This window comes from Glycine soja, chromosome 14 (genome assembly GCF_004193775.1).
Source record: "Glycine soja cultivar W05 chromosome 14, ASM419377v2, whole genome shotgun sequence".
NCBI classification, from domain to species: Eukaryota; Viridiplantae; Streptophyta; class Magnoliopsida; order Fabales; family Fabaceae; genus Glycine; species Glycine soja.
In genome coordinates, this window is record NC_041015.1 from 7225725 (window position 1) to 7345198 (window position 119474).

Sequence of the window (119474 nt, forward strand, 5' to 3'; positions counted from 1 at the left end):
CTCTACGATTTTATAAATCCTTACTTTTAGTTCTGATATTACAGAGCATTATTCATTTTAATTCTTTTTAATCACATTTCTGCATATATACGTTAAAGACAAAAGTAAAGTGAATAACGTTTCAAAAGTTACTAATCATGAGTTGGAGGATTTATAAAATCAGCAACTAAAGTTAAAAAATTTAGCAAAAGACAATGAATTTATATATAATCACAAACACCGTCCGTACGCAAACAGAGACAAGTGTTTGGAGGAGGGGGTGGTGGGCACTGGTCATATCCAAATTGCAAACAGCAAATGGCTATGTTCTTTTCATTTTATCTACTTATCAAAATTTCAAACTCATTGGAGTAAGGTCTTTCTTCCATAAGTAATTTCTCCGTATTAAATCCCACAAGTATGTAATAGAATATTTAGGTTGCATACTCGTATGCTCTTTTACACTTTTTCTTCAATTTCATGATTCAATTGTGAATAACCAAAGCCAGATAATTAATAAGGATGTGATTGATATTGTAAAAAAAAAAATTGATGTGTTTGATTGTATTTTTATTTTTTTTTAAAGCTTTCATAAAACATTACTGATCTTTAGAAAATAAGAGAGGGGTAATAAGAGACACAACAATGATTAAAAATCCAAAACAGTTTAGAGATGTTATGATCTTTTTCATTTTAAAATCTAAAAAGTAAATATTATTTTTAAAAACATTTTTAAAATCTAAGGGCTTGTTTGAAGTGATTGTGATGTTTTATTTTTCTTTTTTAATGTAATTTTCAAAATAAAATGTGTTTAACAAATATGCAGTTGAAAAGTAATTTTTAACTCAATTTGAAAATACTTTTACATCCATCTTTACAACTAAGGCCCTCTTCATGGTGATTTCTCATTTTTAGTTTTAAAAATTTTAAAAATTAAAATAAGTTTTAATTGAGTTTTGACTTATTCTTTGTTTTTAGTTTTTAAAAGGATGTTACAAATTAAAGATAAATAAAATGAATCAATCATTTTTTTTTTCTTTTCTTGCTATACTATGAAATAATGACGGTGGACAAGGAAGTAGGGTACAAGGTGGCGATAGTGGTGATGATGGTGGTGGGGGTGGAATAGTGAAGGTGGTGGTGGAATGGTAATGGTGATGGTAGTAGTGGTGCAATAGTAATGACAATATTTTAAAATTCGGACTGACCTGATCGGTCAGATCGATTCATTCGCAATTTGAAGGTTTGATAGGTCAAGTTGCCTATTGGATTGATCATGCATTGAACTTAGTGCAACCTGACATGATCCAATTGGATTTGGGGTTAAATAGGTGACCCATAGACCTGGGCCGAGTCATGCCCAAGGGAGAAAACACATTGGATCATGCAAGTCAACTAAGGTTAATTATAAAATTTAATTATTTTTAATAAAGATCGAGTCATGCGGGTCAATTAGTGACCCATTGGTTCACCCCTTGACCTAGTGACCCAATGCCTTTACAAGGTAAGTCACCAATTTAGTTTTTAAAATGGGTGGTGATGTGGTGGAATAATAACAATGATGGTGACAACGACAGGATGACGACAACGGTGACAGCAATGGTATGGTGGCAATGGCGCTTGTGCTGACGATGATAGTGACAATAATAATGGTGAAATGATGGTGGTGACAACGACAAGTCGACAACGATGGTGGGTGAAACAGTGATAACGACAATAGAGACGACATAATGGTGGTGGTGGAGGTGACAAAGGTGTATGGTGGTGGTGGTAGTGACAATGACGGTGGTGGTGGAATGGTAATGGTGGTGGCGGCACGGTGGCGATGGTGGTGACGGTGGTGGTGGAATGGTGGTAGTGGTATGTTGATGATAGTTTTATAAATATCAATGATTATAGTTATGATTGCAATAATAATAGTAATACGGATTTGAATGCAAACTTTAGAAAAAGAATGACATTGATATTTATAAGCATAAGTAGGAGAGATATTCACAGTTAAAAAAATACTTTACATCATATCTTATAAGTGAGATGTAATATATATTTCTCAAGGGGAAATACACACTTTGAGAAAAGATTAAACATTTTCAACCCATAAGATTAACACAGTAGTATAAGACTCTCATACATTCACATGCAGAGAAATGATCTATTTAGTGTGAAAGAATTAGTGTTTGATTCCTTTCATATGCAAAATTTCCTTGAGTTGACAAGTTAGAAGACACCAATAACCTATGATCTAGGATAAAAAAAAAATTAGACGCTCTTAGATCTTGTGTTACTTGATTTGGTGATCTAATATGAAATGTAAGAAGGTATTTTTGAACTCGTCATAATGTAGAAAGTTATATTTAAAACAAATCTTGATTTTATAAGTATTAAAACTTATTTTTAAACCAAATTCCTTTAGGTTAAGTCTTCTTAAGGCCCAACTTGTAACAATAAATTAACAAGTATGGAAGTTGATTTGCAAGTTAACACAGGCCACATATTGATTCATTTGCTGCATGTTTGATCATGCAACACATTTTTTCATCATGTCCAGATGGAAGCTTTCTATTGTAGCTAGCCTCTATATCTCTTACAAAATAAATGTGATTTAGTGTCTCCATAACATGTTTTCGAACATGCTGTTAATTATGAATAAAAACATATTTATGTGTTTAGATTCACATAAAAGACATTATAAGCTTATATTTTGACGTCAATTTCACTAAAGATGTGTAAGTTATAACGAGCAGCTTTCAATTTCATGAGAAAATGAAAGCCAAACATTCAATATTTGTTTTTTGTCGTTCATTTCTTTGTTCAAACATCTTGGATGTATTTTTTTTTTTAAATATTTTTCTTTAGTATATGATAATGACACTTTTTTTCTGTCACTAGGTACATTCATAAACACTCTCGAATCAAGTTGGGCAAACAACCAAGGTAAAGATATTGTGACAAAATTGAATTGGTGCGTCTGTGATATGGAGACTTGGGGCAGGAAAGTGAGATCAAGGTTCAGGGACTATATTCATAGATGTTAAAGAGTATTGGAGGACCTTCGTAGTGCTTCTGATGTGGAATCAATTCAACATTGCACTCATCTCTAAATTTGAAAGGCCTACATCCATGAGGGACTTAAAGCCAATTGCTCTCTATGTAATGTCAATTGGAAAAGCAGGAACAAGACTATTTGGGAAGGTAAGCATCAAACTTCTCAAGGAAAGTTTCATTATGCTAAACATTTCCTTGATGATTGGATTACTGCCAGAAGTGTGGTTAATTCCTCGGAACCTCACATATCTCCCCAACTTTTGCATTGCTGGGTACTTTAAGTGTAATGCTGATGCAAGTTTCCACCCTCAGGATCACAAAACTGGTATGGGTTACTGTTTTTGGGATGATTCTGGAACCTTTGTGGCGGCTAGAACATCCTGGAGCATCGGGCCTCTTGCAAGCTCTGCTATGGGCTTCTGAAATGGACATGACCCATGTAGTGTTCGAATCCAATTGTAAGTTGGTGGTTGACAACATTTTAGACATCTCTGAATTTGGCTCTATCGCTAGTCTCTTGCAACATCTAAACTATTCATTATGTTTTTGCTCAGAGACAAACTAAGGAACTGCCAGGCGTATCGCTGCCAATTTTGCATTATTAGCATAATATTTTAATTATGAGCTAATAAATTAATTATGTTATAGAATAATTAATATTGTTATATATAATATTAAAATTTTTAATGTATATTTAATGCGCGTGTAAATTTACATAATAAATTTTGTGATAATTAATTTTTATCTAATAATTAATTTTTTTACATATATAAATTATAAATAAAAATCATAGATTTAATAAAAATTTACATATGTAAAAAATACTAAATTTATTTAATTATGAATTGCTGTAATAAACATCTAAATATATCATTCAATTAAATATCATATTTGTTTAATTTTTAATCACTATAATAAACATTCAAATACATCATTCAATTAAATATCAAATTTATTTAAGTATTAATTACTCTAATAAACATCTAAATACTACATCCAATTAAATATCAAACTTTTTTAATTATCAAATTTTGTAAATAAAATAATATATAAAAAATTCAAAACATACGGATTGACAATCCATATGATTCATACAACGAAGTTCGATGATTTTTCGTTGTCAAATAAGAAGAAATGGGTATTAAAAAAATTCAAAACATATAAATTGTCAATCCGTATGTTTGATTTTTTTAAAATTATAATTTTTTATAATTATTTTATTTACAAAATTTGATATTTAATTGAATGTTATATTTAGATGTTTATTATAATAGTTAATAGTTAAATAAATTTGATATTTAATTGATGATATATTTAGATGTTTATTACAATGATTGAAAATTAAAGAAATATGATATTTAATTGAATGATGTATTTAAATGCTTATTACAACAATTCGTAATTAAATAAATTTGATATTTTTTTAGATATGTAAATTTTTATTAAACCTATAATTTTTATTTACAATTTATATATGTAATCAAATTAATTATCACAAAATTTATTATGTAAATTTACACGTGCACTAAATATACATTAAAAATTTTAGTATTATACATAACGACATTAATTATTTTATAATATAATTAATTTATTAGTTTAATTAATTAAAGTGATATGTTAACAATACAAAAATTACATATTCTTGTTTGGACCACTAATTTCAAAATTATATTTTTGAAAAAAAATATCATGGATCTCATACGGATTATCCGTCGTCCGTATCATCATTTTTCTGTTATACTGGATGTACTAGCAAAACTGCTAGGAGGATCTAACAGTTCCCACAAACTAATAGTGTTGCACATAGCTCATGTAAGTCCAACTATCATTTATCATATTCTTGGTTGTATCTTTGACATTATTTATTTTGAAATGCTTTAAGTTGAATTCCATAAAATAAAATAAATTACATTCATAAACATGAAGCATATAAAATTAAAAATGATTACTCGTTAAAACTTTTTATTTATTGAAAATGACAATTAAATTCTTAACATTGCAAGTAAAAATTATCTTGAATTATAATTCTTTTTTACTGAAACATATTACCAGTGATATATTTAAAATCAATGTGTAAATAAATTAGAACAAATTTTTATACTTAAAAAGAAAAAAAACAGAAAAAAATGTGGTAAAATAAGTAATTAGTTGAATAAAAATATAAAAATCAATATAAAAATTAGTATATGAACAACACATCTCTATATAAAAAAATAGATTCGGATTCATTACTTGGAGACTAATTGCACTCATTTAGATTCTCTTTAAAGGCAAATATTTTTAGTGGATCCAACTAGAACTGGAATAAAAGAATCGAAAATGACTCAAATTAGTTTTCAATTCATAAAATTAACCAAAAGCTTTCATGTATGTACACATATCATCATCATAATTAAGACAAGCTAAAATCAATTGAACCCAGAAATTTTTGTCATAGCCAACAACTCTACAAAACCCCAAACATGGGTATACATAAAAAAAACATTGTATCTTAAAATTCCGGGTACAATATTGGCATGTGCAATTTTCCGCCTGTTCCCTTTTGACTCTGAGGCTAAGTAAGAATGTGTCATCCATAAAAAGTTACAGCGAATCACACTTCTGCCTATCCCTCGTATTGTAAGTGAGTAAATATTATTTTGTTCCCTGAAAATTTTGAGACCAGTCACATTAGTCCTAAAAGATCAAAATCAAGAAAAATGCTAGTAACATTTTCTACCACTTTTATTTTTGTTATTGATTAAAATTGGTTGAAAACTACAAAATCACTGTGTGAGACCATTAAATAAGAACTGAAGCCCATAAAATTTTATAATTTTTAATAAATTTTAAATAATAATAAAAAAGTATATTCAAAAGTGTTTGCTAAGAAGTACATTGCTAATATTTTTCCCGGGTTGAAAAATGAAAAAAAAAATCAATATCAGTTTAGGATTGATCGACATTTTTAATCTTTAGGGACGAGAATAGAAAATTTCATATTTGAGAGACTAACGTGACCAACTCTAAATCTTGCAAGAAAACAAAATAGTGTTTCACTCTATTCTAAGCAGCAGAAACAAAATTCTTGGTAAAATCTCCACCAGAAGAAGATTTTCTGTTGGGGACCATCTGAAATGCAATTTGAAATGGTCATAACTTAGTTCCAACCACGCACATGAAATTCTGAGATCCCTGGCAACAAAAACTTATGATATAAAATAAAATATTACCTGATCATTGCTTTGTGCATCACTTATCAAAGATCTCTGTCGTTTCACCTTGCTTTTTTTATTTTGCTTTTTGCCTTTCACTTCTTCATCAACAAAGTTCTGGTCTGACATCTCTGAAAGAACCAGACAGTCAAATTAAAAAAATACTTTAATAAATGAATTATATGTATTGGCATTCATAAATCATAGAGTGGGTACACAAAAAACAGTAAGCTAAATTATTATGTTGCGGACGTTATGGTTGAGTTACGCCCGAAATCTTCACATGCCACACCCAAACTATGAAATCTTTTATGTGTTTGATAATGGTTAGATAATCACGTTAAAATGCTAACTAATGGTCTCCACTTAAATAAGCATTCATATGGTTGATCTCACATTGAAAAATTGATCATGGATCCAAAATTGTTTTTTTGAATTAAAACAACTTTAGGTAGTTGTCGTGTTAGATTAAAAAATTTATACTATATTGCTTTTAGAATAATAAATTCAAATATAAATCATTTCAAAATCAATGTTGTAAATCGGTAATCCAAACCATTCTAAAGGTAGAACTTTAGCACTCTACCTATTATACTCTGTCTAAATGGTCTCCACTTACCATTTGTTTTTCACATTTGGTCTTAATATAAATTAAAACTCAACAAATAAAACAATGCGGGTTATATTATGCATCACATGCAGGAAAGCTCAGACAGTAAAGCCAAATTTAAAGCAGAGGATTAGATGAAGATTTTGGCTCACCTGTATCACTACAAAGCATATCCTTATGGCAGATTCGAGATTCACACAAATGAAGATGTCCTGATCCAGAGGGAACTCCTTTCCTTTGGCCTAAATCAACAACATTACTTGTGGTAGTAACACTTTCTTGAAGAGATGGAGCTACTATGCTTCTCTGTTTGCTTGAAAATCGGTAGTGCTGAATCCATGGATTTTCCATCAAATCATGACACTGGTTAATCCTACTCATTTGCGGATTCACTCTCTCAAAATTGATTTTTTGCCAACAGCCACCACGTAGTACCTTGAACTGTTATTATTGAGAAAAAGAAAACTTAGTTTTGTCAAGGTGTAGAAGAGGAAGGATATTTGATCAAACTCTACAGGTTGTGTGTATAATCCTACATAAGGCAATGTCCCACATTAATTTCAAGGAGGGGAAGAAAAAGAAAGACAACAAAAAAAGGTAAATAATCTATACTCGGACGGTCTAATCACAAATTGACCTGCATGATAAATTAATTAACTTTTACAATAATTATCTTAAAAGTCATTTATCATTATTTCTTATTGATTGATACTGACAGTGTACAAAATTTTGCACTGATAATGCATATAAATGAAACTCAAATGAAAAATGATGACATTCATGATAACAACCAAACCCCTCTGCCAAAAAATACATATTGAGAGAAATGTTAGCAACATTCTCTCTCTTTATAATTGGCTGAAATTTATTGAAAAATGACTCCTAATTTAGAAGTGAGACCAACCAAAATTTGTGATTTATAATAAATTTCAGTCAATCATAGAGATGATTAGAAATAAAGTGTTACAGAGATTGTCGCTAGCATGTGTGTATATTAAAAAAAAACAAGTCAAATTTATGGAGTGTGTAGAAAAAATTAAAAAGGCAACCTGGCCGGAAGTGGTAGCAGAGTCATATGAAGTTTTCATTTGCTTAGAATCATATAACTGATTAACGAAAGATGCTTCTATAGACTTGATATACATGCTGTGTTTCTCGTCTGTCCACTCTGGGGCCATTGTGGATTCCGTCTCTCTAATGCCCTGATGTACATATGAAATCAGCCAAAAATATGTTAATAAAAATATAGTATATGATTAATATGCCAATAAAAGTAAGTTAATAGCGATCGGAAAAAGAAAAGGAAAGGAAAACAAAGTTCTATACATATCTTAAAACCACTTTTACTGATAAGAAAATACTATCTTAAAACAACTTTTGAACAAACTTATCCAAACAAAAACTAGCTGAATTTGAATATAATTATATATATAATATATTATTGAAATAATCTAATATTCACAGTTGTCCTAAACACATCCTAATGTTAGTTATTTGTTTATAATTTCACCAATATCAAAATGTTAAACGCACTCAATCAAAAGTTCAAAGTTTAAACAGAGGCCCTTCTTTTTTTACACTAAACACTTGATCAAAGTTTTGTCAATTCGTTTCCTATTTAATTTACATATAATTTTTTATAATAAAAAAACTCATTAAAACATATTTCCTCAATTGACAATCCATCAATTGATTTGTTTCATCAAATAAACACTTCTCTCTTTTTTTTATTTATTTAGAAAATGGCACTGTAAATAATTAACCACCACTACGGCCCTCCTTTTTTTTAATCTAAATCTCTGCTATTATTATTTGGTTTAATTTCATAAAGTAAATATAATATGAAACCAAAGTCTGGCTTAATAATGTACCCAAATAAATATCTTGCTTAATCATACATTAAATATACAAACATCTTTTATACACAAAAAATAAAATACAGAAGCTTCATATTGATATTAGTGAATGAGGGTCTTGCACGATTAATTGGCTATAAGAAGACAACAGATAAATAATGCATATGCAATCCAAACATCCACTTAAATGGGACCACGGAGCTTATGTTTTATGACTTATGAGAAATATTATTACCAATCCCCGACTCTACAAAGTCTTTAATTTAATATCTAAGGGATACAAGTATAATTGAAAAAAATAGTAATTAATATTGTAGCCTTTTAAATCAATAATTGACAGTTAAATAAAAATATTTTTCCTTCTTAAATAACCAATAAAAAAAAAGAAATACAACCCATCACAAGTTTAGTCATATATTTATTTTGTCGACAGAATACAAGCACTAAGTTATAAATATAAAAATACAATAGTTAAAAATACTTACACTTATCATGATCATTATTACACATACTCTACAAACTTAATGATCTGATTTTCTTTTTACGACAATTTTTTTAAAAAAAAAAACTTCTAATATTAAACGTGAAACAAGTTAAAACATTAAAAAAAAAAACGAAGAAGCCCTGAAAAAGGAAACTTGAACCGCAAATTCACACAATCTCCATCATTTAAATGTTCGTTATGTCTATATATAAAGAAAGAAACAAAATAAAAAAAAGCTATGGCATAAACGGAAAATTCTTTATTGTAGATCAAACGAAAGCATGAACGAATTTACTTCTAACAATAACAATATGTAACATACTAACATCCTAAACATCAAGTATAGTTTAATTGTAATCCTGCAGAAGAAATTATAACTGTTCATATGATATGCAAACAAATCAAAGGAATTAATCAAATTAACCGGTGGAAGAACAAATACGAAGCAATAAGGAGAGAGAAAAGATACCTGCGTGGATGAACTCGTTCGAGTTTCTTCTGTTCTTACTAATCTGAAATTGTTCTTCATCTTCTGTGCAAGAATGGAATGGTGGTGGTGAAGGGAATGAATAAGAAGGAGAAAGGGGCGGTGAAGGAGAACAAAAAGGAAATACAGTTGTCTGCGCTTTTACACGTGTCGTGGGGCCAGGCCCTCGCCACGTCACCGTCAGGCTACATTAGCATGGGAGATAAGACGCTGCGGTAGATATTTTCATCTCCAGCATCCAAAATATCTGTTATCCTCTCTCCTCACATTGTTTATCTTTTTAATTATTATTTAAATATAAATATATATGCTAGTGGCATCAACAGTGATACTATTCACCCAAGAAAATAAATATCAATAGTACTACTGCACTTAAAAATCTGCCCCTCCTTGCTGTTCCTATTTCACCAGTGCTTTTTTTTTTTTTCTGGCCATTTCCTAGATATTTTATTCCTGCACTTTTACTTTCGGAAGCTTGTTTTTTTTTAAGTAATCCGATCAAATAACATCTCAATTTCTCATATAATCAAATTACTGTTTTTCTATTATCATCATCAAATTACTGCTTTTGTTTTCTAGATAAGAGATTCGACGTTTTGTTTACGGTTTTTTAGAATTTAATTATAATATAATTAAGTGTTTTTTTTTATAGTGTCATCTAATTAGACTTAAAAGGTTACATTTAAGATAATTTTTTTATTAATTAACTATGTTAATTTTAATGCTGCATGAAAATTAAAGTCAATTAATGTAAACATATCTTCTTTCTTTTTTGGTACAGATCTTATATCTTATTTTATTGTATTAAAAGTATAAGAGTGATGCGACCAACAAAAAAAAAAGTACAAGAGTGATGCGTTTTGATTTGCTCGTTTAAGATATTTCATTTTTTAAGATTTTAACACAGAACAAAATGATGAATTATACTTCCTTTGAAAAGGAGATTGGGTAATATTTTAAGGCTACAAAATGAGGTTTTTCTTTTTTTGTTGAATATAAAAATGAGTTTAAGTTCAATAAAGTTGGATCTTGTGTGATCTAAAGGTTAAAAAGCATACTAAGCTTTTCAAAAAGTATTTATATGTTTATTGAACTATTGATGCATTTGTCATGAAGAGGTAATGAATTTTATTTGAATTTATATATGAATCAAAATTACGTTATTTATGATTTTCTTAAAAAAAATCTTATGATTTAAAATAAATAAATATTTTTAAATTATTTAATCAATATTCTAAAAGCATTAATTAACATTTGTCTTTATATATAATGCATTATTACATTACATAATGGGGTTGAGTGGCGTATAATTTGATCTCAAGTCAACTAATTCGTAGACGGCATTGGGAAGGGATTAGATTATTAGAAAAGAAAAATAAGAAAGAGAAAGGAAGAATGCGGCTGTAATTTAACAAACAAACGAATCACGACAAAGGACGATATCCGCGAGCGGTATAGAAAACAACGGCGGGGACAGAGCCACATGACGCATCCTATTCGTTACTACTACCAGCTGAAACTGAAACTGAAGCCAAAAATGAAATAAACAAATATCCCAACAAAGCTCATGAGAAGTATGAAATGGGTCCATAGATGATGGAACACATGATGATATGAATTATGAAGCATCGCGCTGCTACAACACCAGCATCCGTTTATCTCTGGACCCTGATGCTCTTCTCGTTTGGTATAAGTCTTTGGTTGTTGGATTTGTTTGAAGATATATATGATTATATTCGTTTGGTATAAGTCTTTGGTTGTTGGATTTGTTTGAAGATATATATGATTATATTTTCAGAAATGTCATTTTCGAGAATAGTATACTTGGTTCTGTTAAAGAAAGAAAAATGTCATCTTTTGATAAACTTAAAAGCATGTTTGGTTATAGCTTTTTTGATATCGTTATTTAAAAAGAAATGAATATACTGAGAATGTTTTCTTTTTAACTCAAATGATCTGAAAAAAGAAACAATGAGAATGAAAGTCAATAAATTAATTTCATGATAATTTTCAATATTTCCATGTAAAAAATAAAATATCTATTTATCACCATAAGAATGAAAATAAAGTGAAAATAACAGTCCTAGAAATTAACAAATATGATAATATCATAGGTTCAAAAATAACTTTCATATGAATAGCTTTACAAAGCTCAAAACACAGTCTTATAGAAGCCCTACAATTATTACTTATTATTATTATTTTCTTAATTACATTTTACTTCATCAGAAACGGTTAATTTGATTTTAATCCTTTAATTTTTTTTCCTAAATTTAATTTCGAAACTTAAATTATTAAAGTTAAGTTTTACCATCAAATATCTAGACCTTTAAATCTTTTAATTTCGCAATTTGTGGATGTTCTTGTAGGGTTAGTTTTGAGGACCCTGAACCGCATGAACCGTGATTGGTCTGTTTCCTTACAAGTTACAACATGTTTATCATGAGGCTAATATTGGGAGTCACCAAACCCAGTCCCCCTTTGTATTAGAATAAAAGCAATTATACACAAACATCCCATTATTTTAAACATTTTATCAAAACATCTTTTTTTTTTCATCTCTCTTTCTTTTGGGATAATCCCCCCTCCTACCCTTAGCACTTCCTCCCTTGAGTATCTTTCCAAGGAAAAAAAATATTAAAAACTTGAGAGGTGAAATCAAAAGCTTTGATTAGCAATTTTAGAATTCAATAAAAAAAAAATTGATAAATTTTGTAAAACTTGTAAGGGTGAAATCAAATGTTTTGATTAGCAATTTTAAATCAAAGTGTTGAAAACAATAATCACATTAGTTTGTAAAGATTTTACATGAAAATATTTTTAATAAAAATAAATTTTAAACAAGACTTTATTGCAACAATTATAAAAAAAAAACAAGAGAATAAATAAGTAAAAACTATTTGAGGACTGAAATTACTCTTGACTACAAAAAAAAAAAAAATCGCGTGTTTGATTGGACTTTACCTCGCACTAGATGTGCTTGAAACGTTAAGCAACTAATACTAATTTCCAGGTTTTTTTTAACAATTATGACCTGAATTTCACGTAATACGTAGAATTGTAACGCAATTCCAAACACTTACTTAAAAAGGTAGATTTCAGGAAGAAAAATGTAACTTACGTTGTTGTTTGATGCAGCTATGCTCACAAACAGGCCTTTGACACTCCTAGAATTCGGTTTTCCTTTTTTCTGAAATGTAATGAGTTAGTCAGATTAGAGTTTTCCCCCCAAACCATATATATTAGCCCTTAGTAGGATGTGTAGGGTGTGACAACGTATATATAAACACACTATTTGTTGCAAAAAAAAAAAAATGATCAAAATATCTGTATACAAAAATAAAAAGAAAGAGAAAGAATAGACAAAATTTCTTCATTACTTTACAGCATAAATGATTGGATTTCAGGAGATTGAAACGGAACTGTATATGAACAGCACAGGTCTCACTTCAACAAGTAAAGGATAGCATCATATCTTTTGAGCAGTAGAACAGAGCTGCATGATATTAACCCCGCCATGATCCATGACCTTACTCCAGTGCCCAGTCTAGACCTGTAATTGAATTATGAATATGCTTGCTAACATTCAGTCATCTACAATCTTCAAACGCCAAGCATAAAGAATAGCATACAAGATCCAGTAAATGTAAAACAAGTTAGTTTGATTCAAGCTTCTGGCTTCTGCTCACTTTCTGGTATGACAGTATCTTGCAAATCAATCTGACCTGCATAACCAAAGGGTGCTATTACATCAGCTGTAAAATAGCAGAGATGAACCTCACATACCAGATTATAGTCATCAGTCAATATTGGTCATATTGGAAGAAATAAAGCTACACCAATGTTGCAATTTTCATTTGTCAAAAATATTTATTCTCCTCAGGGATGATTGCGAAATTTTGAGACATGTAAATTGTTTACTCCATCCAATGGAACCAAAAGAAAGACTGCATACGTGCATGCCTTGCATATGTGCATTAAGTATATATAGCTGTTCATACCTAACAATGTAATCAAGGAAGGGGTTTTCAATGATCCGTTTACTCTGATATCTGCATCTGCAAATGTCAAAATCTGAGGATTAATGTTGGACCAGGTTTCTTATTACATACAAATTTAAATCCAGGAAATCACCGATCAGACAAGCATAAATCTAAAATTATGTCTTATGCTACAAAAGTATGAACCACCATAAGTTGCATACCTGAACTTTCAAGTGATTTAAGGATGTCTGACTTCTTAAAAGTATATCCTATGAAATTGTTATCTTTGGACGTCAGCATCTGCAAGAGTATCATAAACAAAAATAAAATATCAAAAGATTGCAATTTTAAATAAATAGTAAATTAGTTATCAAAGAATCTGGAAAATTCAGAAGACAACAGCACTACTGTGTTTTTGAAAGACCTATTGAAGCAGAGTTTCAAGTGGAATAAACTTAACAATAAAACACAGAAACAGAGGATAAAATGCTTCAATTTGATAAGTAGAATATACTGTACTACTCATTGAAATTAACATGAGCCTCTAAACCTATGAATATCAGTAAACATAACAGGAGGAAGATGTAATTTAGCCAAAAAAAAAAATTAGTCCAGGTTAATAGTTAAAGGTATGGTGCAACCAAAAGGAAGTGTTCTATTTTATCTTTGCACTTTCCCCTCGCACCTGCACACATATGTTAATTGCAATGGAAAAGTTCTAAGACAGCAGCAGATGTGCTACATTTAAAAGACTACTGAAACAGAGTTTTCAAATAAACTTGGCAATAAACTATAAAATTTCATTAACACAACATAGAGACCTTAATTTGTGTTAATGGAATTTTTTAGTTTACTTATCCATCAGAATATATTGTATCCTTCATCAAAATAACATTAAAATGAATATACTCCTCCAAACCAAAAACAGTATTGGACTAACCTATGAAGATCAGTAAATATAACAGGAGGCAGACATGATAATTAAAAAAAGAAATCAATCCGAGTTAATAGTTGAAGTAAAAGATATTGTGCAAGCAAAAGGAAGTGTTTTTTTTTTTTATGTTTGCACTTTGCCCACTATACACACCCGCATATGTATGTATGCCACGAACAAGAGAACCAAGTAAGCTCTTACTAACAATCTTGATAGATTACAAGCATAAGAAAATAAGTCACCTTCCGCCAAGGTCCAACAGATGCTGTTACAGATGGTGGGCCATCGACCTGCCAATGATTGAAATCACATGTTTAGGTGTGTGTAGAGTCCTTAGACTTTAGAAAGCATAAAAAACAGAAAACATAAATAGCCACATGGCTAAAAATTTTGCAAATTATTCTGTCATTGACTCATTGTCAATAAAACAAAATAAAAAACACATGGGCAGCCAAATAAACTCTTGGGCAAACCAAAATCAATATAAGATTGGGGAAACAGTTCTCAATAAATATATAATCATTTATAGCCAGCATTTACTTTGTCCCTTTGAAAACATGCCAATTCTTTCAGCACCATTTTAAAGAATTTGTTTTCAACCCCCAATTTATATTAATTTTAAATTCTTTATAGATGATAGAGTGGACCTTATGTGTCCAAGCAAGACCCCTTATGTTGAACATACAAAAACAGTAGCAGGAGGAAGAATAGTTTTTCTTTTTGATGAAAATGGGGGTGGAGGAGGGGGGATAGAAATTGAGAGAGCTCATACAACTAAATCATTTAGGATACTATATGCATAATGCTGTTTCATTTACATTCATCAAATGTTTGGTAATTACATGATTTTAGAACATGAGAAATTATTGCATAATAAATTTCACTCATTTCCAATGCATATGAATAAATTATTGCATAAACTTACTTCAGGAAACTTCTCAAAATTTTGAGTATCCAAGTCCCCAGTGACCGTAGGTTTATAAGCAGCTTCTGATTCATAAAGCATGTCCCACTGAATACCCTTGAACCATGGATGAGCCTGAAAAATCAAAGTACTGATTTGTTAAGAGAGGACTTTCGCCAATTATCAGGGCATAACAATAACAGGCAACTTTCAGGGCATAACATCAAATCATGCCTAGAATAAATAGCTTGAGACAAGGAAAACAAAATGAGAAATATGGTTTACACTAGTATTTGAAGGAATTGTCATAAAAAATGGTCTACCAATGAGAGTTGTCACCTTTATTTCTTCGACTCCTCTGGTTCCTAGTCTTGAGTCAACATCACATAGTAAGCGACAGATCAGATCCTTTGCTTCAGCTGATATCTTGGGTTCGTCAGGGAATTTCAGGCATGTTTTCCAGTTAACAATCTGACACAATACAGAAGCACCAGGTTATTATGAATAAAAAGAAGATATGAAGAGAAATCAATCATATTACCTTACGGCAGGCCATCCTTGGATCATCGGAACAAAATGGAGGATACCCAATAAGCATCTCATACATGATCGCTCCAAGAGACCACCAATCGCATTCTATTCCATAGCCCTTCTTGAGCAAAACTTCAGGTGCCATATAATCAAGAGTTCCAACAGTTGAATATGCCTGAGGAAACATAGAAATTGGTAACAATTAACAGACTTTATATATCAAACAAAATTACCACTTAATATTACACATCAGTAGCCAATAACATAATAAATTTTGAATATCATCAAGACTCAAGAGCATATTTGTATTTGGTTATTGACTTTTTTTTAATCTGTCCCAGAAAGATTTTGATTATAAACTGAACACAAAATAAACTAATCCAAACACACATTTAGTCATTACTTCTTATACTTTTGACTATTTGTTCGTTATGCCAATAATAGTTACAAACCTTACAATACCCACTAAAGAACATGAAATGGGAAGAGAGGCATACCAATGCACGGCGATTACGTTTCCACTGCTGTAATCGCTCCTTTGGCATCAACCAAGGAGAGACAGAATATGCTTCAGTTTCACTAGTTGATTCTTGACCAGTAAGATCTTCATTTTCCAATAAAATTGATGAATACTTATCATCAAGAGGCTTACATAAGCCAAAGTCTGAAAGCTTCAAATGGCCATTTTTATCCAGTATCAGGTTATCTGGTTTAATATCCCTGCACAGGCAGAATATATTGGATTGAGCATAACTATACCGATTTCCCTAGAGAAAAATTATTTCCATGCAGAAATTTTGAAATCTTTCTCAAGAAACATTATTTTTAAAACCTAAAGATTTTCTTAATGTTATTGAAAAACCAATTCACTGTACCATAATTTTATATGAATCATTTCACAACAGCATAAAAGTGGGCAATAACCAAAGAGATGATGCAATATATTCCTTTCAATCAGAAAAGCTAAATTTTACACGCTCATAATCAGCATTATTCCTTGTAAAGAGTGGTAAGCTGCATACAAGTACGAATACTGTTTTTTGATTATTTCAAAGCAGACAGTGTTATATCTTTGTTAGACCAAGCCATAAGCCAATCATGTTGTACCATACAAGTATTCTCTGCCCAGCTACTTATAGCCTCTTATGCATAAAGTGGCTAACCATTGCCTACCAATAGAACAAAAACTGAACAGTGTGATAATAGCCATACCTATGTACATAGTTGTGTTGATGTATTGAGTGAATAGCAAGAATGCTTTCAGCAATGTAGAAGCGAGCAACATCTTCAGAAAGAATATCTTCCCTCATTAACAATGTCATAATGTCACCACCAGGTAAATATTCCATGATGAGATATAGGAAATCTGAATCTTGGAATGAATAATGGAGTTTGACTATGCATCTGCTATCAACCTCTGCCAGCAAGTTCCTCTCAGATCGAACATGTTCCACCTGAATTAGATTGACATCATGATGTAAAAACAAATATACAAATTGCTCCCAAACGTCAGAATACCTTCTAATGATATTTTTTTGTCTAATTGCATTGGAAATTTTAATCTGTAACAGAATTGAACCCTAAGCCCCTACATAATGAATGTTTTTATTCCATTTTTATCCAATGTCAAAGACATATGGCATCTGCTCCACAACAGGTAAATACAATTGTGAGACAACAGAGCTGCTGGAAACAGCAGGAGCCTTCTAAGGAAGAAGCAAGTTATCTTCATTGTAAAGTGCCTTCTCAACAAAGGAAAGCGAGATGGTCACACAAGAACAAGTCAGACAACCTCAAGTGGATATTATCTAATGACTAGCACTTTGTTTTCACAGGATTGAATTCCAGACATAAAGTTCAATTTCTACAGCGTAGTGTGATGATCTCAGTCAGATAGATATTGTCATATTGAAAATTGAAATAACTCCTACCAACTAAACAGGTCAACCATTTAGAAAACTACACAAAGTAAAAGCATTTGCATTGATGTAGCTAAAATACAATTATGTGCTGATAAGATGCAAATTAGCATAGGCATCTCAGCTAGATTACTTAATGTTGGGTGTTAAATTCTAATTTTACCATATATATGACAAGAATCAAACCAACATAACATCAGATAGTGTAACTGGGAAAGTATTAATGCAATTGATTAAATGGAACTATGGAAGGAACAAAAAGGCTGGTGAATTGTGAACAAGGTTTTAAGTTGCAGTCGCAGTCGCAATTTTGTCGTGATCCTTGACATTGTGGGAAATTGCAGACAATCATGAGCGATGATGCAACCCCAATTGCGGTCACAAAGAGCCAAAAAAAAACTTGACATTACAACTAAAATTGCAGTTGCGGACCGCACCGTTTTTTAAAACCTTGATTGTGAATTTTGCTTGTTTTCTGTAATAACTGTTATGCATATGAAGATTGGTGTATTGAATTATTATGCATTAAGTTTGACAGCTGGTACCTGTCCACGACTAAGCATCTCTGACTTCTTCAATTTCTTCATGGCAAAAATCTCTCCCGTACCTTTAGCACGACATAACCTCACCTACATTTTTCTTAAAATGATAAGAACGTATAGCAAAGCATAAACATATTAAGTTCTTACCACCAGCACACTACAACAACCAAAAGTTCATGAAGTAAGATTATGTTTGCGTACCTCACCGAAAGCACCTTTCCCAATCACCGTTAACTGCTCGAAGTCATCCATTCCAATTTTACGTCTCTGAAGCCTCATGTACTCAGTTTCTCGGCGCTCCAAGTTCCTCATCATTTCCTCCTGCTCTTCAGCCGATATCTGAGACTCCTGCACTTTTCTCTGAAGCGCTCTGCGTCTGAAACAGAAAGCAACACAAATGTATAAGCTAGGTAACCACTTACACCATAATTAATTCAAATCATGTGATATTATTATCTTCACAAGTGATCATGTATACCGAATTTTAGATAAATCATTATATAGACATTCATAGTAATGATATTATAATTAACATTAACATATTAAGTTTCAACAATACGTTTTAATGGAGCGGTTGTTCAATAAAGTACCATCAACATAAACTCGCTCCACTTAACAAGAATCATTCGACGAAAATCTATGAAATTCAACATCAAAATTATTAAATGCTGCGTGCATATATGAACACGAGAATCTCTCTGCTACGAGCAATGAGTCTCTCTATTGTCAAAAAGAGCATTGAAACGGATAAATTCGGATACAAGCCTAACGCGTTGTCGGCGAAAGAAACTCGAAGATGAGATGCGGAGGCAGAGGAAGAAGGACGGAAAATAAACGATTAATAATTCACATTGAAATCGGATTATTAAATGCTCCACCGCGAAATCGATCCTGAGAGTGCGAAACTATTAAATGCAAGAGAGAAAGAACAGTGAAATAGGAATGAAAAGGTAGGTGAGCGAGGTAGGTAACGAAGGTAGCGTAGTACGCACCTGTCTTTGCGATCCTGCAATCCTTGGAGATAGTTTTTGTAGTGATTCTCGATGAATTGCTTGGCGGCGGCGGCTTTCTGGCGCGTGACCGGAGAGGAGACGGATACGTCGGGGGAGGCGGAGTCAAAATCGGCGGCGCGACCGTGCTTGAGGTTGATGGCGCCGAGCCTGACGGTGGCGTCGTAACCATCCATGGTTGTTGGGATCTGCGACGGCGAGAGTGAATCTGAGAAAAACGCGATGTGACGTGCGGAGCAAGCAAAGGACGCGTCAATGGTGGAGGGTGATGCTAGTAGTAGTGCCGTGCTGTAGCTTGTGTTGTGTTGTTGGTGTGAGTGAGAAACGAACTAGTAAATAAAATGCTTCAAAGCTGTAGCTAGCTGTCTTATAAGTTTAATAACTCAGTTATCGCTTCTCCACGTCTTCGTATTTTATTTTTATGTATATTTTCAGTTTTAATGTAGTAATAAAATCTTGTGAAATTCGTTTTTAACGTAATTACTAGAAAAATTAATAAAATTATTATTATTTTATAATATATAATGATGAAACTATATATATATTTTCATTTATTCGTATCTAATCACAAACTGTAATATATATTAGTTAATTATATAATAATAATAATTTTGAAATCACCGTCAAAAATATATAAAAAACCAAAAAAAATATTGATTGAAAATTTATATTGAGAGAGAATTTTTATTAATTTTTTTAATTAAATTCTGCTTTTTTTATTTTTTGCTCGATTTTTAAGAAAAATAAAAGAACAAAACATGTTTTAGGATCTTCAATGTTTGGTTAAAATTGATTCTAATCTCTATATTTTGTAAGTGATTATTTTGATTTTTGTATTTTAAAAAGTTAGTGAATTTTATCCGCTTAAAATACTAGAATGAGAGACAAAAGTTATCTATTATGAAAAAAATATTTATGATGGATAAAATCATCTTTTAAAAATACCAGGACAGAACTTAATTATAATGAAATATTGAAATTCCTAAAATGCATTTTACCCGAAAAGAATATTGTCTTTTGAACCGTTTCACCTTTAGTCAATGACCCTGATGAATAGCAACTTCGTCTTTGCGTACTATTATTTAAGATTTTCTAGGACTTTCGAAGAAAGTAAAACTAAAAAAGTGTATAATGTAAAATAAAAATTATTTAATAAAATTTGGTTGACTGAGAAATGTTTTTTTTATCTAATAACACATTTAAAATTTAAGAATTCAGAAAAAGTTAAGATGAGTTGAATTTGATGACCTTTGTAATGAGAATCAAATCCATATCATTTTGAGATATGAATTCATTTTTTATTAACCAAAGCAACTTGTTGGTAAATTTAAGAGTTTATATTTGATATATAAAATAAGGATTTTATTTATTAGTGTCATTAGAACATTAAGAAACTAAAAAAAAAGAAAAACATTTATTATCTAAATAACATAAGAGTGTAAAAAATAACATGAATAATATAATTTTAATTTTTTAATAATATTATTAAGAAGGTCATAAAATAAATGGCTTTTGGTAAGTAGTAGTCCTAGAAGTGATGGGAGGATGAATTAATGTAATATTTGTGTTGGGTAAAGAATGAGTGAATGAATGAATGGAGTCGGATGGCATGGTTTTGCTTTGGTCAAATGATGAGATGAAGTGGTGGAATCTTTGGGAGCATTCTGCATCCATCCATCATTTATTATATTACTATTACTATCTGATTTTGACTTGTGAAGAGAGTTACAAATAAAGCTATTGTCGGCGGAGATCCAAATGCATATGGAATAGAAACAAGGTAGTACAGATCCAACTTCTTAGGATTCTGCGTGAATTTCACGCATCCATTGCACCAACCCAATCTGTGGGATCCAACTCCCTCTTTTCTCCCCATATGCTTATTGTTTAATTTTTTATAATTAATCTTTATAAACAAATTTGATTGATTGTTTTAAATTAATCATATTTTTTTTATTTAGAATATTTAAATATAATATCTTGTTTAGATCAATGACTTGTGGGACATTTAGCCTTTTTCAAAAATATATAGGTTTTTTTCGGTCAAAATAAAAAGATAATTTTTTTCCGTAGATCTTCTAAAGATATAGATAAAATAATGCATTATATTTCTTTTTTTTTATCCTTTTCTAAATAAAAAAATTAAGTGAATTGAATTTTAAAAAAATCATCACAATTAGAACAAATATCATTATGAATCAAAAATAGATAGTGTTTTTACACAAGTTCTTCACTCATCTAACATGTAATACTACCTTCTTGTTTTGATAACTCTTTATCAGAGGAACTCTAATGATAAAGCAAATAAAGGTATGAGATGTATATGGTGAGATAAATAAGACTTGTCTTCTTTTCTGATTGAGTTTGTAACTGTCGAGTAGTTATCCATTACAGACATGTGTGCATAGTGTGTGATGAGTTGGTTAAGACCAACTACTTGATGGATTCCATATAGTAGATATTATTTTGGATTTAAAACCAATTTTTGCACAGCTCTAACTCTGGTTGGGGTGATTTGCTTCAACGAGTTGGACTTTTACAACACAGTCTCAAACACTACCTCATTAATCAATTAATTAATATTTGAGTATATCAAGATTATATATTGACATAGTAAAAAAAATTAGAGGATTTCAATATAAAAATATATGTGAATCCGGTACTTCTATTTCTTTCTATAACAAATACAATTGGTTAGTCACGAATGGTAGTTGAGTAGTAACTCAATGTAGCTAGCTCATTGTTATGGGGTGTATTCCCTCGACTATTTGCATTATCTGCAATGCTCTTTGTAACTGTAACAATGATATGTAATTCATAAATGTTTGTGCATTCCTTTTAACAAAATGAACAATGGTTACCAACAAACCAAAGAGACCAATGGCTCCACAAATGGTAAATAGGCCAAAGAAAGGTTGAGGGCCTAGTTGCTCATTTTGTATTTTGCTGTTTGTAGATCCACAGTTGGTTGTGGACAACATCTTCTCTTCTAATTTTTGCACTTCTCCAGTTTCTATAGCTTTTAGGGTTGCTCGAGATACGTCAATTGCTAAACTTGAGCCTTTTGGGAATGCCTTCATCAATGAGGTATGAAAGAATATAAATATCTCATTTAGAAGTAATTTTTATTTGACTAATAAATAATTGTGTGTATCATGAGATTATTAGGATCTAATATAGATTTTTACGATGCTAGGTTAATAATGGACCTTTATGCGCCTAAAAAATATCGTTCATATGTATACCATGATTAGTTTTTTTTTATACTTATATACCATGATTAGTTGGTCATATATATGTGACCCACTATTAAAAAAAGAATTGCAATAATTGAATTAATATGTATAATATTACTTGTTATCTTATCAATTATTAGATCTAATACTGGGTAAAAAGTCAGAAATTTTATATTTTTAATTCATTTTAGGTGAAAAAATAAGTTTATTTAAGATTGATGACAATGAACTGAATCTACTCACATAGTTTGAGATTTACAATTAATTGATTCAACTTAATTCATAAATCAAATAAGTTGAACTTACTTCTTGAATTAAATGAGTTGAATTTGAGTTCAAAGTTGAACTAGTTAAATAAATAAGTTGAATTTAAACTACTTATAGTTAAATTTAATTGTTTCATAAACCAATTGGTTATATAAATTTATCTATTTATATCTAGATCTATCTATCTATAAATCTATGCATATATTAAATATTTTATATTATTGAATTCCTATAATTATCAATAGTTAATTTAATATTTTTGTATGAAATAAATAAATAAAAACATGTACAATAATTAAAAATTTAACATATACGTATATATATAGTAATATATTTATATTATTAAATTGATATAGTCAATTTTTTTTATTAATTCCATATATATTTTATTTATGGATAAAATAAATAAATAAATAAAAATATATAAAATAATTATAATTTTAAATTAAGTTAAGTTAACGAGTTGAACCGAATTAATCAAGAGTTTGAATCAAATCAAGAAGCTGAAAATAAAGATTCATTTCCAGCCCAGTTCATCCTTCAACAAAACTTGAATTATTTTAAAATATGTAGTTTTCTCTTTATGGTAGATTGTTAGCACAAGCAGCAGCATAATTCTTTCCTTCCTAATATCATATCTCCTAAATTTCAATAATTTATTCTCCTCATGTGAAAAATTATGGTCAAGTTATTACTCCCTCTGTTATGACGTTTAAAATTTTGCCATGTAATTAATTTGTTGAATGTAAAAAAAAATATTAAATAATTTCTTAATATATTATTTATCACTCTAATTAATTACTCATTTACCTTTTTTTATACACTACTCTCACTGAGTATTAATTAAGGATAGTCTTGAAAAAAATATTTAATGCAAAATTGGTTTTATAAAATGATATCTATTTTGGAACAATTATTTTCTCTAAAATACCATATAATCTGAAACGGAAGGAGTATTAGGTAGTAAATTTTCAATCTAACATGTAGGATGACAATTGTAGGGAAATGAGATAGAAGAGAAACTCACAAAGCCTAATCCACCAAGCTTCAAAGTAGGTCCTGCTTTGATGTAGCCCTTGCAATAAGTAGCTAGGAAGACATCAGCATGAGGGGCAATGGTAAAAGAAGCCACAATTTCTTTGTTCTCAAAGGCTCTTGGGAAATCATGGATGGAGTCAAATACCCTGATATTCTCTGGCTGGAATTTGAGTTCATCAACTAAGTAATGGACCAAAAAAGTGTTCTTGTTGCAGCCTATGATTGCATTTGTCCTCAGCAGTGTTTGTATATCTGGCACAGATGGTTCAAGATGGGACACTGTCATCATAGATGAAAGACTCGCTGTAAAACTTGAAGTCACTATGAGAATAGCAAATAACCAAGGTGCTAGCACAGCTCGAGCCAAGTTGCTCTTCACGGGTTCTCCTACATATCAAAAATATTCAAGAGTAACAAATAGAATTGGTTCTTCATACGACTTAGTTACTACAAAAGTTAACAACTTTCGATTATATGATAATTCATGACAGGAAAACTCTAAAAAAAATAACTTTCAATTAGAGTCATATCACATTCCAATCTTGGTGAGATTGGTGCGTGCTATAAAAAGATTGAAAGTAGAAGAATAGGATATAACTACAACTTGTGTCATAACTTGAACTTTTTGAAAGGAAAAAAATATTTAATATAATGTTTTGTTTATTGCATTATTTGTTTCTACAACCAACACAATATCAATACATATAATGCGGCCATATTTAATTGATGTATTAAACCATGCCACAATGTCAATTTGATGAAATTGTAAGAAATACATAATGAAGTTTAGAGCTTAATTAGCGCGACTTACTGTGTACAAAGAATAATGTGGTGACAGAAAACCAGAGAATGGCCCCGAGACTCTTCAACTCTGAATTGTTTTCACCTTCAATGAACCAGATTACAAATGCTATGAACAGGTGCATCACTGCCATCAACATCCACATTTCTTTTGTGAAAGCATCCATAAACATCCAGGTTTCCTTGGATCTATCTGGCTTTACTTTCACCACCATGGCTATACCAGATTCAACATACGGATGAGAGAATTCGGCAAATGCATATCTATGTTCCACCACTTGAATATCTCCAACAGCAGCATCAAGGGCCTGCATTAATCAGAAACACACATTAACACAAGATTATTAATTTTGTTCCAACACAATTATGGAGTTGACCCTATTTGCATAAATTTCTCAATAACTATAGAATAAAATAAGAAGTAAAAATGAATTAAGCTTCTCACAAAAATTAAAATTACCTTATGAAGAAGTTAAACGAAAGAAAAAAAATATATTTTTAGTCCTTGTATTTTGTAAAATTCTTGGTGTTAGTCCCTATATATTTTGGTCCCTAAACTTTTAAAAATCAGTGTTTTTAGTCTCTCATGACAGACTCTATTTAACAATGTTAACAGTGTTTATCCAGAGGGACTAAAATACTTATTTTTCCCTTAAATGAAAGATTTGGTATAAATTAGCTTATGCATAAATTAGTTTTTTAACTTATGTGAGAAGCTTAATTCATTATACACTCTTGGTTTCTTTTACAACAAGCATAGGTAATGATTTTACCTTATTGTTCACTTGTTCAACTATTTGATCATAAGAGCCATAGAATGGCACAAAAACAAAAGGCAGGTGATATGGCAGGCGTTTCACAACTGATTCAAAGACATTGATAGAGAAACCCGTGAATTGGGTTTCATTCAGTCTCTTATCATGGCTCACATTCACAAACTGAGGACATGGATCAATGGCTGGAACCCCAATTTTCAAAGGTCTTCCTTCAGTGCTATTGTAAACCCAACCTTTTGGGACTGTTTTCAACCCACCAGGCCAATCCACAGAACCTAAAAGCACTCTAGCAGAACCAGCCCTACTAGTTCTTCTTGTGTTCACTACCATATGCTCTACAAGGTTCTCACTGAAACCAGACCCTGGTGACCAATTTGCTAACTCTTTGTAACCTTTTCCAATAACATTAACTATCTTAAAGGTTGGTGGTTCCAATAACATTTTGTCCTTGAAGCTTATCTTCCCACTAAGACCCTCATGATTACTATGTAAAATATTTTCTGATAAGGAAAAGTTCCCTTGTGATTTCTTCAATGCATGAGTAATGGTCCAAACAGCATCATAAGCCCTAAGAGCAAAGATACTTGGTAATTGGGAGTTTTCTTCTTCAGGGTATTCCAATCCAAACTTTCTCCTAAACATGAATTTGAAGCGTTTGAACGTTTCACTCATTTCCATGAAGTTGGTTTTGCACCCCACAACACCTTGCATGTTAAACATGACAGAAGAATCCAATGAATCAAGATGAGTAGCTACATCATCAGCGATGATCCACACCGACCCTTCTTCCATAATTCCCATTTGCTTTGCCTTCTCTAATAGCAATGTGGCAAACTCTAAGGAAGATTGAATAATCAAGAACACCCTATTGCTCTTGTTCTTGAGCCTTACAAGCTCTTGTTCTATGTAACTTTCTATTGGGTTTGAAAGAGTGGTTGTTATTGAAGGAAAAGCAACATAGTGATCGATTTCAGCATTAACTAGACGGAGAGAATAGGAGAGTCTTGTTAATATCTCTGAATGAGAGGCAAAGAAGTTGTTGTGTTCGTAAATTGCTGTGACCTTTCTCCAATTGAATTGGTGTATGATGGATGCAATGCAGTGCATGTGGAAGGTGACATCGTTGCCCATTTGGATGAAGTGTGGCAATGGGATTGGTGTTATTTCTGGACTAGCTGTTGAGGTTAGAGATATGATGGGGACATCTTTGGAGCTTTCATCAATTGAGTGGAATAATGTTGATGCATCGAGTTTTGTTCCTATGACAACTTGCACTTCCTTGTTGTTTGCAAAATCTATGTGTAGATGCATGAAAAAATGGAGAAAATGAAAAACAAATTGCTTGAAGGATATATTCAGTTACTAAAAGCAAAATCATATTTCTTCCTTCACTGGCTGTGGTGAGATACAAAAGACAAGATAGAAGAAGAGTTGGGGGTGATATTATGCGACACAAAAAAGGTGGTCGAGATACAAGTTTATGAGTATTTTTTTTTTAAAATTGGGGAAAATTACTTTTACACTCTCACATTTAGTGACGGATCCAAGACCTTAAGTCGATGGAGACAAATTATAAAAAATAAAATCAGTGAATTCAATTATATAAATATATATGAAATAAAATACAAAAATATAAAATTTTATTTACAAATTTAATTAATTTTAAAAATTGAGGAGGTATAAGTACACACCCTGAAGACAACCTAGATTGACCACTGCTCACGTTTACATAAGAACAAGGTTAGTATCACACTCTTTTAACATATTTCTTCTAATACATATTTTATTCAGGTTGAAATTTATTAAAAAAATATAAAATAAAGAGAATAAGTTATTGTATAAAAAGTAAGATATAAAAAAAATTGTAATTTCTAATATATTTAAATTATAATGGAGAATGTGTTAACAAATGAAAAATTATCAAATGATTTGAGACTATTATGATCTCAAATAATCTTTATATAATATTAATAAAAAAATAACTTATTAAATAAGAAGTAAGACCTATAAATAAATTAAAAAATTTCTAATAAAAGTCAGTTATTAACGAAGAGTATTAAAAAAATGAGAAATTATCAAGTGATTTGAGACTATTATAATGTCAACCAATCTTTGTATAACATGTTAGTCAAATATTATTAATTCCTTAGTGTAATTTTTATATGTAATTTTTTTCTTCTTTTTTCAAAAAATGGAAGTCGTCGTGTATAGGAAATACGAATTACTCTTGTCCCAAAAGTCCACTATTTCGTTGACATGATTAAGAGGTTATCACCGGCGAAAAGTATGGAAAACAAGAAATGGAATCAAATCAAAGAGGTCAAAGTGACACCCCATGCCCATTTCATTGACGTCCGAAGATTAAAACAGATAAAGCCACAGAGGAAGACAGGGTTTGATGGTTGACAATACTGTTGTGGGGTTTGAGGAGCTTTATTTAAAGGCACCCAAGTGGGTTATCATTTCAAAGATAGTTTTGGAAAAGAAAAAAAAACTGTGTCATATTTGAGATACAAAACTTGCATAATTTTTAAGTTATTTTTATTTTTTTAGATTAAACAATGTCATTAATATCATGATATGAGACAGTTTAGTACTGCCTCGATAAGAAAATGTACAATTAACACCAATCTAATAGTACAAATTTTATAAGGGGTATACTAAATTGATCATTTGAAAAGGAAATTACACTAATTTAATAAATAAAAAAGCCTTGAAAAAAGAAGAAGAAATATTGTCTTTTAGCTAATGAACGCTTTAGATTTTTCAACAGAGTGACTGCTTTAATTTTCTTAAAAATGGTCTGTACTCCATAGAGATTATATGTTTACTTTATGATAAAGATTTGAATTATATGTCATAAAAAACAAGAAAAGCTTTTCTAATGTTTAAACTCTTGATGCTTTCAAATTTGAAAGAAATATTTTTTTTTGTATTATTAAAATAATATGTTTGATTTTCAGCATATTACTTAAGGAATAATTGAAGGTGTGTTTGTTTTATCTAAACTCCAATTTTCAAGACACATTGAATGTCAATCTCACTTTCACAAATCATTCGCGTTTAATATGAACAAACGGAATATCAAACAGTACAGGTACAGTCTTAGACACATAAATTAGAAAGAGTTCATTTATTAAAAATCAGTTACTCCCTCAGTTATAAGGCTCAAATACTTAATATATTAAAATTAAGAAAAAGTGATTCATTTAATTGATAGTGATAAATCTGATCCAAATTAAAGATAATATTTATTCTTTTTTAGAAGACCAATTTTAAATATTTATAAGACCAATATTTATATGTGGTGTTTGTTCTTCCTAATAAGATTGACTCCGATGTGGTAAGAAAAGGCATTTCAAGTAATAAGATTGACAATGCAAATGGGTGGAGCTTGATTGAGGAGATTAGAAGGCTTATGCAACTGTTTTGTCGCGTCAAATTATCTCATGTTTTTTTTTAGGGTAACACTTGTGTGGATGTTCAAGTAATTTTCTTTTCTTGGGACTTTGGTTCCATTGAATACCAACAAAAAAAAAAAAAAACTGACGATTTTTAAGTTTAAGGAATAAAATATAAAGATTATATTATATTAGTATAATGATTTTTTTACAAACACACCAGTATAATGATTAAAACGTAAAAATACTGTAAGTGTATAAACTAAAACTTGAGGTGCAACACACATTAGGGCCAAGTTAGTCACGGTTAACGATGTTAACCTCTTCTTTTTAACGGCAAAGACCATGACAAATTTGAAATTACTAGTATAGAAATTGAAACATGTGGTTTTTAAGTATAAAAACTAAAAGATAAAATTTCTGCAACTATAAGACCAATTGAGTAATTAAATAGAATTAAAATTAGTTTCATTAAATATAACTTTAACCATTTGCTTATAATTGTATGATTAAAAACTCAACATTTTTTTTGTAGAGAGAGAGAGTTGTAATTTGTAAATAAGAAGAATAATCGTGCCACAAAGATGGGAAGACTATGAAATGAAGAAATTGAACGTTACCAGCAGCCAATATAGTAGGAGATGGGTTCCCATGAGTATTATTATTGAAGTTCAAGGCAAGCTTATAACAACTTTGGCGATTTACATCTTCCATTGCAACTTCCATTGCTGTCTTCTGCTCCTTTCCCACTCGAGAACTCAAGTCTATGATTGCTCCAATATTCACAACAATCTTGGAGTTCAATATTGGGCACTCTATGTTGCTGCCTTCTATTTCATAATCATTATTTGCATTAGCAATAGCTTCTGACCACACCCACAGAAGCAGGAGTACCCACAATAACGGAAAAGAAGACATGGAATTGTTCAAACTTGAGGGAAAAGTTGAACTATTATTGCTTACAGCTATCTATCCACAATTATGTTCATATTTATATATGGGTAAGTAATTAAATGACATATGATTAGAGAATAAGAACATTATTATATAGTAGCATGTGTTAGTCCAAGTCTTCTGCTTTTGGATACTATCTTCTGAATAAAAAAAACCATATATTGCGTATGAGCGTAGTCACTATTGTAGACTTTTCAAGGAAAAATATTTAAATATGAACTTCAAAATTTCATTTGCTTATTTTAAAGATTTAACTTCTGAATTGAGACAAGAGAATTGTTGAATTGGTCCTGAAACTTTGCTTTCTACTCTGCTTCCCGATTGTTTCTTTCTTTGGCTGGAGCCCGAGTAAACGAGAAGAACATCATTATTCATTGATTCTATTACAAGCAAGGAGTTAGGGTGTGTTTGAGAAAGTGTTGGGTTGAACGTAACCCGCATTTTTTCCAATCCATCAAGGCACTCACTTCTCTGTTTGAAGCTTTGGAAAGTGTAAATGGTCGTTTACAACACTACAAACACCAAAACAAACATGTACTTAATTTTTAACACATATCTTGAAAAGACTAGTAAAAAACATTTAGTGAGATTTATCAAACGATATTAATCATTCGAAAAATAAATATTATATTTTTTAATAAAAAAATATTTTTCTTTATGTAATAAATTTCTTTGTATCAACATGTGTTAGTCCAAGTAGAGGAAGCTTAAATCTCTTGAGCATTTGATCTGGGATTAGATAATGACATTGATGGGAATGATAAAAGGAAGGGGGGCCCCAACAGCTATCTTGTTTGCTTTTAAAAAGTTTGTCATTATTATTGTCTTTTTTTAATAATAGAACTCTCTCCCTCTCTCAATGGTGGGCTATTTAGCAAGAAAATAAAATTCTTTAAATGAACTTACTCCCAAATAAGACTTAAACCTCATTAAGTAGTTCTTGGACTCAATTGATTTGCTAATTAATATTAAACTTCAAACAATTTAGTTATTTCTTAATAGATTTTGTAGATAGGTTAAAATAGAACAGACTTTCATTGTATGCCATTCATTCTATGTTTGATATATTTAAAAAAGAAAAAGAAAAGAAAACACATAACATTAAAATTGATTCAGTTTTTTTTTTTTTTATATAGAGAAAATTGATTCGTTTTAAAGAGAATATAATAGACATAATTATTTGTATTATATTTTTTCAAGTGCAAAATACTATGGAAACTTAATAAAAAAAATTGTTATAAATAAGTGCTATAAGATCCCATCTTCCGTAATTCTCTCTAGTTTTTCCTTTGTGGCACCAGATCGTTCAACTACGTCAACATCCATTGATTCAGAAATATGCTACTCTTTATGACAGCCAGAGATGAACCCTCATTAAGAAGGGGCAGGGGTCCAGATCTCATAAGTCATAGATAACCAATCATCCAATTCCAAATTGCATACAGGAGTGTGCAAAGTCCATGAAACACTTTTGCAGGACAGAAGAGGTCACTACTAAAGCTTTGCCAGAGATTCTACTTGTTTCCTCATTCCTGTGTAGCCCAGTGAAGGAATTTCACGAATTTTAAAAGTCAGAATTAAGACCCACACTGATAAGCAAGATACTCCAAAATAGAATTGAATTTCAATAAATGGACAAAAACACAAATCTTACAAAAGATGGGTTACAAGGATTTACAGCAGGCAGACAAAAAAAAGCTAAGATGTCATTACAATAATACAACCAAAGCATAGACCACAAACAAGCTTTTCAGTTGACCGCATTATTTTTAATTCAATGAATACCCCGGACGGCACTTCCTATTGTAAAACTGTAAACATACACAAGGGAAGTGACTCATTATTGAAGAGCCAACTGAGCTTTTCTCCCTGATCGAATTTTTTGCAGAACTGTCTGTAATCGGCTTTGCTGGCGATATTGTGAAAGACTAGTTATGAATTCTTCACCTTTGGCTGCTTCATCACTGTCTGAAGTTTCACGGCTAGCAAGCAGCAAGGGAGCCACCTCAGGCAAGAAATCAATACCCGCTAAGTGCTGAGCCCATTTGTAAGGACGTGAAGTTCTATCACCATTGAACATTATAGCATCCCCAACAAAGAGCTTAGCTGACTGCATCACCATCCAAATGAAAACACATGGCATATAAATGCAATGGTGATAGAATAAATGAAATTTGCAGATAGACAAATGAAGTACACATCAACATGTAAACAAGACACCCAAACCTGGTGAGGAAGCTCAAGACCTGTGTCATCAGGGAATAAATCGCTTAAGATGTCATTCTCGGGACCATCATTAGATGCTTTGTTTCCAACACATATAATATTCAACTGCATCAAGTACTCAAACTTTAGAGTAGTGAGTTTTGCAGACTCAAGATCAGAAATCTCGTCATCATACACATGGAGATTGACAGTAAGTGGGTGAATTTGAAATATTCCTTCCTGGTCAAGGCTCTCCTTGCCTTGAAACCTCCTTGGCCTTTTACTCTGTCTCTGACCATCTTCTTCATTAGGTTCATCATTTTCCAATTTGGGACTCTCCACAGTGATGGAAATGCCTAAGTGATAAAACCACACCATAGTGAATCCCTAGACTTTCTATTTTTGGGTCAGAAGAAAAAAGAAATAGGAAATTTGAAGGAGAATTGAGATTAAAATATTCAATTGCTTACACAGCACTGAAGTGTTGTATAGCAAACACATTGAGAAAGATGCCAAATATTAAATCCAAAGTAACATGGAGTGAAGACCATTAATAATCAAAATAGTACTTTAAATCTAGCAATAAACTTCTTTCTCTTTACTCATTATCCAGTGATTAGTGTTGAGACTGTAATTATTTATATCTTATTTTGCAGCAGCTAATATTCCAGATAATATATAGGAGTGATGTTGGGGGTTTGAAGTTGAATCATCAACAAGATACTGAAAAACTGAAGTTTATAGTCGTCAATCAGCAGATATTCTGAAGCTGCAATAGCACTGGATATTGGATAACAAAGATTCCAATCAATAAAATGCTAGAATTGACACATCAACTCTCAAATCTCAATTACCAGTCTCCTTGTGAGCTTGATGATGGGCAAAAGCTTGAGCATCTTTGACACTTCCTATAATCTCCACATCAATAGATTCTCCAAACGCCTCCTTTTGAGCCAACAGCTGTGAGTAAATCACATAAAGAGGTGGTGGAAGCAACTCTGCAGAATGATGCTGCTTTAGTTTCTTAGTATGCTGAACTCCTAATTGATTTTGCACCGGCAAGGATGCTTTCTTAAGAGACTTGAGAAGTGAAGGGAGGCTAGATAAGAACTTCTTTCGGCTTGCAATTGTCTCCAGAAGGGTTTTAATTTTCTGTTCCAGTTTGTCATGAAGTTTGCAAAGCTCTTTGCGCTGATATAATATTGTAAATATAAAGTATAACTGTATAAGAACATTTATCATCATTCACAAGAAAACTCAAAAAAGGCAAAATTATTACTACAAGCTTTAAAAATGAATGAACGGAACAAGAACATCTCAACTTTAACATAGTAGGTCAAGATGCTCATTATACGAATGACCTAAATGTCCACACTCATTTGGCAGGAAAATGCAAATAGAAGTTGCTCTCAATCCCTTTGTCAACATAGTATCAAGTCAAGAATCTACAATCTTATTATATATATTTATATTACCAGTTCTCAAATACAGAGAGACACATTGACACAAGGCCACCATCTATTTACCCTCAAATCCTTCTTTGAAACAACAATTAGTTTATCAATACAAAACTTGAACCAGAAGCAGAAGCATCCATGACCACAACAATACAATTCAACATTTACAAATATCTGAAAATTAAATAGTTCCATTGTCTCTTTTTGTTCGTTTATTGGACAAAAACTGACTTCCATTTATAGGTAAATCCTGGAACTTGCTAAACTACAAGATCCCAAAGTTTCTTAAGCATATTAAACATCTGATATCAAGAATCAAATACACTAAGAGCACAATAGTATAGGCTCAATATAGCGTACATTGCATTCTTTCCAGGAGTACATACAAGGTTTTAATATGTAGTCTGCAACCGTAACATTGTTTTTGAGGAGTAAACGACCGCAATTGTGGCCAGATCAACGTCATTTATCCGCAATTTCCCACAATATCAAGGAACACATCTAAACCATGACTGCAATTATTGCCACATTGGCTGCATTTATCTGAAACTTTCAGCAATATCAAGGAACGCAACAAAACGGCGACAGTAATTTAAAGGGTCTTGTAAATCGGTGCCCTTAGGACATTTGTTAAGGGAAAAAAAAAGAGAAAATATATATTGTGGATATCACAAGAGAACATAAAAAAAGTTATGGGCAGCACAATTTTGAGCTTCCAAATAAAAACATTTCTTCTTTTAGTTTCTTAACCAATGCCCTAAGGCCACTGTTTAGCATTTGCATAATTAAAAACCTTCCTAACTCCGGAGGCTTCAACATCCAGTAACCAACTTCGATTCAATAAACAGAAGCAAATGCGATTCTGACTCACCTGGAACAGCTCAAAATTGAGCCTCTTAAGAACGACATTATGCTCACTGTGATTGGATAAAACAGAATCCTTCATATCCTGCGGCGCATCGCGAAAAAACTCTTCCTCCGACACCACTTCAATATCAGGATACTTCGACTTGGAATCGTTACACGCCTTTATCGCTTTCACGAATTGACTCTTCTCGTAAGTCAGGTTCTGAAGCTGGTGTGTGGCGAGTTCCAGAGGCGCCTTCGCACGCTCCGTTTCCGTTCTCGCACGCTCCTCCTCCATCAAGATCGAGCGATTTGCCTGAAAAACAAAAAACGCGAAACTCGCGTTAGAAAATCCTTTACGACGTCGCATTGCGGAAATAGAAAAAGAAACCCTAGCGAGTGAGGGAACCTGGCGGAGAGTGACGAAGTGAAGGAACGTTTGAGTGAGGAGCTCTCTGAGTCGGAGAGTGAGGAGTGGTTTGGGTTTTCCCTGGTTCTTCAGAGAGAGAATCTCGGCCACGATGTTCTCTATTGAGGCTTTCGTGTCACGCAACGTTTCATGCGGAGATTCCTCCTCCGAATCGCGGTGCCGTGACAAAGAATGAGGAAACGGTTGCTCGTCGCCGATGGAGACCGGAACGACAACCGCCTCCTCCGTCGTATCGCCGTCTTCCATTGTTGTTTCCGCGCAGTGAGTGTGTTCGGGTGTCTCCGGCGGGTTCTAGGGGATGAATATTAATTGAACTTTATAAAAAAACCTTAATTATTTGGAATTATTTTTAACGAAATTAAGAATTTTTTTAAGACTTAATTATGTTTAAGATTGATTGAAGTTTGTTAATACATGTTTTTTACTAATTAATATATTAAAACATTTTGCTTTAAGTCTACAGTTAAGTGATAACATTATTTCATCATCACTTAATTGATATATTAAAATTTTTAATACATCGTTAACTTAAAATAATTGATAATTTATTGAAACTTTAAACATATTTAAATCTTTTTTTAATTGGTTTCTTCAATTTTAAAAAATATTTGATTCCTTGATCTTCTATTTATTTTTAATTTGATTTATATGATTAATTATTCATTTGCAAATTATTAACTTGACCAGGATAATTCCTTTTCCTCCTGGTAGGGTGCCCTCATCAAATATTGTTTCATGTCATCATCTAAGTGTATTAGTTCACTAATCTCCTTCAAATTCCTATTTTATTAACTCATAAACCAAACAACATTATCTTAGTTACTCAAATCATAATCCCTTGATGCTGCAATTTGAGAATTTGATTGTTCCTCTCATTTGTATGTTATTAGTATAAGTGATTATTCACATTAGTGTTCACGCGTGAATAAAGTATACTAAAAAATTGTTGCATATGATTGTATGCATATTGAATCACACATTTTTGTTTATGATTGCTCATTCTAATCGACACGAAAATTTTGTTTGTGTTGTATTGGCTTCTTTGTTGCAGTTTGCATCTTTGTTTTTGGGATTTTCTTTGATTCCATTTTGGGTTTAGGTATGATTCTTTTGGGGGATCGTTTATTTGAAATCACTTTAGGTTTAGGGTATGATCATTTTGAGTGTGACTGTTTCCTGAGTTTTTAGGATTGTGTCATTTTGAGTTTTTGGTTTAGTTAATAATTTTGTTTGTTTTTCAGAAACAAGTAACCTGAAACTTGAAGTTGAATTTCGTCATGGAGGTCAACGAGTATATAGGTGGTAGGTGCATCAAAGGTCTTTGAATTTGACTTAGATCGTTAGTTTCTTCAATAGATTACTACTGTATTAAAAGAGCTAGGATACAAAGGGTATACCAAGTTTGAATTTAGTATGATTATTAAGCAGGTGAAGAGATATGGCGTTACTGGTATCAAATAAGGGCCTTATTTGAGTGACTTTTAGTTGTAAGTTTTCAAAAAAAATTAAAACAACCAATTTTCAATTTTTAAGAATTAGTTTTAACATTTTTTTTCTCTAAATTTTACTCAATAACTTATTCTGAAATTGACTTAAAAATTATTTTAGGTCCATTTTTATCAAACATGCTTGATTTAAAAAATGTATTTGAAATTTGAGCAGTTAAAAACTAAAAACTCATAATCACCCTATGTATGTCTTTGGGTAATGGATTGTAATCACATCCAATGATCCAGGCTACGTTCCTATTGAAGATTATTTTCTATTGAAGATGGTCGAATATCAACATGATAACCCAGAGGATGACAGTGATTATCACCATGAGGGTTATTTTGAAGTTGAAATACATGAAGAATACCAAGGCAGAAGAAGAGTAAACAGAGAATGCAAACCCCCACTTTTTTAGCTGAAACCACAATCCCTCCTATGCATGTTAAGACCGCATATTGTGAGTAATGACAATGCTGAAATTTCAAATGGGTATGACACTAAAAGTCATCATAGCATGAATGGATTTTCAGATAATGAACAAGCCAAAAGTGAATGTCAATTGTATAATGTTGCAAAGGTATGCATGACCATTAAGCTATTCGTTGATCCTAAACACCTTTGAAAACGTAACAACCAAGAACCACTATAAGTTCTAGAAACACCTACAAAGGTTGCACTCTTTTTATTTTCATGTTTTCTAGATATGAAAAAAAAATTCTCCTTCTAAACACCCCTTAATGTTGCATTCAGTCCATCAAAGAGTAAAAGGTTTCCTCGTAACATGTAAGTCATGGAGTTGTTTGCATTGTTGGTTGTGGCCAAGGACATGAAGGGGAATCCTGTGACGTGCCTAAACATTGGCAATGGCAACAATGTACAATGAACCCAGACTAAAATTTGCACCGTTATAATTATATCATTCGTATGCCTTTAAATATTTGTAAGTTGCCAAGCAAATTGTGATCAATTTTAAATGTGATGGTTAATATTGTAGTGGATCCAATGTGTCATGTCTAAATAGAAGAAATGGTGAAGGAAGAAAATGGATAGTCTAGCCCAAACACTTCTGCTATTAGAAGTGTGTCTACCCTTGGTTGCATATGAGACGTATAATATCTGGAAAAATGACTCTTTGTGCCAAGGTTCTTATGTATTTTTATTATCAATCGGTTTGATTCAAAATATATATTTGTATCATCAATCAATTAATTTGAATAAGAATATATTTATATTATCTTTTTCAATGTTCAAATCATGAAAATTATATTAATTGGAATCACCTTCATGAATAAGAATATAGGCATGTAGTATTTGTGATGGTTTTTTGAGAGGATAGTATTTGTGAGTTAAGAATGGAAAAATATTTATACTCCAGGGGATTTAACATCATTTATTTTTTGAATTCCGCAACGTATATATAGGTATTTATAAATGAGTTTGTCATATGATTTTTTTTTTCATTACACTTAAATAGTGCAAGATTTTTTTTAATGTGAATTAGCTATAAATTTGAATAAGAATATATTAATTGATTACTTTAAAAAATTTACTATTTTAATAACATAAAAACTTTATAGTAATAATAATATATCAAATTAAAGCCTAAAATGACTTTTTGCACAAGTCCAACTAAAACGTGCCACAGAAGCGTTGATTTTAAATTTACGAAAATTTCATAGTTTGCAAAAGAAGCCTCTGTCTAGCGGAAGAAGAACGTTGGTGTGCTTTCGAGCAGTGACTCTATTCTTATTCTTCTTCTCTAACAAAATGGTCATCGTCGATTCCGATTACGAAGGTGCCGCCATCGAAGCCCTCGGTTCTCTCTTCAAGGTCACCCAAGTCTTCCTCTGGTTAGTTCTCACTCACTCATTCAAACACTCTCTGTTTTTCTCTGCTCTCAAAACTTTAGGTTTTAATTTCTTTTATCTTCTTTCCCTCCGTGTTTTTTTTTTCCACAGGGATGATGGCCTTCAGGTTTCATCCTCAGCTGAACGCTGGGTAAGTTTATCTTTGCTCTCTTTCTTTCTTTCTTTTTATTTTTATTTTCTAACTGAATATTTATAACTATTGTATTGGAACTTTGATGTGGCGTCGTTTTTGTGTGCGTGTTAGAAATTGGATGAAGCTGATGACAATCACGGCTCTGACCCCGTTCCTGGCAAGTGCTTCTCACTCTTCATTTGAAGAAACTTGTGCGAGGAGAATTTTATTTATGTAATCGATCCTTTTGTTTTTCATTTTAAAGAAAATTTGTGTTTTCTGCAGCAGATTTGATTGACCTTATTACACCCGAGGATTTGGAGCTTACCAAACAGCTGAATGAATTGGGGCTCCCTCTTTCCTTCCAGACAAACAAAGAGGTAAGCACACATATAAATTAGTATTTTGTTGAAATGCTTTAATTGAATTTGGCTTCTCTCTGTAAAAGTGAGAAAAATAGAGTGAGTGTATAGTTTGCAATCAATAGCTGATATTGTAATTGTAATAAAGCGTATATACACATTAAAATCTAAAGGGTTGGTCAAGTCGAGCAAGTTAGGATCTTGTATCTGACAGGTTGCAAGGTCTTGTCTTTGATAGGTTGCAGTTCGAGCTTTTGCTTGTCTCTTTAGGGTGAGGTAAATGTAAGTACTTTTGTGAGTGCTCTTTAAGCCTAGCCTTGGGCTGGGGCACCATCCTCCCCCCTACATTTTTTTTGTAACATAAAAGAAATCTGCTCTATTAATTTTCCAATCAATGATTGTAAGTTTGTAAGTATGTACTTTTTCTTTTAAAGTGTACCTCTCACTTTACAGGAGTGAAATCTACGGTGCTCAAGCTCTGACTCAACCCAAATAAAAATTCATTGCAGCTTAGGCTCTATGTGCAATAAGAAAGTAAGCCTGTTTTCTTGGTACAAGCTTGGCTCAATCTAAGCTCACTAGTTTTCAAGTTTGATAATGAGCTTAATCTACCAAGCTCAAATTCTTAACCAATTGGAGCCTTTAGGCTTAACAAGTTAGGCTATGAGGCAGACTTGAATTTGTGACCCAATAAATTTCACTTTTTCTCTTACATATTTAATTTTGTTACAAGTTAAGTCATGCCACAATAAAAACCAAGTGCTTATTAAGTCGTTAGCTTGTGAACCTAGCTTATTAAAATGTTAGCAAATGAGATTTGACTGGCTCACTCATTGTCAGCCCTAGTTCTGATTAAGAAATAGTGAAGTCCAAATTGAATTATAAAAGACAATAGGTGCAGTTTAAAGCTATATAGTTGATACTTGTCTTTGCGGTAAATTCAATAATAGTTGTTGATACAGTGGCAATCTGAATAGGTTCTATAATGGACATGATTTTGATTTTCTTATAACAATTTTGTCTATTCTGTTTTGAATGAGAGAGCATCATCACTTGTTCTCCTCTATCATTCATGTTCTGGTCTGTATACACAATTAGATTTTTTATTTTCAAGATTGCTATTAATTATGTTTTTGATTTATCTTGATCTAGAAAAATGGACCAGTAAAAGGCAAAAAAAAGGGTAAACTTTTGAAGCATCCAAATACTTGTCACAACCCTGTAGATGAAACTCTATATGAAGTGAGTGGGGAGGAGATTGTATCTCCCGCTAAATTTCATGATAAAACTAGCAGTCCTTTATCTTGTATATCAATGCTGGGCCAAAGTGAATCTTCTTTCCTTGAAGGTGCCATGGATATTGATATGACCCAATGTGCCTATGGTGAAGGAGCTAATTCTGCTTGCTGTACTGGGTTTGCTAGTGGTGTTTGCAGGGACATAAATAATGATAATATAAATCAGGTAGCAACTAATGAAGCCCAAGATGATGACTTTTTAATCAGTAATGATCGTGTTGATTTGAAAACTGCACCTGCTTCAGATACTGGAGTCTCTGCTGGAAGCCATTTGAAAGGTGCTGGTGTCAATTATTGTGGTACAGAATATGATGAAAGCTTGATTGACAGTGAATGTTTAGAAGTTTCACCAATTGTTGGCAAAAATACAGATTGTGATACTATTTACAATGATGATGGTGCTGCCACTTGTCATCCACATTCTATTGAATCAGAGTTGCATCCTGTGAGTTCAGAAGGGATTGAATGTGACAGAAATGATGTTTCAAATAATTATGCTGAACATGGAGATTGGATGGTCGTCTGGGATACTTTCTATGAGAGAACATACTTCTACAATATTAGAACACACACTTCTACATGGGATGCACCCTCAGGGATGGAGCATCTGGCAACTGGCAGGTATACTGAATCAGATGATAGTAAAACTCTCAAGGCATCAGAAGAATGGGGAATACAAAATAGCACCAAACCACCTGAGGAAACCTTGATTGAAGAGAACTTGGAAGTAAAGCAACATGAAGAGTATTTGACAGAGAGTGGAGTTGCTGTTGGCAATTTGGTCTCTGATATCACTACACATGGTGAAGACCAATCGCTCAATCATTCAGATGGGTGTCATGAGAGAAGTAGTTGCAATGATGGAGTTTCATGCTGCTTAATATCAAATACTCTGGATCATATCAATAGGTAATGTTTTTTCTAGTTTTAATTCAAGCATAATTGAAATAAATGTTTGCCTATAAACTATTATCAAGTTATTTTGAAAAAAAAAATTATCTGTTTAAAATTCTTTACACATTGCAACATTAAACAAAAGGAGATTGGTCTTGACTATTTCTCCTTGTGAATAACAATATAAATGCTGAACCTTTACCGTATATTATTTGTCTTCTAAGTATGCCTAATAACTTTTTCCTAAACAGATAATATAAATTGCAAAGTTGAGTATGCCTTTCAATGTTCAAAACAATTAGAAGAGTAAGAAAGTGTCAAGGGTTAGGTCTCCAAAAGTTTAAGTTTTTAGGTTAAAATTGTTAGGTTTGAATGAAGCAGCACAGGTCTTAAGTTGGTTACATATTTTTTTTTAATTGGAAGATTAGGGATGGCAAGAATAAAATAGTCTTCACTTGGTTAAAGAGGCTATAATATGATGTCATGAATCAATTCTCCCCAAAGCTTAAGCTTCTAAGTGGAGGCTTCTGAATGGTTTATATTCCTAACAAGTAACAAGAAGAATAATATGAGTGTGCATGTCTTAAGTTGCCTTTCTGATTTTTGTATTTTACTTGCTCTCCTAACAATTGATACGCTTTGCAGCTCTAATGAAGGATGCATTCAGGCAGCATCAGAGGATAATCATACACCCTTGGAAAACATGTTAATTGATATGTCTGGATTGGATTCTAAATCTGATCCTTTCGAGTCAAAACAGGGAAAGAAAGTAAAAAGAAGACAAAGGCAGAGGAAATTATATAATGAAGCTGAGGGTTTGTGCTAACACTTTATTCTTTGTAACTGCTTCTACCATATGTTTGGCTTTTGCAATATGGTTGCTATTCTACTAAATCTGTTAGCTATTTGGATCCAATGTTGTGACAATACTTTCTACTAGGAGTCAAATAAATATAACACTTGATAAATGCTTATAAGTTATGAATAGCTTTTCTGTTCTTGGAGTCAAATACCCAGGATACTGGATAGATGCTTCTATGATTGATAAAAATTGATTTCCCAATGTCATGTGACACATTAATGCCTAAATGTAGATTTTTCTCAATAAGTGTGTGTTGAAAGTAGATAGCTGTTGCCCTTGTAAGAAACCATTTTTTGCATTTTGCAGATCTCCACTTTCAAGAAATGCCTGAAGTGTATTCTGCTGCAGTTGGCAAATATTGGTGTCAGAGGTATAGTTTGTTCTCTAGATTTGATGATGGTGTAAAACTGGATGAGGAAGGATGGTTTTCTGTCACTCCAGAGGTTATTGCTCGGCATCAAGCAATACGTTGTGCAAGTGGTGTGATAATTGACGGTTTCACTGGTGTTGGTGGGAATGCTATCCAATTTGCACAACAGTGAGTACTGAGTACTGGGTACTAATAGTCACTTAATGATTTCCTATAAATTCATTTTATTTTTTGGTGACTCTGATGAACAATTTTTACTAAATGTGTATTGTTTCACCAAACTCATAAAAGACTTGTATTTTTCCAAGGAAGAAAAATAAATTTACATTTATTTAATTAAGATTAATCAATTCTTTTAGCAACTTGAATAGCTTTAAGATAACATAGCAAAGGAGAAACATTAAACATGTCCTTTGGTTTGTTTTTATCATCTCATTTATGCACACAGCCTCCTTTTGTTCCAAGTTACTAAGGATTTTGTGTGACGTATCTGATAGGCATACCTGAGTGCCTTTATGGCTGCAACTTCACACCCATCCTTTGATTTTACCTTGTTCTGATTGGACTGTCCAACTGGTGAATCCCATATTGAATTCCTAAAACATTTGCACCACCCTGTGTTGACCTCATGCGATATTAATGTCTAAATGGCACTATTACAGGTGCTGTTGAAGCCACCATAGGTCATCAGTGAACAATATTAGCTGATTAGCATATGTTCGTATCTTTTTCCCTTTATTTTATCTTTATGCATAGTATTCCAATTCATATAGTCTAGTAACTACTAACTAGTAATTGCCAATATTCATATACTTTTGACTGCTAGTTACAACTAGACATAGAGATAACGATGTTGTCATTTTATCTATATCTAGTCAAGTGATTCCGGCTGGATCCCTAGTGTCATTCCACTATCAAACAATGTTCGGGTTAAAATTTCTGCTACATAAGTATAATGTTGTAATTTTGGTCAAATACTTATTCTTCCTATGAGAAACTTATTATTCTTAAAATGACTTTTGATCTCTACTTAGCAACAAATTATTTGGTATTACAGGTGCAGGCATGTAATCGGAATTGATATTGATCCATTGAAGATCGAATATGCTAGGCATAATGCTGCTATTTATGGTGTAGATGATCAAATTGAATTTGTAGTGGGTGATTTCTTCCACTTGGCACCAATGTTAAAGGTACCAATGTTTTCATATAACATGCTTTGCTGCTTTTAGTATTTTTTTTATTTTTTATTTTTGCTTGGGGAAGGTCAATGTCATAATTGATGTATTATGGCATGGCTGGTTATTTTTTGATTTTTTTTAAAAGGTTAACAAATATATTGAAGGCAGGCAATTTGAGTAGCAAATGTCATCTTTCAGAAGTAATAAATAGAACATTTATTATGCTGCACATTGATGATATTAAATAATTGTACAACAGAAAAAAAAAAGTGCGAAATTTGCGTTTTGTCTTTGTTTATTAATCTTGAGCTGGCGTGTTATTGTTATTATTTTTCTTGATAAGTAATACTAGATGACAAAAATGAGCTTCAGACATGCTGTCTCAACCCGACCACCTCCCCCCCCCACCAAAAATATATCTACTCTCTCTTTGCTCTGGCATTTAGGGCAAATGCACTGTTAAAAATTTCAATTGCTTCTGTTCAAAAGATTTTTCTTGATGCTATTCTCTGCCCTTGTAAAATCTATAGTATTATCAACATCTTCTCAAATAAGCTTTAGTCTGTGTGCCTTTACCAACCATTTGATATGTTTCTAGTCATTACTGGTTCTGTGTCTTGTGCTCTTGCCTTCCAGTCAGTTAGCAGTCAATTAGCCTAGGTACCTACATTTAATCAGATCAGCAGTATTTTGTTTATTTCTTAGTCTTCAAGTTAAAATGAACTAACAAACCCCGTTATTGACCAAATAGTCAAGGTATCCAAGATTAAATCCTTTACCACTTTCCCACTCTTCTAATTAAATTAAAATTTTCTGCACAAGGTTTGGGTAGGTCTGTATGCGAATTTTATTTGCTAGTAGCATGCTCTAATTAACCTAAATAATTTTTTGGGCTCAACAATAACAAGATAATTTATAACCAAATATTGCCTTGCAGGCTGATACTGTTTTCTTATCTCCACCATGGGGGGGACCTGATTATGTCAAGGCTACTACTTATGACTTGAAGACGATGCTTAGACCACATGATGGGTGTGTAGATGCTTGTCTTTCTGCTTTATTTTTTTTTCTTAATTTTATCTTGTTTGATATTTTTTTTTTGGTGCAAAGATAATAGCTTTTTACACTCCCATTTTAACTTAATGCTGCTTCTGAGTAGATATACACTGTTTAATGTTGCAAAGGAGATTGCTTCCAGAGTTGTTATGTTCCTTCCAAGAAATATCAATTTCAACCAATTGGCAGAGTTATCTCTGTCATCCTGTCCATCATGGTCACTAGAGGTAATTTCAATTATTTATCTGTTTGATATGCTTTATTTTGAAGTGTAATCTATAAAAGCCCCCCTACCTTTTTAGGGGGAAAAAAAGCAGCGGGGCAGGGGGTGAGACAATATGTCTTACTAGGGTTAAGACTATTTTAATGTTGATAGTTTGATGGATGTTTGTCTGTTTGGTAAACTATTGAAATGAAGTTATGTTTTACATGATCAGGTTATTGTATTCCTTACAGGCTTAAGAGGTATATAACAGAACAAAAAAGAATAGATGTGTTGTCATGAATCGTTATATTGGTGTATAATGTATAATGTGGTAACTCTGTCTGTCTTTGGGTAACTAAAAGATTAGGATGTCCAACTTCCCAAGTGTACCTAACTATTGGGTTGTAGAATTATCAAGTTTTTATATGATTTTGTTATGCCAATACTGTAGAAATAGCTCTGTAGGTTAATTTGAACTTCAGCTGCTTGGATTTGCTATTGTATAAAATTTCTTAAAACTACAAGTACAGGCTTAGCTGGTTATGTTTACCCTTCTTAAATGAGTTAGGACTACAGCATGTTGCAAAATGTAACATAGGAGCAAACATAAGGAGAAAAAGAAACAAGGCACACTATGATTCTCAATGCTACATTATCTTCAACGTTGGTCTTATGTGAAAAGCATAATATAACTAATAGCCATAGGGGGGTTTATTATTATGTTCTTTATATCATCATTGTACTCTTTGGTGGCTTATTAAATATTTTTCCCTTGAAAATTAACCCTTTCCTCTATGGTGGTTCTAGGTGGAGAAAGTTTATTTAAATAATAAATTGAAGGCGATCACTGCTTATTTCAGTTCTACATCAGGTGGAGGGTGCTAGGTTAAACACATTTGTTACAAGTGAAATTAAGGATAATCATCCCCTGCGAGGACAAAAAGAAAAGCACTAACTGTGGTGATTTTGAAGTTACGCACCTGGAATGGTGTTTATACTTTTCCGAGTCATTTAGCCTAATCTCCAGTGTGCCACAATAACTCTCCTGTTTTGTCTTTTTCACATTATGTTGTGAAAGCTGTGCATACTGTATTTTACCCCCCACCCCCACAGGAACGTGTGCATATTTTGAAACAGTCTCCAATGCAACTATGTAACAATAGATGTACAGATAAAATGATTTGGGAAAGGTTTGTGGATTGTATAGCTGGTGAATTTATCAGCCAGTGGAAGAGAATAGTTCCCACTGGTTCACTAGCTTAAAAAGATGGGTTGCTACTTGCTAGTGACTAGGGGTGTTCATTATCCGTCTCATTTTACTAACCTATTTCGAGTAGAAGCTTATTTTGTTAAGTTCAGATTTTACATGTTTTGAAGACCTTTAAATTGTTCTTTCAAGTCATTTTAACCTGGTCGTATTTTTTTGATAAAAAATGTTTTTTTTATAATTATAACTTAATAATAAGATTTCTTGAATTAATGGATACTATTTTGTATAATATATGATATTTATATTGATATCATTTGTGTTAAATTATATACCATGAAGTATACCTTAATTTTAATTTTATACATCATCAATTCAATAATTTAATATATAAAGTTAATATTAATGTGTACAAATTGAATTGACTTGGTCTTATCCCCTATACTAATGTACTATATATTAATGTTTTTATCTGCTGAGTTTTGGTTAAAAATAAATGAATCAACCAAAATTTTGGGTCGGTAGGTTCTAAGATAAATTCATTCTTACCCATTCATGAACACCATTAAAATGCATATGAAGGAGTAACTTGTGTCAATAAATTCAAGTTGATTTAATCTTATTTCATAGTATATTATTAGATTTTGATTGGGTTGGATTTAGGTGTAAACAATTAATTTAATTAAAATTTTAACTTAGGTAAAAATTAAAATAAGAGTGTTGTTAATCAGTATCTTAGGATATTAGTTAAGGAATTTAAAAATATTTATTATAAAAGTCATAAGAAAGTATAAAAAAAAGTTATCAACAATACCATTTTACGTATTCTAATACATTTTTTTTTATTCTTTAATCAATATCTTAGAAACTAAAGAAACTAGTTACTATTTATCTTAAAATAAATGTGTTCCAACTCATAACAGATAAAAACCTTACAGTAGACAACTTAAATGTTTTAGGTTTTGCAAATGGAATAGTCACTAAAGCCATTCGCACATTCCCATCCATGACTGTTGAGACGATAAGGTGTAAGGTGGAGCCCTAACAGGCATTGGGGACCGTTCTAAATGAGGATCAATTTCGATCAAGTGAATGTTGGCTATTTTAGGTGTGAACAATTTAAATCCACTTAAATGGTTCGGCCCATAATTAGTTGTCTATTTTGCCTTATTTTTGTCATAATAGTTGTCGGATAGCTTTCCCATAGTGCAAAATAGATGCAATTATTTAGTGATTAGTGGGTAATGGCGCCAAAGGTAAAATAAATGACAGTCCTATGGTAGGTAAGTAATACCTCTCAACTCTTAATGAGTAACGCTACTTTCTAAAACTTTTAATACTCAATCTCGGTTGCAAAATCCCTCTAGGTCTTGTTACTGTTTAACTAACTAAGCACATTAGTTAACAAATTAATAGATAGGAAAATCTTATTGAAAACTAACTTGAAATATATTACTCCTTCCCACTTTCTTTTTATTATAATTTCCTTTTTTAAGTTGTTTTATACAAACTAAAAAAAGTAATAAATAAATGAAAGAGAACAATAATTTTATATATTTAACCTTATTATGATTAACTTTTTTTAGTCCATATCACTAATATTATAAAAGATATAAATAAAAAAGTAATTATTATGATTAACTTTTTTTTAGTCCATATCACTAATATTTTAAAATATATTTTTCTTACACGATCATTTTTATGAGAGGAAGGGACTAATAAGTATTTTTTAATAAAAAATATTTTTTGTTCTTTAACTATAAATAATAGACTAAATTGTAAGTTTGGTTTCTTTAGTTTTCAAAATTTGTGATTTTAGTTTTCTTTATTTTAATGGTAATAATATTTGGTCTCCTAATTTTATAAATTTAAATTTTTGATCTTCTTGATAGATTATTAACAAATAAATTTGATTAATAGAATTATAAAGTTAATTATAAATTAATTAAAAAACATTAATTATTAAAATCTTTAATAAAAAAAATTTATTAATCATAATTCTCCACAACATTTTACTCTTTATTTTCTCTGCAAACACCTCTTTCACTTTCACTACACTCACTCCATTAACAACATCACTTTAGAGTTAATAACCTTTATTAATATTTTTTAATGATTCATAGCTTTTATTTTATAATTAATTTTATGACTCTATTAATCACAATTATTAATTAATAGTCTATCAAGATCAAAATCATCAATTTATAAAAATAAGAGATCAAATGTGATAATTAAAAATTAAGAGATCAAAATCATTGAATTTAAAAAATTAAGGACTAAAATTATAATTTAACCTAAAACTTAAAAAGGATGATTAGCATTTACCAATTTTATATATATATATATATTCATCAACCAACCTACTTTTTTACTTATTTAACACCATAATCTCTCCTCTATTGTTTTTAATTTTATATAAACAAGATTAAGCTCCTGCTTGTTATAAAAATTGAAAAATTAACTCCGGCATTTCATAAACAACTCATTTTTCAATACAAATTTACGATTCAGAATAAGTTAGACACATAGTATTTTGATCATTCTCAACAGTGGAAAATTAATTTTACTAACAAAAAGTTTGATAACGAAGATTTGCCAGAATAGCATTAGCAGTTCCATCTAGCCTAAATCCCTTTTAGATGGAATCAGAATGGCATATGAGCAACAGATCTGGTCCACGTTACCAAGTCTCATGCAGGTTGGATTCCACAGACTATGAACTGGATTTCTTTATATGCCCACTAATTAATCAAACCATTGTCTTTATGTCCTTTGAATATCACCAAATAACCCCAAAAGAGGTTATAAATATTTCACCTCCGATTAATATAATTATAATTATTCTAACAAGTTATTGATCTCAGTGATATTAAACTAATTTTATTTAAATAAGATCTTGAATTCGAACTTTATGAATAAAAAGATGTCAGGAGAAAAAAATCTTATTATAAATTTTTCGATGAAAATCAATTAATATTTTATATCAATAACATATTAATCAAAGAATATAATTATAAATATGACAAGCTGCTAGCCGCATTAATTTTTTGGGTGAGAAATGAGAAAAATGTCAGTGTCGAACATCACATGCCCAAGCCTTTCTGCATAAAATTACAAAGCACGTAATTTTCTTAAAAGAAAAATAAAAAAACCTAATAAGGAAAACAACTTGTAAGAGTTGAAATTTGGTCGGGACAGAAAGATATGGTGGTCGGCACCCTTTCTTTGTCTTTTTCTCACTTTGATGCCAAAATTACATTTTAGGGAGCACGATTTCTTTAGATCACAATTTGTCATTTTCAGTAATCATCGACCCCTTTTTTTTCCCAAACAAATCATATCTTTTAAATAGTTTTAAGTAAAATATTGAGTTTTTTTTTTCCAACAGTCGAAGTGAAGCTCGAACCTATGCCCTTATATACTCTAGTGGGTTAATATTAAGTGCTTTTATGCTTTAAGAAATATGTATTTATAAAATTGTATTCTATTTTTGCACGTAGAATGAACTTACCTGAGCTATTTACTTTTCAAATTTTCAAAATAACTATTAGTACAAAACTTAATTGTTTGAAACTTTATTTTAAGTGAAAGAAGTAACAGCTGCCGGCTTCTGTTGTGGTGCCAAAATCACAATCACATAGGAAACTAATCAATTTATTTAGAATTCAAAACATACAAAGGTAAGACTTGGGAATATAAAGGCTAAAAATTAATAAATAAGAACATTCCAACAAAAAAATCGTCTATTTAGAAGTATAGTATAGACACCCTCGTATTATAATTTGAAAAAAGGTACGGAAGGCAATAATTTCTATAACAAAAGGGAGAGATAATTTACAGATAAATAACGAATAAGGAATATTCAAATTTAAACCTATATATGAAAAATATTAGGCTAGCATCTAGCCATCTACTACTATTAATAATAAGGAAGACAATAAGTTAGTTTAATTCGAAATAGAGTTTTTAACGTCAAAATTTAACTCAGTGCAAAATACTTAAGATGAAAGCACGTAGCCAGAATAAAAGAGAGGGGTTTCGTTAAAGAAATTAATTTAGTTCAAAGTTTGTTAAAGCTAATTATAATGAGGCACCGAATAAATATTTTATATCATTATCTTACGAATAATTTGGTCCCCCCTACCGCAGAACTTTACATTTAAAAATTGTTCAGTAACATGATTACCCAAAAAGTAAATCCTACTTTAACCAAACTTGTGGCAATCAAGTAGGATCTCCATAGCCTTAACGGTAAACCGCACTTAGGCATAGTAATCATCATTATCAATAATTCAATACTATTGGTCCTTTAATTGTGGAATAAAAAGACAACAACACCCTACACAATATACAAATCACTCCTTCAGAAGCAAAGGTTAATGGACCTTATAGTAACTTCACAACCAGTTAAAATTTCATAGTCAAGTAAAGAAATTAACTTTTTTTATATCTCTTTTCAAGTTGTTTGCGTGTTATTCTTTTAAAATAATGTCATTTTGAAAATTGTGTGTTAATATTTAATTATAAAAATATTAATACAAGGACAATAAAAAAAAAAAAAACAGGTCAGTCAGGTAAACTAACATCATTTTAACATTAAACAAGTCACTCACTCTCACTGTCCTTGAAAAATATGGTTGGTCAAGCTTTGACAGCACAATAAGTAATAACTCACTCTCTCATAGTCAAACGACAATGACGTCTTAAAACTCAAATCAAATCAAAACTCAACAACGACACCAACCCTTCATTCGTTTTCGTCCTCCCTAATAATAACACCAACTAGTACCAAACCAAACACAAAAAAAAAAAAAAAAACAGTAATACCCGCCATATTTACTGCGTAAGCGCGAGTGTGAGTGTGAGTGTGAGTGTGAGTGTGTTGTTCTCTCTGCGAAATGCGAATGTGATTCGAAGAAGCTCGATGAGAATGCGAGAGTTAGGGTTTCAGGAACGAAGGTCGTGGAGGCGGAGAGGCGGCGACACCAGCCCCGACTCCGTCATCTTCACTCTCGAATCCAACTTGAGCCTCTTCTCCTCCGCCTCCGCCAGCGTCGACCGCTGCTCCTTCGCCTCCGACGCGCACGACCACGACTCCTTAGCCTCCGAAATCTCACTCGTAAGTAAAACGACACTACACACTTTCCGCTTCTTCCCCCTCCCATTGAAAGAAAAATTGAAATTCTCAAAATCTGAGTTTCTCGTGGTTTCGTCGAGTTGCAGCATTTGGCAGCACAGGATCATGACGGTGATTTCGCTCATAGCGAAAGCTGGAGCGGTCCAGATCCGGATCTGGATCCGAATAAACGACAACAACAACGACATGCAGATACAGATTCAGATGCAGCACACACGAAGCATCGCCGAAATCGTTTCTCTGGGAAAGGAGAGAAAGCGAAAGGTGTGCGAGTGTAGCGTTATTATTAATTTATTATTGTTATTGTTGTTTTTATTATTACATTAACGTTAACATGCACTTGCGCTTTGTAGTTTGTTTTGTTTGAAAATCAAAAGAGAAACAATAAAGTGATTCACTGACTCTGTTGTTTGTTGTTGTACTTTCCGTATCGAAGTTCAAAAGGAAGAAGACAGTGACGGTGGTGACACTGAGGACGGAAATCAACACTTGGAATTTGATTCGGCCAGAAACTCTTTCTCTCTGGCTCTCAAAGGTACCTTACCTTATCTACTAGAATTTCAATTTCAACTTTTCAATTCTAGCATTTTTTTTTTGGTTTATTTTTGTTTACTTTAATTATTTGTTTATTCATTATTTTGAGTTGCTTCTTTTTGGCGTTACAGAATGCCAGGATCGGAGGTCAAGATCTGAGGCGTTATTCAAGAAGCACGATCGGCGAAGGCCTGCTTCGTTAGATCTGAACAATGCCATTGGCAATGGCAATGTTTCTTCGCCTCATTTGGGATTAAGTGCTATGAAGAAGAGCACGCTTTGTTCTAGAAGGTCTGGCTCTGGCACTTTTCCGAGTCCTGGAACGCCTAATTATCTTCACGCCACTGTTGCTATGCAAAAGGGTTGGAGTTCGGAGCGAGTTCCTTTGCACACCAGTGCTGCACGCAAGCAGGTTGGTGCGGCTCTGTTGCCTTTCAACAACGGCCGAACTTTGCCGTCCAAATGGGAAGATGCTGAGAGGTGGATTCTTAGTCCTGTTTCCGGTGACGGCGGCACCGGGAGGGCCTCGCTCCCGGCGCCGCAGAGGAGGCCCAAGTCGAAGAGTGGGCCTCTTGGCCCCCCTGGAGCTGCTGCTGTTGCGTATTATTCCATGTATTCCCCTGCGGTGCCTTTGTTTGAAGGTGCGAATTCAAGGAGCTTTATGGCGGCATCTCCGTTTTCTGCTGCTGTTAGTGTCCCAGCTGCTGCTGCTGATGGGTTAACTGCCAGTTCCGGTGGCAGTTGTGGGGTGCTCTCAACCAGAACTGATCCTTGCATGGCTCGCTCGGTTAGTGTCCATGGTTGCTCTCAGATGCATAGTCAGTCATCACTGCCTGCCCAAGGTTGTTGTTATATAGTATATTATATCCCTTGTTTGAACCTTGTCTTGCTATGGGTTTTGGAGAAATATGATTTTGTTGATAGTGTGTTTGGTTCCACATTCTTAAGCATTGGACTCACCTTAAGCTCAAAGCTACACAGAGTAGCCTCTACGTTTTCCCATGATTTGATGTGAAAAATCGCCCTTATGTGCGTTTGCAAAGCTGATTCAAATACGCTGTAATTTGTCAATCAAGTTGTGCTTGCGAAATATCATGGTCTATTTGTGTGTGTTCAATACTAGGAGATCATGTGTTTCAAGGGTGACTCAATAGGACTGGACCAGTTTTAATTTTCTTATTTTTAGTTAATCTTCTATCTTCTGTGAACTCCGCGTACTTGCTGTGGGATTCTGTATTGATTGCTGTTGGGAGGTGGTATGAATGGAACAATTTTGGTTGACAACACTAATGATGTGTGTTGATAGTTGACAATTTTATGCTTAATGATGAGATGATGGTCTTGTGTAATTTAGAAACTATACTTATTGTGCTTATGATGGATCATTTTTTATGTTGGTTCTAACTTATAGGGGAGAAGTTTGATGGTTTCAAAGATGCGGGCACCAATGTATCTCCTGCTCTTTCAAGGAGGGATATGGCCACCCAGATGAGCCCAGAGGGTAGCTCATGCTCCTCTCCCAGTTTGAGGCCTTCTTTCTCTGCCTCCACTCCACCTTCCCTTCCTCTCTCAGAGTTCAGGAGTTTGCCTTTCTCTAAAATGGATATCAGGGATGTGCCAGTAGATGAACATGTAACCATGACAAGGTGGTCCAAGAAACACAGGGCCCTATTCTCTGGCAGAGGCTCAGAAAATGTTGACAGCTGGAAAATTAAGGAATCAAGTAGTCGATCTTCATCTTGGGACATTTCTGAAGGGTCAAAGACTGTTTCAAAGTATGTCTTCTTTAGTATCGTATCAATTTCATTCATTTTATCTGGTAAATAAAGAAAAGTGATTCTGGACAATTTTAAACTGAATTTGATGATCATAAAAAGAATTTGCCATTAAGCAAGCAGAGATTTTCCCTTTACAGTCGACCATTTTTCACCCTGCTGTTGTCCAAATGCTACGTGTGTCACATAGAAATTATAGTTCATGATGGTACCACAACAGTTGGAGTTTGTGAAATTTATGGTGATTGATTTTCTAAATTAGCTATCTTATTGGAATTTGAATTAGTTGATTAAAATGGTGTTCTGGAGTTGTCAATGACCTCTCTTTATTACCTTCCAAATATAACAAAAATTGACCATCTGTATCCAATTCAAAGAAAATATATAATGTGAAGTATTTGATCTAAAAATTTTATCCATGAGAAAACCTCAGACTTTACTGTATAAGAAATCTTTGTGTAAACTTTACATTGTTTCTGAAATTCCAGCATTTTTACATGTCCAGGGCCAAAAGGGTGGAAGCCAAAATCAATGCATGGGAGAACTTGCAAAAGGCAAAAGCTGAGGCTGCAATACAGAAACTGGAGGTTAATTCCTCATGTTTTCTTTTTGGGAGAATTTTAACAGGAAATTCGTTACACGTATTCATTAATTAATTAATATAAAAGAAAAATAGCCGTTGAAGTGATTTTATATATGATAATTTATTTCCTTAAATTAATCATCTTATTGTTATTGCTCCTTCATGGTAAACATTTCTATTAAAAAAAGAAACTTCCTTATATTCTTTTAATTCATGGTATTTAATTATTTTCTTCTTATTTGGTTATCCTCTGTTAGCTGTATTTCTTCCGAATGACTTGCTCTTACTGGGATATAATAGTAGTTCTGATCAGTGATCACACACATCCCTTGTCTTAAAACGATGAACAAGTTATTGACTGTGTTGTCGTGAAGAATAGAAGCCATTAATTGTTGGCTGTCTGATAGGATTGGGATATCTTAAAGAAAGCTTCTTCACCCATGTCGTGTCGGAAAGAATGTCTTCTTCTTCTTCTTCTTGGATCATGTTTGGATCATGTTTTTGTTAATTCATTTTGCTGCATACTTGCATTGAGGATTCATTTGTATTTGAGGAAGGACAGAAACTAATAGATCATGATCTCATTATTTTTGCTATTTCAGATGAAGTTGGAAAAGAAGCGAGCATCATCTATGGATAAGATTATGAACAAGCTGAGATTGGCTCAGAAAAAAGCTCAGGAAATGAGAAGTTCAGCTTTAGCCAACCAGCCTCATCATGTTCCCAGAACTCCTCACAAGGCTATATTATTTAGTAGAGCCAGTCAGATGGGTTCCTTAAGTGGTTGTTTCACCTGTCATGCCTTTTAAGCTTGAAGTTTGGGTAATTTTTTCTGTAAACCTTGTAGTAATTCAAAAATCAATCCATTCTTCGATTAATTTGGTATTTTTTTGGTTTCAGAAGTCTTAAAGCAACACACTTTTCAATGCCAATTGTCTGCATAATTTTGAATGTGAAAACTTGTACATTTTTGTCAAATGTACCCGAGTTTTCTGACAAGTGAAAGGGATTAGAATGCAAGTTATGCAGGAATCATTTTCCAGTATTGACAGATTTTAAAACAGATGTCTGCTTTTGTTTCCTTTTATGAGTAATACTATATCCTCCTACAAATGTTTCTACTACCTTATAAAAAAAGTATTAAATGAAAAAGTAAATGCATTTAATCTGTTGAAAATATAAAACACATTCAATACTTACCATACAAGGGAAGTAGGAAGAGCAGTAGGAGGATATAGAATTCTTCTTCTTTTATATTTTAAGCCCCCGCTTCCCCTAGAGTTTTGATACGCTCAGGTTAACTATTCCCTTATCTACTTACTGTGGAAATTTGCACTAATTATATCCTTGTTCATTCTTATTTATGCTGATAAAAGGTTGTTATTTGCCTTACCAGGTTTCATAATTCAGAAAGATTTAAATGTGCCCCATGTTAATGAATTTTCGGTGGATAAAAGAGAGAGCAGCTTACTATGTTGACACTAAATTGGTGTCATCTTGGTTGTGCAATGCATGAAATAGCAGCGCCTTCTGAAGGCATCCGATAAAATCTTAAGTCCCTTGTGCCCTCACCCTTGGGAGTTTGGATTCAATGATAAATAATATGTGTATGTACGTAGGCCAAACTTTAGAAATAAGCTTCATTTTTATTTTATTTTTTTCCTTTCCTAAACAGTTTGCTGTTCAGAAGTAATATGCTATCTATCTTCAGTAGAACGATAAATTAACCACAAATCTGCAATTTAGTTTTTCCTTCGCAAAATCACCCTCAGTTCAGTTCGTTGTCTGATTTATGTTTGTTTCTTATTTCGTATCTCTTGCTAATTTTACCTCGCTGATACAAATTTTCAAGTCAATATGCTACGTCCTACGCCAGTTTATTGTATTTGCAAGAGAGAATGAAGAGGATTAGTGGACTTGGGAATTATCTCATGCCATTATTTGTCTTAAGATATTTTGAATTTGATCTAAATCTGAATATGCCACAATTAGAAAAACACATCTTTAAAGTAATTGTTCGATGAACATTCTAATATCAGAAAGGAAAAAAAAGGAAAAGAGCACAAGAATTGTTATTGTGTGTAATTATTATTAATTAGTTTTTGGTTAAGCGTTGACATCAGTCAGCCTTGGAATCTTGTGAGTTTTGAAGCTCCAGAGACTTGTTTAAGGATCCCAATCTGGTAACATTGACGTAATCTGTAGGAAGATGAGCTGGTAGTCCTGGAATTATCAATCCAACAAGCCTGAAAATCGTCATGAACCAATTCTGTATATAGTCTCTACCTTCTATGAATGGGATAAGAAATCCTCTAATTAGCTCCCAAACTGCGTTTAGGATCTTGGGTATGACCCAGAACAAAGAGAAATAATTCTTGTTTGGCTCCTCTTCTAGAACCTGGATTGCAGTACATAAATAAGTATCAGTCAGAGTATATCTGCTATTTGGGTAAGCTTATTTCTAGGAAAGAAAAATAAAATGAAATGAGTTTGTGTAAGTTCAAATTAACAGATTAATTTGTAGAAATTCTTTTATCGTTTAGAAAAGTAAGACGAGAGAGCTATAAGTTAATTTTAACTTATAGAATTTTTTTTTTCTCCTAGTATTTCTGAATAACTTTGTCCAAACAAATTAGGAGAACAAAACGAAACACAAATATGAAATCATACACTATTTTCACACTGTTCATACCTGCCCATGGTACAAGCTGTTGAAGTAGAGGCAAGAACCAAAGTGCTTAAAGAAAAGGGTTTGGTCATCATAAGGGACCCTAGGCACCACATCATTGCAGTAAACATACCTCATATACCTCACATCATACTTTCTCAACTTGTCCTTCATGAACTCCCCAAACTTATTGTCCCCAACTCGTGGCTGCCCAAAGGTATAAACCCCTTCTAACTTTTCCAACAGCCCTTCCTCCTCATGCATTGTGAGCACTGCAGCAAACAGAATTGCCAAGGCTCCTCCCAAGCTGTGCCCTGTCAATATGAATTTTGCATCCTCTTCTGCCTCCAACATGGCTCTCAGCTTCTCTCTGATTGTATAGTAGGCATAAAAATGATGAGGCTCACCACTAGTGCTGCTTTGATCTATCTCTTTGGGCCATCCACTGTTCTTCTGAAGACCTAAAGCTTTCATGAACCCAGCATGAATCCTACCCACATTGGGCAACTCATACCAGGAGATGTCCACGTCTGTTCTCCATTGGTCCGCATCAAATGGCTCCGTGCCCCTGAATGCAACCACAATCAAGTTGGCTTCGGACTTGCTGTCTTGCACTATGATTGCTCGTGTGGACCAGAGTTCTTGGTAATCTGCATCCCATCAATCCCATTCAAGCAAAAGATAAACATGTAAAATGGAGAATCCAGGGTAAAATATGATTTTAGTTTGTTTTTTTTATATCATAAATGCTAATTGTTAATTTTTTTTCTAGTAAAAAAGATTAAACTCACCATATTTTTTCTTAACCATCTAACCAACCTTATATCTCCATATATGGTTTTTGTTCCCATACTTTTACTTAAAATTGATACTAGTCTTCTACTTTAGTTTCGATCGATCCTATTTTTAAATTTTAGAAAAATAGTGGTTTTAATCTCTCATCACATAAAGAAAATTTAGTTTTACCGAGAATACAGTAATTGAAAACATATTTTATCCAAGAATCTAACTAAGTACTTATCTCAAATATTGCGGGAATAAATAAGATAAAAACAAACAATAAAATCAATAAATCAATGAAAAATCAATAAAGATTAATATCTCAAATTGTTACTCCTCTCATTTCATTATAATTGTTATTATTATCTTAGATTATTTTACTCATACTAAGAAAAATCAATAAATCAATGAAAAATAATGACAATTTTATAAAATTAACCTTTTGATTATTAATTTATTTTTTATTTTAGTAGTCCATATCATTAATATCACTAGGAATATAAGTAGATAAAGATAATTAATATTATATTAAAAAATTAAGATGATAATTAATTTTGAACAAATTTTTTTAGATGACAATTATAATGGATCCAAAAGGGAGTATTTGTGTGTGTAGATTTCTTTGTTTTACAGATATTTTTCTTCTTTTATACAAATTAAGTTTACTTTATATACTAAACATGTCCCATGTATAGTGGTATTAAATAAAAGAAAAAAAGTCAGACATGTCTAGGCTATGGCTATGTGCAACCAATTATATAATTATTCTTTTTTTTCTTCTTTAAAACAGATTCCAATTCTTAATTTGAAAGAAGTTTTTAAATGTTTTGTGGGTATCTTAAGTGAGTACTAGTATAAGCTAGCTGGCGTAAGAAAAATAAAGAAAAGGAAAAAAAAAACATTAAAACGTACGTCTTAACACATTAATATTCATTGATCCTTTATATCCACATACCGAAAATTTGCTGGCCATTTCATTTATATATGGCGATGAGAGTGATTGTAATTTTAAAGAAGCAGGCTGTTTCAGCATTTTAGATTGACGATGGTAAAAAAAATAGGAAAAAGTACTATTTTTAAACAAATTATCACAAACTTAACTAAGAGATCTTCCCAAATTTCTCTCTTTTGGCTGTCTTTTCTAAACTTATTAGCAAATGGAATTCCTTCTTAAGTATAGATTGGGGCAATTAATTAAAGCCAAGCATTTTTCTACGGCCGTCTTGTTGATCATCATTCATAATTTCATATATGATTTCGAAATCACAATTTTTTTTAGCAAAATCCTAGCCAAAAGGGCTCACTCGTATTCAGGATGATAGAAATTCAAGGATTTTTTTATTATATAGAAAAAAGTGTTTTTTTTTTAAGAATTTATAGAAAAGGTGAATTATTTTTTAAAGATTCATTTTAAAAGTAACTTTTGAAAATAACATAAAATCTATTTTCATTTACAGATTTTTTTTCTAAAAAAAGTTTAAACAAACACGTTAAAATTTTAAAAGGTTTTTTTTTTTTAGAGAATAAAAGTTTTTTTATAATAGCACTATTTTTTTTTTATGAAAAAGGGCTAGTGAATGTTAATGAGAAGTGAGCCCGTACGTAGATGTCGGGGAAAAATATAAAAGAGAAAAATGATTAAAATGAATGATTTGTGATATAAAAGGTGAAAAATTATTGAAGTTCACTTATGTCATATTTCATCAATAATTTTTTTTATATAATTTTCTGAAAATTTTATCATTCATAAATAATAAAGACATTATAAAAATAAAATTTATTAAGATACTATGATAGTCTCTGTTTGAAATCTACGTAACCTAGGATATATCAAGTCAAGAGAGAAAATTTCAATCCTGACTTCTGAGTTGCAACTTGTAAGAAATTTGTAATTCACTCCAAATTAACGACTTGCAACCATGGCCACGTATTTATATAGTGGTGGAAGCATCTTCCTTAAAGACACGAGACAAATGAATTCAAAAGCAAGCAAACAAACAAGCAAAAAAAAAAAAAAAGCACATTGCAATAATCTAAAATTCTACGGCAGTGTAAAAAATTTGGAAGCATACCATTAAAAAACCAAAGGTTAGGTCGGAAGCAAAATGTGACTTGTCATTCATTGGTAAATGGAGGGAGGGATCCATGAAATTAACTGTGTTCCGTAGTAAACATTCTGCCATTGTTTTTTTTTTCTCTCTTAATAATGTTAATATTTACGTTTAAATTTTATTAACTGTGTAATACCAATTTCAGAATTTATATTTGAACAGATCAAGTTCAAATTCCATGCAATTAAGAGTCTGGATTTAACTTGTAGAAAGAAAAAAAAAAGTTGTTCAAGCTTGACATATTTGAACAATCAAATTTATATAAACTAAAGTTTGATCTTGAATTGAATAAAAATTTGAGAACTTGAACTTAATTAACTTACTAGCTTGCCTATGACTTGTTTATTTTTTTTTTAATGGCATTTCTTTAAATATATTTTGTATTAGCTTATATATATTTAACATATATTTTCTTGTTAAAAAGTAAGAAAAGATGATAATTATATTTAAAATTTTATGTTGTTAATCTATTTAAAAATAAGACTCAAACACAAATTAATTATTTGTGGACTATTAATGGTAAGTCTATAAAATTTGTGTTTTATTAATTTAAGAAATTGAGCCTAACTTTAAGCTCAAGCTCATATATAACTAAATAAATGAATTTAAACAAGTATGAACTAAGCTAGAATAATTGATGTATGGATATACCATTTTTGTAACCTTAGTATAATAGAGGAAATGGCATGCAAATATTTTATGCAATAAATGTGCTTCCTTTTCTTCATGTTGAGATGCTATGCACTTCGATATTGTTAGTTTAATTTTCAGATCAGGAAACCAGCTTAGCAAAACATATTTCTAGTAACAGTACTGAAAAGATGTTTTATCTATCTGCTGTAAATTTTCGTATCTTCTAAGCAAAATTTACAAAGGATGCTTCTTAATTACGTACCGTTCCAGAAGCTGTGTGACCCCAAAAACTCCATCTGCAATCATATTATAAAAGGAAAACAAATGTAAATTAAACCCGAGTCAGACATCAAAATTAATCACCAAAACTAAAAAAAAGTTACATATTTACGCTAATATATATATAACTATTTTTTTTATTAGTTACGCTAATTCTTTCTCCATCTAGCAAACCAATATTGCATACATATACAGAGATTAGAGAACTTACATCCCAATGATTTTGCACTGCGTTACTAACGAATTCTTCATTCTCATACGCTAATTTTGAAGCCATCATTGAGAGGAACCCTTTGTACTTGGCATCATTCTCCTTAATTGTTTTGTCTAAGTCAACTCGTGTGTCAGTGATGCCCACCACGGATAAGAATGCTGCCGATGATCTTTCCGGTGTTTTCATCTTTCCTGCACCACAAATCATATATTAATTCTCATGCAAAAGACTTATCATATACTAACAGAATTACTTTTGAAAATAACTTATATGTTCATAAAATATGTTTTCAACTCATAAGGTATTTATGATTATACTTATGAAAGCAATTTACAACCTATATGAAGATAATTTATCAACTTAATTATATATAAATATTAATATGGTAAGCACTTGTTTAACAAACTTTAATTAAGTTATTCAATGGTTGTTACTTTGAGTTTGTGAGAAAAAAATATGAGAATGATTTTTATAGAATACATATTATTGAAGAATAAAAAAACTAGTATATGATTAGCTTTCAGATTGAATATTAATGTTATATTCTATCCAAAGAATTGAAACATGTAAATATATCGAGAAGTTATACTACCAGTTAATGTTATTTATTAGTTTTTGTTAGAATTCGATAAGGAGATTCGACATTAAGATCTCTCTCCTTCTTCCGTGGATCCTAAAACCCTCCTTCCCAACCTGTCAACTTATATGAATGATCATAATGGTGAGAAAAGAAATGATCGAATGGATAATTACCTGTTAGAAATTTGAACAAGAGCCTTATTAAGCCTCCATTGCTTGATAAAAGATTGAGCCACAACTCCAACGTGTCCCCAACGTTCTTCAAGGAGTTTCTTGAGGCAACGAGAACCTTCTGCGCCACAATGGATATGAAGAGGAGCCATCTTTGTCGAAATTCTCTTGCCTCAATCTCACGAGGGCACTCAATGAATCCTCTATTGTTCAAGTTGGAAGAGAACAAGAGGCGTCCAAGATCCACAGCACTCGCCTCTTGTGGTTTCAGCAACAGGTAATTCAAACCAAATAGTTCTTCGGAGGAAGCCATTGCTTTAAGAAATGGATTAATTTGTCAAGTGAGAAAGCGAGATAGTTTTTTGAATTATTGCGTCAACTTCTAAGACAGAAACTTATATAGGACATGAAGCTCATATTTATAATATTATATAGCAATATAACATTCATAATAACTAAAGAATTGACATATAGATGATGTAAGTAACATCTAATTGCATTCATATGCGTGAAAATAATATATTTAACAAAAAAATTTATATTTAATTCTCATTGTATAAAATTTCATTAGATCAACAACAATCATATATCACATATAAGATCAATCTCTAATCTAATAGATTAAAAGATATCTATAATTTCTAACTCAATAAAAAAAATATAACATCCATAGATTATCAAGTATAATATGTTATTTAATGGCAATTGGTGTCATATACAGAAAACATATGATAATATTCAATATACAGTGGCTTGCGAAGAAACAGGTTTTATATAAATAATTAATTAATGAGTTGCTTTTTGGTGTTTAGCCCTTAGTTGATCATCCTTAGCAGATTTTCCTAGCTGCTTCTTTCATGGGGTCTTTGCTGGTCAATGGAGGCTTTATACCTAGATGGGACTTGGGACATAAATGGCGGGTGGAATACACGTAATAATATGCATATATACTTTTACCAATTCTAATTAAAATTATGGCAAAACGTGAGGTTGTCACCAGTCCAAAACTAGTTGCTGAGTTATAATGACACTCTTTGATTTAATGGATGGTTAAGTTTGTAAGATTTTTCTCCAAAATTAAGATACTGTACGTAGGAAAATGTGGCATCCGCGTGCCATATATCTCCACCTATTTTTAACCTTTCCGAGAAAAACAAAGTTGTGTGTCTATAATCTCTAAGGTTGGTTGCACTGTTAGGTGAGGTTATATTTTAAAAAAAAAGAAACTTGCACCCAAGTCTTTGAGGTTTATATATATATAAAAGCTTGAACCCAAGTCATTGGTATCGAGCCTGAGGTTAGGAGATTATAAAGAATGAATTTATTAAACGGGTTTTATATAATAATTAATGAGTTGATTTTTGGTGTTTAGCCCTTAATTGATTATTCTTATTGGGTTCTCCTAGCTGTTTCTTTGTGTGGGTCATCCACGTGCCTAACATCTTTTCCAATTTTTAACTTTTCTGAGAAAAACAAAGTTTCGTGTCTAACATCATATCTTAGATTGCTGTTTTATTTTTCTCTCCTTTTTTTTTTAAAAAAAAAAGAAGCAGCTCGGACAAGTCTTAGGTTGGACTTTTATCTCCCTATTTTTTTTTATAAAAAAACAAAAACAAAAAATCAAGAGCATGAGGTTGGGAGACTATTAAGAAATAAATTTAATTAAAATCCACTTAAAATATAAAGTTTTTATACTATTATTTAATATATTATTTTGTTTTACTTCAATTTAATATGTTATTTATGTATAGTAAGATTAATTATTTTCAATAATTACTTAAAAACTATATTTGAGTTGATTTCTAATTAGAATATATTTTGACAAACATTTTTAGTTAGCTTATAAGTTTAATTTTCAATAGTTTGTAGCTTTTTTATAAGATATTTCAAGTAACTTTTACTTTTTTATATTTTGACTATGCTTAGCAAAAGTAATTGAAAAACAAAAAATATGTTTCCAGCTAGTAGACGAATGCTAAAAGATTGTTAATATAAATATCTAACAAAATCATTTGTTGTAGTAATTGTTAAATGTAAAATGATAAATATGGATATGTTTATATAATATTTATATAATTTTTTTATTTTATTGATAAATATATTTTGAATAATTTTAATTTTTAAAATTAATTTTAAAGTCTCATAAATTTTTTATCTTTAGATCAATTACTTTAATTGCATTTCTTAGTTTCAGTTATTATAGTTTTCATATTATGCATTATACTACTAATCCTATATTGTAAAATATTTTTAATAAAATTAAAATAAAATAAATTAACACATACTACTCCTAAAGTTAAATATAAGTCAAACTAACTAATTTTTAAGGTATTTTTTTATCATATTTTTTATGTTAAGTTTGTTTGTTTCACTAAATTTTATTGTATTTTTAAGAATCATATTCCCAAGAATATGGTTTATGGGAGTATTATTTCTAGGTATATTTCAAAATATGTTGGTTAGATTTTAATATTCTTAGAATTTTTTTAAAATTTAAAACAATTCAAATAAGTAAAATTGGAAGTTACATGCATTTTTCGAGAATAACTTTTCATATTCTGATGAAAATATCAGGTTTTCATCTTTCTTCATGAGAATAAAAATATAGGAAAACGTATTAAAAAAATGAAATTACAACATTCTCAGTGCTCAACAATACATGAGAATAATTTTTCGAAACTTATAACAAACATGTGTAATAGCGTTTATTTTTTTTTAATTTTATCATTGTAAAAAAATTAATTTTAGTTATTGCTTACAAATATTTTTGTTTTATTTAAAATATTTTGAAGTATAATATTAAAATAATATAATAAATAATATAAATAGAGTAATAATCTAAAACAGATAGTGTGAAAAAGAAAATAAAGGAATAATAATAAAAGTCTAATTTATGTAAAAAAAAGGTAATAATTTTTTAATAAATACTATAATAGAGGAAATAAAATATAAACATCTAAAAATTAGTATTTTAAAAAATATTACTTTATATATCCTTTAAAAAAAAGCTAGCTACTGCTTGTCAAACATAGACAACTAAAAGCTTAACACTAATGCAAATACGACTTTTTAAAGGACGGTTTTGAACCGTCGTAACAGCCGCCGTCATAGAAGGTGCAAGTATTTTAAAGACGGGTATATCAACCGTCGTTGTAAATAAGATTTTTTACAACAGTTGGTGATAAACCGTCGTTGTACATGACATGCAAAAATGGTTTTTTACGCCGGTTGTGAAATAACCGGCGTAATAAATGCAATATACTAAGACGGTTATACAATAACCGTCGTAGTATTGTCATTTTTTTTTAATCTTTTTTACGCCGGTTGTCTAGTAACCGGCATAGTAAGTGCAATATACTAAGACGGTTATATAATAATCGTCATAGTATTGCCTTTTTTAAAATTATTTTTTGGTATTGTATTGGCTTTTTTTTTGCCTTTTTTTTGGTATTGCAATGACTTTTTTTTTGCCTTTTTTAATTTTTTTTTTTAATTTGATGGGAACCAAAATTATAATAATGATTTTCAATATTTAAAATGATTTTTGACTACAACAAGTGTGAAAAAATCAATATTTATAATTATATCTATTACAATACAATAATACATCATTTTAAATTAGTTCAATACCATCCATGTAACGACAAACATGTGATTCAGGAAAAATTTGTCTCTCAAGCTTTAAAATTTGCGTTGCAATTGTGGTTGCTACGAGTATTTAAGTGTCCAATTCATGCGGTTGCATAGTAGACACAAGTGCAAAAATGTAAGCAACAAAAGTGTCTAATATTAGGCCAAGTTATATGCAAACACACTTGTAAAAATCAACTTATTCAAGCATAGACTAACAAATGAAAATGATGCAAGAGAATTAATAAGTCTGTCGAAGCTCTAAAATTAATGCAAGTTAGAAGCTCTAAAATTATATTCAGTAACTAAATAAGCAACCAATTAATGCAATTATATTCTTGATGTAAATTGTTTCAATCTTCCAGAGAAGAAGAAAGAAAATAGAATAGGTTGGTCCACTATTCCTATATATTCGTTATCACATGTAGGAAAGTGTGGGAAGAAGTCCTTCAAGGAGGTACTTGAGGTAGGAGCCCAAGAACACCAATGGTTGGGACTTTATTACTATTATGCTTATGCTCCACTTCTAAAGGAGTTATGATTTGACTCTAACTTTTCAAGTGGTGCCCGCAGTAGTATTTTTTTATAAATAAAAAAAATATATCTTTATTAGAGATTAATAACTAATTTCTCGAGAAACATTAAATCTATTAAAGAAGTATCTTTCAAATAATACTTTTTCATATACATAGATTTGGAAATCAAATCCCCAATCATACGATTAAGGGAATAGTAATTCCACCAAAGCAATAGCCAAAGAAAAAAGTTTATAAGTGCATTGCAAGCTTCCTTCATTAGTTCCTTTTTTTCCCTTCAATATTAATTAACTAATATTGAAAATTAAGTATGTCTTTATCTCGTGAAAAATAAAAAGACGTATGTTTATATAAAATTAATAATTTAATTTTTATCCATTATCTCTACTTTTATATATTGATAACTCACAATAAGTATGATAATGCAAATCATTAGATTAGACTAAATTATTAAATAACATGACAATACATAATTAAATAATAATGTAACTTTGTTCTGCAACTATAACACATTGGAATCAAAATTTTGAAACAAAAATGAATATCTTTCACAAGGTAGGGATTGTTCTTGAATTAGTTTTACAATATGAATATGATTTGTCCTAATTTTATTTTGACATTTTATGATTTTAAAAAAAGAATATGAACAAAATCACACATTTGTTCAACTTCTTCAAGCATAGACTAACAAATGAAAATGATGCAAGAGAATTAATAAGTCTGTCGAAGCTCTAAAATTAATGCAAGTTAGAAGCTCTAAATTATATTCAGTAACTAAATAAGCAACCAATTAATGCAATTATATTCTTGATGTAAATTGTTTCAATCTTCCAGAGTTTGACATTGGGGCCATAAGGATGAGGAGCATAAAATCTGACACAAATTTCTACTAGATTTTCATTCTAGAAGAAACTAAATGCATCCAGTGGATATTTTAATCTCTTGATGGCTCATGCATTGTATCAAATGGAAAAAATGAACTCACTAAAAATATATCCAAGTTTTGTTTCAATATTCTTGAAAGTTACTCATCGGTGCCAATGATATTTAAGGGTTTTTCCCAGTCATATAATAAATAGACTTTCAGTGTAACTTATGTAAAACCACAACCTTATATTTTATTCCACTAATTCGATGTTGAACAATCATTTTTGCATTTTTGGTAAGAAATTGAAGAAATTCAAGACAGAAAAAGAAAAACATTAGAAGAAATTTAAAATTATGCAGCCAAATTCTCATACAAACACATTTGATGTAGGAAAGGTGCTACAGTTAATTACATCTCTATGAACCTAAATTTGCTATAGTAGTCCTAAAAAGTTTTCAATTTTCTCAATTTTTCCTTACCACATGGGTACTAAGGATCTCTAAATCTAAGGATCTGCCTAACACCATGTCAACCAAATTGAAGATAACCCATTCAGATTTGTATTTGGATTCACAGTCACTTCTTTTGCAACTGTTAAGAGCCATAACAAATTACCATCAATATCAAACCAAAAAATTTCATTTTATTTTCAACACTGTGGTTAAGCTTCTTAAGAATAAGAATAGCAACAAATCTTCCTGTGATGTGCAATTCCATGTATTACATTATTATTAATGTTATAAGAACCAAATTTGAAGCCAAAAGCCTTGGGTAACCTATGGTTAAACCAATCCACCAACAACCTTGAGGCCTTATTGGTTTGATTTCAGGTTCAGGTCTAAAAACAAAGATAGTATTACGGTAACCTTGCACTTTAAGAACACATAAACAGTCATGTATCCAAAACTCAACCGTAACATCGACATCAATATAATAATAACAAAAAAAAAACTCATTTTTTGGTTAAATTACTTCAGATGCAAACAAGAAAGCCAACAGGTGTAGCATCACAAATTCAAGCGCCAATATATCACACACTAGTTCATTTCTGAAAAGTTCAAACACTTCATCAAACAGGTGGCTAGTTGGGCTGACATGATGAAGAAAAGTGCCAAGAGAAGAGAGCCTACAACATCTGCTAGGCAATTTACATGATTACTTGATTGAGTTACAATTGGCCAAGGACCCCTTTGGTCCAAGGTTGTTATGGCAACACATCCTCTGAGCTACTGATCATGTTTAGATTCTAGTTTTTGTGTGAAATTCTTTTTTGTACCCCTTCTCCATCTAAAAAAAAAAACTATTTATTTTGTATATTGTTGTTGGTTGTGTGTATAATGGCATGTACTAGTTTGAATGAAACATTTGGCTGATCCTTCTTGAAGTCTTTGTCAATTTGCCGTTTTACATTGAAGCAGGCAAGTGGTAACTACCACATCACATGACAAACTGGTTTACATCAGATTTTTTTGTTGTACTTTTATTCAATGAACCTATGAGTTGATTGGTAATTCCCATGCCTAAATTTTCGTTTTATTCTTTTCACTTCTATGTTTGATCTATGGTATAACAAGAGATTGCCTTAACAAATAATTTGTGATAAGGTATAGGACTAAATTCTTACTGTCAGTTTTTTTTATTTTTAAAAAGAAGTTTCTACTGTCAATGGGCATACATATGCCAAAATGCTTGATAAGGATCTCTTTACTTTCTCGGTCACATGTAACCTTTATAAAATTGACAAATGGGATACTAACATCGATGATTCATACTATGAATGGTTATTTCAAAGGTTTGTTTATTCAAATTAGCAATTAGAAACATGGATGAGTCTGGAAATTTTAGTAGATTTAAAGCTGCATGAGCATGCTAAAAAAATTTATACAGGATAAAGGTAAAAGAATAACTATATTTTTTTTACAATATTATTTAATATCCTCTTACTGAAAGAAAAGTATTAAATGTTTTATATGTTTTTAAGACATTGAACGTATTTATGTTTTATTTAATGTATTTTATAAAGTGTTATAAAAATTAATGAAAACAAGTTATAACTTATAAGAAGAATATAACAGTGAAACACTTGGCAACAAACTACAACTATCATTCTATTTGGTAAAAGAAAACTTTCTTCTATAAATTAATAATGACTGAGTGTGTGTTCGAGTAGGCGGTGCGGTCACTGCACCTTGCTTATTTTTTCAGTCACACCAATGCAACTCTTTGTTGCTTTTCAATTTTCAATTATTCACCATGATTTTTGGGGCTAGAATTGATTTTGCTTGGTATCCAAACATGCACTTTGGTTCTTCATTCAAATTACTTGGTATCCAAACATGCACGCAGACCATCCTAGATGACTGACTTTGCCAATTATTAGAATTTTCAATTAGAATGCGATTTACTTTTATCTGTTATCTGTATGGTTCTGCTTTATAGCCTGTTGGGAGCTTTGCCTTATAAAGGGAGCCTTTTCAGTTGTAAGAAGGTTATGAAATGAATGAAGTATTTTCTTTTTATTACCTAGTCTTAGATTAACCAAGTGTAGCCCTAGATTCTCTAGGTGTCAGTGTCACTTTATTATGGTCCAACAACCAACACAAACAACTCTACTTACTAATACATGAAATATGAACAGTGAGAGGATGAAATATAAAATTTGCCAAAACCTATGCCAATGTTCCTTAGACCCGAGCACACATGCAGCTTATAGTCAGAGGCTACTAATATAGAGAGGCAACATTCACATATCATTTAATCTTCTCTCAACTATTATCAGAAAAAGGTACAACTAAATTCAGCTTTAGGCATCCCAAGCTTATCAACCCACAAGCAGAATATCTTTTGCACAGTAAGGTGATAAATTTATCAACATATAATATGTTTATGTGGAGATACCTGGATTTTAGCTCCACGATATGTGATCACACCTGGGATGCAAGTTAAGGTGGTAAACTCATAGGAAGCAACCTATAAACAAAAACAAGTAAAAACTTTAGAAAGTTCTTTAATACTTTAATACAAACTAAAATTTAGATAATTTGGAAAATTATTATGCTACCCACCACCCAAACCCAATACAAAGATAAAATCACCCTGCATGCACATTATAATTGATTACTTAATAAACATAATGCATAACCTCTGTTGCATTAATAGAAAGAAAAAGCAGAGCACTTGAACTTATGATTATAGTTCCCCCTTAGTACTATAGGGTCGGGACAATGGAAATTGTTTTGAGAAGTGGAACTTTATGGGATTGGGAGTTCTATGCCTACATTGCTCACTAGGTTTAGAAAGAAAGTTTTAGCATTATAATATTTCAAAAACCCTTATTTTAGCCATATGTCCAATGACCCTTTTTAATTTCCCAAGAGCTTCTTTCCCACTATGGCAATATTTCTAAACATTTTCTCTCTTGAGGTTCTCATTTTTTTCTTTTTCTTGTCAAAAGGTTTCACTTCCTCTGACTACATTAAATCAAATTCACTTTCCACAAGGACCTAAACACAGAAAAGAAATAAAATGATCAAAAGAAATCACGTTTCAAAATCAAAATTAAATATGCTACTCACCTGTGATGTGAGTATAGATTTGTTCAACTGCAGTCAAGTGAAAATAGAAAGCAAAGCGCAACTAAGTTATGAGCAATGACCTGTAGGCAAACATCAACAACTTTAAAATCTAACACTACTCACATGATGCAAACAAATATGTTGTAGGTTTTAAATCTTCCTTTTCTAAAAAAAGACCAGGGAAATAAACAGATAAAAACAGAATTCAGTTAAGGCATTTCAAATAAAAAATCATCGAACTGCACAAGTAACAAATAAACAGTATCGAGCAGTGCCTATAAAAAATTGGAGTAGAAACAACAGACTTTAAAGGATTAGGGTATACGTGGTTCAATTCAGCTTAGTTCTAAGGCCTAATTAGTTTCACTCAATTTCCCCCCATCCCAATAGAACAATCAATAATTTATTGGCAATAAACAGGGGCTTCCATATCAACTTTCAAAGATTATCTCAAGAAGAAAACAACACACAAGTTTTGATAGTACACGGAAAAAAAAGGAATCCAGAGCACAAATCTAATTAATATGACACATAATTTTATTGAAAAACTATCATAGCTGAGAAAATATTGCATACATTACCATCCAATTCCAAACGTGCAACCTATTGATGCCTACAAAACCTAACAGCAACGCGTGCAAAATAAAAGACAAGGAAATCTAAATGAAGCAGCAGCAACTTGTAGGAGTTCATAACTGACTATACCCAATACTTTATGCGAGTAAGTAATTAGGGTTTACTTGGTTGAGCGTGTGCGAAAAAAAAAGTGAAAATGATTTTCGCAAACTAAGAGAAAAGGGTTTCAACGAAGCAGAGGCTAATTTCGAAGAATAAGTGTAGACAAAGTGCGAATGAATGCAATTAAGGTGTTGGAGAGAAAAGAAAGAAGAAAGATAAGAAAAATACGTACCTGAGATTGAGACTGAGATATTGTCTGTGTTGTGTGGTGTGATTCACTGAGTTCAGAGTGCGCATGAGGTTGAGGAATGGCTAAGGAACAAGCTTTGTCTTAATTGATAGTTGAGGTTGAGGGACAAAATCTGCGTGAGGTGGGGAGAGAATGGCTCAGGAAAACACGATGGCTCAGAGAATGGGTGAGGGCCAGGAGTAGAAGCGCCTTAGGTTATTATGTTATACAAAGACAATCTTAGGATAAAAACCGATGTTGTCTTAATTTATAGTAATTACAACATTGCCACCAACACCCATTCTAAGACGGTTATTTATAACCATCTTAGAATGTACGACGTAAAAACAAATTTTTGTTTCCTTATTTACAAAATTGCCACCGCGCCATATTCTAAATCAGTTCTTGAGAACCGTCGTAAATGGCGCGTCGTAAATTCAAGCTTTTGTAGTAGTGCTTGTTCAACTGACAATAATGGTAATGGAACAAACGAGGTTGTATGATTGCCTTTGCAATGTTTCAGTAATGAAATGTGAAACACTGGATGTATTTTTTCCATAGGAGGTAACAAGAGTTTATAGGCTACTGTACCAATTTTTTCTAACACCAGAAAAGGGCCAAAGTAATGGAGACCAAGTTTATGGTTTTTACGCAAAGCCACCGAATACTGGCGATAAGGTTGAAGTTTCATCGATACCATGCCCCCAATTTGAAATTCCAATGGTAGCCTATTCTGGTATGCATGCTTTTTCATAAACTGTTGGACCCTATTCAAATTGGCCTTGAGCTGAACTAGTATCGTGTCCCACAACTGTAGCATTTCTTGCAAGTTTGGTGGGTCCATTGTAGTCATCTGATAGCAGATCAAAGTTGGGGGATCATGACCATAAACAACCTTGAAAGGTGTCATGCCAATGTTGTTGTGATGAGAAATATTGTACCAAAACTCAGCTCAAGGCAACAACTTCAACTAGTGTTTTGGGTTATTCGAAGTAAAGCAATGCAAATACAATTCCAAGCATTTATTTAGGGCCTCTGATTACCCATCGGATTGGGGATGGTAGACTGAGCTCATGGCAAGGGTTGTCCCATTTAGTCGAAACAAATGTCTCCAAATTTTGCTTGTAAAAATCTTATCCCTATTAGATACTATAGTTTTTGGAAAACCATGTTGTTTGACTACCATCTAAATAAAGGTTTTTGTGACAATGAGGTTGTTGTAATCAACTCTTAGAGGGGGAAATGACTATATTTTGAGAGACGGTCCACCACGACCATAATAACAGTGAACCCAGGCACTATCGGCAACGGACGATAAAATCCATGGCCACATCCTCCCAAATCTGTGTCGATATCGGCAATGGTTGCAAGAGGCCAGCAAGTAAGGCATTAGAAGATTTAGCTTGTTGGCACACCAAGTGTTGGGACACAACCAACTTAATGTACTTCGCCATAGTAGGCCAATAAAATAGACTTGCAATCCGAGCCTTGGTGCAGGCTACTCTAGAATGCCCTCCAATTTGTGGTGAATGGAATTCTTTGAGAATTGACGTAGCTAATTCGGGTTGGTTTGGAACCACTATCCTTTATTTCTAGTACATCAAATTATTTGCAACATGAAAGTAACGGTCAAGGGCATTCCCTTCCACACACTTGGTGGGAATATCCAACAAGGAAGGTCCATATTCGTGGCTTGCTCAATTTGAGACAATAAGGAGGCATGTGGCTCGGATAAGGCCATGAAAAAGGACCTGGAAAGGGTGTCCGCAGCAACATTTTCCTTGTCGGGCTTGTACTCAATGGTAAAATCATACCCCCAAAATTTGTGAATCCATACATGTTGCTCGGGGGTTTGAATGATCTGATTGCATAAAGACTTAAGACTTCGTTGATCAGTCCTAATGATAAACTTCTGCCCTAACAGATTATGGTGAAACTTTGCTAGAGTCTCCATGATTGCATACAGTTTGCAACTATAAGCAGATTGCTTCTACATTCTAGGCGATATAATATCTTTGAGAAATAAGCAATTGGGTGATGGCCTTGACTTAGTACAACCCTAATCCCAGTACCTGATGCATCGGTCTCTAGAACAAAAGGTAACGAAAAATTTGGAAGGGCCAAAACTAGTGTCATAGTAATAGCCTGCTTTAACTTAACACAAGCATCAGTAGCTTTAGGGGACCACTTAAAAATATTTTTTTAGTAATGAAGTTAAAGGGAATGCATGAGTGGTATACCGCTTTATAAAATGCCTATAGTAACCTATCATGCCAAGAAATTCACAAAGCTATTTAATGGATCCAGGAACTGGCCAAGCCAAAATAGATTGAACCTTTGATTCATCCATTTCTACCCCTCGTTTAGAAACTGTGTGACCCAAATAGTCCACCTTGGTGATCCCAAAATTGCATTTTGACAACTAAGCAAATAGCAGATGATTACTCAAAATCTGTAACACTTCTTCTAGATGACCAAATGTAAGAGCCATGATGGACTGTAGACCAAGATATCATAAAAAATAACAGTATGAACTTACAGAGTTGTTGTTGGAAAATTGAACTCATCAGGCTTTGAAATGTAGTAGGTGGATTTGACAACCCGAACATTGTCGCCAGCCATTCGTACAACCCTTGATGAGTCCGGAACGTTGTTTTGTGCTTATCCTCAGGCCTAACTAATATCTGATGGTATCTAGAGTGAAGATCCAGTTTCGAGAAGAAATAGGCGCCACCAAGTTCATCTATTGTGGGAATCAGAAAGCTATCCTTGATAGTGATAGCATTAAGAGCTCTATAGTCTGTGCAACAACGCCAAGTACCATCCTTTTTCTTGACCAAAAGGATAGGAGAGGAGAAGGGACTGGTGTTGGGGCGGATGATCCCTTCTTGAAGCATTTTGGAAACCATATTCTTTATTTGTTCCTTTTGGCTATAGGGGTATCTATATTGCTTGACTTTAACAAGGTTGCTCCCTTCCAACAACGGAATTCCATGATCATGGGATCTAGTTGGTTGCAGGCCTATCGGGGTGGCAAACCCATGTTTATAGACTATGAGTAAGGTGCATAAGGCTGGGTCCATGTCCAGTGGAAGGTTAAGGTCATTCTCACAAGGTTCAAGGTCAGAAATAGGTTACAGTAGGAGGATGAAACACTCAACTATGGCGTTGGTGGAGTGTAGGCATTTGATATAGTGGTATTGGGCAGTAGTGGGTAGGGTCGGACGCTCTCCAAAAAGGTTTACAAAGGTGTTATTGAGGTAGAATTTTAGAGACAATGCACTATAATCTGCAATGTGGGGACCTAAGGTTGCCAAGCACTAAGTTCACGCCGGCAACGGGAAGCAAGTAAATGGGAAGTTGTAGAGGATGGCCCTGCACCTGCACAATCAAATCCCTATCAAAGAATTGAAATTTTGAGCGTGCTCAACTGGAAGTTGCAAGAATTAAGCCAACCTAGGTTGTAGAAAATTGTCAGAATTCCCACTATCTAAGAGAATTTGAACAGGAGTCCCTTTTATTGTCCCCGTAAACCGCAGAGTGCCCAAACTATGCGAGCCCTTTAATGCATTGAAGGACTAGTGGTGGTTAAGGTCATCGGTGTTGGTGGGGAGGGATGGTACGTCAATTACAGTGTGGTCTGGGAAATCCGTTGTTAGGTTAGGGTTATGATCGTCTTCGTGTTCGGCAATAAGGAACATGTATTGGCGATTTGGGCAATGATGGCTAGGAGAAGATTTGGCATCGCAGAAATAACAAAGGCTTTTGTTTGACCAAAGTTGGACCTCTGCCATCGAGACATGCTTAATTTGGGTGGGCTTTGGTGGAAGGTTTCGGGGTGGTAGGTTAAGGGTGGGTAGTAGAGGTTGGGGTTACGGATTGCGAAAAGAGGGATATAGGGGTTTTGGATTGAGGCGGTTATGTGGATAGGTCAATTATGGGTTTGGATGGTTCGAGTATTTTTCCTCAAACAAACGGGCCAAGGAAACAACTTTTGAAATGGAGAATGAGGATTGGGCCAATTCATCTCTACGGATATCGAGCTGTAGCCCACTAAGGAAACAATCCATTATGGCTTCCTGACTTAGTCCTTGGGTTCGATTTGCAAGGGAAATAAAGGTTGAGTAACACTCGTTGACGGATCCATGTTATTGTAACTTGAATAATGTGGACCTGGGACACTCAAAAGGGGACGACCCAAACTCCAATTCCAAGGCACGTGTGAAACCGCTCCAAGATTGGAAAAGGTTGGTCCGCATCTGCATCTTAAACCAAGGAACTACCTCCTTCTCCAAGTGAACCACGACAATGGTTAGGCGTTGCTCATCAGGGGTTTAGTAATAATAAAAAAATTGCTCAGCTTTAAAGATCCATTGCAAGACCTCTGTTCCATCGAATCTGAGAAAATCGAGCTTGATGTTCCTTACTTGGAAAAATAATGAACTAAGGAGGAATTCCCCAGGTCCGACCCCCCAGGCAGAGGAGACAGTCGCAAGGAGTTGATCGAGATCTCCATTTGCTTCAATGGTTTACAATCTTCGACACAGTGTTGTAGATACTCCTGATGATGAAGTGCCATGAGGTCAAACATTTTTTTCATATCAACCTTGAGATCTTTGAAACGTGTGTTCTCCGCCGTGGTGGCTCAATGAAAGCACCAAGAGTGCAGAACTTAAAATATGAACAATACAAGAAATAGAGGCCTTTTGTTATTTATATCAACAATAACAATACAATAGTAGACTACGCAAGTATCTATCTATTGAGCTAATAGAATTAAGAAGACCATCTATCAAATACTATCATCATTAGAATTGAGAGAAAATCCCAAGGAAGGGCCAAGAAAGAAAGAAGTACAAGGTGCATACACCCTTCCCCTTTTCCCCTAATTCCCTTACTACTTATATTACGTAGCCACCATATTTCTTGTTATCCCTTTTTGCCCTGCTGCTACGCCTGACTTCCTGAATTGTAGGATTGGAAGACATGTGTCACATTTGGCTAACTAACTTAGAAATATTCTTTTCTTTGGTGTACTACCCCTTCGTGCTCCTAACAGTCCACTAACGAATTATGCATACGACTGGTATGGTGATTTATCCAAAATGAGTAATAGATAAGTATGGTGATTTCAAAAGTATTTTGATGGCCAAACATTGAGAGCATCTTGTTTAACCACTGAATTTCACAGAAAAAAGATCCCAAGAAACATTTTAAAGTCTTCTAGGAGGGGTTGGGTGGTAGTGATTTCATGACAATAGTCAAACATGTATTCATATAAATAGTTCATACATTAAATAAATTTAACAAAGGTTGAAGCACATGAAAAATTTGATAACTTTTTGAGAAATTTCAATTTTAGATGATACAATATAGAAACATGCATTCATATAAATAGTTCAGAACAACTCAATATTTCAGTGAAAGGTTCTTAGTGTGTGTTAACCTAACACACTAAGTTCTATTATATTTTTGTCTTGACAACACTTAACCAAGAAGTATAAGGTAAATTTGTACCACCTGCTGCATCAGGCTACATATAGGCTAGAGAAGAGTAAAACAACTTTTACATAAATAATAAGCCAAAGTTAAATGACAGCTAACACTATATCTCTAACATAAATTTCACAAACTGATGGGCTAAAGTCATAATCAGGAACATAAGTTGACGCAGATGAATGTGGTGCTGCCGCACTACTATATTTGCCTAAAACGTGTGCCACCAATTCATCTACCTCCTCATCACCTAATTCAGGATTTTGTTGCTTTAGCATGAATTTCATCATATTGTCTCTAGACCTTCAATCTTTCTTGCCATACCATTTATTTCTTTTGCATGTTCTTTCTAGATAGCAACAATTTCTTGATTTTTTTTTTCAATATTGATGGTGTGGCAGTCCTTCCATAACAACGCACTCGGCCAGACCTTTCTTTTCAAAACAATGATTGAAATGCTTGTTCTCAACATTCGCTTGATTTTTGAATTGAATCTTGAAGTTTACTAACAAAAAAAATCAATGTCAATGATAAGAAAAGAGACTTTAGACGTACGTGATTAATAACAATAAACTCACAATAGCATTCTTTTAGCTCGGTGACAGACTTATTTTGAGCCTTGACAATACTTGAACAGAGCAACAACACATACGTACAACACTTATTAAACTGTATGTGAGTCTTGTCGTAATGAATATTGTTATATATATAATTAATTATTACACGATGCATGTACAGAAAAAACAAATAGGAAAGACGAAAAAATGCTAGTCAAGGAAAGCCATACAATAGGGTTGTGAAATTACATAGTTAAACTTTATTGGGCATTTTACCTATCCATATAGGGATGTAGGGGATGAGACAAGAAAAAGAAGACTAAACTCAAAAAAAGAAAGTCTCGAACTTCCGGATAAAGGCACATCTATTGTACAATGCATTTATCTACGGATCAAGATCAAGACACATCTCATTCATTTTTCTGTATCCGTGCTCTTTAGCTAAAAGCATAAAAATAAAAAATAAAAAGAAAATATGTGGAATACAAATAGTGCTATGAAAACGTTAACAATTAGATGACTACTAAAATGAGAAAAGGCTAGGGTTTAATTTTGGTCTTCAAATCCATAGAAAAAGTCCTGATGGAAACATTTCAAATAACATTTTTAGTTTGTTTCCCTCACATTTCGCTTTCCATGAACAATTCACGTCCTTTATTATTTATTCCCTAAAAATCTTCAACACTATTTTGAATATTAAGTCGCATCCTCACTCATTTCTTCAAATAATTAAATGCTATTTTAAATATGTATGACAATTCTCTTACATATCTGTATATCAAAAAGAAAAAATTCTCTTGTATCTCTTTATATTTTTCCCTTATGTTATGGCTAGGACCACTAACACATCCAAATTTGTCTCAAGTTTAAAAGTCTTTTTATTCAAATGATATAAAGACTAATTTTGTATTCTGATTTAATAAGAAAAAAAATCAACTTCAAAGCTTAAAACCCTTCATCACTTTAATTTTTTTTAACGTTATCAATAAAAATAAAATATTATCCTATGAAAATCAACTCTAACAAAATGGGTGCAGCCTTATAGCAAAAAGATATGGCAAGATTGTGCAAAAAAAAAAAAAGTAGTGGACAGAAGACTACTGCTGAAACCCATCACCTGGTTTGGCCTGTTATTGTTTTGTTGGCATTCGTGGGCAAATTGACCTAACAGGGTCACTTTCACAAACAATTTATTAAATAGGGTTTCTTCCTAAACTATTTTGGAACGGGTCTATTTTTACATGCATCCCGCCATTTGTATTGGTGATAAAGTTAAGCCGTCACTCGCATTAGCAACATGACGTGGAGGGTGTTTCGCCAGCAGTATTGGCGAAACAGTTGCTGGTGTCAGAAAGAGCAGGCATGGTCTCGTTACCATGGCTGGCGAAATAGCAGTAGAGGAGGTCTCGCTGGCATGGCTGGCGATTCCACTTTTTTTTAATTTTTTTTTTGTTCCGTGGAACAGTGAATGCAATGAAAGGGGCTGATTTGATATCTTATGATACCAAAATGAAAAGCTAACCATTTTTTAATCAAAAAAAGAAAGAATGACAAATGAAAGGACGAAACTTATCTTTAGACACTACCAGGAGAATACAAAAACAGATTTTTTTACTAATAATTACACGTTTTAATTGTAATTACATGTAAATTATTATTAAAAAAATTATTTAATAAAATGAATTAGAATCCTTATATAAAAAATCATTTTTATTAAAAAAATCAGTTTTACAAGAAATGTCATTAGAAAATAACCAATTCGACCATAAACTTAATTAAATCATGAAATATCTAAGAGTTTAATCACATGACATTATAAAATACTTTTAAAATATTCTTCAATCATATTATTAATATAATTTTTGAAGTAATTTTCATAAAAATTAATAAATTTATTATACACCATAAATTTAAATTATAATTAAATTTAAATTATGGTCTAAATTTTTTAGAGTTTATAGTCCTTTTTCAATAACTAAACTAAAAAAATATTTAGATTCTTACACTTTTTTATACTTATATTTTATAATTAGTTAGATTATTGGTGCATTTTATTATCTTTTTAAATTCAATATTTATAATAATTCCTATTTTTTTCACTAAACAAATATGAAATATATAATTAGTTAATAAACTGAAAATAATTAAATTGTTTGAAAAATATTTAGCTGAAAATTATTTAATAAAATGAATTAGAATCCTTATATAAAAAATCATTTTTATTAAAAAATCATTTTAAATAATAATATGCATACTAATAATAATTTAAAAAATCATATTTAACTGTTGTGCTTTTGTTGACAGCGCCTAGAGATAAGATGTGTCATTTCATTTTTCATTCTTTCTTGTTCTGATTAAAAAATTGTTACTTTTCATTTTGACATTACATGATATCAAACTAGCCTCTTTCGTTGCATTCACTATTCCACGGAACAAGAAAAAAAATTAAAAAAAAGTGGAATGCCAACCATGCTAGCGAGATCTCCTTTGCTGCTATTTCGCAAGTCATGGTAGCGAGACCATGCCTGCTCTTTCTGACACCAGAAGCTGTTTCGTCAATGCTGTTGGCGAAATACCCTCCACGTCAACCCGATATATCGCTAATGCGAGTGACAACTTAGCTTGTAAAAATAGACTTCATTCATAAATAATTTAAGAATAGACCCTATTTAATAAATTGTTTGTAAAAGTGACCCTGTTAGATCAATTTGCCGGGCATTCGTGTAAGTTTATGTTTGTTACCTCGTGTGAGATTTCCATACGCGTGTTCAATCTCATGCTACTTTTTTTATCGGCCAAATAAGTATTTATATATATATATAAAAAGATGACAGGGGCATAAGTTATACCGAACCTATTACGAAGATATGTAAACACCCCTGCTCCTACCGGTCCACAAAAGTTATCATATATAGGTGCATGCCAAGCAACCACTATGCGAAATACCTTTCCTCCAGCATAAAACCCGATCAAAAAGCTGAATCAATGATGGAACATCAACCCGAAGAATATGCTAGCGAAAAACACCACACAGAACCCACCCCCACACACCAGAAATACAGATTATTAAGACACACTCTAGGACAATTACACCACTCATAAAATGATGTCGTGAATCCTGGTGCCTTCACCTTTAACCACGACCAAGAGCAAAATTTCAGAGTCCATAATTTTCCCCACGTCCAGCTGTACTTGGTTAAACTCAATGTCATTCCGCATATGCCAGACACCCCACACAACAGCCAACCACACCCACAATGAGCAACAGTTTCAAATGGTAATGCCAGCTTTAGCTCCAACCAATCATAGCACATGCACCATACTGAGTAAGCCACCTTGCAGTGAAAGAATAGGTGTGAAGTTGTTTCCTGCGCATGGAGCATAGATCACACCCTTCCCTAACCAGCACCCTCCTAGCTGCTAGGTTTGCCTTCGATCGTTTGAACCCTGTACTTTCGGGGGAGCTGGAATAATGGACCAGAGAAACATGAATGTTTGTTTCTTGCATTCATCTATCCCTTCCTTACAATGTAGGTCGTAGCCTTCCCACCTATCTTCCACATTTTTCTTTATCACATGTGATAAAATAACCTCCTCCAACTCGCTCATAAACCACTGCCTCCTCCACTTCCATATATTTCCTTCCCACCCTCCAAGTTGGTGTATATACAAACCCTTACATTCTGAATTTGCCTCTAACCCACAAAAGTTTTGCTTCAATGAAGCCTCCCCCACCCACCAATCCTCCCAAAAACAAAGTCTTCATCCCTTCTCCCACCTTTTTTCTTGACTTCTCCCACCTTTTATTCCCTTCAGAATATCACACCGCTTGTCTAATCTCTTCTTTCGAGAAATCACCCACAAGGAAATCATTCTCCATGAGGATTCCCCTCACATTGTTATACCTCCTCCTACTTTTCATCAAAGTATGGAAGTATTTTGAATTTGTATCTCCCTCCCTCAAACCATGTACTTTGGCATTTCTGGCAAAGTATTAACTAATGTTTTCTTGCCAATGCCTAAAAATCCTTAAGGGCCCCTTCCCTTAATTGAATTTCTTGCAAAGTTAAATTTTCCAACTCACCTTTCCTATCCATATCATCTATTTTCTCGAATAATTCTTTCAAGGCAACATTAATATTGCCAAAACATTCTTTATTCCACCTCTTAATTTTGTCCTATAATCTCATAAATTTTTCTTTCAACGTATATGCACCCCATCCCTGGACCAACAACTCCTCATACTCCTTCCTCACAAACTCCAAAAATTAATCATCAAGAAGCCATGCATTTAGGGACGTTAAAGGTTTAGGCCCCCAATCATAATCAATATCTTGTAAAAGAGGCGAACAATGGTCAGACACATCTTGCCCAAAAACCACTTATGTTGATGAAAGCAATTCATTAAGTCACTCCAAAGATACCATAACACGATCAATTCTATCACCACTTCCTTACTTCCTTTTAGTGATAACCCAACATCATCCCCCACCTCCCATAAGCTCTTGCTTCAACCAAATCATTTTTTTAGCCATTTCATGTGCTTCCTATGTTATCCTCTCATAGACTTGGATAGCCTTAGAGAAAGACATGACTTACGAACTGCCTTGTGCTTATGGTTTTTCAATGACAATGACACACACAACCTTCGCCCTCCTTATGCTTACATGGTCATCTTGTAATATCAGGTGTTGTCTCCCATCATCCTTTTGAGATACCTCCACTGCATTCATGGGCGATGCTAGTCCTTCTTGGATAGATAAATCCATGCCATCTTTGATATTATGTTGCACCCCTCTTGTCTTCTGGTATTTATACCTCAGTTTGACATTCTCTGTTATAGCCAATCTGCCTTCCCTTTGACTGTTGACAAAGGCCAAAGTCTTATTGGTCTCTACGTCTGTAGCCACATTCTATATTTTCCCTTTGTTCCCCACTTATAGAGAGCCCATCCTATCGATCCTCACAATGCACTACTTATCGTATTTCACCCTAGTCCATGTCACCTCTGCTAAATGTTTGGGTTAGAGGTTTTTTTCCTTTAGAGCCCATCACACCACTTGGCCCATCACCCTAGTCCATATTCATATTTTGACCATTGTAACCCACATGATTGGGCCAAGTCACCATCCATTGATGCTACCGAAGTATCATCTTCTACCTCTTAATACCTCTTCTTGCAACAACACCACATCCTCTGCATTGTGTCCTCAATTTCTTCCGCTATACTAACCTATGTCAATACACCATTAGTTTTCATACTCTGTTTCACCGCAATATTCATATCAGTACACGTTTTAATTAGTAAATGTGCATAATCAAGTTTCTCCAAATTCAGAGTTTCATCGGCTACTGTTATTAATGTCCCCATAGTTTATACCACTTTTCTAAAGCAATCCTGATTCCACCAAATAAGGGGTATCCCCCTGGATTTCACCCACACATATTTGTTTCCTACAACATCATTTCTAAAGCAATCCTGATTTGAAGAAATTCCTCATCCACCCATCATCATCATTCAACACCATACTCAAAACATGTTTTCCTTCCAGTGATATAAGTACTCTATCATCTCCCAGACTTCTGATTCTTACCAGACAAAAACCCTCCCATCAAGAATGCATCTTGGACCCCTTGAAAGCCCATCGCCTCCTTCAGCCTCCCAATCAAACATCTCTAGAGCCATTGGACATTAGTTTCCAATGTCTCAAATTGCGGCCCCTTCCACCTATGTTCTCTCCCTGGCACCTTAGTCTTCGCTTACCATACAAGAATCCCATGCCTTCTTCCCTATGTACAGCCTGAGCATATGACCTACCTTCTTCATGCATCCTTCCACCCTTCATCTTCTCCAAGTGCCCCCTATTGCTTTCCCTTTTTCTTTTTGGCTCTTAGTCATTCTTTTAACCTCTGCATTCTCCACAGATGTCACGCCATTCTGTTTTGCAAACCTTGGTAAATTGAATCTCATTTTAATACAACCAACAATAATCTTGTCTAGCTGATAGGCCAAATGCTCAACATTTTCCACTTTATGAAATCTGAAAAACCCATAACATTGTCCAACCTTGCTTCTCCTTCTAGTAATGAAAACCTCACACACCGATCCCCACCTTCTGAAAACCTTCCATAGCGCTTCCTCGTCACATATCTTCAGAAAGTTTGAGAAGAAAAACATTGTGACTAACCCTCCTCGCGGATCACCTCTACCCCCCCTTCCAACCTATACCACCAAACACACCTCCACCACCACACACCATATCGCTAGGACCCCTGCTACCCCTTGTTGGCTTTGGCTCAGTTTAGTTGCTAAATAGATATGTAATTTGTTCTCCAAACAACACTTATGAGATAGTGCTTAACCTTTTAGTCTTAGAGATATCATTTTCTATGTATATTCTCTTGCTACATAATGTACACTTCAATGTAGTTTTAAAACAATTATAAACACGTTATTAATGTACTAATTTAATTTAATTTAATTATTATTTCAACCTATTTATTTAAAAAAAAATAGAGAAGTTAAATCAATAAAAAATAAGAAAATAATTAAAATAAGAAATCTTTTTTGGAAAAAGAACCTATAAAAGAGTTGATTTTATGAACTTTTGCCTTCTATTTGTTCTAACCCTCTTTTATCCTTATATTTAAATTGAATTTTAATAGTTTGTTTCAAAAGAAAATTTTTAATAACTAAAAATAATCTTATAAATTGTTCAGCGCAAATTTAAAATATAATGTACACATTCAAATATATTTATGTATTGTAAATTTTAATTATAATATATTTATATATTATAATATTTATTTATTATAAATCCTAATTATATAAAAATAAGCATATATTCCGCTTCATTGTACGCAGGCTATAATCTTAGTAACTAAATTTAGTATACGTAATAGTTCAATTTGATTTGTTCTCATTTTAAATATAAGAATAAGATTTTTGTCAAAAAACATATATAAGAATAACAAATAATACAAATTGAATAAAAATATTTTTTTTCTTTTCAATATTTTTATTTATTGAGAGATTTAGAATAGTTTTGAATTATTTTCTTAAACATTTCTAATAACCACGTCTTAGAATATACTCCTTGTCTAATATTAACTTAAACAAATCAACCATCTCAAATAAAAATTTTCATAAAATAGTATTTTATATTAGTATCTCTAATTCTCATAACAATAACAATAACAATAAATATACTAGTATACCTAATATTAATTATTATTTAGTAATTACCAGCTAATGTGTAAGTATTCCTAAAAAAATAATGTACAAGTATTAATTGATTAATATAGATAAATACTATAATTACAGAATCCTAGTTTTTGACATTCATTAATTTAAAACACTTAATTAATACTAGAAAACATTTTAGCACATAAATTCTATTTATGAACTATACAAAACACACGACTCTTCAATTGTTCTCAAAATAATTTTATCTCGTTGCGCTTGTGATTAAACTCGTCGGGTTTCCACAATGGTTCCACCACAATACTCGTCGTGCATTAACTCATCGCCCTTAAAGGGTTTTATAGTCATGTTATTGTACGATTCATAGCTCACAACTCAGTGCACACAACATCTTAATGCACACATACCTTACAAGTAGGGGTGGAAATGAGCCGAGCAGCTTGTCGAGGGCCTTTGGCTCGACCTATGTAAGGTTCGGCTCGACTTGGCTTGTTTACTATAAAGGTCCAGCTCAAGCTTTTTAAAAAGCTTTTTTAGATAAAAAAGGTCAAGTTCAAACCATAGAAAAAGCTTGTTAAATAGGCTCGTGGGTCAAGCCAGACTTTTATATAAGCCAAGCCGAGCCTTAAAAAAAATCCTATGACAGGTAATGAGTCAAGCTCAAGCCTTACGTGTTCAATTGAGGTCGAGCTCAAGCCTAGTAAAGCTTGACTTGGCTTGACTCATTTCCACCCCTACTTACAAGTCAATACATACTCAATTTATCACATATACTCGGTCTCAATCAGAATGGTATAATCCTAATTTAACATGTTATCACACCTCATGAATCATATACACTTTACCTATGAACTATGCAATATACATAACTACTCAATTGTTTTCAAAATCATTTTAACTCGTCGTACCTCAAAGTGATTCAACTCGTCGGGTTCCCACAGTAGATCACATCATGATACTCGTAGCGCAAAAACTCATCGCCCTTAAAAGGTCTTACAATTGTGTGATTGCACATTTCATAGCTCACAACTCAATACATACAACATCTCAATACATATGTATCTCGTCATTCATCACGGGTTCAATTTGTCATTTACTCACAATTTGAATCATCATTTCATAATCTTAATATAACAATTTATACAAAATGTTTCTCACAACATGGGGAGTAAAACCCCTTAAACAATTTCACACAATCATATTAAAATCAATGAATTAAAATCATAGGTCAAAAACACGAAAACATCAAGAGCACTCAAGTTCATCAACCAATTCGCATTAGAACATCAATTGGTCTGTCAAACACAAAAATATTGTATTTATAATCGTAAAGGAAAATTATAATTCAATAAACATAAAAAAAAACCCCAATTTAATCTCTAAGGATCCTTATACATGTTCATTCTAACCCCAATTGTGATAAACTCATCTCTTACCTCTAAGCGGGCTCACATGTGTATTCCAGCCGCGATAGCGGCATCTCTAGAGGTTTCCTGATATTTATCAAGTTTTTCCTCTTATTGCTCTATTAGGGTTTCCAAACATTAGAGAGAAGGAAAAGAGATTGAAAGTCTTCATTCTACTGTATGCATGAGATGAGTATTTATCCTTCCACATACATTAATTCAAAAATCCCAACGGTGAAGATGTGTGTAAAGGAATTCCAAACCTTGTGTCCCAGTTTCACGATGATTCAACGGTTGATGAGTCCAGGATTATAGCTTTATTGAGATAGGATTTTGGTGTATGTAGGAAAAGAGGAAGCTAGGCGCGAGGGACACTTCTTCCACCACAGATATTCTCTCAAAAATCCCAATGGTAGATGTATGACAATATAATTTTTGTACCAGACACAAAAATTTCACGATGATCCAACGGTTTACGAGTCTGGGATCGTCGTTTTACAGAGATAGGTTTGAGTGTATGCAAGAAAAGAGAGGGTTTTAGGAAAGGAAGAAGGGAAAACGAATTTGAGAGGAAGAGAGAGCACATAGACGTGTCATAAATGTAAAAATTAACATATTACATCTCTATTTATAGGTAGGATACTCTTGACCTTTTATTTACTCATATTTTCATTTATTTATTTATTTTATAAAAGGGAACTCTATTTTATTTCTTATCAAACCATTATTTTAATTAATAAATTTATTTCTCCTTATTTATTTAATTATAAAAATCTCATCATTTTTCTAAAACTTTATTTATTTTTAAATAAAAAATATTTTTTAATTTATTTACGAAAAAGGGGTGCTCACCTCCCCCACTAAAATTTAATTGGATTGGGCTTCTACCAATTCAATTAAATTTATTTCCAACCACACATATCAAATATCCACTTAGTGTATGTGAAATTACAAAACTACCCCTAATACAAAAACTAGTCTAGGTGCCCTAAAATACAAGGGCTGAAAATTCTTATATTTATAGGATACCCTACCTACAATATGGAACGCTAAATACAAGGACCAAATATAATGACATCCTAATCTAATATGTACAAAGATAATTGGACCCAACCTTGGCCCATGGACTCAGAAATTTATCCTAAGGCTCATGAGAACCCTAGGACCTTCTCTTGCATCTTTGACCCAATCTAATTGAAGTCTTCTATCCAATATCCTTGGGGGGTAGGATTGCATCATAAGTACAAATAAAGTTTATGTAGATTCAACACTCAATTTCGATTTTAACTTTACTATTTAGGACAAATTAATACACTTATCAATTTATCGACAATAGAGACATAGTATTCACAATTATACAATAATTTCCCGGATATTTTCTTTGAATTATTTGTTCATTTTTATTATCTATAATTAATAGATTTATAGATAGCGGACATATGGATAGGAAAAACGAAGGATATAACCTCGGCACCAAGTTAAATGTACACAGGATCACGCACGAACACAAGCTTCCATCAACAGCATTTGCCTTCTTCAAAACTCAAATTAAGGGATTAAAGAAGAAAAATATATATATTTATACATATATGAAGCAATTAAAATTAGAAAATAGCAAGGTTCTAAGGTTATGAATTTTGGGAGGACTAACTTAACTAACTAATTAACAAGTTGAAGGGGGCATAAGATTCAAGCCTAATAGTTCATCATTTTCCAAAGCCAAACGCGCCTTATTCGTTTCGGAGCTTTGAAGAACATTGTTAGACCCGTACTCAGGGTGCACCCTTTTCTTGGATTGAAGAGACACCCCAAAAAGCTTGGTCTTGCAACTGTTACTGCTAGCCTCTTCCTCAACAATGGTTATGGAACTGTTAGTGGGAGAGTTCACAGCACGCGCTTGCTTTGTGTTGTTGGAATAGCACCCTACAAACTGCTTCAGTTGCCTTTGCACCGTTGAAACGTTACTCATAGGAGAGGCTTGTGCTTGTGTTTGTGTTTGTGGTGATGTGTTGTTGTTGATATTACTATTATCACTGCAGAGTAGAAAAGAAGGGAAATTGTTGTTGTTGCTAGGAGCCACGGGCTTGACATGGTTCTGAACGAAGTAGATGATGTCGTTGTAAAGCTTCTTCATGTGTGCGAGCTCCGACATGAGCATGTTGTTGCTTCTCCTAAGTCTTTCGTTGTCCTCAGAAAGTGCAGTGACAGTGTTGTAGTTGTTGCTGCTGCTGTTGTTGTTGTTTACACCGGCAACTCCTCTTGGGGGCGAGTCACACCAATTGGGTATTATTACCTCGTCCGAATCATGAGAAGGGGAAACACTGAGTCTGTTATTGTGGAAGGGAAAGATAGAGGAAACGTTGAGTCCAAACTTATGATGGTGGTGATGGTTGTTCATGGCTTGTACTTGTTGATGATGCTGGTGATGGGTTTTTCTTCTGTGAATCTCGCACAACAAGTTCTTCTCTCCTTTCTTGAAGAACTCATTCGCGAACTCCCATCTATCAGGCACAATCTTTCTAAAACCCTATTCAAACAAAATTCAAAGCCAAGTTAGTTAATTGGGAGCATGCAAAAAATGTAACATCTTGAAGGACTAATTACCACAACATGGTAAATCACAATTTGGAGCATGCAAAAATGTAACATCTTGAAAGTGAGATTAAAATGGGAATTAGGTCTAGCATAAGGACTAGTTTGAATTCTTACTAGGAGTTGGAGATGCGCTACCAATACTTGGATAAAAAAAAAAAACTAAAGATATTAATTCCTTAAATGCTTTCTGTTTCGTTTTTTAAAATCGGAATTAAAGTTTCTAAGTTTTGTCTCTCATATATATTGTTTGATAATGTTTCAAAGTTTGTCTCTCATATATATTGATTGATAATGTTTCAAACATGATTGCCTTCGATAAAAGAACTTAAAAAAAAAAAAGAAAAAAAGAAGAGAGATATGATGGGTGTGTGATACATACATAGGTGTTGAGTTGGCGAACGAAGCTGGAGAAGTTGTTGTGTTTGAAATAGTTGGGGAGAAGGTCCCTAGCGAACTCGGGGGGTCTCCAAACGACGAAGGTGGTGTCGTCTTCGCCCCAAGAGACTATGTGGTCGGTGGAAGGGTCGTCTACAAGTTGGTATGTTTTGGTAAGGAAAGGTGCAGGAACTGATTTGTGTGTGTCCAAAGACAGCAAAATGCTTTCACAGTTGTCTAGTAGAAGAGCCATAGCTTTTGCTATTGAGGGAAGTAAAGAGAGAAGAGAGGAAAAGAAAAGAGAAGAGACAGAATGAAAAGATCAGAGAGAAAGAGACGGTGTGAGTGAAAGCATGGGAATGGTGCAAGCTAGATAAAGGAGGCGAGAGAGAAATTAATGCGGGTACAATCTAATGTGGTTTGGCTCTGTCTTTTTCTTATTTTAAATAAATTGTGGATGTTGTTTCTGGAGAGGGGAAGGAAATTGTTTTCCTTTGTTGATGTTATATAAAAATAAAATTTTGTTAATGGTCTTCTTAAGATATTTTAAAAAAAATATTTATCGTAAAAAAATAGAAAAATAAAAAAAAATTATAAATAATATAATTTTTCATATTTCAATAAAATATTTGAAGTTTTATAAAGAGGGTCCTTAGTGTTTGGCTACAAATAAATGTGTTTGTTGAATTGTTTAGGGTGCTTGGTTATGCGGTGAGAGAGAATAAGTGTCTGTCTGTCTGTGTGTCTAGGACTGAAATAAGGGGCTTTTCAAGACAAACCCGTGACTCTCTTTCTACGTGTGTGTTTGTATTGTGCGTGTATGCAGAGGAAGGGTTCTGATCTCTGACAATCATCCCGGGCACACCCAATTAAAATCGAGCACAAGAGGAAGAAGGTGCAGTGCAGAGCAAAGCCATGTTGCCATATTTTGCAAATTGACATTTGGACCCTCCCCCCTCCCAACCCCTTTATACTTGTTTTTTTCTGACTAGTGTTTCTTTACCATCTCCATGGCATATTGTGAATTTGGTGCAAGGGAGGGAGATGGATAAAAACTAAAATGACAAGATATAATAAATACTAATATGATGAAAAGGAAGAAAGGTGATAGTCATAGAAATGATAAACAAAAAAAAAAGACAGAAGAAAAAGATATTACAAGTATACAGCCAAAGAATTCTTACATATAAGATTGACATTCGATTGAACCAACTTCAACATAAATAAATCCATGAATAATTCTTAAGCGTTGAAATATATACATCCAACATTCAAAAGTAAAATAAAAACAAAAAATAAGAATTTCGATCCTTTAGCAAAATCATGTACTTCTATTTCAAAAGTAATTTTTTAACTGATTTTTTAATGTTTTTAAAAATTAAAGTCCTAACTTAAAAGATAATGTTATCTATTATCATATGTGTTTGGAAGCTTATAAAGAAAAACATAATCTTTTAATTTAGATTATAAATATTTTTCATTAGAGACTAATTCATACCAATTGATCTTTTAATGACGGTGAAACATACTTTTAAAATACTACTCCAAAGCAAATTAAGGACTATATCCCTCGGTAATATTAGATAATATTTTCCTTATAATTTCGGTAAAATAAATATAATTACCTTTAGATGATAAGGTGGGTGGGTATTCAATAATTCAATAATTATGCAATCAAGAAAGATCTCTCCCATTCCAAAGCAAAGGACTATATCCCTCGGTAACGGGTAATTCGGTGAAAGAGTTGGGTTTATTGTGTGCATATATTAGTAGTACAGTACATTTTTTGTTCTCGTAATAAAATGAATTTAAATTAACGGAATCTTATGAAAGAACACAAGTCATAGTGAAAAGAGAAAGGTAGGTTTCACTTCACACATTAAACGAGCTGAGTGCTCTTTCCGTTTTGTAGCTTTCCTTTTGTTGTTAAATGTCACCCACCGATCAGTCTCTCTAATTTCGAATCCCTATCATTTTTCAATTGCACACATAGTACTAATAAACAAAACATCGAACTACGAGATGACTAAAAACTGTTTTGGTTGGGTCACAACATCTCTATCCTTCAGTTCTTCCATAGCTTCTCTTCTAGTTGTTATATCTCTCTTTTTCTCAATCAATATAGTTTGGCTGATAATATATGTTGAATTTATGAGAGAAAAATAGATTTTTTTAATATATTTTTATTATTAGTTAAATTTTTTTTATATAAGTATTACTTTTTATCTAATTATATTCTTTTTTAATTTTATAATTTTTAATATAGTTTTTAAATAATAAGAGAATGCATGTTAAAAGAATGGGTTGTTGGCAAATTTCTTCCTTCGAAATAAATTTTTGAAAAGATTTAGAAAGTTTCACGCAGGACAAAATTCTAGATTAAACATGGGTCTCATCATCAATCTAAAATAATGAAATTTGTGAAGCTACTTAGTGTGTGTTAGGTTAAATTTTTGAATTGTGCATGTGGCTAAGTTTAAGCCACGTTAAAGACAAAATTACTCTTTGTAATTTCCAAAAGATCAAAACAAGGCAAATGAGTATTTAGATGTCTGAACGTGTATATAGTAATAATTTAGTCTTTAAAATAAATAAAAGAAATCTGATTTAGTCATTAAATATGTAGCAAATATAATAATTACTTTTTTCATATAACTTAATAATAAATTAATCTCTTAATTTTATATAACCAAATGTTAAATTAGTTATAAAAATATAATTTAATGTAAAATCCATTTTTAAATAATATAATTTAATAATAATATGATCTTACAAATTTAATAATATAATAAAATGGTCACATTTTATGTATATTCATGGATTAAAATAAAAAATTTGTTTTTTTATGAACTAAATTATCACTTATTTATGATTTATACGTCTAAAGATGAAAACCATAGTTTACCTAAAATATAGGAGCATGAGAGGAAAGATTTGGAATCTAACAAGGTCTTCCAAATTCTAGCAGAGCCAAAAGTTCTATTTTTATAGTTAAAGTGATTAAAAAAACATTCTCTTTCTCTCCCCATTGTTGCCCTTTTCTTGATAAACTCATAAACACACTATTCAAATTTCAACATCATGTGACAGTGTGATAAGAATGGTAGTATTGTATATGCTATATGTGCCTAGTGCCTTTTACCCGTAAGCATGAGCTTAGCTCTATAGCTGCTCCTGTTTTGCTTTCCCTTACTTTTACGTTGAGATTCCAGCTTTTGGCTTTGGCTCTTCCACAATTAGGCCTCATTCTGCTGACGTGTCCAGGTGATTGAATTATTGACCCCCAAAAGTTCGCAGTAATTTTTTTACAGCTTTTCCACCTCCCTTTGTGTTCCCCGGGAAAGCAATAATATTCTCTTTACTTATTTCCCCCCCCCCCCCCCCCCCCCCCCCCCCCTTTCCCGGCCTCAAGCATGCATGAGCTACTTGTGTATTAAACTTTGTAGGTAAATGCAATTCTACGCAAAACATAGTTACATATACTTAAATGGTACTCAGTATAACTCAAAAAATGATTGACATTGTTAAGATTTCACTTCATTAGTACGCCAGAGAATGATTTATTTAATATAATAATTTGTGTTTAATTTTTTATATGCAAAATTTCTCTTGATTATTGACGCATGTATTGTGAGCAAAAATATAATCACTAAGCCAGTAAATTTGAAAATCAAGACACCCGTAGTTGCGGACTCAAGATAAAAAAAATGATACACAATAATGTTCTATAACATGAATATTTGTCCAATATACGATATAAAGTTACTACCTATTAAATAATAATTAATGGCATGTGTAAGGATTTCCTAGAAAATTTAGAAACATTCTAGTTGTACTTTATTTTGTACAATATTTTATATGAAAAGGAACAAACATAAAAAAATCAGAGAGAAAAATGTGATAAGAATAATGTAGTAAAAAATTATTATAAAAAATATACGATTAATTTCAATTAAAATATAAGATACCTTGCCCCATTATTTTAAATTTTGAGCAATATTGTAACACTTCCAAATTCATACACGGTTAGAGGAAGGAAAATAACAGGCTATTAGTAATTGATGAGAAATACTAACAATATACTAGCTCTCTTTTTTTAATCAATATACTAGCTCTATAATACACTATTTTCTATAATATACTATTTGATTTGAGTCTCTATTATTAACTATAATTTATTGCAAATTGTAAAACTATTGAAGTTTCGCTCCTTATATATTGAACCTCAGCTCATGCATGTGCATGCTTTAAAAGTTTGTAATAAATTTTAATCAATAAAAAATATGTTAAAGAGTATTTTGAGCACTTTACATTATTCAATATGTTATTTGAGTAATATTGTTTTACTTAAAATTTAAAGGTAAAGCATATTGGTTTTTCTTGTCTAATTTAATCTAATGTACTTTTTTCTTTCGTAAATCTGTGAGGTTTTTGGCTGTTGACGTTTAAGAATATTTAATTTGATCTTGATCCTTCGTCAGTTAATTACTATACTTGGAGTACACCTTGTATTAAGATATTAATTTTTTTGTTTATCGGAAAATATTTTTTTCAACTATGTGTTAATCCATTATTATTATTTTTTAAAACGTTCAAATTTTAATGTTTCTACTTTTTTTAATCACAGTTTCCTTATTTCTAATCTGTAAAGCCTAACTTTTAGAGGAGTAAATTGACCAAGGCCGCTTCAATTTTTTCTTTAATGATACGTACGTACTCTTGATGTTTTTCATGACGAACTGCGAAGAATTAATACAGAAAGCTTTGCATTTCAGAATGCACGAACTAGTTCACAAGGGAAGAGACTAAATTTGGTAACAATGAACATTGTCCACGGAAAAAAAAAACAATAACAAGGCAAAGGTAGTTAATGTTCATGAAATACATTTATTCCACAAATTAAATAATTGTTTTTCACCAATAGCCAATAATACTAGGAAACTTAAAACAACTTATAAGAGCGGCAATTTTTATTCCAGAAATGTTAAATAGTAGAAACAAAATAAGTATATGAAATTTTGTACGAAACATTAACACTGTTCATTTGAGTTTAATTACATTTTCAGAGATAACAATAATGTCACCATTCACACTAATATAAATAAAACTTTAGTATCTACATAATGTTTTTATAATATTATTTTTAGGTTTGATTGTTCTCTATCATATTACTGATTTTGCCTCACATGTCTCTATTTTGTTATCAACAATCTTTCTTTTGTTGTATAAAAAAGGTTTTTCAAATACTATTTTCCATACAAATATATGTCCTCTTTTTTACTTTTATTTTCCTAAATAATTGAATTGTCATTTTTTATGGATTTGAATATTTCCATTGACTACAGTTGTATTATTTCTTTTGATAATTGGGTGGGTACAGATATCATAATTTGAAAGAAAAAACTAAAGTTAAGAAGAAGAAAAAATGAAAAGTTGCTTGAAAATCATAGTGGGCAATAAGTGGTCAGTGAAGATCTAAATCTAAATAATAATTAAAAAAAATGCTATGGATTTATATTGGTGAAAGTGAAAGAGTAGGGACGCAAAAGGAGGTAGAGGGCCAATCCAAAACAATAGGAAAATGATGAGTAATTATTTCAGATTGATACCACAGCTGATTATTTTGTTAATGTCTATGATTCTTTATCGGGAAAAAACATAGTTTTCTTTATTTTTGAAGATTGAAAAACAAAGTTAAACTGTCAGAGTTTTCCCACCCTTATAATTAGTTCGCTTTCCTCATATTCGACATGAATATAATTAACTATTATAAAGAGCTAAGCATAATCTAAAAGCTATCTCAATCTCCAAGAATTCAACTGATAAAAATCCAAGAAATTCATAGAATCTATGGAGTGAGAGCTATACTTTATATATATATATATATATATATATATATATATATATATATATATATATATATATATATATATATATATATATATATATATGACTCACAATAGTTATTCAACTGATTTTCTCTCCATCCATCATTATATAAGAAATTTTATACCTACAAGTAATATAAGTTAATATTATTACTTTCTTCTTATATTCTTTGACTTTGACATAGAGTTTTCTGTAAGTGTATACAAATCTTGTTGCTAACCGGAAATCACCATGAGCTTTTGCTGGTCGGAGCCACCTAAATCGTTCGCCATGTTCGGATCTTTCCTAACTTATGTTATTTTTCCCATATTATTAATCAATAGAAATTTTTAAACATATTAAATTTTAGGTCTAACAATAAAAAAAAATTATTTATTTTTATAAAACAAAAAATGTTACATATATTAACAAAAACATCACACATTTTGATAAAAAGACCTAATATATAACTCTTATTTTTTAAAACTTATTTTAGATCTCATTGTTGGACCACTCATGAGGATATTACATTTTAAGTGGTTTAATATCAATTTAATATTTTTAAGTGGTTCAATAACAATCCAATAATAATTAACTTAGTAGGCCTAATAAAAATTACTATGATATTCTGATACTATTTGTTTTTACAGTATTTTGATACTATTTTAAAATTAAAGTTTTGGGCTTAACACAACTAATTAAAAAAACTAACTCATAGTAAGAGAATTACCCTCATTTACAGTTATATATAGTACTATTTGATCACATATTCTTTCATAAAAAATATATTCAATATGAGATCTCTAATAAAAGCCATATTTTTTTCTTTTCTCATTATTTTTGTTTTTTTATCTATATATTTACCAAGTAAAAGGGAAATGGAAACAAATTACGGAAACGGATTTACGATTGAAGAACATCATAAAGAGAGAGTTGAAAGGAATTCATATGTTAAGACATGAGAGGAAGGTGGTGTATATCAATAGTCACTCATGCCTAGTTATAATACAAATTAAACCAGCATAGTGTAGCACTGTACTACAGGGTTATTTAATTTGTATCCCATCGATTGTTGGGGTTTTCTTAAGTTTGATTTTTCTATCCTAATGTAGCAAGTGCATATGTACGTTAAGGAGTCATAAAAACCTAATTTTAATTTTTTTTGAAGGAATCCTAATTTAATTTCTATACCATGCATTTTGTAAAAAAAATTAAAAAAAAATCTATACCATGCATCGGCAGGTTTATATTATTCACCAACAACACATAAGGATACTATTATACGATAATAAAAAATAAAGAATTCAAAACATTACTAGTAGAAAAAAAAATTATAAGCAAAATATATTACACTATAAAAAAAAATGACATATACCTACGGACAAAAACTGTTACTATAAATAAAAATAAATATTTGTCTTAAGGACGTTTCTTTCGTCAACCTTGAAGGAATATTTAATAACGGTTAATTATCTATCACTATAAGTTTTACTTACTATATATAGTGTGTAGGTAAAAGTCATTAACTTTACTTACATCTCCTAACTGTAAGTAAAAATCGTATAATAATAATAATAAATCTTCTAGTTATGTTCACTGCTACTTACCTGTTCATATGTTTTTCTTAATTATCACGTGGAAAATGACAATTAAATTGGAAGAATATATAAGTTATAAAAATAAAAATAAAACAAGGAAAAAGAAAAAACAATAGTATCAAGATAAAAAAAATGACAAATAAAAAATAGTGGTTTTAATTATCTCAATAATAATCACATTATAAAAATAAAAAATTTGAAATTCTTGCAATTACCCCTACCAAGTATTTGTACAGGCCTATAGCCATAAATTGCACCATATAACATTACTATGATTTTTAACAAGAAAAAAAAAATAATAGGCTAAAAGAAAACAAAAAACTTGCTAATTAAACTACAATGAGATTAAAAAATTGAGATTATGAATTATTATAAATTGAGATTAAAAAATAAAAGCAATATATGGTTGATATAAGACTTACGTACAACATTACTTTTGACAAAGCTTCTAGAATGGCTCATTTGTTGGACTCTAGCCTGTGTATTCTATTTCCTTCTTGTCAAGGTCACTTCATAGATAAACCTTTCCTATAATGATTTTTGTTTCTCTGTGAACTTTCTCTTTCTACTATTTTCTCTTATTTCCATGCCTAAATTAATTTCTATTATTTTCTTTCTCCTAACTTTCTATACAACTAAAAGAGGTACCATTGTACAAACATTTTACACATAAAATTACAACCATGGCAATCTTAACCTATTCATAAGACTTCAAACATAAAGCTAATTCAAACATAAAATTACCTCCAAAATGATTTAATTGCATAAACATGCCATTTAACTGGGATCAATCAAAAACTTATGTAAAATTCAAAAAGGAAAATAAACAGTTATAAACAACGTAACAAAAAAGAAATAAAAATAAAACAGAGGTGAAATAGCAAGTTAGAAGGGTGCATATACTAACACTTATATGTTATAGCCCCATATAACACCTAATAAGTGAGTTGGAAAATTCCATAAAAAAAAATATTAAATTTTATTAAAAAATGAGAGAGTAATCCAAATATCATACAACAAATATGTTTAACATGAATACCTCTAATAAAAAGACAATTCTAGAGTGACTATGACCTGTTTGGTAACTAGGGATGCACCTTGGCATTGCAATCTGCCCTCCTCAACCTTGCCTTGCTATAACTTGGCTGAACTATAAACAATGTAACAAAAAGAAATAAAAATAAAACAGAGGTGAAATAACAAGTTAGAAGGGTGCGTATACTAACACTTATATGCTATAGCCCCATATAGCACCTAATAAGTGAGTTGGAAAACTCCATAAAAAAAATATTAAATTTTATTAAAAAATGAGAGAGTAATCCAAATATCATACAACAAATATGTTTAACATGAACACCTCTAATAAGAAGACAATTCTAGAAAGGCTATGACCTGTTTGGTAACTAGGGATGCACCTTGGCATTGCAATCTGCCCTCCTCAACCTTGCCTTGCTATAACTTGGCTGAACTATAAATGCCACATTACAATCTTCAATTGCTTTCTTGAATTGACCTAGCTTAGAACAACATGTTGCTCTATTGCATAGCAGAATTGAGTTGTATGGATCATGCTATAGTCCTTCATTGTATACAACATATGCTTCTGTGAATTTTGATGCCTTGAAGAGTAAGTTACCACTCATTTTGGCTGATGCCACTGCTCTGGCCCTCCTTACCACTGCATTCACCTCAGAGCTACTTGGATCTAACTTAGATGCTTGCTGAGATGTTGTCACTGCATCCTCAAACCTGTCAGCACACAAAAAAGCAGAGCAAACTTAGGCTCATTCATTTATTACTAATTAGACTCAGGTAATATATCACCTACCATCATTGAATATAAACCAACAATAGCAGGGGAAGATATAATTTACTTTACTTGTTTGGTGAACAATATATAAAATTTGGTCAAGTGAGACAACAATATAAATACAAAGTACCAACTAATACAATATCTATGCCTCATCGTTATCACCCTTAAGTTTATAAAATGAATTATAAAGTGGGAAACCCAATTCTTGGCACTTCTCATTATTTAGACTGCTTTAAACCCGAAGCAAAAAAATAAAAGAAATAAATAGACTGCTTTAAACATATCTATAGGTCCTTTTTTAACTAAATTGGTGGTCTTCGTTTGCAAATCATGCAAAATAGAGAAACCATGTTTGAATAATTTGTTAAACATCATAAAAAAAAGCATTTTCACCAACATGTCGGCTGCCAAGTAAATGTGTGTGCCTATCATCAATAGGTAAGCACTACGAACCGGGCCAAATAATTTGTTAGAATAATCAAGGTCAAATTTTGGCATTTTCTCGTAGGTAGCATGTGTCTCTTGATGTCTTAAGAGCTTTAGCAAGGCTTCAGTATGTAAACAATAGACCTAGTATATACATAGTCTTTTTTTAATCAGGGAAAGGCATACCATAGTCGCTTATTCATCAATCAATCACTATGGCACTTATATTATATAAAAACAAAGTGGAATAATAGGATTCCCATTTGGGAGTGTTATTTATTATGGAACATTAGGTGAAATTCAATCCAAAAATGATAAAAAAAATGTTGGAGTACAAAAAGTTTAGGCATAGGAAAGAAACTGTTAAACCAAGGAAACTAACCAGTGGAGCTGAATCAACACCCAAGGATATTGTAGCCTGTGATTCCTTTAATATAACTTTCCAATCTTTGACTTTTCGAGCTTTAGTGCATCTGCTAAGGTGATTTTGAAGAGCCTGAGCTTGGAAAGCAAGTATGGAATCAACACATGGGCTTGTTTCATTGCAATTCAGTGCCTTTTCAGCCTTTCCCAATCTACAATAAAAAATTATCAATTTTGTAATAAATAACAAAACAAACATCACAACATATAATCCCTTTTATTTATACTAGTCCATAGCAAATTGAATGAAGCATACACATGATAATTATTATTTTTGAGTACCTGAAATAAATTGTTGCTAAACGGTTGTGGGGTCTGCCACACGAAGGCTCCAACCTGATAGCTTCCTCACACTCAACAATTGCCTGCAGAAACCTTCCCAAGCTTATCAAAGTCGCATTCTTGTTGCAATGATATGTTGCTTTCTTGGAGTTAACAACAATGGCACGGTCATACAAAGCCAAAGCCTCTTCAAATCTTTCCTACTTGTACGCTTCATTCCCCATGGACTTCAACACCTCAGGGTCCACTCTGTTGTTCCTCTGACTCCAAAATTGCACAAGCTCATCACTGTTCTTCCTCATGATGTTTCATTTCTTTTCGTGTGCACCAATTTTAGCGTGCAGTAGAAAATTGGATTTGATCCTACTTGATCTAATAAAATGTTTGGTGCATTCACTGGATAGTTATGAAACAATGAACTCATACAAATACAAAGTTCAAAGCATTGTAGATTGCAAACTTTCAAGGGAAGAAATTTCAACATGAAGGGATGTTGTCAATGACGCCTGAAAAAGAAGAGATTAAGATGCCAAAAAAAATGACAAACCTCAACTGAGCAGCTGTTAGAGAAAGCATGGCGGAGTGTGAAAACTGTATCGAAGCTATATGTATGTTTTGCAATCTCAGAAAACTTCTTCCCAAACCTTCAATCATAGTTTTGATATCCATATTATCATTTAAATACCTACAACTTAATGCATCTGTTAGCAACTAGAGTTCACACAAAATGAAAGCTCGACAGAATATCAATTTAGAACCTAAAATTTATTCCGAAGAAAAAATTCATCCATAGAAATAGAAGTAAGAAACAAATGAAATGACCTAAAAATCAAAATCAAATTTGTAGAAGATAGGAATGAGAAAACCCTAAGGTAGAGAAAGAAAGAGATGTGAATTGAGAGAGGAGAAGAATAAGTATTTTGGACAACCACTGAATCTGAGTCGAGGAAGATGTCGCCACCACCTTCCATTTCCATAACTCTCTCGGTTCCTTTCTCTCTCCCTCTTTTTGAGAGACTTGTTCCTCTCTGTGTTCCATTCTAAATTATAGAATCAAGATGATACAATAGAATTAGAATGGATAGACTAACTCTATTATTTATTAAATTATAGTTTGAATTAGAATGAGATGAACTAAGTCTATTATTTATTAAATTATAGTTAGAATTAGAACAACCCTGATTTGTGAAAAATTAAAATAAGAGTAAACACCTAATTCAAATTAATTTATTTCATTAATTTATGTACACTATCCATCCATTTGTATGTAAAAATCTTTTTTATTTTACCTACAATTTGGTTGTAGGTATAAGTTTTTATAAGGTTTTACCTACACTACATAGTTGTAGGTAAAAAATCTTTTATATTTTACCAAAATTTACCTATACTAAAAACTGTAAGTACAAGTCTTTGAATTTAACATACACTAAACAATGGTAGGTAATAAAGTATTTTTAAATTTTACTTACACTAATTCATGTATGTAGGTAAAGGTGTTTGTAGGTATAAAACAATTTTCTTGTAGTGTTATATAAAATGTGAAGAGGGTTCTAAACCATATATATAGAAATGGAAACAAAATGGCAAGTGCAACAATGGTCCTATGATGTATATGGGTAGGGGTACCCCTTGTACCCAAATATTATTTTATTTTATTATTGCTGATAAAAAAAAGATATAAATACTGCAACATTTACAACTACAAGTTGGTTCTGTTTCTTATCAATGTTGGAGCAATAAAATTCTCACATACATTCACACTATGCACTCACTCACTTTATGTTAAAGAATAAGAGAAGATGATGAAGGAATTAATTAAGAGAAAATAGAGGGAACTTAGAATTCTGAGTTAAACTTCTGCATTCTCCTTCTCATTCATGATCATTATTATTTTTATACATATTGCATATGTAGCTATAACAACCTTCATAGCTGTCAAACTAACTTCAAAATGAATCACTAACTAACTCCTAACTAACTAACTGAATTACAACATACATCAACATCCCTCCTTAATTTAGATTTGTCAAGGATGTCACTCCTAACTTGTCTCTCAATTCCTTGAACTTGATAGACTTCAATGGCTTAGTTAGTATGTCTGCAACTTGATCTTCAGACCTACAAAACTCCAATTCAAGCTTCTCCTTATTCACTTGATCATGTAGGAAATGAAACTTGGTTTCAATATGTTTACTCCTGTCATGTGCCACAGGATGCTTAGCTAAATCAATTGCTGATTTGTTTATCAATCAACAACCTCATAGGACTGTAATCCCTCAAGTTCAATTCTTCCATTAAAGCTTACATCCATAGAGCTTGACAAGCTGTCATAGCAGCAACAATATATTCTTCTCCACATGTTGACAAAGCAACTACACTCTGCTTCTTTATGCACCAAGAGATTGGTGTTGTTCCAAATTTGAAAACATACCCCACAATGTTTTTCCTATCATCCTTATCACCACGCCAATCTGAATCACTATAATCAAACACTTCTCCTTCTATATTTTTCTGACTGTCAGGATATAAAATGCCAAGATCCAATGTTCCTTTCACATAACACAATAGACAATGTCAGGTCTGGTGTTACATAGGTATCTCAATGAGCCTACAATTTACTTGTACAAGGTAGGATCAACTTCTTTCTCATCCCCATCTATTTGCAGCTTAATTCTAGTTTCAATTAGTGTGATAACAGAATTGCACTTTATCATATTGAACCTCTTCAGAATGTCTTCTGCATACTTCTTTTGATGCATGAAAATCCCTTTATTGGTAGAAACAAATTCAATACCCAAGAAGTATGATAGTTCACCAAGACCAGACATCTCAAATTCTTCCATTATTCTTCCTTTGAACACTCTCATATCTTCTTCACTACTGCTAGTCACTAGCAAATCATCTACATAAAGACATATTATAAAAAACTCACTAGAATTTGTGTTTCTGATATAAACTCCATGCTCACTAGTGCACTTGATGAAATTCTGCTGAACTAGGAAGCTATCAATTTTCATATTCCAAGCTCTAGGAGCTTGCTTGAGGCCATATATTGCCTTATTCAACTTGTAGACTTTATCCTCTTGTCCTGCCACTACATAACCAGGTGGTTGAGTTATGTAAACTTCTTCTTCAAGTGGCCCATTCAAAAATGCTGACTTCACATCAAGTTGATATAGAGACCAGTTTCTGTTGCTAGCAACTGCCATAATGAGCCTAACAGTTTCAAGTCTTGCAATTGGAGCGAAAACCTCCTTGTAATCCAAGCCATGTTTTTGTAGAAATCCCCTTGCTACTAATCTTGCCTTATACTTGGATACATCTCCATTAGGCTTTACTTTAGTCTTATAGACCCACTTCACATCAATTGGTCTTTTTCCTTGAGGTAAGTGGACTAACTCCCAAGTCTAGTTCTTCTCAATTGATCTCAATTCTTCTTCCATAGCTGCTCTGCAATGTGAACTTTGTGAAGCTTCATCATAAGTCATTGGTTCTGATTCAACAAGTAGAGAAAAGTGCACAAAATCCCCTTCTGCATTGATTACTGTATCAGGATATAATTCATACTCTCTGAGTGTTTGTGGTACTTGTCTCTCTCTTTGTGACCTTTTGAGTTGCTCTCCACATGATGGTACATCATCTTCACTTTGTTTGTCTTCAAGGTTCACAATCACCTTTCTTTCACCACTGTCAGCAACATTTATTTCCCAATTCTAACCCTTTGTTTCATCTATCAAGACATCTTTGCTAATCATAACCTTCCTCATTCTAGGATCATACAACTTTTAGGTACCAGTTGGATGATATCCAATGAGTATCATTGGTTCAGCCTTGTCATCAAGTTTCTTTCTGATCTGCTCAGGCACATGCTTAAAACATAGTGAACCAAATATTCTGAAATGACTCACACTAGGCTTCTTTTCTGACCATGCTGCTTCAGGTGTGTATCCCTGCAATCTCTTAGTGGGACATCTATTCAGAATATACACAGTAGTAGAAGTTGTCTCTCCCCATAAGTAATGAGGCATTCCCTTCCCTTTCATCATGCTCTTGGCCATGTTCAGAATGGTTCTGTTTCTTCTCTCAGCAACACCATTATGTTGAGGTTTATAGGGAGATGTCACTTTATGAATTATTCCCTCTTCATCACAAAATACTTGAAATTCATGTGAGTCATACTCACCACCTCCATATGTTCTAAGCACTTTGATTACCTTATCACTCTATTTTTCACTCAATAGCTTAAACTTCTTAAAGATGTTAAACACTTCACCTTTCTGTTTAATGAGATAGATCCACATTTTTCTAGTAAATTCATCAATGAATGACACAAAGTAATTGTTACCTCCTAGGGATTTCACTTCAAAAGGACCACACACATCAGAATAGATCACTTCAAGTTTTCTTTTGAATCTGATTGGAATTTCTGACTTGAAAGAAATTCCTTGGTTGCTTTGACACACAACACTCAACACACAACTGTTTTGGTATCTCAATTTGGGGGATACCATGAACCATTTTCTTACTTTTCAATTCACTTAAACTCTTGAAATTTAGATGACCAAACCTGTGATGCCATATCCAACTTTCATCACTTATAGAAGCAGCCAAGCATTGAAATTCTGCAATCTGAATTCCAATCTTGAATGTTCTGTTTCTTGACAAAAGGGCCTTTAGAATCAACCTCCTATTGTTATCAAACACCTTCAATTGATTGTCCTCCATCTGCATTGAGTAGCCCTTTTCTAGCAACTGTCCCAAACTCAACAAATTATTCTTCATATTGGGAACATATAGCACATCATTGATAAATGAGTGATGTCCATCCTTCCTTTGAATCATCACCTTTCCAATGCCTTCTGCAGTTACAGAGCTGTTATCTGCAAACTTGATCTTGCTCTTCACCTTATCATCAATGTTTACAAACCATTCTCTATGTCTAGTTATGTGATTGGAACAGCCTGTGTCAAGATACCACAAATTAACATTGTCTTCTTCTGAGTTTGTTATTGCCATTAGTAACACTTTATCAGAGTCGGAATCCTCATCTTGTGACAATTGAGCCTCATCTGCATTTCTTGGAACCCTTTTATTTTTGCATTCATCTGCAAAATGTCCCCATTTCTGACAGTTATAACACTGAATCCTTTTCTTGTTGAATTTCTTCTTGCCCACTTTGTGATTCCCTCCATTTTTCTTGTCAGTTTCTTCATTCTGGTTATGATTTCCAGAACTGATGGAGCCATCACCTGACCCCTTCCACTTATTGTTCTTCCACTTTCCGTTTCCCTTCTTATTCTTGCTATCATCATAGTTGTTCCCTTTGGTTGTTTGGGCTTGCATAGCTTGCTCAGTTGATCTTTGTGAATTTCTTTTATTGAGCATCATCTCTTGAGCTTCAAGTATTACTTGAAGTTCTTCAATCTTCATTTCTTCAAGATTCTGGCCTTGCTCAATTGCCACCACTATATGATCGAATCTTGGTGTCAAGGTTCTTAATACCTTGTCAATGATCCCCAAGTTTGATTACTTGTCACCATAAGCATTCATTTGATTTGTAATTGCCAAGATTCGAGAAAAGAACTCACCAATGCTTTTTTGATCACTCATTTGTAGAAGTTCATACTGCCTTCTCAAGGTCTGCAACTTCACCTTCTTGAGTTTGCTATCCCCTGCATAGGATTTCTCTAGAATATCCCATACCTTCTTTGCAATATCAACAGATCTAATTTTTTGGAAATTATCAGCATCTACACACTGATGAATAATGAACAATGTCTTTGCATCTTTTTTCATCAAATCATGGTGAGCCACCTTCTGTGCATCAGTTGGGTTCTTTTCAGGTTCTTGAACCCCTTCTTGCACCACTTCTGTCACATCTTGAAATCGAAATATTACCTTCATCTGAGCACACCAATCATCATAGTTCTTGCCTATGAGAATAGACATAGATGTTGGAAAATTTCCATTTGAGGAAGTCATCTCAATTTCGATATCCAAGGATATTGAACCTCAACTCTGAATACCAGTTTGTTGGAGCAATAAAATTCTCACACACACTCACACTATGCACTCACTCACTCTATGTTAAAGTATAAGAGAAGATGATGAAAGAATTAATTGAGAGAAAATAGAGGAAACTTAGAATTCTAAGTTAAACTTCTGCATTCTCCTTCTCATTCATGATCACTATTATTTTTATGCACACTGCACATGTAGCTGTAACAACCTTTATAACTGTCAACCTAATCTCAAAATTAATCACTAACTAATTCCTAACTAACTAACTGAATTACAACATACATCAACGATCATGAGTTGTGGAAAAAATTAAACTTTGATAGAGATAATTGGAACAGCAACTACCCATGACAGCTGGTTTGGTTTCTTATCATCATGCGTCCCTTTTTTATCAAATTTCATTTCATAGCCTTATTTACAAGTTCCTCGCCAACAATTGAGAGATTTTGAGATAGCAAAGACAAATAAAGTAAATCATTGATAAGTTTTGGAGTTCCTCTCTTGATTTGGACATTAATTACTCCTTTAATTTGCCTTCTATGTTAACAAAATTACCATCTCCAAATTTCACTTTAACCTTAAAAGTGAAATTTGAAGATAGTAACTTTGTATCATTGGATAATTTATAGTTCCTCAAGCACAAGCATGATAGACATAAAAGTTATAAATTGATTGCAGAGTCCACAAACTGCGCTGTATCGATCGTAAAGTATTTTAATATAATATCCATGTTCGTAGGATCGTATCATATCTCTTAATGTGGTTTGAGTAAAAGTAGTATAAAAGCTTTCGCTCAAACTTTAGTTGATGCTTTCTAAAATACAAACAAACTTATTGATACAGTCATACAGGTAAAACAAAATGCAAAATAAATAAATAAATAAATATATATATATATATATATATATATATATATATATATATATATATATATATATATATATTAGTTTTGGCCACTTCTTGTGACAATTCAATCTCTTAATCTATAATATTTGTTTTGCTGTGAAAAAAAATAATACAAATAGAAGTATATAGTTTACATTATTATGCTTCAGCATACACGTTGCACCGGTCGTATTCCATTTCTTTTTTAAAAAATTATACATGAACATCCAATATGCGAATAGATATCTAATATGCGAATAGATATCTAATAACAAAAAAATGTCCAAACATAAATTATATTATAGAAAACTCCTAGTTTTTTTTTTTTTATCAAACTTGAATTTATAACATACTTTTGATTCAAACCCATATCTGTAAACTTTAATCCAATTAAGTACCCTACAAGTAATCTGTTTGAAGATGCTCTTATACAAGTGCATGAAAACAAAAGTTGAAAAATGTGGCAGCTGCAATTGGCAGTAACGACGCCAGTAGTTTCAAGTCCCTAGTTATAAATCTAGCTATAGTAGTAGTGTAGGACATGAAGAAGAAGAGGAATTATTAAGAAGGAAGCAAAGAGATAATAAGTAGTATGTGATTGTAGTATGTTCTAAACAATCATGGCAATGCCAAAACCCTTGTTTTCGCAGCTTCTTGTGCGGCCATATGCTTCCCAGTTCACACACACTTCACAGCCCTGACTCTTTTGCTGTATGTATATATATATGTACTGCCTCGTTTCAGCGCCTGACATGGGCACAGTAGTCCTTTCTATTTCGATGGGTCTGAGTATTGCCACTCTCGTGATTCTTGTACTGTTTTGTTTTTTCCCTCACAACATTTACTTCTACATGTTCATCTTAAGTACATGTTTCGGTGAATTGCCCTCATTTTCAAAATTTTACTAATATGGCATGTTTGTTTCTGAGTTGATGATCAACGTTTTGTAACAAATCCACTTTCAAATTTGAAAAATAATGCAAAAGCTAATGTTTGTTGCTTCAGAGTTGACGCACGTCAAGTGGACTGAACATTCAACCAAACACCCATTAGGAATCTATTTCTTTCTAAGTTGAATAAAATTGATTGTGATCCATGAAAAATAATCCGTGATAATATTGGTATCATAGTGAAGATGGAAGAAAGGGAAGAGAGAAATGAGGTGGTATGTTCAAATATATTACTAAGAAAAGCTAATATGTAATATTTGTTAATGAAAAAAATAAAAAATAATTGCAATATACTACTAGGCAACACCAATTATAAAATTATTTTAACTTAATTAGTAGTTATAAGTTTTATTTTAAAGTATGTTATAACATTAAATATTTTTTATGAATTAGATGATAATATATTTGTGATTATTTTGTGCAAAAGTAATTGTGATACAAGTTAGAAACTTATTATTGTTTATGATTAGATGATAATGTTTTTTATGATGTTAATATATGTATTATTTATTGAATTAATTCTTTACAGAAATGCAAATAATAATAAAATAATAAAAAGCGTCAGTTGAATCTGAATGTTTGGAATGGATCTGTGTTGTCCCTTCTTATGCTATCTCTTTAAAATTATACATTTTTAATAATTTTTAAAATTAAATATTAATATGATTGTTATGCAGCATTATTTTTATGGGACATGAGAGGAACAATAAAGAAAGTTTGTTACTGTGTTGTTTTCAAGGTCAATAATATGTCTATCCACATTCCAACTTTTTCACAATTATGCCCGGTTGATTGACTTTACCAGACTAGAATTAGACCTAATTATGTTACTATGAATGGATGATATAAACCTAAGATTAGGTGGGATAATCTATAACTATAACGCGTGGAGGGGGACCCACAGTTGTTTTTTCTAAAGAGTAATTTAAAAGAGAACGTTTTGGCTTTTGACGAGAAAGTAGGTTGGTGAAATTTTAGCCTTGGTCTCGTTCTTATGCAGTAAAGAATTATTACATGATCAACAGGATTGTAAATGTTATAGCTTATACAATGATATTGAATTTACAATTAAGATATGCAACTGCATAAATCCTTAGATAGAATTTTATTCTTCATAATAGTCTTATTAATTTAGAATAAATTTTTTTATATAAATAAAAAAACTCTCATCTATAAAAAAGAAGAAAAGGAATAATGGTTAAAAAATTAAGATTGGATGAAACGAAAGTCAAATAAAATGCATGTTAACCGGATTGTAAACACCATTTTAAATATACCTAGTACTTACACTCTCCCAGTCCTAATATCAATTTCTATATGAGTTTTTTATATTTTAAATTGAGATGAAAATTTTAAATTAAAATAAAATGAGATTCACCTATTTTACTGTTTATTTAATTTTTTTTATTTTCTGTCTGCAAAAAGAACGCACCTTGTAATGAATAAAATAAATAAATTTATCTTATAGATGTTTGTTTGGAAAAAGAAATAAAGAACCGACCCCACAGATAATGAAAATCTAAATCTAGAAAACAAAGGCTGATTTCCCTCACAAGTTGTCAGATACAACCGAACCCAGCAAAATACATGTCAGTACTCACTACCAAAATTTACCCATCAAACAAAACACACCTCTCTCATCTCTCTCTCTCTCTCTCTCTCTCTTGCCACACTTCAGAGGATGAAGAAGAGCCAAGAAGATTCTATTCTAATCTCTAAAACGCAGAGAAAGTGAACCAACCCTACCTCCCCCGATCACATGACCACCGCCGTTACCTTTCAAATAAAACCATTTTTCTTATTATTGGACGAAACACCAACGAGAATTTCAATGACAGACAACATCAAAACACAGAAGATCCTTTATAATTTTTTTTATTTCACATCTAAGAGATTGTTTGGTTGATTTAAAGGAATAAAAGAGATATAAAAGTGATCTAACTATTTTAGCTCTTCCTTATATTACACAACTAAAAAATATTATATAATATGGGATCATAGCATATTTATGATATCGGTTAATCTTTACATTATGTAACCAAATTTTTAACTTACGAAAAATATTAATATAACTTGATTATGTTATAATAAGTGGTAGTCTCAAACTCAAATCATATAATAATTTTTCTTATCCTACACGTCATATTAAGATATAAATATATAAATGACAAATATTAGTAATTAACACACTAACTTTCTGTGATAAAATTATCAAAAATAACTCAGTTTATAATTTTTAATAAATTTTAATTAATAAGAAAAAAGTGTTTTCAAAGAATGTGTTACTAGTTTGTAAAAAAAATAAAGAAGAGAATTTGTTACTGTACTTCTTACATAAAAAATATTTAACAAAAAATTGTATCTTTAAATCTTTATTATCCTTCTATTGCTATGGCATTCAAAATTCCTGCTCCATTCAACGACAAAGCTACCAAGGTTCTTTCTTATACCTCTTTTCGCACTCTTTTTTGTCTGTTTCACTGACCTTTCTTTTCTTTTTATAAAAATAAACCCTTTATATCTATAAAATAACTTAATTTACATAAAAATACATGCATGTTTATTAGATTAGAAAATTAAAGCACAAGGCAGAGGAAGACACAGCCAAACTTTGTCGTTGACGCGAGCTAGGTTATAGGTATGCATACACATGAGATGAGAGGTTTTGGATCAAAAAAATTATATTCAAAGTTCCTTTAAAAGGTTGTGTTTCTATACACTATTACCTAATTGCAGGGTCACGAGGGGATGTCAATAATATAATCCCACGAGCAAATTGGACTCTGATAATAACATAATGGACAAGATGACCATTTGTCTTTATAGTCACTTTTATTGTATATACGCACATGTGCCTCAGCCTAGACTCTTGCTGTCCCCTAATCACATTTTATTGTACTCGTCAAGATTGACATATAAGTAATATATAATAATTTTTTTCCTAGTGATGTAGAGTTTTATTATATAATTTATAATATACATTCTTCGCCTTTTATAAAATACTTTATTTTCAATAAATTTAAATTGTTAATATTAACATCTTATTACCACTTTGACCGGGTCAAAGATTTTTTACCTGTTCACCAATTTAATTCCGATCCATCTACATAACTTAATTTAGAATAGATGAAAAATTAAAAGGCCTAGTTAAGCCATAAGTAAGCTAGAACTCAGCCTTTAAGAGGCTTTAACAATATAAGGATGTGAAATAGTAAAAAGAAGAGTGATTGTCTTCATTATTTAATATCTATTTGTGTTAGAATAAAATTGTTTTTGAAAGAAGATGCTTGTAAGAGGGGAAAAAAAACACTTTTAATTTTTTAGGATATAATATGAGTCAGTTCGGGTTAGATTTAATTCATGGTTAAATCCAAATTGTTAAAGGAACTTGGATCGAGTTGATTTGAGTTAGTTTTGTTAATATGATTTGAATTGAGTTGATTATGTTAAACTCAAACCAGATTGGTACTCGGGTTGCCTAAAAAAAATTGAAAAATAAATAAAATAAGAAAATGGAGCAAAAACTAGGGGAAAATTGGGGTATAAATGTCATTCATTGGCACGGTCCATGCACTAATTCTAGTATGGTCTAGATTAGGTTTAGTTCATTTTTATTCTTACCCAAACCCATAATTTTGATAGGATCATTTGTTCCAACCCTAAACCCTATTTGATCAAGACATCTAATATATGTATATTTAAAACATAGAATAAAAGAAATATAAAATTTGAATTAAAGTATATTTTACAATATATGTTTTAAAATAAATAATGGCAATATAATATCTTGTTATACACAAATATTATCTATTAAATTAAAAGATATATTGTTAATACTTAATTGTTGAAAAAAATTATGCTTTTTAAAAGAAGATATACTTTCCAATATATGTTTTAAAATAAATAATGACAAGATATATTATTAATACTTATTTGACCGAGTTGTGATGACCTGAGGTATAACTTGAGTCGACTTCAAAATACAACAGATCTAATATATATATATATATATATATATATATATATATATATATATATATATATATATATATATATATATATATATATATATGAACACCTTAAAATTGATTTGATGTCAAGTTACATTAATAAGGCAAGACGGATCATATGTGCTCCTAATTGCAAGTAATAAATAAATCGATAAGATCGATATCAAGTAAGTGATCATCCAATCTTAAAGAAAGTGTGTTAATCTTTCAATGGTGAGAGTATATCTCAAAGAACTCTTATACTTTAGTCAATATGAATCATGCGTCAAGAGACAAGAAATAAGGTAAATACATATACCTTGAAATGGTTAGCTTTAGGATTTTATAACCTTATTATATCTTCATCAATGTAGATAACCCATATTAAACCCTTGCTAGATGGTGGATCATTTTAGAACAAATTTGAACAAGGTGTGGAGCTTATTAAGATCATGTCATGATCATATGGCTGTCTTCAAAATTTGAAAACCCCCTTTTATATGTATATTAATTCGGTAATTCCTATCTATACAATTATGGATGATTTTAGTTAATTTTTGCTTTTTAGTATTTATTGTGGGTTGAAGTATTTCTTTGAACTCGTGTCTTTATAAATACTTTTTTCCATCGTTTACTGCCGCTACAACAAATAATAATAATAATAATAATTGCAATACAGAGAATTTATTATTTGCATGTTAAGTTGAATTGTCTTGTTAACGTTTGAAAAGCATCTTCCTGGAAGTAGTTTATTTCTCCCTAATCGAAATATTTGATTTTCGATCGAGACATATTCCTTGCATCTTATCACTAAAAAAATGATTTTATTAGAGTTAACTTTAAAAGGAGAGATCGAACAAGAGAGAGCTTTCCTCCTCTATCTTTAATCACCTTTTTTTCTTCTTTTATCTCTCTTTTCCTTTCCTTTTCCTTTTATCTCACACACATGTATATATCTGACTAATCACACACCAAGCATGCACTTACCTTTTCCTGATTTAACTTAAAGAGAAGCGTTAGGTTGTCCATTTGCATGATTTGATATTGGGCTAAGAATTGCACTATTTGATTTAAAGCAAAGCTTAATTTTGATGCATGATTAAGCACATTAATTCTCGCGCATGCATGGCCGACCTCATGTCTAAAAGTGGGACCCTGAATTATGTTTTCAGTACAATTAAGTCTTAACGTTTTTGCTTGACTTTAACATGATTAACCAAAAAGTATACTCACCGAATGTCCATAAAGTTATATATAAAGAGAGAAACGATGACTACCTCTAAAATCAATCCACGGAATTGTTTTAATTTAATCAGGGATTAATGAGTTCCAATCTTTTTTTATGGTATAATTCCTCTAAAATTTAGAAGAGAGACTCATCTATGTTATTATTATTCAAATTAATTTCATGTCATGATATCATAAAAAGTTAGTGGGTAAAACATTATTCGGGTATCTGAAAGTGTATCACATTAGTCGCTGAAAGGGGCAATCTATTAATTTAATTTAAAAATAATAAAAGTGTCACTTAAATGATAATATTAACATATATTTAAAGACTAAAATTACAACAAACAATTATGTTTAAGGACTTATGTTAATATTTTTTAGTTTTAACAATTAACTGGCAACGATTTATACTTTTGGTGATTAAAATGATATTTATTTTAATATAATCATATTATCGTTTAATCATAATACTCAATAAATATAACTCCCTTGTCAATACAACTAATTAGCTTGAGAGAGAGAATATGATTCAACTCCCACAAACACATTTTTAAACAGATGAAAATTTTTTAGTGTGATTAAATCTAGACCAAAATTAATATTGAGATTATTCTCATAGCCGGTAAAAAACTCAACTTATGAAATACCTACGTAGATACCATATATATATATATATATATATATATATATATATATATATATATAATCGAGAACATAAAGTCTGTTGGATCACATGCATTTCACAATCTTCTCCTTCTCCTTCTCTTCTTTTGATAATGTGGGTGTTGAATGTTCGCAGAGAGAGAGAGAGAGAGAAAACACAATAAAGTTGATTACTAACTAACAAAAATAAAAAGGAAGAATAAGAAGAAAGGAGATGGCTAATTCCACGTACATCCACATATATATTCCACTGTTTCAACTGAAGTGATCATCGATATACTGCAAGCTCCTCCTCAATTGAAGGGATATTCCGCCCTCCTTTAGGTTCTGGGTCCCTCGTCATCATTTCTTGCGTGTAGTTGAATGACCCACCTCTCTCACCACCATAACTTTGTAAAGCATGCATTTGCTTCAAGTGCATTTTTCTTTCTGATGCAGGCCATCCAATAATGCATGCATGGCTGCATCGATCTGCATGTTTATCTAAATGCATGCAGTATGATCACTCTCATAATCTTCGTATCATCGATTCTCAGTAAAGAAACAAAGAAAAATCTAAATCTCGCAATTATTCGATTGTGTTTTATTATTATGTTTTGATGGGAAAATCATTTACAAGCTATGTAACTGTTTCTTTAAAGTTATATAACTATGATTATGTGATTTTTTTATCTTAACGATGTGTGATTATATGACTGAAATTTATTTATTTTTTCATTTTAAGAATATAAAAACAGCTTCCGCTCTAGATATATCTATATATGCACACTAGCTAAATGTATCAAATGAATTAAAATCCTTAAAAAGAAATTAATAAAAAATAATAATGTTGTAAAAAGTATTTTTAAAAGTATTATATAAATAATATAAATTTTATTAATATTTTTAATCAATTAGGAGAATATAAATACATTTACATTTTTTGGTTACAAAATAAATACATTTATGTGTGGAAATAGAAAAGCTATTTTAATGGAGTGAAATGTTAAAAAAACAAATACTTTTGTGTGTCAGGAAAACTGTTTTGTAAAGTTTTTCATTTTCCATAACATATACATGTGATATTCATGTACAATAAAAATGTCATCGCCACCTAGTTTTCCACTAAACAATAGCCCTTCTGGCTAAGTCAATCATGTCTGATATAAAGTTCTCTTTGACAACTGAGTCAGGTCTCGCTCGTCCGATCCACCTGCGAATTAATTGACTGTTTAATTTGCCTCAATTCCTCTCATACTATGTAACATTTTTTTCTAATTGTAGTGTTTGAGGAACACACGAACTCGATTAAGGTGGGCTTCAGTGTTGAAAAATTGTAATAAATGCAAGGTTTACTTTTTTTTTTTTTAATCTTTATAATTTAATATTTTATTTATTTTTTGTCCTTATAAAATTATTTTTTTTATTTTTAATCAATATAAATTATATTTGTCTTAATTTTTTTATTCTTAAAGCACATTAAATAAAAAAAAATCATTATTTACGGTAATTTAACTAAAAAATTAAAAAACAAACATAATTTATAAAAATTAAAAAAAATACATGAAAAAAACAAAAAACATTAAATTATAATGACTAAAAACATATTTAATTAAGCCTAAATATGATACCTTAATTAGACAAGGACTGCATAACTGTTGCAGAAAGTGGAACCAAACCAACACCTTATTGTGGCCCGGGGCTTGTTTGGAGTTGGCTTTATTTGCAGAACAAAAGATGAAGCTGTTTTCATGCATGTCCCACCCAAACAAAGCATAGTTTAAAAGCATATAAATGGGTACAAAACTACAAGCAGGATATCCGAGAAAACGTAGGTCTAGTTTTAGACGGTGGACACAAGATACAGATATATACACGATGAATATTGGTATCAGTGTTTCAGCTTTAATTTCAAATTTAAAATAAAATATGCGTATAATTAAACAATGTCACGAAAATAACAAAAGAATTTGAAATTATCAGAACTATATATATGTCATATAGATGTGGATATCAAAGAAAACATGTTCGCAGGGTGTGAACTGATGTATACATCCTGCAAAAGAAACAAACGTTCCATTTAGGTTGAGGAAAGCTTTGCATATCAGAGCGCAATATCCATGCATCAAAAGCAGAAACTGTGGGCATAAGTTGCTACATCGTTCAGCTTAAAGAAGGAATAACTTTGACTGCAAAATTAAGAACAGATAAATTCACTGAGCTGGTGCATAATAATATCAGTGCTAAAAGAAAGAAACAAAGTGATACAAAGTGGAAAGAAGCGGGCCTATAGAAGGCTGTGACCACAGACCCCACAAAGAGAAAGAAGCAAAAAAGAAAGTATATGTAAACAGCTTTATATGGGGAATAAGGATGAGATTGCATGATTGAACTTAAGACTCCTCACTCACCAGATCCATTTAAATTTAATTTACACAATCTCTAGGCATGCATACATATATTAAATAGTTGTTTAGATTAAAATTTGTAAATATAATTTTGAATCAAAAGTATGCTATATATTATAAGTTTCATAAAAATAAGTTTATTATAACATAATTTATGTTTGGATATTTTTTGTTCATATTAATTAAATAAAATTTATTTAGATAATATCAATTAAAATTATTTTCAGTTCACGTAAATATACAAATTAAAAGTGCTTTTACTTTTAAAGCAACTCATATGTTACTTTTAATCTAGAATTAATTTTAGAGAATTCAAACATAATACAAAATAATATATTTAAGTTTGAGATATTCCAAAAGTATGTTTAAGGTATTTAAATGGATATCCAAACATACCCAAAGTTAATTTTAGAATAATGACATATACCTATATTTATAAATATCTTATTAATATTTATTATTTTTATTATTATTTTCTCCTTATCATATCATATCATCTTTTATACCTATATTTTCTATTTTTTTTTCTCTTTAGGTGTTTTAGATGTCGATTAGCACCCAAGTGTAAGTCCATAAATTATATTTCTTAGTTTTAATAACTAACACATTATTCTTAATTTTACTAAAAACAGATAATTTTATTCTTACACATTATATTTTATAAACGCGTTTTATATTTTTATTTTATGGGCAAAATGGATAGGGGAGGAGAAATTGTGGCGGTGCTTAATTTATTTTCTATTTTTATTTAATATATATTTTTAATAATAATAACACCACATCCTTTTTATACTATTTTTAAAGTCATGAAATAATATGTATAAAAAAAAGAAGATAATGTGAAACTTTTTATTATTTTCTTTTTACTCGTGAAATTGAAGTGTACAGTAACAATGTAAACAAATATTTTGTTTTAATTATATGTATAAATTAGATCAAATGATTATTTTCCTTTTACGAGAAGAAAAGGCAAAGAGAGGTAGAGAGCTTGCACAAAACAGAAGAGAAAGGGAAAATAAAAAGGCAATGTGGCATGAATATGACAGTAGTAAGATCAGCTGGATTTAGCGGTGTGAAAGTGGAGAAGAAGCGGTGGGAACAATTATAATAACAATAATAGATTGCAAGATAGATTAATAGTTATAATTAATCATGGGCGAAGAATACCACTTTCCTTTGTCATCTCTTTTTAAGGCATGATTAGTAAAAAAGTTCATCAATCTTCTCCTCCTTTAAAGAAAATTAATCGTTGCTTTCTCCGTCCTATACCTTTACCTTCCTCTTAAACTTTTCCACTTTTGTCTATGCTGTCAAACACTATTAGAGCAAAATAAAATAAGAGGAAAAACTTCCAAGATATATATTGCATTAAAGAATGAAAGAAAAAATAATAATATAACAGTGTTAAACAACTAAATAATATATGTCTTGTTTCATATGTAATAGAAATATTATTTATTATTTTTGCAGAATTCACGTGAATATCCAATTGAATATTGATTAAGCAATTTGGAAATCTTACATGATGTTGAACCTAGGATACTGACATGTAGAATCTTGATTAAAGATTGAGGTTTGTCCAACATATTTTATGTAAAAAGAAAATTCACCCAACTTATTATTGTTGCTTAACCATAAGAAACATTGTTGTTGTATTTAAGCCATTTTCCAACATCAATCTCACCTGTTCAGAATAGTACACAAAGAGAAAGTTTAAGAGGGAAAATTTTAAAGCACTTTGGCCATCAAACGTAAATAAAGTTATCGGGAAATTCACTCTTTACGTTTTTTGGCATCGACAATGTCAGCAATGTCTAGTTTCACATGGTGGATATGGGTTCTTACCATTAGTTTAACCCGAGACCCTTTTCAAGCTTGAATTTAATTATCTTAATTGTAGATTTTTTTTATGAGTCTTAATTGTAGATGTTTAAGCTCAAAGTTTTCTTTAAATTCTTAATGTTAACTTTAACTTAATAGTAATTTTCAAGTAAGAAAAAATTAAGCCGAATGAATCCTTAGTCCACTTTAATATTTGTTCATTCATTTATACACTAGGCCCAATACTAATCTAGGCTATTCCATTATGCACTTCTATTATTGCATCTTGTACCTCCCAATGCATTTCAAAAATTTCATTTTAAAATACAAATTTGCATTCTAAAATACAATTGGAGGTGCAGGATGTAATAGAATGTAGGAAACAAATGCATGCCTCCAAACCCTGGTGTGTGATCATAAAATATTTTGAAAATTGTTATTCTCACTCTTATTTTCTATTCTTACACCCCATCATTTAAAATTCCAATTCTATCTCTTTCTTTCACACCCCTTTCCTAGGGATGGAAAAAAAAAATCCACATCCTTGGATAAATGAATATCCACGAATAAACAAATGATACATACTTTAAATAGATATATCTGTTATTAACAAATACAAGTATTTTTTATAACTATTTCTAATTTTCACATCTCAATGAGAAGCCTCTTTGTTCCTCACTTCCTCTCTTCTTTGACTTCAACCAAAGAAACCCATGAAGACTTCTGCAATTTAGACTTGTGGAATTTATTAAATTTTGCTTTTACTTTATTTGGGCTTATGCTTTTCTTTGAACATATGCTTTTGAGAAATTGCAATTTTATTTGTTCTTGTACTTTGGATTTATTTTTATTTATGTTTACTTCATGCTTAATTTTTTTGTGTTGTTTCTTTTTTGCTCTTGGTTTTTAACTTAGTGGCTATTGTTTGATGTTGAAAGTCATTTTTTAATTTAAAGTATCCATGGATATCCATCTGTGGATAATTTTCAAACAGATATCTAACGAGTAAATGGGAGGGTAGCCGGCACGGGTTTTTTCTAGCGGGAGAAAAGCCTCTACCCTTCCCCCTCCCATTCCCTTGTTCCCCACTCCCACACTCTATTCCTATTTTTCTTTTTCGCAAGTCATCAATACAACAAAATATGTTTTAATTATGATCAAATTACACAACAAAAATGTATTTTTGTGTATTTTAACATATCTTGTCCAAATACACACAAAAATGTATTTTCATTTTGTATCTGAATAAGATTTGTTAAGATACACAACGAAAAAAATATTTCATTACTTACCTCAACACATTTTTTCTAGATGCATAAAGGAAACATATTTTTATTATGTTAGTCTCGATAGAAATGTGTTCCGATCAAGAATATTTTATCAACAAAAAAAAATAGAAGTAAACTTAACAAGAGCAAGAGTAGTACATATTGCTTGAAAATTGTTCAAATGTTATAGATTCCATAAATTAAAAGTATTTTATCATTACCAACGAGGGTTGAGTCTAAAGGAAGGGGTTAGTATCTCACAACATGGTGAACCAAGGTTCAAATTCTTGCTAAAAGAGGCACATATATTTAGTATTCAGCTGGGTCTTGAATAAAATTCCTTGCAAAGGAGGAGCCCCGGGAAAAAAAGTATTTTATCACCAACAACAACAACAAAAATTATCTACATATTTCCTATTTTTGCGACATGTGCTTAGCACAAATCATGTTTTTAGTAAATAAATGTCAGCAATACATTATCTAATATCCTCTTTTAAACATTTTTATTATTGACTAAAATTTATTAGAACTTATAATTTATTTGGTCTTATTTTTTATTTAACAAGTTTCTCTCTTGATTTTATAATATTTAATTAATTTTAATTAATAATAAAATATTGAAAATTGCCTGAAGGACTTTAAATTAGTCATACATTATAAAATATATTTTATAATTAAAATTATAAATCTAATTTTAGTTTAATTTGATGTAGAAACAAGAGATTGGAGATGGGCAATTGTTGGTGGAACTCGAAACAAGGACAATGTTGAAGTTAGAGTCTCACTTAAGTGAGTTTTCTAATAGTCTCTCATATTTGTAGATCAAGTCTTGCTTAAACTAGCCCTAGTGGAACAGTGATGTAACGAAGGTTTGCTTAAGCGAACTTCAACTCACATTTAATATACAGATGTTCCTAAGGCAAATCTTTGAAGATTCTTATCTCACTTATGCAAGCAATAAATTGCGCTTAAGTGAGATTCTTGTCTCCATCAAGGTTCATCCTTCCTTCATAATTTTCACTTCTTTTTACTTATGAGTAGCTAAATTTTCCCTTGTTAGGGGTTTAATGTAACTCGCTAACTCTCATGTAACATTCTAAGTTACTTATTAAAGTTTATAGTTAAATATTATTGTCTTTATCTATGCTTAATGCTTTCTTTGGATTAGTCTCCTATTTTTTGTTGTTTTGGTGTTAAAATCATTAAAAAATGATGTTTATTCCTTGAATTTAAAAAAGACAACTAACAGACCTTATATTTTAGAAATGAAGGTATATTAGCTATCTAAGAACCTATTTGATTAAGGCAAGTTGCTTGGCTAAGTTAATTCAAGAAATTGGTAGTCTAAAAGTCTAGTCAAGGAACTTAGATTCTTTCTATATAAGAAATTAGGGATAGAGTAAAATTGTAGGTTGGTGGTAATATTAATGTTATAACTT

At 31.8% G+C, this 119474-nt stretch overlaps 8 protein-coding genes, 1 long non-coding RNA gene and 1 pseudogene across 17 annotated transcripts; 2 read left to right on the top strand and 8 right to left on the bottom strand.

Annotated features, from left to right (window-relative positions):
* Positions 1–5347: 5347 nt before the first annotated feature.
* On the bottom strand, positions 5348–12847 carry LOC114384656. Of its 3 annotated transcripts, none has more exons than XM_028344364.1 (6): positions 12780–12847; positions 9641–9703; positions 7881–8033; positions 6984–7272; positions 6240–6352; positions 5348–5673 (listed from the first exon to the last, which is right to left on the bottom strand). In XM_028344364.1, exons 2-6 carry the CDS (start codon positions 9698–9700, stop codon positions 5662–5664), a joined length of 627 nt encoding a protein of 208 aa, XP_028200165.1. In that variant the 5' UTR covers positions 9701–9703; positions 12780–12847; the 3' UTR covers positions 5348–5661. The 3 variants fall into 3 exon arrangements, with proteins under 3 accessions (XP_028200165.1, XP_028200166.1, XP_028200164.1); XM_028344363.1 differs by lacking the exon at positions 5348–5673 and adding an exon at positions 5680–6138; XM_028344365.1 differs by lacking the exon at positions 12780–12847 and having other exon boundaries at positions 9641–9932.
* Positions 12848–12878: 31 nt separating this feature from the next.
* LOC114384655 (serine/threonine-protein kinase tricorner-like) lies at positions 12879–19826 on the bottom strand. 2 transcript variants are annotated; one of them, XM_028344362.1, is made up of 13 exons: positions 19464–19826; positions 18673–18847; positions 18475–18558; positions 17223–17464; positions 16508–16730; positions 16021–16185; positions 15819–15950; positions 15501–15614; positions 14818–14865; positions 13863–13941; positions 13660–13716; positions 13291–13383; positions 12879–13211 (listed from the first exon to the last, which is right to left on the bottom strand). In XM_028344362.1, the coding sequence occupies exons 1-12, from the start codon at positions 19655–19657 to the stop codon at positions 13325–13327; spliced, it is 1572 nt and encodes a 523-aa protein (XP_028200163.1). In that variant the 5' UTR covers positions 19658–19826; the 3' UTR covers positions 12879–13211; positions 13291–13324. The 2 variants fall into 2 exon arrangements, with proteins under 2 accessions (XP_028200163.1, XP_028200162.1); XM_028344361.1 differs by having other exon boundaries at positions 12879–13383.
* A 2286-nt stretch (positions 19827–22112) lies between these two features.
* On the bottom strand, positions 22113–29955 carry LOC114384484 (glutamate receptor 2.7-like). Its single transcript, XM_028344156.1, has 5 exons — positions 29621–29955; positions 25597–26894; positions 24834–25131; positions 24012–24409; positions 22113–22555 (listed from the first exon to the last, which is right to left on the bottom strand). Exons 1-5 carry the CDS (start codon positions 29916–29918, stop codon positions 22214–22216), a joined length of 2634 nt encoding a protein of 877 aa, XP_028199957.1. The 5' UTR covers positions 29919–29955; the 3' UTR covers positions 22113–22213.
* A 1597-nt stretch (positions 29956–31552) lies between these two features.
* LOC114385315 (THO complex subunit 5B-like) lies at positions 31553–35196 on the bottom strand. Of its 2 annotated transcripts, none has more exons than XM_028345337.1 (5): positions 34872–35196; positions 34488–34778; positions 33014–33350; positions 32181–32515; positions 31553–32064 (listed from the first exon to the last, which is right to left on the bottom strand). In XM_028345337.1, the coding sequence occupies exons 1-5, from the start codon at positions 35136–35138 to the stop codon at positions 31795–31797; spliced, it is 1500 nt and encodes a 499-aa protein (XP_028201138.1). In that variant the 5' UTR covers positions 35139–35196; the 3' UTR covers positions 31553–31794. The 2 variants fall into 2 exon arrangements, with proteins under 2 accessions (XP_028201138.1, XP_028201137.1); XM_028345336.1 differs by having other exon boundaries at positions 33014–33380.
* Positions 35197–38055: 2859 nt separating this feature from the next.
* LOC114383120 (trimethylguanosine synthase-like) lies at positions 38056–45949 on the top strand. 4 transcript variants are annotated; one of them, XM_028342712.1, is made up of 11 exons: positions 38056–38233; positions 38342–38381; positions 38496–38541; positions 38649–38743; positions 39878–40932; positions 41563–41732; positions 42086–42317; positions 43207–43342; positions 44268–44362; positions 44490–44613; positions 45399–45949. In XM_028342712.1, the coding sequence occupies exons 1-11, from the start codon at positions 38151–38153 to the stop codon at positions 45474–45476; spliced, it is 2154 nt and encodes a 717-aa protein (XP_028198513.1). In that variant the 5' UTR covers positions 38056–38150; the 3' UTR covers positions 45477–45949. The 4 variants fall into 4 exon arrangements, with proteins under 4 accessions (XP_028198513.1, XP_028198514.1, XP_028198515.1 ...); XM_028342713.1 differs by having other exon boundaries at positions 38652–38743; XM_028342714.1 differs by lacking the exons at positions 38056–38233; positions 38342–38381; positions 38496–38541 and adding an exon at positions 39179–39259 and having other exon boundaries at positions 38652–38743.
* Positions 45950–50545: 4596 nt separating this feature from the next.
* On the top strand, positions 50546–55603 carry LOC114384865. The gene is made up of 8 exons (XM_028344682.1): positions 50546–50917; positions 51022–51199; positions 51372–51470; positions 51601–52311; positions 52881–53244; positions 53750–53831; positions 54430–54649; positions 55224–55603. Exons 1-7 carry the CDS (start codon positions 50723–50725, stop codon positions 54634–54636), a joined length of 1836 nt encoding a protein of 611 aa, XP_028200483.1. The 5' UTR covers positions 50546–50722; the 3' UTR covers positions 54637–54649; positions 55224–55603.
* A 227-nt stretch (positions 55604–55830) lies between these two features.
* On the bottom strand, positions 55831–61629 carry LOC114384866 (lipase-like). The gene is made up of 5 exons (XM_028344683.1): positions 61266–61629; positions 60510–60703; positions 60282–60315; positions 56520–57145; positions 55831–56225 (listed from the first exon to the last, which is right to left on the bottom strand). The coding sequence occupies exons 1-5, from the start codon at positions 61573–61575 to the stop codon at positions 55947–55949; spliced, it is 1443 nt and encodes a 480-aa protein (XP_028200484.1). The 5' UTR covers positions 61576–61629; the 3' UTR covers positions 55831–55946.
* Positions 61630–69190: 7561 nt separating this feature from the next.
* On the bottom strand, positions 69191–74642 carry LOC114384687. Of its 2 annotated transcripts, none has more exons than XR_003660754.1 (3): positions 73318–74642; positions 69872–69951; positions 69191–69266 (listed from the first exon to the last, which is right to left on the bottom strand). It is a non-coding gene; the product is annotated as an uncharacterized LOC114384687 (long non-coding RNA). The 2 variants fall into 2 exon arrangements; XR_003660755.1 differs by lacking the exon at positions 73318–74642 and adding an exon at positions 70782–73257.
* Positions 74643–86885: 12243 nt separating this feature from the next.
* LOC114383552 (heat stress transcription factor B-4-like) lies at positions 86886–88815 on the bottom strand. Its single transcript, XM_028343240.1, has 2 exons — positions 88416–88815; positions 86886–87968 (listed from the first exon to the last, which is right to left on the bottom strand). The coding sequence occupies exons 1-2, from the start codon at positions 88662–88664 to the stop codon at positions 87105–87107; spliced, it is 1113 nt and encodes a 370-aa protein (XP_028199041.1). The 5' UTR covers positions 88665–88815; the 3' UTR covers positions 86886–87104.
* An 8444-nt stretch (positions 88816–97259) lies between these two features.
* Positions 97260–102030, bottom strand: LOC114385285 (annotated as a pseudogene).
* Between the last annotated feature and the right edge of the window lie 17444 nt (positions 102031–119474).

Excerpts from the sequence above, each read along its gene's own strand:
- LOC114384656 (XM_028344363.1), bottom strand. The coding sequence starts at position 9,700 with ATGAAGAACAATTTCAGATTAGTAAGAACAGAAGAAACTCGAACGAGT. Across the intron at positions 8,034-9,640 it reads GAACGAGTTCATCCACGCAG|GGCATTAGAGAGACGGAATC; the intron begins GTATCTTTTCTC and ends TATGTACATCAG. Across the intron at positions 7,273-7,880 it reads CTGCTACCACTTCCGGCCAG|TTCAAGGTACTACGTGGTGG; the intron begins GTTGCCTTTTTA and ends CAATAATAACAG.
- LOC114384655 (XM_028344362.1), bottom strand. The coding sequence starts at position 19,657 with ATGGATGGTTACGACGCCACCGTCAGGCTCGGCGCCATCAACCTCAAG. Across the intron at positions 15,615-15,818 it reads GAGGAGTCGAAGAAATAAAG|GCTCATCCATGGTTCAAGGG; the intron begins GTGACAACTCTC and ends TTGATTTTTCAG. Across the intron at positions 14,866-15,500 it reads ATTTTGAGAAGTTTCCTGAA|GTCGATGGCCCACCATCTGT; the intron begins GTAAGTTTATGC and ends AATCATTGGCAG.
- LOC114384484 (XM_028344156.1), bottom strand. The coding sequence starts at position 29,918 with ATGTCTTCTTTTCCGTTATTGTGGGTACTCCTGCTTCTGTGGGTGTGG. Across the intron at positions 26,895-29,620 it reads TCCTACTATATTGGCTGCTG|ATTTTGCAAACAACAAGGAA; the intron begins GTAACGTTCAAT and ends ATCTACACATAG. Across the intron at positions 22,556-24,011 it reads AGCTTGGTGGATTAGGCTTT|GCATTCCCAAAAGGCTCAAG; the intron begins GTGAGTTTCTCT and ends TCATTGATGAAG.
- LOC114385315 (XM_028345336.1), bottom strand. The coding sequence starts at position 35,138 with ATGGAAGACGGCGATACGACGGAGGAGGCGGTTGTCGTTCCGGTCTCC. Across the intron at positions 32,516-33,013 it reads TCAAGCTCACAAGGAGACTG|GCATTTCCATCACTGTGGAG; the intron begins GTAATTGAGATT and ends TTTATCACTTAG. Across the intron at positions 32,065-32,180 it reads GTCTTGAGCTTCCTCACCAG|TCAGCTAAGCTCTTTGTTGG; the intron begins GTTTGGGTGTCT and ends ATGGTGATGCAG.
- LOC114383120 (XM_028342712.1), top strand. The coding sequence starts at position 38,151 with ATGGTCATCGTCGATTCCGATTACGAAGGTGCCGCCATCGAAGCCCTC. Across the intron at positions 38,382-38,495 it reads CATCCTCAGCTGAACGCTGG|AAATTGGATGAAGCTGATGA; the intron begins GTAAGTTTATCT and ends TGTGCGTGTTAG. Across the intron at positions 44,363-44,489 it reads ATGCTTAGACCACATGATGG|ATATACACTGTTTAATGTTG; the intron begins GTGTGTAGATGC and ends GCTTCTGAGTAG.
- LOC114384865 (XM_028344682.1), top strand. The coding sequence starts at position 50,723 with ATGAGAATGCGAGAGTTAGGGTTTCAGGAACGAAGGTCGTGGAGGCGG. Across the intron at positions 51,471-51,600 it reads TTTCTCTCTGGCTCTCAAAG|AATGCCAGGATCGGAGGTCA; the intron begins GTACCTTACCTT and ends TTGGCGTTACAG. Across the intron at positions 53,245-53,749 it reads GGGTCAAAGACTGTTTCAAA|GGCCAAAAGGGTGGAAGCCA; the intron begins GTATGTCTTCTT and ends TTACATGTCCAG.
- LOC114384866 (XM_028344683.1), bottom strand. The coding sequence starts at position 61,575 with ATGGCTTCCTCCGAAGAACTATTTGGTTTGAATTACCTGTTGCTGAAA. Across the intron at positions 60,704-61,265 it reads CTTGTTCAAATTTCTAACAG|GAAAGATGAAAACACCGGAA; the intron begins GTAATTATCCAT and ends TTTGTGGTGCAG. Across the intron at positions 57,146-60,281 it reads GTCACACAGCTTCTGGAACG|ATTACCAAGAACTCTGGTCC; the intron begins GTACGTAATTAA and ends GATGGGATGCAG.
- LOC114383552 (XM_028343240.1), bottom strand. The coding sequence starts at position 88,664 with ATGGCTCTTCTACTAGACAACTGTGAAAGCATTTTGCTGTCTTTGGAC. Across the intron at positions 87,969-88,415 it reads TTCGCCAACTCAACACCTAT|GGTTTTAGAAAGATTGTGCC; the intron begins GTATGTATCACA and ends TTGTTTGAATAG.